Source organism: Rhyacophila brunnea, unplaced genomic scaffold, assembly GCF_057557595.1.
Source record: "Rhyacophila brunnea isolate RB1 unplaced genomic scaffold, BYU_Rbru_1.0 scaffold_4, whole genome shotgun sequence".
In the NCBI taxonomy this organism is placed as follows: Eukaryota; Metazoa; Arthropoda; class Insecta; order Trichoptera; family Rhyacophilidae; genus Rhyacophila; species Rhyacophila brunnea.
In genome coordinates, this window is record NW_028233068.1 from 28461846 (window position 1) to 28596812 (window position 134967).

General features: G+C 32.9%; 4 protein-coding genes across 4 annotated transcripts; 3 read left to right on the forward strand and 1 right to left on the reverse strand.

Annotated features, from left to right (window-relative positions):
• The first annotated feature begins 58357 nt into the window (after positions 1-58357).
• Positions 58358-96514, forward strand: LOC147067211 (uncharacterized). Its single transcript, XM_085954500.1, has 9 exons — positions 58358-58720; positions 72902-73032; positions 87975-88096; positions 88466-88609; positions 89076-91386; positions 91500-91627; positions 92983-93159; positions 93416-93565; positions 93749-96514. The coding sequence occupies exons 2-9, from the start codon at positions 72998-73000 to the stop codon at positions 93877-93879; spliced, it is 3198 nt and encodes a 1065-aa protein (XP_085810626.1). The 5' UTR covers positions 58358-58720; positions 72902-72997; the 3' UTR covers positions 93880-96514.
• Positions 96515-96945: 431 nt separating this feature from the next.
• On the reverse strand, positions 96946-100622 carry LOC147067212 (V-type proton ATPase subunit e-like). The gene is made up of 4 exons (XM_085953710.1): positions 100461-100622; positions 99682-99729; positions 98513-98600; positions 96946-97644 (listed from the first exon to the last, which is right to left on the reverse strand). Exons 1-4 carry the CDS (start codon positions 100556-100558, stop codon positions 97624-97626), a joined length of 255 nt encoding a protein of 84 aa, XP_085809836.1. The 5' UTR covers positions 100559-100622; the 3' UTR covers positions 96946-97623.
• A 999-nt stretch (positions 100623-101621) lies between these two features.
• nompB (intraflagellar transport protein 88-like protein nompB) lies at positions 101622-117245 on the forward strand. Its single transcript, XM_085954922.1, has 19 exons — positions 101622-101750; positions 102718-102887; positions 105215-105344; positions 106781-106885; positions 106986-107254; positions 108135-108244; positions 108469-108599; positions 108877-109028; positions 109132-109333; positions 110588-110759; positions 110867-111014; positions 112599-112710; positions 112926-113051; positions 113137-113245; positions 113339-113452; positions 114024-114095; positions 114907-114993; positions 116104-116174; positions 117183-117245. Exons 1-19 carry the CDS (start codon positions 101622-101624, stop codon positions 117243-117245), a joined length of 2472 nt encoding a protein of 823 aa, XP_085811048.1.
• A 1430-nt stretch (positions 117246-118675) lies between these two features.
• On the forward strand, positions 118676-134528 carry LOC147067214 (uncharacterized). Its single transcript, XM_085954924.1, has 9 exons — positions 118676-119139; positions 119733-119801; positions 120077-120183; positions 122639-122733; positions 123219-123493; positions 128796-129837; positions 130105-130342; positions 132900-133072; positions 134082-134528. The coding sequence occupies exons 1-9, from the start codon at positions 119022-119024 to the stop codon at positions 134254-134256; spliced, it is 2292 nt and encodes a 763-aa protein (XP_085811050.1). The 5' UTR covers positions 118676-119021; the 3' UTR covers positions 134257-134528.
• The last annotated feature ends 439 nt before the right edge of the window (positions 134529-134967 follow it).

A 134967-nucleotide genomic window follows, 5' to 3' on the forward strand; every position in this document is an offset into this window, starting at 1 on the left:
CCTCACTGGCACCAACTGTCTCATTCCACATACAGCAATATGCCTTTTCATTTGTGCTGTCAAGAATGGTTTTGTTCAAAACCCGCAATTTTTTTTAAATAAAATGATTGGGCATTTGTAAAAAACGGACAGGGAAGACATTTCTGCATATCAACCATTAATATGACTTCAGAAGATGTAGTCTTTGCTCAAAACTTTTTCAAATCGTATCGTAATTTTGCTTCGTTGATATGTTAATTTTATTCTTCCTCGAGCTTTGGTTTGTCCGTCTCGTTTGCATTTTTTAATTTATGACAAATTGGTCACAGACATCACAGGTATCGTTACTTGGTGGATGAAAACTCAAGTTGAATTTTTCATTAAAATTTTTGCAGTAGAGCCATTCTTTTGCATGATTTTTAAGATGCATTTCTGTGTACAGTTGGTTAAATTCAAATCACGCTTACATTCAAATGAGTGCCCAGATATTTTCTGCTGCTTCTCTCACGAGAATAATGACACTCATAATTGGGAAATGATGTGATATGACTGGCTAAAGATTTGATAATATTATCATCCAGCTTATTTGCTACCATCTGGAGGCAGAACCGAGCCCGTGCACTGAAGCTTTTTATTTATTCCGAGGGTGACTAATTTGTCACTGAGATTAAAAGTGTTGAGAAACATTGTCTTGCATACTCTTATCTTATTTTGATTCATCCCTACAGCCAAAAAATAACACCTTGTGTATTTTCTGATAAACAGCTTTAAATTATTCCTTGGCCGTAATCGTTCAATGATTTCAATATCTATCAATGACACAATTAGTTGACGACGTAAATCCCAACTTTCCGTTTTCTAAAACCTCTCGTGTACATCAATTCTTTGTTGGTTTGTTATCAAATTACAGTCTCTCTGACAACGCTGATTGCATCTACTTTTCAATGCTTTGGCCGGTATCCACTTACTGCTAACAGTAGACTTGTATTGAACTCCTGTAAGGTGTTTGGTTTTTGCCCGCTGTCTTTTCTATTTAGCCTGATTAATCACACGTTTTCTCCCAACTGATTTCTTTTGAGCTGATGATTCTTCCAAAATTAGATTGTCAGTCTCTTCTAAATGAATGGGGGTGGGGATTTCTTCTAAATGAACCGGGAGAATAATAAAGTGTTTATTGTCCGACTTGGTAGAGCTATTGATAGTCTATTCAGGATCTTTGTCAGAGTCAGAGTCGTATATTGGATCAACTAATGTAAGCCTTGCTGAATTTTGATCCGGGGATTTCTTCGACGTTGAAAGCAATTCAATTTCAGTCAGAATATTCTGTACATAAATAAGAATATTTTTAGTATTGTATGGATTGAAAATTGTACGTGCTACGGATAAAACAGTATAAAGATCTAAGTACATATGGCAACATCGTTTTTTTTCCAAAATTTATAAATGAAAAATGTACTCACCCTGGGACATGCTTTGTACCTATTGCGTTTCCTCTTTGAGAAGAAACAAGAATATAATGATCAATAATGATGCGTAAGTCAAAAGCATAGACAGTTACCATAGAAGCAGACGGATGTACATTGGACTTGAGTCGGAATGCAACTGATTTAACTGATTCATAAGGATGCAAGTCCATGTACACCCTTCTGCTTCTAATGTGTTATGGTTGTTGCATCCGTATACATCATTGAAAATCCTTTATTCTTTAAGATAGGACTTGCATCTCTCTGCCACTGATAAACATGATCATTAACTATAAGTTGTCATCATTCACTCATTTCTTCAAATTTTGGACTTGCATCCGTATGCTTATCGGGTAATTTATCGCGAACTTTTGCTGAAGATCAGGATTTTGAAGTGATTTTTTTTTTACGCGCAATATATCAAAATCGTCTGTAGAGTAAAACAAGCAGTGTGTAACGAAAAACAGCGTCACGAAAAATTAACGTAGTTTAAAGTTTAGATTGTTTAGAAGATAGGTACCCTTATTTAGTACTTACATATTTTTTCAGATTTATACGCGACGTAAATGGAAACTCCGTAACTCTTTGTAGTATTGACTCGTGTGTCTCTAATAATTATCTCTGAAATCGAGAGCATCCGTTGGTTATTCTCACAATGTGCAGAATTAACCTGCCACTAGTAATGCCAATTGGGAGGCAGTAACTATATTCAATCAAATCGCTTCGGATCTTAATATATTCCACTAACTTTCTTTTTGATGTGATAAGTTTTTAAAATATGTTCTACTTAGTTCACTCGGTGTGCATCTATGTACCTTTATTTTTATTATTTTTTCATATTATTTAGTATTTTGTATTTCAATATCGTTTGCACTTATTTTTTATGTCGTTGTCATGAACGCTTTGAATTTATGATTTGTCATGTCCATTATACAAATAATTTGGATGGTGTCATAAAGCTTATGAAATTTTTCACCTTACCTCCAGATGCTAAAGGTTTATGATTACATCCTTGGGCTTGAGCCACATGATAAAGAAGTACCTAAGGGCGGCGAGTAGTTTTAGGAAGATGAAGATTAGGTAAATTGTTGTTATAAAATAATGTCTTTTCTGTATTTTTTCTCATACTACTTAATAAAACATTCTTGTTATAAAATATTATCACTTAGTAAATCACTGTATTGTTATATTTTATATTTTTCCATTTTTACCTAATAAAATAGTCTCCTTATAAAATATTGTCTCATATTATATTGCTGAATTTTCATTTTTTGTATTCTTTTACTTTCCTTGTTGATAAATAATGTCTAACATTACAACGGTGATTTTTTTTCTACATTTATCTAATAAAATATTCAAGTTAATTACATAAATGCAATAATCGTTGTTCTTATTTTACTACCTTTTAACTGTATGTACCTTCCCACCATACCAAAATAATAAAAATCTATTTATTACATAAGCTTACAATTTTTTATACTTACTTCAAAACTGACCTTTTCAGTTTTGTGAAAAAACAAAAAAAAGGTTTTTTCTTAAATAATATAGATAATCCATTATAGATAGGTCCATTTTTTCAGGACACGTAAACACTGACAGTTACCTACCATAATGCATTAATATTTTTTGCATAATTTCACTTCTAAGTGTCTGTAATAGAAAATCGTGATTCCTGCAAAAGTGCAAAAATGGAAATACATCCTAGGTGTACCTAGTCAGTTGTGGAAAAATTCTATTTTTAAACAACAAAATCACGTGGACTTTGATTGATTTGGCGAAATATGAATAAACCAATCGATGCCTGACACAAAAGTTTATAATATATATACTTAACTCATGTTCGCCAAATTTGAAAATAGTAAATTTTATGAAATAACCCCACAATTTTCATCCGAATGTTTGCGAAAAAAAAATCCGCCATAGAAAAATTCAGTATTCTAATAAAAACAGAATGGGTAAAAAACTCAGATGAGTACAGTTCTCGTTCTTACCTTCATGCGATTTTTATACGTTATTGATTTTCTAATTCAATAAATTTAGGAATAAAAACGACCATCTTAATTTAATTTTAATTTTAATAAACTACATAATAATATACCTATACCTAGTTCATTATTTCTAATTTGCTGGTATGTAGTCAGTAATAACATAACTAATAATCAAAGAGGTTTTAAATTGTAAATTATCAATAATCACGGCATACACTGTACCCAGACTATTTTATCATCATAAATTATAAATATTTTATTATCATGTAATCATGTTTGTCAAAATCAAATCAGTAAACCGAATCAATAACACCTCTAACTGTGTAAATATCAGATTATACAAAACAATGAAATATTTTAAGTTTTCGCAATCACCGGATGCAAATATGTCAGCAAATCAAGGGGCGACCATTGCAGATTGATTAATATCCAAAAGCCGGCACTTGGTCGCCTTTTGGTCTGACCACCGTGTTCATCGCACACATACTTAATAATTATATACTTACAGGTAGGTTATGTTGTATTGTTTTAGTTTTTAACACGCTAAAAACAAATTAAATCGCGCGAAATTTATTATGCATAGAAGAAAATAAAATAATACGCAATTCCAGGAAACAGTATCTCGCCAACCTTTCGCTATTATTTATACCACTGATAGATTATGATAGATACCAAATTTAATATTGACACTAAACGTATTACCTATGTACTTAATAATATTATGACTATAAATACATTGGATATTAAATATATTTTATTCAATAATATAGGTGATGAATTATATTTTAAATACAGTACATACCTAATAGTATATTGAGACAAAGTAAATCTACGACGGTTAATGATATCAAATCTTTCCTATGTGCAAAACTGATATTTTTCATAAGATAAATAATTTATTTGGAACTCAACGCAACTTTTTTATCAAATAAAATGCAGGTATTTTGGACAGTTCATATCGGCCACATGTCAGTAGGTTCGTAAGTACGTAACACGTTTTTCAATCAACAGGTAATATTATGTGGATTTGTAAAAATAAAAACATTTTACATTTATTATTGAAGTCTTTACTAGGTTGTTGGCTTCTTTGGTCCAACATATTAAACACAACTCACTAATATTGGGTTCCTTCACAGCGTCTGCTGGCAGCAAGTTTCCGCCAAACTCCGAAGAAATTATTCTAAAAAATAGCTTTGGTTAGGTACCTACCTTCTTACGAACTTACGTCGGTATAGAAGTGCACGAATTATTTTCATTTGCTATTTTGTTCATCTCTCTAAACGTGGCATACAGCAGAATGAAAAGGGGTCAGGTAGGCTTACCATAATTATGAAACTTTAAACCAGGACATGAACGGGAGGTGTGTCAAAGAAACAAAATTTAATCACTAAACATTGTTTTATTATTACAAAAGAAGAATGCAGAAGATCTGCTGCAGCAGAAATTTAAAGTAATTAATTTATTGTAGGTACCTACCAGTCGTACTTCTCGTTGGAATGAACTTTTTGTCAGCACTTTATCATTTTTTTTTTTAATTTTCTCATAAAGTTAAAGGTATTGAAATTGAATGGTAAATAAGTTCAATTTACAGTACAATTCGAGGGCTTAGTGTCAAACAACACTATCTACAAAAGTGCAACTTTACAGGAGAGCCAAAAATCATTATTTTAGATTCTTGTAACTCAACAAGGGAAATGTTTATTTAAAAGCTAATGTTAATATTTTATAATTTATTGTGTATTGTACATTTATCTTGCTTATGATGATGTTAAAATTTATAGGGATAGTTTAAAAAAAATATGAAAACAAGGCTAACTTATGTAGTTAGCGTTAAACTTTACTGACAATTTAATCAGAAATTAAAAAAGATTGACATAACGTTGTTTGACTATCATATAGCCGTACATGTAAAATAACGTTATCTCAAAAAAACAAAAAACACTTTTTTGTAGATAACGTTGTCTGACTTTAAGCACTCGAATTAATAGCGCCCATACCGTAGACTCCTGCATGCGGCCTCGGTCATCCGACCAAATATCGAGAAAACACGCTGCAAAGCTGCGGACTTTCCTGGTAGACACAACATAATATTGTAACAATTTTACTAGATTTGGTACGTCGATGTGTTGCTCTTGAAAATGTTTGAATAATTGGACCCACTTGTAAAAACTTATTTGGGATATGAAAATATTTCTATATTTTCACAACAATGACAATTTATTATTAACAATCATTCATACGCGGAACAACAACCGGGACAGAATGCCAAACCGGCCGGAATGCCGGGACCAATGTCTGAAACCAGGACAACCCCGGTCAAACCGGGACGTATAGTAAGCCTAGGTATAGGTATCTAATATGTTTGAAAAAAAAAACAATTTTAAATTTGCTGCGATTTTATTGAGAAAAAAAAACAAAAGAAGAAAATGAAGAACATATTTCGAATACCGTGGACATAGCTACATCGTCGTATTTATATATATTTAACCCAACATATGTAATTAACAATATTTTTAAACAACATTAAACTTAATTATATTATAATTAGATACAAAACTCAGTTATTTTATTCTTCGATATAATGACAAAGTTGTCAGAATTACAAATGTATTAATATAATGATTAAAGTACCTATTTAGATACATACAGCTAGAAATATAAAAGTTATTCATTAAACTAATTTTACAGTAGGTATATTATTAATATTTATTATATTTTTCGATCATAATTAAAGACTACCTACAACAACGGGTGCCAATATATTTGTTAACATCACAAGAGAATCTTCTGATAAATGTAAAATTATAAAATTCTGTATTACTTTATAAAAGTCATTTTTTATAGGTGGGTATGCTTACCCACACCTGATTCTATTTTTCCACGTTCCAGAGATAACACAGTGTAAAACAAACTACTTATAAAAAAGATAGATTTAATATATTAAAATGGGCTCTATTATTTAATTATGTAGTGTAATCATTCAATAATATTGGTCCGTATTCTTGGACAGTGTTATTATTCATAACCGTGTAAAAACTGTTCAAAAGAGATTATAATATTGAGAAATATTTTCCTTTTACAATTCTGACTAAAAACAATACCTATACATATTTAGTAAGAAGTATAATTAGATACCTAATAAGCATCATAATATTTTCATTTGGTTCAATACCTATCATAAAGGAAAATAAGAGCAAACGAAGTATATGTAAATCGTTATACACTGGCACCATGGGTACTGCAAATGCGGCTTGTATTTGTAATGGTATTGTTTGCTAGCATTGAAACAGGCATTGTCGCAAGCAATTCAATACACGCGCGAATCGCCTATGGTGCCACTGTAGAATGATTTACCTATACCTCCCTATAACTTATTAGAAATTAGAAAATATAACTTCACTCATAATCGGAGTATGTGCTCCGTAAAATAGTCATCATTTTATTCACAGAAATATAATTTCCTAATAATATTTACCTATAATGTCACCCGCTGTACTAGATAGTCTATCCTACATTAATTATATTCATCATTATCGTGTATGTTAGTTAATTTAGACAATTGATAGATAATTATTCTTAGTAGAAATAGGTTATAAGTAATAGTATGTAACTTGTAGTAGGAATAGACAAATTCTTATAGATTACAATATATTATTAAAATTCATTACTAACGGGGGGTGCGACCCCCATTAATAATAAACGGAAAAAGATATATTCACCAGGAAGCAAAATTTAGTATCAAAATTCATGTTTAATGGAGGTCTTTATAGTAAGTATATTTACATGTACATATTGGATAAAATAAATTTATGTGTATTTGATAGCATACGGAAAATCGACGCTCAATAATTATTAACATCGATCAGCGAAAGTCGGAGAATTCGACTGAAAACAGGAATAAACGTTTTCGGTATGAAACTAATAAAAATTCAATGAACAATATATCAACAAAGAAAAACGAGCCAGTTACAGATGGAAATTTTCGAGAATTCTCATCGAGATTATTGAAAAATTGTCACTAGGCTAAACTACTTATCTTGAACAGGATTAAAAAAAAAACAGAATGGAATTCCTTAAATAATAAAAAAAAAATGCCCGTTAGAGCTAAAAAAAAGAGGTAATTTCGTAATAATGTCGATTTCTTGAAAATTCTCGAATCTAATTCTCGAGAAATAAAGAACAGCTCTAAATCACAAGTTGCATTCCTAAATGTATAATGACCTGAATTGAATTAATTTGTTTGTTTAAGATGACCGCGGAGAAATGATAACATTCAGCTAATATTAACACTATCGACCGAAGGTACATACTTGATGGAATTTTAATTTTATTTCTAATGGATTTAATAGTTAATAATTACAATACAATTTGAAACATAAACTGATGCGGGTGACATGTTAGTCTGATTGAGTATGTCACTACTTCGTCGTATTAAAATGACTTTTTATGAAAACGACGCTCCACCGTCGCGGCTTGTTCGATCTACATAAAAGGGCCTCGCATTCGAAAAATATTAGGAAGCCATGATCTCGTTTCACCGTAGGTTGGTCCTACTGATATTAGAGCAATAATATTTAATTATTTATTACAACTTTCGATCAATTATTCCATAATGATTTAAAACTAAAATAAAATATTAATATCAAACATTATGCTTAGGTGCGAAGGTACATACTTACCAAACTTCAGTATATATTTGAATTACTAGAAAATCATGCCTGTTTATAGCATGAATACATTAAAAATAAAAATTTACATAGTTTATAAAAGCTTCCGAGGAGTAATATTAGGTGCCTATAACAAATAAAATAGAAAAGATTTTGTTAAATGTACCTACTTATTGATTACAATATATTCAAAGATTTAGTTAAAATTAGCTCTTAATGATAAATTTACACACTTAGGAATGCTTCACATAAAAATCAATAAGTACCAATCAGTAGGGTCAAATTTGATAATTAAGAATTTATTGTTCAAATTTATCGTTTCCAAAAAAATGATTTAAACTTTAAAGCAACGACCAATCGTGAAATTCAATAAAAACTATAGCAAACTATTATCTTAAATTTAAGGCTGAAAATTATAATACGCAAAAGTTATATTTTATCAAACAGTATTTGAATTAAGTGTACAATAAAAAATGTTTTAAACACTAAACTTGGAAACTTTATACATAGAAATGTCATAATTTCCTATTACTAATGTCTACCAATTAAATATTGTAAAGTGGGCAATTTTGCAGGGCCAAAGTAAGTAGATTATAAATATTAGAAATAACAACCAAATCAATATTATGTAATTATAAGTTATGTACCTATTCAATAATTTGTAATTTGTAATACAATATCTTTTCATCAAGTATTTACAGTATAAACATAATAATAACTAGATTAGGTAAGTACCTATGTACGATATATCAAAAATAGAGTAGGTACACAAGTGATACCCAATCCATAATTAGATAAGCACCCAATATTTGTTTATATTTGTTACTAATATGAATATCCCTGCAAAATAAAAATAAAAACTGATTATTTCTAGGTATGTAATGTTTTTTAATAAGTACATCATACGACATTATTAATTTTAATTTTAATTTTTTTTAATATTGTTTTATATGACTATATATGAGTTAACCTAAAAGTAATGTGAAAAATATGAAAAGTTGCACAATGGTTATGAGAATCGTCCTGAGAAAAAGTTTAACATTGAAATGAGTAATAACAAATATAAGACGTATTCTTCGGAAGAGTACTAAATTCTCATAATATTGACGATATTATATTATATTAAACAAACCTCATAAGATTCAAAGCATTTGGAAAATTATCAATAATTCGACTGATTTTACCAAATAAATCAATTTTCCTTTAATGAGAAAATTATGGTGGATAAAAACATTATCAAAATATAATAAAAATTGTGTAAAAATCTACAAACACCAAAGAATTATTTTTTGATGACACGAAAATTTCCATGAAATTTGAAAATACGATAAAAGGTAAAAAAAATACTGATTCAATTAATACTCCACGTATAAAATTTTATAATATTTATAAAGTAATATTATTAAAGTAGGTACCTAAATAAATTGTTGGATGAAAACTTTCCTGTCATGCAAGGCAACCCATTTATCATTAAAAGAGTAAAATTTATTATATTCAATTAATTTTGATTAACATACATTAGAGTTTACAAATAATACTTATTTCTTGCGTGTATAATATTTATTATAAGTACCTACGTATGCTTGTAGTAGGTACGTACTACAAACAAAATACGCAAGCAAACATATTATTATTATGGGGTGGATGGAATGCATCAGTATGGCAACCTAGGATATTATTTTGCCTTTCTTTTTAATAAAATTTCGTAAACTTTTCAAAATCTTCAAATTGATATACCTACTTACGTGTATATCCTATTCAAACAACGCATAAAGGAAAAGGCGGACGTCCTAGGCAAGTTTGAGGTTGTAAACGAGAAATTAATTTTATGAAATTTCGAGAAAACTCATTTCTCGAGAACTCATAAATGAGATTCTCGAGAATTCGAAAAATGGTTACTAGGAAAAAAAGAAAAACGGAAATGTTGAAAAGGAGAAAGAAAGCTGCCGAACGCAATAATTATAGTAATTTAAATCATCTGTTAAAAATGGCACCAAAAGCTAAAAAGCCACGACTTTGATTCCAAACGGAATTTCTTAAATTTCCACGTCATTAATTTCTCGACCCGCTATTGGTGTGTCGCAATGTTGCCAATCCGACCCTCGTAATAATGCCTACATTTATAATTAAATCTTCGAAATGATACCTACTTCTTGAATTCTATTTTTTATGACATTAAAAAAAACAATTAAAAATGAGAAATCTGTATGTAGCGAAATCAATCATTCATAATAATATTTAAGCGTATCATATATTTGAATCTCATTTTAAAGACATCAATATACCTAATATGTAGTATTAAAAATATTCCAGAATAAGCACACATATTAAAAATAGTATAGTAGGCAGTATATACGTAAATAGTTTTTTTTTTCGATAAGAGCACACTTTTTTTTAAATTTCCTTGATTTATTTGTTAACACAGAAAACTTCTTCAAAATTATTTTTAACACATCCCTATTAATTTGAAAGTAACGTGCAAAACATACATAGCACTAAGTGTCATTTATTTACAATTATAGAATACATTATTCTCAAATACCAAGAAAAATTGCAATGCTTTTGAATCGAATCAGTCAATTTTGATTATTCATTATTCTAACCCCGTTCGTGATCTCTTCAAACTCATAATATTTTGTTAATAATTTCAAAATATTTGAATTTTTGATACCACAGTAAGGCATTTGAGAATATTTTCATGCTTTTAATGAATTTGTTTAATATTTCCAGCATATTATTATAAAGCATTCATTATTCGCATAATAACATAAATATTAGCTGCGGCAAGTTTGACGTGAAGCGTGGCCCGTTTCGAGAAATACAATACTGACAATCCTTTCATAATAGATTGCAGCGCCACGACGACGGCCATGACACTTCAACTTATGATTTTCGCACTCTAGCCTACCTTGCAAATCAGGCGGGTCCATAAAAATGTCCCGAAGAAGTTTTGGTAAAAAAATTGACAGACAAATACCTAAATAGGTAAATGAAAATTAATGAAACAATGGATTTCAAAGCATTTATTAGTCGGCGCCACTATCAAGGCGTGGTTCATACAGAAAAAAGGTTGACAACCTCATAAAATATTTATTATAATTAATTCATTTTACTAAAAAATGTGTTAATGGGTGTTGGGCTAACAACTTTACTTTTGACGCCTTATTCCGTGATTTAATGGGAGAGTAGAGCCGAGTCGTAATTTTTATGTTACCAACGTATGTACCTACACGTTGTTAGATAACATAACTGTTTTTAATTTATTTAAAAAATATATATATAAGTATATTATTACGCGACCTACAAGCTTTTGTTAATTTCTTGTCACGTTTTTGTCTTTATAAAATGTAATTTGATAAACATATTAGTGTTCAGTTAAAATCCACATAATATGAATATTGTGTAGGTGTATGTACATACCTATATATTATTGTAAGATATGAATTAGTACATAATATATTCAAATATTATTAGAACTTAATCTTTAATCTAACATTCCTACACTTTACAAAAATTATTATTTTAAGTCGGTGGCAAGATATATATAGGTACTTATGCCAATTTAGGTATGTGAACCTTTCAACCCTATTATATCGTATTGTATTAACAACAATTTTGCATCTAAAACGGACCTACATTTAGCCACCAAAAATACTTAAATCGTTAAGTTGAAGGATTTAAGTAAAATAACAGTTGAAACACCCTAATGTTACATTAATTGCAATAAATTTAAATTCCGTGTGCAACAAAAAAATCAATAAAGTTTTCATTTACTTACTTCTTTCCGGATACTATATTATGTTTTTAATATTTAATAAAAGTTAGTTGGAAGATTGATAATATTGATTTTAAAATATTTTCGTACATAATTTATCTTTAACAAGATATTTTCAGTGAAAATAATAATATACTTTTGATAGTATATCGTTTTATCAAAACAATGCCTTAACTTTAAATATTCCAATTTAAACCAATGAGAATTATTCTTAGTACAAAATTGTTAAGTAACCAGCTACATATTCCAGCGGTTGCTGTCATGGAAAAAACACTAACGTTCGTTCTAAAATAGTATTTTTTTATTATTTTCCGTTGGTCGTCTAGGAACCGCTGGGTTCATTCTCCAAAAATTAAGGCTGGAACCACTTTGTTTGGTTTTCAATTGGAGAAAATGGTGCGTAACGCCTCCTACCATTGGCAATACGAATATTTCTGAGCTGAGCCAAAGACTGGACGGCATCTGAAGATAAAACCACAAATACATGTAGGTAGTTATACATTTTTTTCGACCATGTCCGATCCTAATAAGATCATATATATGGGCCTCCACCTCCACAGAGTGGAGGTTTGTATTAACAGACTTTGTTTTTACGAGAAATGGATGTCAGCCACTTGCTCAACCTATTAGGTGCATACTCCGACTCATACACAAAAAAGCAAGTAAGTATGTGTGCCAGACCCAGGATTCGAGCCTGGGACCCACGACGCTATAGGCCGATGCTTAAGCCGCGCGTAGGGAATCCAATCCCGAGCCAAAATTCTGATCCCGGGATTTCGGGATTACAATTTGACAATCCCGGGATTGGCATTTTTTTCCATTGTATAAAATTTTTATATTTACAAATATTTGATAAAATCGATCAAAAATAAATCTAGTATAATTTAAGACATTCATTGTACATAATGTATACGTTCAATCTTGGAAATACATAAGTTTAATAGAGTAAATAATATTGTAATATAAATAATAATGTGAATTTAATATGAGATTGCTGTTTCTGATAGTAAAGATTTTGGGTTAGCGAGATTTAAAATAGTAAAGCAAATCATGGTGTACGTATGTATGGCCTTTCCGCTTCATAAATCAAATTAGTCAGCCAAATATGAAACTGCCGTAAAACGTATGAGATCATGGTGGAATAACTCTGTTAATAGTGCTAAGCATTGTTTTTTTTCCCCAATCTTTCTCTTTTTTATTAATTTATGTGAAAAAATAAAATGAATCGGCAACTTACACATTGGTATAAATCAAACTTCATTCAAATTCAGTTTATTTATAATGTAGTTATTTGTTATTAAAAGTATTTTTTCTGTTATATTTTCGTTTTTATTTTATTTTCCATAAAATTTGATAAAAAAATCAATCCCGAAAGATTCGGGATTATGTTTATCAATCCCGGGATTCATATGTATCGAAAATAGCTCCCGGGATCCCTAGCCGCGGGGACATCGTGGATATACATATTGTATCTCAAAGGTTCGCCCCTACACCTGCAATCTTGGACGTGGCCCACTTAGCATGGTCGTTTGAATATTACTGTATATAGTGAACAGAATGTGGATGAGATAAAATACATTAGATTCAGTAATAATTATGTTAACAATATTCAAATATCAGCTGTGGTTTTCGATGTAGTCCAAGTTTTGTAATTTCGAGTAACAATAAGATTTTACTTAAGTATTAAGTTTATTGTGGTACCAACCCAAATTATTGAAATAATAATATACATAATCAGATATAGATATACACTGCCAAATTTCAACTCCTGAATCGGACGACCAAAACGCGTCTCCCGCGTCAACCTTGACTAGCCTACTGAGGCAACGGAGAGTGGCTTAATAAATCCCACTGTATCAGGGGTTGCGAATCTTTTTGTATAATATGAGGAATGAGCCCACGATGACCGAGCGGCTTACGCGTCGACTTATGATGTCGTGGGTTCCAGGTTCGAGTTTTGGAGTCAGATTATGGACCTAATAGGTTGAGCGAGTGGCTAACATACATTTCTCGTAAAAACAAAAATCATTTAATATAAACCTACACTCTTTGGAGGCCCATATAATCTTATTAAGATCGTACATGGTCAAAAGGAATAAAAGAATAATAATATTAGTGACATTGCGTGCAAGGACTATTTTTGAGAATAGATTTTCAAAACCATATTACGACCAGAATCAAGGTCGACTTGTTCCCAAAAAAAAATAGATGTTCTGCGTAATAGTGTTTGATATTCAGGGGCGCATCAGGGGTGGCTGCCGCCCGGTGACTTTTTTTTCATTATAAATTTAATAAAAAAAATATATGTTGAATATCATATATCTTTTTATAATATCATTAAAATGCTTTTACCTGACTTTTTCCACCCCCGTTTGGCGCGTCGCTTTTGACATTTTACATGGTTCTACAATGTAACCAACATAATTCCTCCGCGTGCCATAGTATCGGTAGTCATCTATGCCGACGTAGCACTCCTCGTTGACGCAAGTGGGTGGCAAAGAAAATTGCTATAAACGGCTACATATAAAGAGCGCTTCGAATCCCTATATTAAAAAGACTTACCAGATATGTAAATATATAATAAGTAAATAGGTATAAAATTATACAACTTACATACCTTGGCTGCCAGCCTGGGGGCAATATTTGATAGTGTGCGCGTGATCACCAGTGGCGTCGCAATTCGGACAGCGGAAATCACGCAGAATGGGGCACGTCACTCTTCCCATGGCATCCTTCAAGTTATGTGACTTATAAACGCACGGCTGCTCCCCATTATTACGGCAGAAACCACATTCCTAAAAATGAATAAATTTTTTGACGATTTTATGACAGCTTCAGTTATGCATGATATGACATTGGTGAGTGGTGTACATAGTGCCTGAAAATGCTAAAAATCGAAACCCAGGTTGAAAAACAATAACTCAACTTAAATCGATTAGAATTTATATTCAAATTCCATTAAGTAATTCTTTGATAGCATTAATTATTAAATAAGTAGGTAGGTACTGTTTTGTAGTGTCAGCGATTCTGTCCGCAGCGTTCAATAATCCGGGTAACGCTTTGGTAACAAATCTCTACGGTCCATTTCGAGCCCTGTTTATAATGCATTTCAATAGCGATAACGCGCGACCTCGTCCGCTTGACATACGCATTTAAAAGTTGAGACAGACAGCGGTTGGTCGCACGTCCCTCTACCCACACTCACCTCACTACTCCACTGCTTTTATCTAACCACTTTACCTACTCGTGATGAATTGTTGCAAGTGTGTTATTTTTAAGTTTTATTTTAACTTCAGAGCCTTTTCAGATATCCAGATGACTGGATAAATTAATAGAACGTAGTGTTTTCAATAATAATGTTTCAATAATGTCGGTCCAGTAGTTGTTGAGTTCTAATGGAACAAATAGACAAACATAATAAAATTAAAAAAAAAAAAATCAGCTCAATTTTATTGTGTATCGAGGAAATATCTAATCAAAACGCTAATTAAAAATGAAATGCCTACATATTATTCCGAAGCCAGACAGGAAATTAAATTAAATTATTAGTGTAGATTGCACTTACTGCTTGGACAGTCCTCTTCTCCCGTTTCTTGTAATGTCCCTGGAATCCGTTCAGTAAATTAGCTTGAATCAATTCAGCCTGATTGTTAAAATTCAGCCCTGGTACCATCACATTGCTGTTTACTGATGACGTATGAGTAGTGGGTGGAAAGGAGACCAAATTCTGCGACGCCAAGTTCAAAAGCGGGTTTGCAGTAGCACTGGATAACTGCTGAAATCTCGAATTATTGTCGGTCCATATCCTGGGGGCGGTACCTATAAAACAGGCATGTCCAATTTCAGGTATACTGTGATTATGTAGGTATCTCATTTCAACACGGCCATTAATCCACCCAGATTCGGATTTATACTTGGGGGACACTTGGCTAAAACATATTGTGTCCCCAAAAACACAACTGATCAAAACGTAATTTAAAAAAAATTGTGCTCAAGAGTTCAAAGTTGACTTATTTTTTGGGGTTGGCTGGCCCTTCCAATTTGTGGGGCCATAACCGCTTTAATCGTAGGTTATTTCCGGCTCTGAATTTACCACACTCCCATTATCAATCATTGGGGTACTGAGGCATTACAAATTAAGCAACACTTCATCATCACAAAGAAATTCCCATTCGCCGTTAAAATGTTTTTGGTGTTTTTGGGTCATCATCCAACTATTTTCTAATTGTCTAAAGAGCCTATTGCGCAACAGTAAAGGGAAACTACGCCCCCGCTTAAGGCACATCATATGTTTCTCTAACCCCTGCCGGCAGGCCATGAAGAATGTAATGCAGATTATAAGACGAGGCCATGCGGGCTTCCAATTAATTTTAAAACGTCTTCAACGTAAACTGGTAATAAAAATAAGAATAGTTAATGCTTCCCTTTTATAATTTCTAAAGTAAATTAAAATAATTAGGCCATAATATATTGCTTGGGACTTACAGTATTCATGAAACATCCAAATTATTTATTGAGAATGGCCTCTGCAACAATCGCGAAATGCTGAGGATAGAAGCTTAAGGAAGAATAACGAGAAATGAATGTCAACCACTTGCTCAACCTATTAGGTCTATACTCTGACTCCATACACAAACTGGAAAACAATATATGTATTTTCCAGACCCAGGATTCAAACCTGGGACCCACGATATTATAGGCCGACGCTTAAACCGCTCAATACCAAGTATTAAAAATCAGCATAATAGACGTCTGGCTATGCATTTGATAAGGTATGCTTTATCACTCATTGTTTCAAAACTTCTTTTTTATAGCATGTTTTATGTTTACTTTTCTTATCAACCCAAACGTCTGAGAAAGCTATGCTTAACATTAATAAAGTTTTTTTTTTATATAGAATCATACTAGATCAGTATCAACTTAGCACCAAAGAAGAAACCATTTACTGCATCCAATCACTGTATCAAATCAAACAACATTTATTGTCTAATAATCTATTATATTCATTGATATACTACGATTATATTATATAATATATTACATTATAATAAATCCACTATAAATATAATATAACTCCAAGTAATCTCCAATAAGCTCCATAAAATCGTAAAATGGTTTAGTTTAATTTTCATAGACCTCAGTCTCTACAAAAGAACGTTTTTTTTAACACGTACAGTGTTGCCTACGTAATTAATTTCCTTACCGGCGATATTTTGAATTCCAGACGGCACCCTGTTTGCCGCACCATGCTGCTGATGAACTAAGCTTTGCTGTTGCTGGACCAGTAGCAGACGGAGAAGATCCATTTGATCTGAACTGGCGGATGGTTTCAAAGCAGCTGGATTCATTTCACCTAAAAAATATATCAACCAAGAATAAGAGAATAGTTTATAGGTAAAATAATTCTTCATTTTATTATAGTATAAGAACGATAATCTTATGAATTGTGTACACTGTACAGTGACGTCGCGTGGTGATTGACAGGCCATAATGAAGAAATACTAATGTTACCTACAAGAATTAAGAGTAGGCTTGCAAAAGATTTTTTTCGTCTACGGAGATAAAACGGGTACACGTAAATTGTAAATATTGTTACATTTCGCTGTCGCACCATGAAAAAAAAGATAGCCGTAAAGCATTGTTGTTCGTGGATTATTGCAGACAGTGTTCCCATTTTATTAGATTCAATAAGAATATTAATTTGATACTTGATAGTTACGACTTGCACTACCACCTACCACAGTTTTATAGAAATGATACGATATAATTGTAATTCTAATTTACGTAAGATATATCTGTTTTCCGGTGGCTTTTATTATGTACCTACGTACTTTTAGGTATTTTAGTTAGACATGAATTTTATCTCAATACTATATAATATACGCCCATCTATTTCGAATTTAACATCTCACGGTGAAGTCTGATACGGTTGACTACATACGTACAAATTTCCGGATACGGCAATCTTAGCTTAGAAGAAATATTAAAATATATTAGTGAACTAATTTAAATAAAAATACAAATAAATGTTAGAGAGCGGTATTTTATCCAGGGACGTTACTGACTTTAAAACAAAATCAGAACTATCTAATCTAGTTCAAACCCGACCACGACTATTTTAAGAATTATTAAAAAAAATGATCTTTCGATAGAAAGTACACAATACGTTTATTGCACACAGATCAAATATATCACTACGTCACTGCTGCATGCACTGACACTTTTTGCGCGCTCTTTATGTGTTGATTTGTCATAGCATATTTCTGAGTTCCCTGGTCATAGCAGATACTCTTATCTATTGAGAGGAATTAAAAGCTTTCTTTTTTGTTTCTCCTCCTCACAGTGCTTATATATTCTAGAATCTAGATAATGCTTTCCGTCTGCTTCCGCCAAGATTAGTCATTTTAATATTGATAAAAGTTCACGCAATATCGAACACACTGAATTATGGGCTTTAGTTTAGTTTAGGAGGGTTTTAGTATAAAAAAAATCGACCGTGGTGACGGACAAGACTTGATATAGAAGTCGTACTGTGCGTAAACCTATTATTAACGTTTGCGAAAAAGATTGTCAGTTGATTTTTGACTAGGTACTTCGACTGCACAACCCGAAAAAACAGTAAAATTGTGATCCGCGAATGATTATCACGATGGCCGAGCGGTTATAATTTGGTGGCTACTAGATTCGAATCCTGGGTCTGGCAAATACAAGTAATATTGTTTTTCAATTTGTGTTTGAGTCACAGTATGCCAATGACATTATTAATGGACGACGCACTCAGTACAGTAGCTAGCAAGTAAATTCAAACGTAACATTCGCACGTGCATAGGTAGACGTCACGCAATATCAATTATGCGATATCACGCATCGGGAATTTATAGCAATATGACCTCTATTGTAATGGCGTTAGAACAGTTTTTCTAGTATCAATATTCGTTTGTGCGGACCCGTTCGAACCGAACCATTCGGCAGACCCGACAAGAAGCATCGAGAATTTATAGCAATATCACCTTTATTTTAATGGAGTTAGAACAGATTATGTCATTCGGCAGACCCGACAAAAAAGTGAGTGTCATTTTTTTTCCAGATGCTTCGTCCATATTAATGTCATTGCAGTATGCACATCCATGTCTTGTAAAAACAAAAATCTGTTAATACAAACCTCCACTCTGCGGTTGCCCATATGATCTCAAATCTAATTTCTTTTAATGACTGGTTGCTTACCAAGAGTATTTCTAGTCGGCGGATAACTCTGATGCCGACTATATGCATGTCTCGGCAGAAGCGGGGTGTGGATTGATGCCCCCAAGTGTAAAGAATTGACGTGCACCCCTGAAACACCATCCACATTATCAGCATGATGCTGTATGGCTGCCGTAGAACCAGCTTCAGTGTCCCAACCGTTAGACCGGAAGTCCGCCATCACATCATCCAAGGATCGCCTGCGGGCTGAGAATTAATAATATATAATATAACAAGCAGAAGAATTAATGTATGATTAATAAGTTCGATCTTAAATGTTTGGTCTATAAATTATATGTAATACAATAGCAAAATCATTTTCAATACGTGTCTCGTGTCTTCTTATATTGCAACATTGTATAACGATCCCAGTTTTGTTTACTTGCTTACATATTATAGATACTGTTATCTATGATGTTAATGACTGGTCATCTAGCTCTCGTAGTCCAGTGCGTACGGCGCTGGGTTCGATCCCGGTGAGGTCACAATATTTATGTGATTTTCTCAAAACCTAGGTGTCTGTATTGTTCCACTTACATCACTAATTGTACTACTGTAATTTGAGTTGTAGTGTTAAAAGAATAAGTAGGTATATTATATTAGTTCAAAAAAAACACCTCTGTCTATTTAGTGATCACTGATCAGCGTTGCCAACTTATTGTTTTTCTTGCCAGACTAACATCTTTGAATGTGAATCTAACTTGCAAAATTTTCATCTGGCGTGTGGGATTAAATCTAGCATTTTTAAACAACGCAAACAGCTTAAAACTTCTCATAATAAAGCTAGAATAATATAACAGATTTGCTTGAAAATCTTCATGCTCATTTTTTGTACCTTATATCTTATAAATTAAATAATTGCTACAAGCAAAATTATCACTAAACTTCCTACGTGATTTGATTTTGTGACTTAGGTATTTTATTAGTTGTAAAATAAGAAATTCTTCTTCGATCTTTGTTCTTGTACAATTATACAATATTAATAATTTGGCTATTTAAAAAAAATGGTGGTTTCTAGACACTTTTTGAATTATGATAAAATCTAGATTTTTTTCTACCATCGCTGCTAGCTTATTTTCTTACCCTATCTGGCATATTTTTGTGAACAACAGTGATTGTTCATTTCAATTTTCTTTTACAGTAAAAAATAATTTTCTGGTTATTTGATCATTAGTAAGTATTATAAAGGCTCAATCTGTATAGACCAGGGGAGGGCAAACTGCGGCCCGCGGGCCGCATGTGGCCCGCCGGGTATTTTTTTGCGGCCCGCCATCATTAATTGTACTTCTGATTACGAATAACTTTTTTTATATATTTTTTAAAAAATATTGACAATAGATTAAAATTTGAAGAATTTGTTGTTTCGTTAATGTATTATCTCAGTACGTCTTCCTTGCGTCTCGTCTCACACTATGTAACCACTATTTTCTATGTTGAACATCGTGACACATTTAAATACTTTTAACTCTGCGTTGCAAGGAAAAAAAATATATGCCCACGATATGGTGAAGAGTTTGAATGGATTTCAATTAAAACTCAAGTTGTTCCTTCGACAAATATCGAATAAGAACGTGGACCACTTTCCAACTTTGAAGTTGCTGAATATACCAGAATATAAATTTGAAGAATATGGTAAAATTATTAAAGCTCTGAATGACGATTTTTTACAAAGATTTGGTGACTTCCAAAAAATTGAGACAAGTTTAGCAACAGTACGCGATCCATTTTCAATAGGTATTGATAGTGTACTGACAGAGCTACTACAACTTGAGATTATTGGTCTGCAGTGTGACACTGATTTAAGAGAATTGCATCGTCGTGAAGATATATCCAAATTTTACAATGCCCTTAATTCAGACAAATTCGAACAACTTAAAGATTATGCAAGAAAAATGTTCGTTCTTTTTGGATCAACCTATATATGTGAACAAACATTTTCGATCATGAACCTCAATAAAAATTCTTTACGATCAAATATCTCCGATGCCCATTTACAAGCAGTTTTGAAAATATCAACCACAAAATCAACACCTGAATTTGAAAAAATGTACAACACTTTCATTCTTCTCATTAATTTTTTTGTAATGTTTATTTTTCGTGATAATAAATAGTGTATATCTAAAAATGGTATTTTACTTGCGGCCCGCCGCTCATTTTGAATTCTTGAATTTGGCCCTCCATCCAAAAAGTTTGCCCGCCCCTGGTATAGACAAAGGTTTTCTTCGCCATCTTTAGTTGGATGAAACAATTGATTTTTAATCAATGATTATATTTTTTTGAACAATCAATAATTTATTTGTATTCGGATCTAGATCATTGCCTAATAATTTGGGAGTGTGCAGTGTACCTAATAGTATCATAAAATAGTCTGTCAAGAATTCTCTTAACGTGACGGCCTATCAGACTGTGGAGGTATTGAAAAAAACAGAAACAAGTAAGTAGGTAATTACGAAAATATTTTAAAATACTGTAAAATATACATACTTACCTATTATGAAAAATTATAGATCAATAATATATTATTATTACCTTTGCTTTCCTCTGATCCTGCATCGGACTGTCCATCACTAGAACTTGGGTATTTGTCAAACGGACTTCCATCTCTGCTGTCATTCTTGACGCCTTCTGCTTCTTCTTCCAATCCGTAACCTTTAAAATTGCAAGTCTTCTGACCCTTGTCACCTCTACCTCCTTCTGTATCATTTTCGTTTTTTTCGTCATTGCTGGAAACGGCAGGTGCGTTTTCTTCATTGTCTTCTCCAACTTTACCTTCAATATCTTCATTAACGTTAGCCATTCTCGCAGGATCATTTTGAGCGAAGCATGCCGCCAAAGCTAGCTGCTCTTTATTCAACTGCTCCTGTGAAGTCAAATAGTAAGCGATCCTTGCTTTATTCAGTTCTTCTTGGTAGTTCAGGTGACTTCTAGCCCTATAGTCGTTTTGATTATATGTCCAGTGGCTGTCTTTATTGACTCCTCGTAACGCATTATAATAGTTAGGAATATTCGCTGTATAATTGTTATTATACATAATATTATTATTCGAGTAGTTTTTGTACTTTGGTGCAGAAACCGACTTCACGTAATAGTTACAGTTTTCTTTAAAAGAATCGTCAACATTTGTTGGATTGTAAGTATTATTCTGCTGGTACAGCATCAGATTTTTCTGATCCTCGTGACCGCATATATTTTGATTATGACATCTTTGTGCGATATGCTGATTTTGACCAAGATCAACCGGTCTCAATGTTACTAGATTTTCCGTATCTCCCATGAACAAGGATCTTAATTCATTGGTTTGTTCTTCAGGTTTCAGCATTTGGAAATTAGCGATTTGTTCCTCAATTAAACGATCCCTTTCAGAGATCATTGGTGATTTTGAATAATGCTTCGTTGCATCTGGGGCGCCTGATGTTTGTAGTTTTACTCCAGATTGACTAACAGCGTTTGATTCATGTGTTTCTGCAGTGTCCCAGTTTGTTGTGTGAATTTTAACGTCAGAATTCCATATTTGATCTTGTTTTATACTAAGATTTGACATTGAGGTAACTAACGCCATTGTTAGTTGTTATATATAATATAATATATGACTTTATCGATATGAAAATAGGTAAAAAGATCTTTGAACGTACACAAAATAGGTTAACTTTCTAATGTAACCTTCTAAAATAAATTTCAGAAATTGTTGTATTGAACATCTGTCATCAGTTTAGATCGTATGTTGTATTAAAAATCAATAAGTAAAAGAGTTGGTCCATCCGATAGAAAACAAGATTATATACGATAGAATCTGTCAAGTAACTATTTGAAATTCTTCAATGTTTACGAATATCCACAGCACGCCTTTCGTGCGTCTGTCTGAAAATAATGAAGAAAAATAACATTAATTTATTTCTATCAAGTGCGTCCAACTACTAAAACTACACCCATATTGACATATTTCGCAGCTGGATTTAATCCAAACCATAAATCCTACATATCCATGCCATTTTTTGTAGATAATCTTTCAGCAATTTAATTTCAAATGAATAAAAACACGAAATACCTAGTCCAAACTTATTTAGTTATGATACAGGCAGTATAAAAAAACATACTTACGATTATTTTATGAAGTATTTCTTAAATATTTCATTGCGAATGTTTGATTTTTCGATTGAGATGGATTTTAGAAAACTTCTAACATTATTTTGATAACCTACTTATTAAACGAAAAATATGTTGGCTTATTCAGTGGATGTCTTTAAATTTCATGTCTATTAAATAGTGTTAACCAATTAAAAAAAAAAACACTTAATTTTCCGTACCTCTGCGTATTAACCGGCATAGAAATATTAAAAGTTCTTACCTACGTTTGATTTATATTTTGACAGCTTGCAAGTCTTCATAAAGTTTATTAGTTTACAAAAATCACAACTAGAGTTTGAGCCCAAACGAAACGAAACGAAGAATGAATAAAAAAGCTGTCAAATCGTATAATATACCTATTACAATTTATTCATATTGTTTCTAAACCAACAACTACATATTTTTCATCACATAGCTCGAGCTAAGTAATAAAAGAATAATATAATATTAAAAATACTACCTATAGGTACCAATAACATGTGCAGTCCAACAATACAAAGCATAGGCTAATATACTTTTAATACAAAGTTTGTTTATAGGTTATTCAAATCTCATATTTCACACGATCAAGCAAGCTGGTCAAAATAATATAAATTAATAAATAACACATTGTATACAATAATAATAATAGATTTGATAACCATGTTTTAGTCAAAGGGTAAGTAATTTGAGCTTTATGGTATATATTGTTTTTAAAATAAAATAAAAAAAATAAGCCAGCATTTCAGGACACATACTTGCTTATCTAAAATAAACAATTGCGAATATCACAAAAGACCGTAAATCAAGGGTCGGCCGATACGAACACAATATATACCTACCTATATTAATATAAGTATTACAGAGGCGGATGGCGTGGACAAATAATAATATTAATAACTCCGCACACATCGAGGGCTAAAGAAAAACGAACCATAAACACGAGTGACTAGCTAAGCATTGAGAAAATTTAGATGAATTTGAGATATGTACCTATTCATTTACCCATTATTTCCCATCTTTAGTCTGTATCGTGGCCCCCACATCCTGAAGCGGGCCCCCTACCTATCGCTAAGGGTAAAGGCAGTGTGATGCGCTGCAGTAGCGTTTTCCAAATGGTGTAGGTACGTGATAAAATTAAGGTGTATTTTTAGCAATTTTCTGTATTTTTAATATGTACATCCATTAAAATACAGTTAAAAATTGCATCGTACAACCAAATATTTTAAATTATTAATATCATTGTAGTAAAATAGCGCCGCAAGCGACTTTTTTTACTATTAGAGCAAATTTGTGATCTATGTTTATCTCACTTATCTGGTCGACTCGTCACGCCGGGCCCTTCCTGACCCCGGGCCCCCAGGCTAGAGCCCTGTCAGCCCCCCCTTCTGGGGGCTATGGTATGTATAATCCGAAGATCTGTATATTGAATAAATAATAAATGTGGTTATATTACTCTTACGTCCATATTTACATAATAAGTTATTTTAAAATTTAAAAGATACCCGGTAGAATTACATGTAAATTTTACCTACAACTTATGACATTTGTCTTATCGGAAAGAGATAGGATTCAGATCAAAAATTAGCACGTTGTTCGTGGAACATTATGGACAGTAAAATGTTCCAATTTGTTTCAGTAGGATGTGATTGTATTTCTAATTTCCTTACCTACCCATTTTCTTCGATCGTTCTCTAGTATTCCGGTGATTTTTATTGGATATTTCAAAGTGTTTTATTTATACATCAATTTGATCTTATAATAATATAATATATTATTTATAATATAATATAATATATTTCTGATACAATAGCGCATGAAAAACGTACAAATTTCCTAGCCTGATCCGGTTGACAGTGCGGAGTCCTAACGCTTAGGCTTAGATTGTAACAAAATTAACATTGTAATCCTACCTTCTTTTGAAAACACTTCGAACACTGTCACTTCACTTCACTTTGGGTAATTTGCAATGTAATCACTTATATAAAGTTTGACATAAATACTGATATTTATCGTAGACAAAATAATATAAATTAATTATATTCAGTGTTACAAATTAATGATTTTAATGTTAATTTTAGTAAAACAAGGTTACGTTTTATCACAAGAACTATGCCTGACATGCAGACCAATCGAGGAACAAATTTAAACTGAAGATTTTCTTCGCAAATTTTTTTAATACTCGAAATATTTACAGAAAGCTAAAAACCAAAAGTGTGACAATAATACATACGGTTTGAATTATTATTATTAAGACGGGCTTATACATACCATGTATTATCAGAGATTTCTTTATATTGTTTTGTACTAGATTAAAAATAATATGTTTTGTATATTACCTAGTCTTTTAAATAATGAAAAAAAGTAATTGGGTAGTTACTTACTTACATAATCTATTTTTTAAACTAGGTATTATCCAATTTTCCAATTTAATCAATTTATAAATAAATTACAAATAAAATATGAATTAACTATAAGTACTACTTTCGCCGATGCTGTATCGGTTGAGCGTACAACCTGTCACCTGAGATTGTTTTATACATATAATTTTTGGGGGTACACTGGATGAATTTTGACATCGTGTCTGAAGTTATCAGCTCACGTTGCAGTGTTGCTTCAATAATGATAATTATATACATTCTACACCTACACTAATCCACAAGCTCTATATCTAGGATTAGCACTGGCATGACAAGAAGCGCGGGACGTGGCGATGTACTGAGGGACATTGTGTGAACTTGTACGTACCTACATTTTAGTTTTATATAAGTACCAAAATATTATAATATTAAGTGGGTATTGAAATGACATCGCCTTTTTATGACAGCACCCGCATGTGCGCAATTCAATCCCCGCTGTCGATCGAAAAGCCAATTCGCCCCACATTTTAGGTTTACAATGCGAACTCCAGATGGATCCATAGAGTGCACACCCCTGATTTGAAGAGTGTTTTTTCAGATTCAGTATTTCACTTCCACAAGATCAAGATATGCTCGTAATCCATACTCCTCTCCCGTACACACGTTGTATAATGAGAGACATAATAGGTACATTGTTCAGACGCGCGGCATAGCAAACATCGCGACATTATTACTCTGAGAGCGAAGGGCAAGGAACCGAGAAGAATGAAGGGAGCTTGAGTAGGCCTTCATCAAGTAGTGGATTGAAACAGGCTTAATCTTTTATGGAAGGTATCTACATATCTACCGCGTGACAAATTTTAGCACTCTGCGCTTCTGATCGTCTGGTCACGGGTTCAAAATATCGCGGTCCATATTGTGCTTTTGGAACAGCAATGTTCATTTATCTATTTATCAATTTAATTGTAAATACATACTTACATTGTTTTAAACAAAAAATATAAACTTAAGTAACAAGATGTGCTATAGTAGATACCTACACATTACTAGGAGTTATTTAGTAACAGCTAGTTACCTCCGGGGCCATATTTTTTGTTTTGTAATCGTACAAAAACACGATTCTGATATCTGCAATAAGGGCTACCGCAAAACCCCCTAACTTCACCTAAATCAATTAAACACTAGAAACTCATGTTTTTACCATCGCACCACTTTAAAATAAATATTCGTCCTGTCACCATAAAATTTTCAAACCGCCATTATTTTCGCCGTGTTTGTGTTAGTACCATAGACTATAGATACATCGTTAGTACCGTTTTTTCGAGTCCAATTTGAAGAAATTTTTTCGGAATACCTCTAAACTTTTGCTGATGTCTACGAATCTTGTAGAGGGAGGTTCTTCATATTTTTAATATAATATAGTGATATAGTCTGCTTGCCAAATGTAACGTGCGATTTCCGATATTTATAATAAAACATCAATGTATTTTATGTTTTAACCAAACCTTAATGTGTGAATAAAGTTGGAACAATAATACACACATCGTATTATTTTAGTTCAAAATATTATAAGAGACTGTTATCAAGCAAAACGAAGTGTAAACTCTGCTTAACAATATAATTAATTACTAGATTCCTTATTATGTATGCATGTAGTTGTAGTACCTATGTATAATAATATGTACTCGTAGTGAGCGCAAGCAAAACTAAGCGTACTTATCTACCAACTCGATTCATTCCTATTTCCTTTTAATTGTACCTAGCGATTGTCAACATTTTCATCATACCTTTATTCACTAAATTAAATTTCATTCACAAAGACGAAAATCCATTGGCTTGTACTTAATTAATGCTATGTCGATTGAATACATATTATTATGTGTATTTAAAGTTTTATGCTATTAAATTTAATAACATATAAGTATATTTTGTGCAGTAAAACCTAATTATAAACACGAATCATATACCTGCTGATACTTCATACAAATAAGGAACATCCAAAATACAAAATCCAAAAACTGCGTCGTTATACCTACATACCTGGCGAAACGTGGCATAGAATATTTGGACATACGAGTAACATGGAAAGATCAAATACTAACCAGAGGCAAACAAGAGTACGTCATGCACAGAATAGATGTCGCCAAGTAGGTGAAAAAATGGTAATGTGGTGGATATGCCGCTCAATGGACAACCACTGCCTCGAGCACCAAATCAGAGAGACATTAGACGGAAAATTAATTACCCTAAAACCCACTAGATCGACGAACTCGAAAGCAGAGTAAAAGTAGTTGGGTGAGGCCTTTGTCCAGAAGTGGATTGACTTCGGCTGACGATGATGACGATGATAACTGTAAACAGTGTTGGTATCTATGCTGATTATAGTATTTCTGGAAAAAAAACAGTACAGGAACATTTTCCGTCTTGAATTCTTTAAAATTAGAGTTCCATTTTTCTCTGAATCAAAAGTACAGTATTGTACTATAATAATTTATTGTAAGTACGTTTGGCAATTATGGGTCATGTCTCAGGTATAGTAAATAAAAAAATGATACGGAAAAATCTATTTTGCTTTTAATTCATAAAGTTGTTTTTTTTAATACACACTTAGATTATACGTGACTTTTTATTTCGTTTATTATTTACAATGTTTTGGTTTGTGTAAGTTTTGTCTACCTCCAGAGTCCAGATACTCGGCGTGTCCAACTGGCATCCCAAGGGCAAGGAGAGGGAATGTTGGGGAAAATGCTGGCCCACACCGGACAGTAGCGCCGCGCCATTAGTGATAATAAATGGATCTTTAATTAGATATCATCGTTTTTTTGGTGACAGAAAAAATGTATACACAGGGAGTTTACTACAGATATTAGGTATACTAAGTAATAATTACTTATTGCGGTGACATGAATTGAAACAAAAATATTAATTTCAGTAAAATTTATTTCCCATTATTTGTTTACACTTTCCGATAAAGAGAGTCATTTAAATATTACGAACATGACCTTGTAAGTGATATCATTCCCTACTATGCAACAGTTTACATTACGTATAGGCGAAAAACTTTTTTTTGTTGTGGGTATATGTAATATCTATTGTATTCATTCATATTAATTTTCACAAACTTAGTTTGTAGTCGAACTCTATTTCGTTTTTTAACACCGCCATTATCAAGACTTGTAAACGAATTGTCATTACTTACATTATATTATATAATTAATATATATTATAATTATTATTAATATATAAAATCATAAAATTGATATATTATATTTACTTAAAGAAAGATGTGGTATCTTCTTTATTATTCACTCTAGTAATATTATTTCAAACAAAATACCTGTATTCCATAAACTATTTTGATATATTTGAGGGGGATAACAACACCTTATCTATATTTAATAAATACTTTGCAAAACTTTGTTCCTTATAACTAAATTAATATAATCTATCCAATATGCCCATGATCCCATGGTTTACCACAACTAAGCTAAAAGATAGTTTAATATTGGTGATCGCTTATGTCTGTTATTGTTGCGTCTTTTGCGAGAATTATTGTATCGTTTCTTCATTTTGCCCGAGTTCTCAGCGGATGCCTAGAAGAAGAATAAAACACAACAATACAGTGAATTAAATGAACTTTTATTTTGCAATAATCCATTCAAATCATAAACTATTCTTTCTTCTTTAGATACATACTCAATAACCACGATCGTATGTCTTTATAATATTATATAGATACCAAGATACCTAATGGCATTCCAAATATTTATTTCTGCCTCTTCTCAATCTTCACCCCTAAAATTAGGAAGATTCGACCCTAAAATTGTCCATGCATCTTGTACTTACGATTTCAAAAAACATACATCATGCATCATAAAGTAAAATAAAATATAATATAATAGATAAGCCCATCCATACAAAACGATATATGTAGTGTATGCTATTTTATAAACTGGAATGTGTTCCCGTTAATACTAAGTAATGCCCACTCTGACGAAATAGCCCCACTATTAGGTATGACAATAATAAAATTGGTCGAATATCTATTTTATTTCATGAAAGCCTCAATAAACCATCATTTCAGTATCAACGCTTGAAAGATTTACTAAGGACATCAGAAAATTATAACCACTTTTTTAACCAGTTCGATCATGAGAATATCATAATATGGGCCTCCACAGAACGGATGATGTAGGTATTAAAAGATATTAGTTGTATATGAGAAATGAATGTTAACCACTTGCTCAGCCTATTAGATCCATACTCTGGGTCCAAACCAAACACACATTGAAAAACAACATGTCAATTTGCCAGACCCGGGATTTGAACCCAGTTCCCACGACATTATAATCACTACCGGCTACGAGGTTATTTAGTTCGATTACTCATATTTTTTCTCTGCAAGATTAATATTTCTATTTGCACCCACTGTGGCCAAGTTGATAGAGCGCCCGTCTTTTAAGCCGTGGATTGTGCAGCTGGCAAAAATTCAAGTAGTATTTTCAATGTGTCTGTGATCCAGTGTACACATCCAATGGGTTAGGCGAATAATTAACAACTATTTATTCTCCATAAAAAAATCTGTTCTTCTGTGTTTTCTGTGGAAAACCAAATACTCCACTTTGGAGCGAACATGTTCGTTTACTTTACTATCTGTAATCGTAAATACCTACCTACACACATCTGTTGGCTGTTATAATCTTGTTTAAGTTTTTTTTTCTTAGTATGTAGGTACCTACTAGGTACCTAGCTAACATTTTGTATGTAAACAATTAATATACACATTTTTATTAATAAATAGGATTTTAAAATGTCATTATCCCATACTGAAGTAGTCTTCCGGTATAGTGACAAAAAATTCTTACATTATTTATGTGATAACTAAATAAATATACTATATAATCTACCTATATATAATTTTTATTATCCAATCAAAGATATCTACCTCAGTATTTAGGTCTTCCGTTTCATTTTCATGTCCTTTCTTCTGCTTTTTCCGTCCATCTCTCAATTTTCCGTCCTTGTTTCCGTTCTTGCCCTTTGAGTTCTTTCCTTTCTTGTAGTCTTCATTTGACTCCTCATCTCCATCGTTTCCACCACCCTCTGAAGAATCTCCATGGGTACCAGATTGCTTTTGAACGACGATGCAGCTAAAACAATCCAGTATTATATGAGGAGAAAACTGGGGAATCTTAAGGGTCGCCAAGCAATTAAAATTTGAATAGACGATATATTATTATGTAACCCCATTGTATTGATATAGTGTACGTGAGTTCCATATGATTACGATTTACATGTATTCAAAAAATACGTTTTGATAGTTTTTGTAATTCATTTATATTGTATCACGCAGATGCTAAGAGATTTAATTATTTTGATTGATACATTTATTTATAGTAGGTAGGTACGTAGATATATAGGTATACAATATAATAGTGTAAGTAGGTATATAGCTCGGATATATTGAGAATATGTATTATATTATGTGGCAGTGGCGATACTTGGGAAATGAATCCATGTATTTCCGTACACTAATCTGACGCTCTAGCGCAGAGGCTACCAACATTATTTTCATCATAAGAACATTATAGCCAAAGATGGAATAGCGGGCACCATTTTTTGCAGTGAAACTCACTTACATACATAATATTACATAATATATCTGACGAGTAAATATTATTAGTTTTATTTTTTTAAAGAATTCTTCTACAACCCTGTATTGATGAAAATGAAATATTATTTAGAAACATCATTAAATATAATGAAACAGATATCTAATTATAAATAATATTTTATTTTTTATTTACAATTTATTAATATTTATTAAATATATAACAACTACCTATATCGATAATTTAGATTACTTCAATTCATTAGAATCATAGAGGTATTAAATAAAAAGAGGGGCAACAAATCGGCTTTCTTATACAACTGAATGAAGCAGGCCAACTAACAATAGCCGACAACTTACGAGAAATAGCGACGCGATAAAAAAAATGCAGGGCATCACGGAGGATTCACTTTGGTCATTATAATGTACCCACATAATATAATGTTAACGGGTAAATTTTGCCGCAAATTGATTACCAGCCTGCCTCACCATACTTTTTCACCATACTTGCCTGCTTCACCATACTTTCATATAACCTGCCGCCCCTAGGTTAGAATGTATGTGAATATTCCTATTGCGCTCAGCTCTACATATTATTATACTGAATCTGCATTGTTATCCCACTTCGCGGTAGCACTTCTAATTTTATTGCTCTTTAATTAAGCAGCAAATGAACGTATTATACTAATATGGCTAAATTAAATTAAGTGGCTTGTTCAACCATGCATCGACGATAAATTTAATAAAACCAATCAAACAACAAAAATTCAATTGAAATTATTTTTATTAATCGATTTAAAATATTATAACATTTTTTTAAATATATAAAATGCACAAATGATTGTTTTAGCACACGCAAAAAAGGTCCAGCGGGTACAGGGTTGGGATCCCTGCTCCAACATTTGAGTTAATGAAGCTAGACCAACAACATAATAATATTAATCAAACTAACCGTTTGTGTCGTCTGCCTCCTAAACTATTTCCATTGTATTGAGAGTTGTTCACGTCTAATCCTGTAAAATTCCCTAAAGAAATATCCTTTTCCGGTGGAGAGTTGGTGGGTGAGGAATTATGATTAGAAGTATGATTAGAAGTATGGTTTTTCGAAGAGCTTGATCGCGCTGGTGAATGAGTGTGGCGTTTTGTTTTTGTTGCGTTTTTACCTAAAACAAAACAATAAAAAAACTTAGATTTTACAGATTGTATTAAAAAAAAAATCTTGAATAGCTTCAACCTAAGATTTACAAAAAGACTGTTTTACATGATAGCTTTGGGAACATACATCGAAAGGAGTAAACCCGGTGCTCGAAATAGAGAAGTTTGCCAACCGGAGCGTTTATCAAAGAGTTTTAATCAATTTTAACAATTGAAAATGGCTCTACAATTTGTATTGTCTCCCTTTATAAAATTGAATATTAATTATTGCAGTTAGGTTTCTGTAATTATTTGAATTTTGTGTTAAAGTTTGGAGTAGAGGTTTTTGTTGAAATTGGTGATTTAGAAATGGAATTAGCAGAGTTACAATATATATTGTAAATAAAAAAAAATCAATGAATAAAACACAAAATTAGAAAAGGGCATGTGAAATTGGATGAAGATTATTAAATTTTCAAAGTGATGAATGCTGCATATTGTGTTAGACCACTAATTATGAACCTTGCATAGAAAAATGATCTTCAAATAAACTAGAGAAAATTTCTCATTAAATTAAATATTTTTACGATTATTATTTTTTTGAACTTTGAGCTTAGAGCTTTGAATTTTGAATTCAATTTTGACCCTAGGAAAAGCTTTGCCATAATTGAACTACGCACTAAGGCCACACGATGCACACTCAGCAGCATGCCCCCCTCAAAGGGGGGACTGACAGGGAAGGCTCTGGCTTGGGGGCCCGGGCTTAGGAGGGCCCGGCGTGATGGGTCGATCAGATAAGTGGGATAAACACACTTTAAAAATTCGCTCTAATAGTAAAAAAGTCGTCTGCGGCGCTATTTTACTTCAAAGGTATTAACATTTTAAAGTGTGTGGCTATGCGATAAAAATTTTGATTATTGTTTGTCAATTTACAGATGGTGTTGGTTAGTTTTTAAATATCAATAAAGCCCTGCCTAAACTAAACCATATTCATTAAGCCCTGCCTAAACCAAACAATAATATTATTCTATCTATAAATTATCCAAAGTTATATATTATTTAATGGCATAATTTTAGATATTTTATAGATGGGCGAGTATTTTACAACGTTTTTATTAGCTCGTATTCTTATTTGTCCGGTGGTTGTTTGTCTGGTACAAATCTTGCAATCGATTTATAAATTCAAGTAGATGTTTTCAAAAATACGAAAATCGCTAAATAAATTTACCTAGAACACCATTTGCAAAATGCTTGTATAGTATCACATTGCCTTCATCGTAGGTAGGGGGGCCCGCCAAAGATTCTAGCCCGGGAGCCCGTATCATAAACTAGTAGTCATAATGGGATATTCTACAACTATTATGTATTATGCATTATAATATACTAGTATTTAGTGATACTCTACGTCTACCATAATATGTAAATAATATATTTACCTCCCGAATGAGAAGATCCAGTTACAATAACGAGGAGTAAGAATACCAAAAAGATGCACACCTGATATTTCAAATCCATGGTCGAATCTACAATGAAAATTTGATATTATTATTAAAAATAAAAAATTTCCACTAAGTAATTAGCTGATTAATTTATTTCTTGCAGAATTACTTTTTTTTTTTTTTTAAATATTTCTCACTTTTTAAAAGAGATTACCAACTAATATTAATAACGCATGCAATATTCAGAGTTGAAAATAGAACACAATATTGACTGATGTGTGCAAAATAAGTGCGCGTTATTTATAGATTATTGATACCATATTTGTGCAGAAAGTTTAATTTGTTTTAAACTCGTCCGCACGACACGAAATATTGCGCTAAATATTCTTTGCACAAAAACGGCATTTTAGTAAATTAATTACTATTAACCGCAGGGGTTTACAGGTAGTGCACTGGTCAATGGTATTACTCATAGACTATAGATAAAGGGCGGGAAAATGAGAAAAGCAAGCGACACAGTACTACATTAATATGCACAATCAAAGTGTATAATAATCAAGTGTGAATTAAGGCTAAAGAGCAGAGAAAACTGAAATAATTAAAAATAATTATTGATCTATTATATGCTAAATGGGATATTATGTCCCGGTTCCCAAAAGCCCCCAATTTTTCAGCGGTCCCGACCATTCAGGCAACACCATAAGTCAATAAAAATAAATGTAATCAGAAATGTTAAATTTATTTCAGTTGCTTTCATTAAACAATGTGTGATTTTTCGATTAATATTAAGATAGGTACTTACTTATTTTTAACACAATATTAACAAATTAATGTATAATTAAATAACCTAAAAATCCTCCGAAATATACGTATTAGAAAAATCGCAAAAAAATCTCTGATTGGGATTTAAACATACGTCTTTTGCTATCTAGACATGGCTCTTACCATTATGGTATCGACCCACATACTGAAAACGCAGTTAATAATGTTTAGTTTAAATTAGTTGTCTACGTTTGTAAGTAGGTAGGTACCTACTATATAACAACAACTTGTTGTGAACCAAATGGCGTGCTAGTGGAGCAATGTCCCCAGCTTTCGGTCATAAATCTCGATGTAGTTCACTTTCCCCAAAAGAATAAAAAGTTTGCAATCCAGTATCGACCCCCCTGTCGAAATAATAAGATGTGTGCAAAATGAATGCAAATGTTATAGGTACCTATTATAAACTTTGCAACTTCTACTGTCTGCCACAATAAATCAGTCTCCCGCGATCTCCTCCACCCCTCTAGAGTAGTCATCTGGAGCTAAAGGGCGATTTGTTAGTACCTACTACCTAGTTTACCTGTAAAGAGATCAGTATGAGATGCTTGTATAAATCGTAGCTAATACTTATTTACATATGACTTACTGTCTTATAAATGAAGTTAGATATTATGTCTTTATATAGTTGATAGAATCTCTTCCGTAACACATATATAAATATAATACGGTACAATATTTCGCGTATATTCCAGGTGCTTACTAAACTTAATAACATAGTACATATATCTTAATAGGTGGTATAATAGGCCATACTTACATTTATCAACATTTTTTTTTAAATTTTGAAGGACTACGATGATTAGGTATATCGTATACCTAATGATAAAACTATTATTATGTATTGATAAAGACTACGGGATTACATGCCGAGTTAAGAAAGCACTAATTTGAGAAAAACATGGCATGCTAGTAATATCTTCCTCTAAATAAATTAATGATATTTACCAAAAGGACTAAACTTAAACTACAGAAAATAAAATTGTAGAAACACTTTAGGTAAGGCACGTACCTAATGCATCATCGGTCAGCATTCAAATGAAGGGATTAACGTATTATTCAATGAATGAAGGTTTATTCAGTCTACTATCTTACAGACGAAGAAGAGAAAATTTGGAGAAAATCGTCTATCTATATAGGAATTGACTTTCTTTATAATTTGATGTTAGTTCAAATATGATTTAAGTATACCTTTTTACTAGTACCTACTTACCTATTTGCACCTATTGCGGTATTCCAAAAACCGAGATCCCGCTATTCATCGATACCGGAATATCGGGTTTAATAATCGAAAATACCGGTATTTTCGGTTTTAAAAAGCAGAAAAATTAAATATAACTATATCTTAATTAATGATAGCAGTGAAATAATAATAAAAAAGTCCAGAACATATTATTTATTTTGAGCGGAAAACTCTCGACTTTGGTTTTGGACGGAATTTGGAAGGAGCTATAAGAATCCTGTCGAGTTCAGTAAAGTTTATGAATGAATTTTATTTCATTGTGTGCGGAAAAGTTGACGGCTCTGTCGAAATAATTAGGGTGCCATGAAAGAATTATTATCTTATGGTATGGATACGGATATGCAATATGTACCTAATACCGAAAAATCGATATCGATATTTTCATTCGGTATTGCAATTTGTATCTTCTTAGGTACCTAACTATCTATAGTTTTTAAGTAATGTATTGTGGAGTATTCAACAAATACCCAATGCGAATATAATTATTTATATAGGTATATAAATATGTATCTAATAGAAACTGTGACTGAATTATAATGTGTTTTTCATACATAAGTATTACCCGCTTAACTTTCCTTCCCATCCAGCTACCGTTCAATAATTGAAGCAAAGCAAACAACTAAAAATCTGTTATGAACTAAGAATTATTTAACGAAAAATTTAAAATACGTAGCTAACTACTTATAAATAAATTATTATAATTTAAATATTTTGGCATCCCTGATTACTATTATTATTAGAGGTAGGTATATTCCATTATTTACCTATGTACATCACACGCCCTTGTTGTCCTTGATTACCTACCATAATATACATAATATTATCTGCGTGTAATATAATATAATATGTAGTTAGGTAGATATACATAGATAAAGTTAAACGCTTTTTCAGTAGGTAAGTGTGCTGAATATGTATTTTAATAATATTATTATTATACTTAAAACAACTGCATACTCACCTATTTTGCTAGAGCTTCGTAATTATTAGAAATTACAATACAACAATTATTATGGAAAATTAGCGACGTAATTTTCAATACTTGATTACAACAATAATAATTAAAAATAACAGTAGATAGGTAGGGATGTGGAGCAAGGCCAATATTCCATAAGACGGTTTTATTTTACTGTACCTTTAGTTTTACAGTGTACATGATTATTAACTTGAAGACTGACATTTTAAGTATATTATCTATGATTGACATCAAACTGGGAACGCATTTTTTAAAATGGAGAGTAAAATAAAATGATGTCAACCAATTATTATGTTTATAAAGTAATATTAGTTATTCTAAATTTTATAAGATGTCGCTGGACTATTATTATTTTGTATCCTATTGACTTCAAGTACCACATATTGATAGTGTGATACGTGTATCATTTATTTAGAAAAAATATATTGTGATATCAATGATAAACAGTCAATACCTAAGAGTGAGAAGTACCTATCCAAATAGATATATGCAGAACTAGGGATTAATCATTAAGCATAAAAGATTAATAAGCACCACATAATATGGTCAGATTTAGGTGAAACTGAAAAGGGTTTCACAGAAATAGGTCTCCGTTAGGTGATATGGATTAATTAATTAATGTTAAGAATGAATTTTCCTACGTATTCAAAAAAATCTTCCAAATCTTCGAGAGAACTTATTTACCCCACTATATACATAATTATCAAAACATTACTTTTCTTATTAATGTTTTTTATATAGGTAGGTACGTATCGACTAATTAAAACACTTAAAATTTCCAGTATCAATAAAATAATGTATTAAATTGTATGCTTCGTATTTTTCCGCTAGATGGCCCTAGGTGGCTGAGAGTTACAGAAAATTATTTTATAATTGTTATACCTATACGTGTACAGAAAATAAATATATTATGGATTTTGGGAGTAGGTAGAATAAAATTAGAATCTTTCAATTGCCACACGGTCCACCTAGTCTCATCTATCGTTATCTTATTCGTCATGTTATGAACGAAAAATCTCGAGAAATCATCAGATAAGGCCAGTCTCAAATCTCGAGAAATTAATTTAATAACATTTAGAGAATTATCATTTCCCGAGAAATTATCAACGAGTTTCTGGTTGCAACCAACCAATTTCTCAGTAGAAAGGCCTTGACTTAAAAAAATGCTGCTAAAAATTAAAAAAAGCTCTTTTCATTCTGAACTGAATTTCTTTATTTATTGTTTATTGGTAGGTACTTAATATTTTTTTGCCCGAAGATCTAATAACTTAATGATTCCACGGTAGTGAAATCATTAAATTCGTTTACATCTTACCGTCAAATAGTTTATAGAAATGGTATTAATTGCACTGTGAAACAGTTTGTAACATACCAACCAACAAACCATACAATTTGTGTCATAAAGGTTTTGCCTAGAATTGCGTAGTTTACGTTATATTTCGTTCGTTTTAAATTGACAATAATTTTGTAATATTATATTATAATGTCACCATGTTCAAGTAACATGTCCGCTTTGTAAAGTGATAATACTGATAATACCCTCACCTTTACGTCTTACTTCGCTGAGTAAGAGTAAGCTGACAAAGGAACCGATGAAGGACGCACGAGCGGTGTTGGATTTGTTGTCAACAAAGCCTGGATGGACCGCATAGTCGAGTTCAACTGCATTTCTGACAGGGTCGCAAGCGTGATACTCAAAATCAATGCTAGGTACCGGATTCAGATTTTGCAAGTATATGCTCCGACACATAGCTATCCTGATGAAAAAGTGGAAGAGTTTTACGAGAAAATCACATCCTTTAAAAATAAAAGTAAATGCCACTTCAACATCATAATGGGAGATTTCAATGCATGTATTGGATCATATCAAAGAGATGACGTAGCGGTCGGACATTTCGGACATGGCTCAAGGGATGGTAGAGGGGGCATGCTTGTGGAGTTTGCTGAAACCAACAATCTTCACATCATGAATTCCTTTTTTCAACATAAACCTAGACGTAAATGGACGTGGAGAAGCCCGTCAGGAAGGACCAGCGAAATCGATTACATCCTCACTGACAGAAAATATACATTTTTAAACTGTAAGGTGATCAATCGGTTTAACACCGGCAGTGATCACCGGATGGTGAGATGTAAGATAAGATTGAACGTCAAATCAGAAAGATCCAAACTGCAGAAGAAGTCAAATGCTCACATATACCTGCAGAACAATACTGAATTCCAAGATGAACTCAAAAATGCACTATCGGCTTTTTTAGATGAGAACGAAACCGTTCCCATATCCAACGCGGAGGATATAACGAATATCATTCTACAATGTGCAGAAAAATCAGGTGTAAAAAGCTCTGAAGTCACACCTCCCACCAAGCTTTCGAAGGCAACATTGAATCTTATGGAGCAGAGAAGGAAAACCAAGAGCGATAGACAGGCACAAAACGATATGGAGTTTTCATCACTTTGCAAAACCCTCCGAAGGAAGATAAGAGAAGACCTTCGTAAATTCAATGTAAACCTCATACAAGCAATTGTGAAAGCAGGCAGAAGCTTAAACAAAAATAAGCAATGCTTGTCGATAGGAAAACGTCAAATCACAGCACTAAAAGCAAAAGATGATTCTATCATCAGAAATTGGGAACATTTGTTAAGCCGAGTTGAAGAGTTCTACAGCGATCTCTACAGTGATGACACTGACAATACGACTATAGACTTAGATCTTCAGAGAAATGGAAATTCGGAAGATCATACTCCCGAAATCACATCCTGGGAAGTAAACCATGCTTTAAATTACATGAAAAGTGGGAAAGCCCCCGGGTAAGACGGTCTAACGATAAATATCCTCAAAAAAAGCGGGAAAGGATGCAAATGAAGTACTTGCACAATTGTTCACAGCCTGCATATGCAAAGAGGATGTCCCAGAGGCATAGAAAAATACCAGCATTGTCATTCTTCACAAAAAAGGTGACAGAGAAGACCTAGCAAATTATCGTCCAATAAGTCTACTCCCTATTCTCTACAAGACGTTCACAAAAATTCTCTCAAACCGTCTGCAAAATGTACTAGACGAGAACCAACCGAGAGAACAAGCCGGATTTAGAGGAGGATACAGCACTATGGACCATATCCAAGTCATCAGAGAAATCATAGAGCGGTGCCAGGAATACAAACTGCCACTATGCATGGGTTTTGTAGACTATGAGAAGGCGTTTGATTCGATAAAGAAATGTTCAATACTCGACGCACTCAGAAAACAAGGAATCCCTGAGCGCTATATAAATATTTTCAACAATATATACAGTAGCGCAACAGCATCTGTCAATCTCCATAAACCATCGCGCAGATTTCCTATGAGCAAAGGAGTCCGACAAGGTGATACAATCTCACCTAAACTATTTACAGCTACCCTTGAAGACTTATTCAGGCAACTTGACTGGAATGACAAGGGGGTCCCCATAAATGGAGAATACCTGTGTCATCTGCGCTTTGCCGATGACATAGTAATTTTCTCGCAAGACTCAGAAGACCTCCAAAGCAGAATGTAGGAACTCGCTGAAGTAAGAAACAAAGTAGGTTTGAAAATAAATGTAACAAAGACGAAAGTAATGTTCAACTGCTTTGCAGGCCAAAAAGAGATCCTCATCAATGGCACTCAGCTCGAACAGGTGAAAAGCTACTCTATCTGGGACAACAAGTGTCTATAGATGGATGTATATTTGATGAACTTGTTCCCAGAGTAAAGCTAGGCTGGAGTGCTTTTGGCCGCCTGAATAATATCTTCAAAAGTGACCTTCCACTGTGCCTAAAGCGCAAAGTGTTCAACCAGTATGTGCTTCCCGTGATCACATATGCGTGTGAAACATGGACCCTAAGTAAGAGAGAGATCCAGAAACTTAGAGTAGCACAACGTGGTATAGAGAGGTGCATGCTGGGCATAACGCGAAAGGACAAAAAGAGGAATGAGTGGATAAGGAAGCAGACAAGGGTTTGCGATGTAATAGAGTTTATTAAAAGCCTTAAATGGAGATGGGCTGGACACATAGATCGAAGAAGAGACAATCGTTGGACAAATATAGTCATCCAGTGGTATCCAAGAGGTACAAAACGTCCGCAAGGTAGACCTAGAGGCCGCTGGATCGATGAAATGATAAAGTTCTGCGGAAGTACGTGACAACGCAATCCACAGGACCGAGAGAAGTGGAAGCAGCTTGAAGAGGCCTTCATCCAGCAGTGGATAGATTCAGGCTGATGATGATGATGTTCAAGTAAGTTCTTTGATTTTCATACAATACCGGTAAGTACCTAGGTATCGTTTTATAAATCGCTACTGACTGACATTCTGGTGCGAGACATATGTGAAGATAGTATAACATAATATTGCTTTCATTGAACCGGGTGTTTGTATCATTGTACCCAGTGACGTCACTAGATAAAATGCCACCCCTAGGCAGCGCCAAAATGCCGTCTCATTTTTTTTACACATTATTTTCTTCATCCTTTCATGAGTCAAATATCTAAGAAATGTGTTGTATGGATACATTACTAACAAAATCTCAGACTAATTATTCGCAAATCTGCACGTGTCGTTTCTGGTCACCAAAGACGTCGAAGGGCAGCGGAAGTAAACTAGATATCGCGAACCCGACAAAACCAGTGAGTTGATTTTTTTATTGGAAAGATATTTTCGTTATTACTAAGTTTAGTTAGCTATTGCTATATATTCCAAATGATTTTCCTCGATTTGCCGCCCTTAGAGTAACTGCCGTCCTCAAGCGACGCTCTATCTGCCTATCCCTACGGGACGTCACTGATTGTATCTATATTAGATTTACAGCATGAAGGTGCAAAATGTCATAACCTGAGTCGTTAACATAAATCTTTATGGAAGTGGGTACATTTACATCCAAGACACATAAGTACGGAAGATACTCCTCTAAAATAGACCAGAAGGGAAAAGAAGGTTCGAAAGACCTAGAAGTGTAGAAAGAGACACAGTTTCCCTGAGGCTAATGCGGTGGACGGAACTTGCGGCAGGTAAATTGGGATGGAGACATATCCTGCAGCTTTATTCCACGTACCCACCGCGAGTTGAATTTATCGCGAGGTGCTGGGTCGCGAGTAGTTATCACTTTGGTTACTCTACGTAACTCGAATCCAAACCGCGATAATCCGTCGCGGGAAAATCCACCGGCTGCGCAACATGGTAAATTAGTTGCACAACTTTTCTTGCGCATGAGCATTTTAACAAATTATTTACGTATTTTCGTATTGCTTATGCTTACTAGTGAAAACGAAATATCATTAAACAATGTACTTCAAATTATTATAAAATGACAATGAATTTTCAGATGACGAATGATTGACTACGGTGATAATGTTATTATCTGAAACTCAATATCCACGAAGTCTTTGCATTATCAATCAAGACGTTAAATGGTAAATTGTCGTATTTATTATTTCTTTATAAAAATCTGAAAACATAAAATAATATGAATTTATTTTAATTTATAAATACTTGGCCTTCGGCTCCGCGGTGCACTGTTTGAATCAGTGGCGCGCACAGGGTGAAACGCTACATTAAAGGTTTTTCAAATTGTGTTTTAGTTCAAATTAAGGGTACTTATACGGTGAATTATTGGCGATTTTTAATACATCTACTTTAATAATGGAGCTGTCAAGTATCGACACATAATAATCAAAAAATATATTGCACAATTATATAAGTAATTGAAAATGTTCATGGCCATGAAGTATAAAAGCGCCGCAAGCGACTTTTTTTACTATTAAAGCTAATTTATGATATGTGTTTATCTCACTTATTTGGTCAATTGGCCCCCCACAGTCCGGGCCCCCAGGCTAGACTCCTATCAGCCCTCCCCAGCCATGACCTAGACCACTCCGGAATTCGGGTGGACACCGAGAATTTTTTGACAGTTCCATTAGGGATTGGGTTTCTAAAACAACCTGACATTAGTGTTTCGAAATTTTTGTGTTAGAAATTAAAATCTAAGAATTTTTTCTAAATAGGTGCTGGAGAATTATTACAAATCATTTTTTTGTCGTGTTTTTAGTTGTATAAGCCCAAAGGTATAGTTTATTGGCTTTCAATTTCAATTTTTTAAATCATTCAGATAATTTTCATGCTTGGGGGGTGCCAGGGCCCCTTGCCCCCCCCCCCCTGGGTGCGCCACTGCAACAACACACCATAATATTGTGAAGAAATTGTGGATAATAAGGACACTAGCATAGCTATATGCGTTTTCATCAGTTTGGTGGATGGTAGAAAGTCTCATATGATATGGCTTTCAGTGGTTTGAATTTCCCCTCAGTCACACAAACGAGAGGGATTTACTTTTACTCACTTGTTTATGATATACACATATTTGGATAAATATCTGGGAGCTCAATGCTTGGGTCTATCACCAAATAGGAGCTCCTTACTCCAGATGTCTGCCCACCAGAGTACCAGATTTTTCCAGCCTCATCATTATTTTGAACCATCCTGAATGGCTTTCTTGGTTTTAATCGACATAATATTGGCGGAGCCACCATCTTTGGTCATGTCCACCCCTGAGCTGGACCATATGGATTATGGACAACACACGACGCCTCTAAGAATACCTGTCGCTCACCGGTCTTAATGCGTCATTCCAGAGTCCCGTAGCTCCACCGTATACACTCGATACATAATATTTGGTGGCCTTTTAGGACGGCGGACTCCAGTTCTCTTGAAGATCAAGCAAGCCAGGTTCAGCTCAGCTCATTCGCTGCTGACTAGATAATGTTTTTTAATTACCACCTTTAAAATGCACGTTAATTACATTGAATGGCCGCCTGGTCATTAAGCGCCGGGTGCGTCTTCAGCGTCCAAAGTATTGAGCGATTATGACGGTATGGATGAGATGTTTAGATTTTTGGAAATCCTTATCATATTAGCCATTTCCATTCCAAAGTTCCATTTCTTAAAATGAGATTTTTTTTAAATAAATATCTCGACTTGTACCACCCTTCTTTTAAAAACTTTTGCAGTGTTTTTTACATTAGAGTACCTACACTAAATTATTATTATTGGATGGAGAAAATAATATAGACCTACGTAGCATATTATATTATAATAATCCTAGATGTAGTAATAGCGGAATGTCTGTCTTTGAACCTGTGGGTCGTGGGTAAAATCCACCGTCTGGCATTTTTTGTGTTTTTTAGCCAGGGCTAGGTTTCAATGGGTTGGTTAGGCAAATGGCTAACAGGCCTTCCCCAAATAGAAAAATGTGCTACATGGCTATACCCAGTGACAATAATGTAATACAATTATATTCAGTAACAATATTGAATGAGTATATTATACCTACATTTACAAACCTTACAAGTACTACTTGACCGCATTATTGATATACATTTTACTAAAAAAATAATTCCAGCAACGCCGGGTAGGTAGCTATATCTGTTTGTATACTTGTAATATCATAGCACCGATATCGATCTATCCACAATAAACGATAAAGGATATCGGTAATTCAGTTGTATTGCTCTGAAGTGCTCAACTATACTAATCATATTTTGTTCTGGTTGTTGTCATTTTTTTTTTGGCAGTAAACCTACGTACCTACCTAGTTCAGGTTGATATGAACATAACATTATACACTGACATACCAAGCTTTGACAATGGGCAAAAAATGAAAAAAAAATACTGAGAGACCTCAATGGATTTATTGTTGTTTGCAATTTTCATCATTATTGTCCTTATTTTCTGTATTAAATATCTATAAATTGACGTCTTCTTGTAACAATCGATTTTCTTCTATCCTTGTGGCTCATATAGTTACATACATATTATCACATAAATAGTTACCACTTGTGCATTTTCTTTGTGCACATAATAATATTATCTACTGATCCGCGACTCGTGCATAAAGTACCAAAACTGCAATCAAATTTTAAGCCAGTATCAATTTACATAAGTACTGTAATAAATAAATAATACTATCATATATATAGGTATTTCCTTTTTATTTTATGACACTCGGGCAGTATTACGCCAATGGATATTTTGAAGCCTGCATTGATTACACGTGCGGACGTCACGTGGCATTATCGACTTCTACTCGCTACTATGTAATAATATATTTTTACATTCTATTATTGCAACACGTGGAGTGCAAGCAGTAACGTTTAGTTTAGACTGTTTAGAGTGAGAATTTATTGAGTCTATATTATATAGGTACCTACATTGTATACACGAATTATTTGTCATATAACAATATGTCCAATAATAATTCATGCGGCGTAATTTTCTTACAAATGGAGAGGTTAGGTATATAAATGCAATGAGCTATATAAGTAGGTTTAGACAATCGTTGTGTCTATTTACGTTTACAGCTTGTTTGGCATGTATTTTATGTGCTTACCTCTACCTATTTATTCAAAAATTTTACACAGTCAATGTGGACTTACCAGATAATTTTCTTTTGACGACTGGTTGAAAACCATTTTCTTAATCCGTAATACGCGATGAGAATAGATTACCTATATAATGGTTATTTTAACAAAGGGTAAAAGGAAAAAGGGTACGTAAAGGGCCACAAAATACTTGATATTTCCCCCTCCCCTCCCGACCGATCGTAAGCATATTATTTATAGAAAATAGTAGATTACGTTACCTATTTGAATACAGGGGCGGCCGTCCATGGTGATAAGTGATCACTAATTATTGAAAGTGAACGACGAATAAAATACTAACACGCTTTTAATTCACTTCATGAAAAGCATTATTTTAATATTCTGTATTACCTTTTGAAATCAAGCTCATTAGAAAACTGTAATTTTCCTATACTATATTCTAAATTAACAGGTCATACACAGATGAATGTCGTAATAGGGATATCGTAGACGGAGTTCCGGTAAATGAAATACTTCTTGGCTGGACAACCTTCGAAAATGGTTCAGTTGCCACACAGAACTACTGCATAAAGGGATGGAATTAAAATGTACCTATAACTTAATTACCTAGTGTTTTATTGATTTAAATAAAACGCAATTTTATCGTACTAATTCCACTTTTAATATATTATAATTACATATCCACCATGAATTGACAGTTAACACCGTAAAATAAATTGATTAGCATTTATATTATCAATCTGACCTAAAACCAGCGCTTGAAATGGAAAAATTTACGAACCGTAGCGCTCGACAGTTTTCTGAAGATTTTTACATAGTAAAGTTATCAAAGTATATGTGTTTTTTTCATAAAAAAATAAGTATGTTAGATTTTCTATTATGTGGCATATCCAGCTCATACGGTCAAATTATTTATTCCACGAGACGGAGCGATAATTTTACCGATTTCACGAACAGGAACGGCGCTCCGATGCGTTCCGGTCCATTTCGAGCCCTGCCTAAAACTAAAATAATTTATCTTATTTTACAGAATATGCGAGTACAAAGGTTGCCCCATCTCACCTCTTGGCATTAAGATGTAATTAGTGATACCCACTGATAACACTAATCAGTAATAAAAATCATTATCTTACACTGACAATACTGATAAGATAGTAATTATAACATCAAAGTACTTCCTAATTGGTTTTTATCATACAATAGTTATATGAATGTAGAGATTCACCTATATTTGTATAGATTAATGGGCAGATAATTAATCAAACGATGTTCATAATAATATTATGATTTTATCTTAATTATTATTAAGTACTTATAAAAATGTTTCTCAAATATTATGAACAACTTTATTCGTATACCTATTGGTCAAGAACTAGATAAATATTACAATAAAGTATGTAAATGTATGTACGTATGTAAATAAGATAAAATTGATAGGTTATAAAAATGTTATATTAGTTGGATACTTATATAATTGTTTAAAATAATATTTTACACTTTTACTACGTTTAATAATAATTTTGAAGGACACTACAAAATATTTATCATAATAATATATTCATATCAAATCATACAGCATAACATTCATTATAAGGAGAAAATAAAACAATGACGTATTAAATTATGTATATTATTAATAATTATGATAATGATAACAAGATAATAAAAATGTTCCTATGAGGATTTGTATCATTTAATAATATTATAATCATTATAATATTATATTTAACTAAGAAAAGGCGCTTTGGATAGTCTAAGCGCTTCGGCTATATATATTTTTTTTTAATATTTTTAATAATTTATATTCAGTTCGCGGGTATTAGTAATACTTAGTATATGCCATTAAACATAATAATGTCCGTAAACAAACGAACTGTTTCAAAGTTGTATAAAAACCTTAGAGTAATAGGTAATAAATATAAAGAAAGAGAGTGGGTGTTGTATTTTCCGGGTGTTTCTTGCGTATAACGCACAGAACCTAGGTCCTAGAACCTCAATTTTATTATTATTATCTTAACTATCACAGAACAGATAATAAATAGAATACCGATAGGCCATATTCAATACGCCGCATGGTGAAGCAGGATTTTGAATGTGTGAGTGTCCTACGAAAATGAAGCACGCATTATGCACGTGCAATGGTGTGTGTAATACACCAACATTAAATGAGCTTAAATGCATAAACCGAGAACAGTTTTCAGTATTCGACGTAAAACATATTAGTAACATGTGTGTAAGTTTAACCCGGATCATTCCTTACTCGACTCGGTTACCTGCTATCGCCTTACCCGTTATGTATTTCAGTTCCCATTATTTCTGAGTTCCCTGTTAACTATGAAACGTGATTGGCATTATTTAGGCACCATCATGTTGCTTCTCAGTACGGCTACCAAATTTAAACACAACATAGTTTACCATATTTTCAAATAAATTAACTAAAAATAATTACCATTAACTTTATATTTAACACAAAAACAATAAATTTCAGCAACACGTGCTCGCAGTTTTTAAATGAATGTAATCATTCAAATCAATATTTATCGGCGACGAGTACAAACAATATTTAATTCAGCCGTAGAAATTGTATCTTACTCTAATGCATATTGCGGAGATCTAAGCGTGCCAAATGTTTTCTCACTCGCACTTATGGTTCATTTTTGTTCATTGCTTAATAAAAACTGTAACCATTTTGTTTTTTGTATGCCACTGCGGACGTATGTTCGTTTGACTAAAACGTGTAAATTTGTACTATGTGAACTGTCCAAACTACATTTTATTTGATACAATGTTTTCCGATTGAATTTAAAACAATAATGATTGGATATGGAAAATGTTTGCAAATCGCACCTATACCTAATTTGTTTTCAAAATATATAGTTCTTGAATAGGCTCGAAAGTGAATCGTTATTCGTAACGTTAACAGGGCTCGAAATGGACCGGAGCGCCGTTCCGGTTGGTAAAATTGATAAAGTTATCGCTCCGTTTTCTAATCTAACAAACTTATTTTTATAAAGTACACATTGAATTTGATAACTATTTTATCTTCAGAAATTGGAGAGCGCTCCGGTTCGTAAACTTTTCCATTTCGGGTGCAACAGTATACCTATCAATTTAGTATTATTTAGCTTAATAGTTTCCATGAATCAATATTAAAATATGGACATAATGCCGGGTCCACACTGGCAACCTCATTAGATTTTACGATAATTATTATGATAATTATTGTAAAATTTGACCAGTGTGGACTCGGCATAACGTAAGTAGGTATATGAATTATCGGTTCGTGAAATCCCCGAGAGTATTATCACTCAGGCTCGTGAAAAAAAATATTGCATTTCGGTTCGTAAATAATTATTATTAAGCAAATAAATTCACTGACATTTTGTTAAGTAGGTAAATACACAATATTTAGATAAATATGTTTATATTTTCGAAAAATTATCGAGCGCTCCAGTTCGTAAAATTTTCCGTTTCGAGCACTGAACGTTACTAACTTGTGATTGAGTAGGTAGAAGAATTTTGTGTTACATATATTTTTGTGAACGATGATCCTTCTGATAAAACATCTCGTGCCATCTAATCAATAATCATATAATCTTACAATAATAATATATAATAAGAAAACTATTTACCCATCACGAATAATATAGATAATTATTGTTATGTATAAATATTGTTTTATTTCCATAAAAATAATAGAGTCTGTAAAACGATGAAAACTCAGTAACGCATTTAGTACCTAGCGTAGGTAGAAGACATAGCGATACTAATAATACGGTAACAAATTCAGGATCAAAGAGTACAAAAAGTACATACGTTTTATTAGTTTTGTTAAAATCAAGATTCATGTTTGAATCTAATTCTCATAAGTGAAGTAGAATTCCGCGTAGCAAAGATTAGACCGGTGAATCAAAAACTAGCTGTGCACAGAGTCTAGCTAGAGTCTAGACTAGACCAAAACTACCCACGATAACCGACGACAATTATTAAAATGAATATTTTTCCCTAGCGACAATATTCCTCATTCACAAAATTCTTTTCAATACAATACCATCACAAATATAGTCCATTTTTATTCATCACTGAGTATAAATAAACCATAGTAAGTGCAAGTGATATTGGTACATAGTTTGGAGCAGCGCTCGAAATGGAAAAGTTTACGAACCGGAGCGCTCGATATTTTTCTGAGGATATTAACATGGTTATCAAATTTTATGGGTATTTTATAAACATAAGTGTACTTGATTTTTTGTTATATGGCATATCTAGCTCAGACGGTCAACATATTTTAACCACGAGACGGAGCCATAACTTTACAGATTCCACGAACCGGAACGGCGCTCCGGTGCGCTCTGGTCCATTTCGAGCCCTGGTTTGGAGATATCTGGGATTGGTTAAAGGTTCAGTCATTAAAGAGTTTCTAAAATATAACGACAATATTTTTTGATTTATAAGTAAGAATGTCATGGGCCCCAGATGCTGAAGTGGGCCAGAATATTTGGCGCCCCCCCCCCCCCCCCATTCTAGACCCAAGGTTGAAGACAGTGTGACATTCTAAGAGTATTCAGTGTATTTTAGCCTTTTTTTTTAATTTTTAATACATCCATTTGTATTATGGAGTTGTTGAGTGACCCCTGAACCCGGGCCCCTAGGCTAGAGCCCTGTAAGCCCCCCTTAAGGTGCCATGAGGTACATTATACCATATTCATTTTTAGTTTCAATATTTTTTCTAATTTTAAATTACAACTGGTTTCACATTTAAATCTCGAAATCGAAAAGTTTGCACTTTACGGCTTTACACTCACGTTGGGGATTAATTGTCGAACGGTCAATTTAATTCAATTAGTTTGGAAACCTCTATCGCATTGAGTGCTCTTGTACGTTGTACGCCTCCCTGGATTATTTTGTGGTTTTTCCGCAATCGGCGATATGCCCTGCCATTGCCGACTCAAGTAGAAAGCCGATACATTCACAATGACTGGTCTTACTTTTTCCGCCCCTCCCGTTGTTGTCTATGTATGAACTGTCATTGCCTGTCATTGTTCTATAGAGTGCTCATACTGACGCGTCTGTCGTGTTCACACGGGGAATGGTTTGATTTTAATAGATTAGTTACATGATAAATAATACACTAACATTAACACACCTTCTACAAATGTAATGCATAGATCAACGCTACATATTTTTTGGAAATCGATATTACCACCGGTTTTTGTGTGAAGGACTAGTCTGACTTTGACAGCTGATGAATAATAGGAATGTATATTATTTATTAATAACACTTATAGTTAATGTATTTGATTTGAGATTTTTTTATAATTCAATTTGAAACGAAAAAGGGCGAATCAATATGTCAAACAATCTGGGATCTGATTTTGACAGCTGAAAAGTGGACCACTCGTTGCTTATGCAAAAAGTTATGCTCAGGCTTAATTAATCTAAAGATGGCGGCGGCCCTGCACATTTCCATGTCACGTTGCACGACTGGTAGTTTTTTTTTTAACTTCTCTTAGATTAGAGAAATCATTTATATTAATGATTTACGTTAAATTTAATCTGTACGAATAATTTATTATCATTCATTATCATTTATATCACTCGTTCGTTGCAATTACGTATTACCTACATAAATTTACGTACTTAATTTTAAAAATGCGTGTTCTGTGAGGTCGATCTATCTGTCCGATGATCCAAGTCGACCACAGAATGTCTTTTTTATCTAAATTTAAATAACACCAAAATAAATGCGGAAGAGTTCGACCTTTTTATTATTTCTAATTCAAAATTTTGTTCGGATGTCTTCTGGGAAAAGACAACGGTTGAAAATCTTACGGGATGCATTATTTGATATAATATTATCTATTAGAATAATATTATGTAGGTATATTATACTATCGCACGTAAATATTAATCACAAAAATAGTTATGTCTGGAGTTCAGAGATTGATTTTTTTTCTATGAGACCCCTTATTAAAGTTGTTGTCTGGTTTCGTTATTCAGACTTTCCCAAAGACATTGGAGAAAACCTTATCTAAATAGACTAGGGAAAACAAACATAAGAGAAGTGGGTTACCTTCTGGCTTAGGCTGGTATAATTCTCGAGAGTAGAGAAATGTGGAATAAACTCAAACGCATAATAACGTGGTTATAAAGTAACCAAATAAATATATATAAAAAATCATATAAAAATAACTATATCGCACCCGGGGAATAATAGTGGCACAAGTCCAAATTTGTCATTTTTGAGTTAAGTATGCAGAAATGTTCCAAGATAACATTTCTGTCTGCACAAATAGCGGCATAAGTCTTAACAATATAATGGTGGCCTTAAAAGCATTTTTGTCATTATCATATTATAACGTTTTACTTGAATTCAAGCAGAAATAGTGGCACAATGATCATTGTACCATTGTTATTGCGGATAACTGCGGATAACATTCAAAATGAGATGACTCAAGTGTGCCAACTTCACACTATTATAAAGTAAATTAAAAAAAACTTATTTAACCCCAAAATAAAATATTCAAACTGCTCTCCTGCAAAAACAAGTTTTTCGAATTGTGCCACTATTATTCCCCGGATGCGATATGTACCTATCTATCCATCGGAAGAATTATACATTTGTGCATTTATTTTCACAATTTTACAATCTGAGAAAAAAATCAATGGTGATTTACTTACCTACCTAAAATCGCCACTGCTGTAACCTTTAAAAAATGATAAAATAAGTAAGTATATAGTATACATATTGTTACGTCAAACTGGATTTTGTTACAGCGATTATTTATAAGAAAACCACAGAAGACTCCATCTGAAAGAATGGAAATAAATATATCCTGCAGCACTATTATATTGCAGTAAATTTACGTCTCGTGCTTACAAGTAGCATGCCACCACGTGGTGAAGAAATGCATATACCTACCTACTTATGTAATTATTGAATCGAAGATTAATCGATTAACAACAGCGCTCGAAATGGACAGGAACGCACCGGAGCGCCGTTGTGGTTCGTGGAATTCCAAAATATACCGTTCCGGCTCGTGGATTCATTTAAAATTGCGTTGCGGTTCGTTAGATTGAGATATTTATGTGTGAATGTATCTTTTAAAGTTTTTCTCAAAATTAAAAATTAACGAAGTTATGTCATGCCGGGCGTGCAAGGGTTAAAAATAAAATTTATGACATCCCTAAATTTCTTTCAATTTTCTTTTTTGTGTCGATACATCCGTGTCTAAATGCATTGTCTAAACACTCCAAATAATTGCATACTTACATAAAAAAGTAACTACAGCTGCAAGCTACAAAAGAATTGTGCCTTTGCTGACATTGTTTGAAAACCTTTTGTACTTAAATAACTTAAATTCAATAAAAAATAAAGTTGGCACCTACATATTTGTATAATAATTTCTAAAGTATGAAACATCTCAGTATAGTCTCGCTTTTACCTTTGACTGGTATGCATTGCGAATTTACTTACCTACTAATTTATTACTTATATTTTATTGTGAGTGATAAAACTTATTTATTTTCATCGCCATCTAATCGCCGTGTTAATTTTATACATCTATTTTTGCGGGCAAAATTTTCGGTGGTAAAATTAATATGATAAAGTTTGGTAATTTAAATCGTACAATTCCGCTAAAATCTACTTATTAGTGATAATCGCTTGTTTTTTAAAACATTTTGTATTATTTAAATTTGTTCTCTTAAAATTTAGTTAAACATCTCAGCAGGCGATACCTTTCTATATATTACATATACCTAAGTATATTTTATTATTTATAACATATAATGCTGTTGACCAGTGGCCACAAGCAGAATTTTTTCGTTTTGAAAATGATAAATATGAGTGGATATTTATAAATTGTATGAAGGTTTAATTAAGTAGTAGGTACTTCGTGTAAATCTGCTAAATCATTAAGAATTCACTCCGATAAGCATTTAAGATCGACAATACAGTTGAAACAGGGTTTTCTGATTCAATGTCATTTCGACAATTGACTCGACGTGTTAAAAATATTTATGACGTGTCGTAAACCCTTATTTTTACAATGAATAATAAATGAATGCACCATTATGCCATTTTCCTACAAAAATGTTTTTGGTATGAAACTATTGAATAGCCTACCGTAATTAGTTTATTTTTAAGGGACGTTTCTATTGTGTTATAATTACATACGTTGTAACTTGCTACATTAAAAATAATAGAAATAATAGATACCTACTATGTAGAGAACTTTTAGTTAATTTTTGTTTGTAAATTTGTTTTAAAAAAAAAGGAATACCTCCAATAAAATTTTATTACTATCATAATAATAAATTATTGTTCTGTATTATCATTATTCATCATCATCACCGTGGCAATAATAATGACTATAATGAGACTAGGTAAGGACAAACATCACAAATTGAATCGTTTAGTTTAAAATACACTCACAAATTAGGTAGGTACGTGTTCAGTGCGGACAACAAATAATTTTAGATGGTAGTCATAGATTAAATAAATACGGTGGTAAGTTCTTTAATCTGAGGTGGTAAGTGTACGTATATTACAATAATGGTAAACAAAGCATCATCATTGTAACATATAGGTCATGGTCTCCACAACGAGGGGCTAAGAGGGCTCTAGCCTGGGAGCCCGTGCTCAGGAGGAGCCCGGCGAGGCGAATCGACCAGATAAGTGAGATAAAGACACATTTTTGACACACACCAAATTTGCTTTAATAGTAAAAAAAGAATTTTCTTACAATACTATTATTTATAGTTATGTGGTTATACGAAACAATTCTTAATTGTTTATCAATACTCGACATCTCCATAATTCGTATGGATGTTTTAAAATATACAATAAAACACTAAATATACAGATTATTGTTACCCCGTACATACTGCCTTTATTCTTAGCGATAAGAAGGGGGCCCCACCAAAGATCCTAGCCTGGGGGCCAGCTTCACGATGTGGGGCCTATGGTATGGGTATATACATACACTACAATATTAGTCCTTATAATGTTGAATATAGGTAGGTACCTACTGATTAATGACAATTTTATATTATTCTATAGGAATCGTATTTAGCAACTCGAGTTGCACCTTCCGTCATGTTTTACCTTATATAATTAATGATACTTCTTCTTCTACCCTGTCATGTCCTAATATTGGGGCATAGGGCAAGCATTGGCGCCACTTCCCTCGGTCCATCGCCATGCGCCTCCCGCCATGTCAGACCTGCAGCAAATAGGTCGCTTTTGTAGCACCGCTGTAGGGTGAGGGAGAGGCGGCCACGGCGATGGAACCATTGAGGCTGTGCCACAAGGGTACGAAGTGCCGCACTCTTTGGCGGCATCCGGAATACGTGTCCCAGCCACGTAAATCGTCTCTTCGTGATAACTTCAATCACCGCAGGCTGCTGTGCTCACGAACTCGGGTATTTGTAACGCGGTCGTACCAATGTACCCCTAAGATTTGGCGGAGACATCGATTCTCAAAGCTCAAAAGCCGATAATTAATGATACACCATTGGTAATTTAAAATGCTATAATTACGTAGTTTGGTGATGATGGCTTGAAGCTTTTCTTAGAAGTAGGTATGGCCTAATGGCCCTTATGGTGGAGAAGGTTCAAAAGAAATCTTTGAGGATCCTTTGTTTGAAGCTGTGTGGATGCCATCCATGGCTTTATCAGATTGATTTATCTTAAGAACGCTTATACAGTGTGTTCAACCAAATCGCTTCGGATATTGGTATATTCCTCCTGCGTGAGGACGAGTTTATGTGAACGATTTATAAATTCTTTGTTTTATAACTTCTTAAATAATTAAATGGCGTAGTTAGCTCTATCGGTGTACAGATATGTACTGTATAAATTTTGTATTTACTCGTCTCTGTATAGGTACTTACTATTTTTTCTAATAGTTGCTGCATCTATTTCTTTATTTTTAAACACTATTTTAATACTATTTCTTTGATTTTTTTTTTAAATATTCTGTGCTCGTCTTGAATCTATAATCTGTAAAATTTGTTATATGTAAATTAATTTTTAATTTGAATCTTTATGGTAGGTATGTGGATATGTTGTTTTTTAAGTTTAATTAATTAACAAACTGAACTATCCCAAATGAGACAGTAATATAAGTTATAAGCAGTGACGAGTGGTGGTAGAAGTAACATGCCTGCTGATTATGGGTGGTAGATAAAGTAAGAGTAAAGAATAATACAATTCTTGACGGTATACTTTGTTGAGACGAGGTTCTTTCGCCTGCGGCGCTGACAATCCTTTGCAACCCACTTGCTCAATATACATCCACGTAAGAAGTTCAAAGTTTATTGTTGCATTTATACATCCAACGTACGTACGTATGTAAAGAAAAAAATTAAGCATACCGTTTTTTCGGAAAATTATAGAGCGTTCCTGTTCGTGAAATTTTCCATTTCGAGCACTGATTAACAATTTTCATTGTCAAAGGCTTCATTTAAGAACAAAATTAATAATGAAATAACGTACGACACAGAATCCACCATTCCCATTCTTTGTGTAATATGGAATTTTTTCAGTGCCCAGGGAGAAAAAATAACCACTGCCGAAGATCGGTTCTTTTTGATAAATAGTAAATGTTTATTTTTTAACTCTGCTTATCAACAACCAGCTGACAGCATGGACCCGAACGATGACGATATTATCCGAATAATTCCGAGCGTGATCGTTCATAATCCCATCTCTATTCCTAGTTGAGGTCAGTTTTTGTGTACAATTGGTAGACGTTCTGATAATGTATTATTGATATAGCGGTATACAATATTATAATATTACCTATAGTTGTACATCGCGAAACAATGGTTTAATCGTCATTAATGTATATCCATTTATTGTTACACGAGTGTGTTTTGATTGGTGACTTGTTAGCAGTGGTCCAAATAGAAAATTTCACGAATCGGAGCGCTCGTTAATTTTCCAAAAATTCAATTAGTTAGCTGCTTAACGAATTTGTCGATGACGAAATGTGGACACGCCACACCATATTTTCACAAATGCTACTCAGTGGCATAGCTTACAATTTGTGATAGGAACAACCTCTTTCGGCGGTCGTCTTGGATTTTATAGAGATCATCTTAAAATAATACTAGGTATATTATCAATATCTCAGCTCCTAAACAACTCAAAATAACAATATTGGTATTTGAATATACATTTTAAGGATCAGAAGATACGAATAGAGAATTTTGAAATGCATCAGACAATCTATTTATTCAAAAAAATATATGTTACTGTCGTACCTGTCTACCATTTATAAAATATTTAAGTACCGATGTTTTAACACTTTTAACATACGTACTAAATACATATTAAAATATACATACATTTTTATATGAAAGTCGTCATTATGATACCATTAGGAAAAATGTCATATATATGAACTAATGCCGTATTGAAACACAACGACATTCGCAGTCATATGCAATCCCAACTTGCCTTCTGGATGCACATCTAACATTACATCTACTCAGCGCTCGAAATGGAAAATTTTACGAACCGGAGCGCTCGATAATTTTATGAAAATATTAACGTTGTTATCTAATTGTATATGTATTTTATAAAAATAAGTCTGTTAGATTTTTTATTATATGACATATCTAGCTCAGGCAGTCAAATTAATATTTCCACGAGACGGAGTGATAATTTTGGAGATTTTATGTATAGTTCCGGTCCATTTCGAGCCCTGCATCTACTTTGGTTCTTACATTTAGATTTCACCGATTCTCTACAAAACTTTGAGTCTACTGGTAATATGCTTACATACTGTAGCTTAAAATTTAGAAGGGATCTTTATTTAGCTACATATTTGTTCCGACTTATACGCGGCGTAAATGTGAACTCTGCCATTCTCGGTGGTGTTGGCTTGTGTGTCTCTGATAATTACCTTAGGAATCGAGGGGATCCGTTGTTTGTTCTCCCATGGTGCAGAACTAACCTGCCATTAGTGATGCCAATTGGGAGGGCAATAACCATGTATAATGAAATCGCTTCGGATATTGATATATATTTCTTACGTGAGGTGAATTTAAGTGGACGTTGTTTTTAAGATAGGGTCTATCAATAGTTCACTCTGTGTGCTTCCATCTACTTTAATTTTTGTTGCTTTGTTTTATATCTTTTCTTATTTTATTTCTTATTTTATTACTTATTGTATTATTAGGTCACATTTCTCTGTATTTTTATTTAAAAAATTGTTAAAACTTACTTTATGTCATGTCTTGAACGCTTTGAATTTGTAATTTGTTATGTTCATTATATTTAATATAAATAAATTTGATTTGATTTGATGCTCGATATAGAAACTCATGATAATATAAAGTCTCCATTAATAAGGGTTATCGGGTTCATAAAATTTATACTTCGTTGTTATAATGATGCATATCTAAAGGACGGGAGAGAGTGGCGTATACAGTACAAATGGACACTAACGTTCCTAATAATTAATGGTTATAGCTGCAGGCCAGATAATATTTTTATACAAATATTATCACTTTAAAGCTTTATTTCTTTGAGTTTAAATCAAAATACGAAGTAGAAAAGTAGATATGGTTTGCTGTGAAAGCAGCGAGCCACAATAAATAGTGGACGGGTAAAGAGCGGAAGACAGTTAGTAGCAACGACCAGCTGTGGTTAACAGTATAATAAAAAATAATTAAATACATAATCGTTCCTCTCCTTAAAAAAATCTCTAATAAATATTACGGATATTTTTTCGAAATGGACCCCCTCATACATTTTTTCTTCATGCTCGTCTGGTAGCAAGGTATAATACGCATTTTTATTCCATATTTTATTAAAACAATAAGCCATAAAAATATGCTTATTTACCGTAATACTTCATGCACACCCTGTGTCAATACTACCAAAGAACACCAACACAACTGCAAATTGTTTTAGCGTACAATGTCTCTGTAGAGTGTTTTACCTATATTTACCTAGTAAACTCTTGTCACCTGAATGTACCCACTTGACACTTACCCATTCTCAGTTATTATAGTGAGAATTGGTTTTTTTATTCACATTTTTTTTTGCCACAAAACCGTTTCACCAACCAACGGTTTTCGCTAGCATAAACGGGTCACTGAATATTGCGTCACATTGTTAGAGGCAAACAAATCATTCACTCTCGCTCATTTATTCATAGTGTAACTGTAGCGAAGTGAACTTCTCGATCTGTATGATTTTTTTTCTCATTCCAAAAACAATAATTCACGAGATTCTGTAATAAATTTTATGTCTATTCGATAAATGAAAAATAAACTTTTGTTACTGTTTTCTGTGTCTTCCTTTGTCACATATTATAAAATACTTTTCCTGTGATAAATTAATAAGTAAACAAGTCAGTGTGTACATTTTTTAATCGTATAGTCGTATTCGGTTATCCAGTTTTGTTTATGTGGTTATGAAAATTTATGTCATTGTTAATGAGTGACAGGTGATAAGACTAATACCTACTGCTTTCCGACTACTATTACCATTACAGGACCAATTCTCGACGGTAAGATACATTAGACGTAATAACTAAGGCATTTAAATTTGCCCGTATTTGGGTATTTTATTCTAAATATATTACAATAATAGTAGTTACCTATGTCCATTTGCGATTGCCAACCCTTAAAGCATATTTCCTTTTATCTTTTAAATTATTTTAATTACTTATGTGTTATTATTATATTTTGCAATTCGATCGCTTTCCTTGGGCTAACTGTTACTAAATGAAAAATAATCAACAATATTAGTTGAGAATTACCAGTGGCGATTGTAGATATGTGGAGGCCCGACTCACTGACAGGTTTGAAGGCCGTTTTGCCAAAAATTGGCAAGTGCGATAATGCAACAATAGTGGTGTTGTTAGACATTTTTTACACTGAAAAATGTGTTTTAAGATATTCACACTTTCTGATGAAGCGAGTGCCTGCCTCGTCTGCTTCACGGAAAACCGTCACTTTTACAATATCTATATGGCGTACTTCAGCGCCCGAAATGGAAAAATTTATAAACCGGAACGCTAGGTAATTTTTCAAAAATATGTACGTATTCCCCTAAGTACTTAATTGTAAGTAGGTATGTATATTTTATTAAAAAAAACTAATTGTATTAAATCTATCGTTATACGCATATACGGCATTCCTGACTTGGACAGTCAAATTAATTTTTCCGCGAGACGATAATCTCGGGGATTTCATGAACCGGAGCTGAGCTTCGGTGCATTCCGGTCCATTTCGGGGACTGCGTAGTTATACCAATCATTAACATATACAATTATTAGTAATCATCCATATTTTGTTTTTGGAAAATTATTCTTTACCTATTTCAAAATATTTATTAGTTAATCCCAACAGTTATGATCACTACCTACTCGTTTCATCCATTTAGTTAGACGGACATTATAAACTAAGCCAACAACCTAATTAATTAAAAATAAAACAAATAACCCAAAAAACTATGAAATCCTGTGTTATTTCACATAATGCTATGTAATTTTATTATGTAATTATTATCATTTAAATTCGTATAAATATATATTACAAACTTTCCCAAATAGTATGCAGAAATCCAAATGCAAAGTTTATTATATTGTATGCATATAAATTAGCTACTTATATATTTACTTAAAGTTTGGTATTTAAATAAAAAAATTCTCAATTTAATAATGCATTGGTATTATGTGAATTTACTTGCTATATTAAATTTGCTGCTGAATAGATTTCCGTGTTTTATAAACAATACAGGCGCACGTGTTCAATCATTTTTCACCGTTCGGCCATTTTTTTAAGTTTTAGTAAACATTAGTATCTCTTCTTTTTTATTTCTCTTCGACCATGTCCGATCCTAATAGGATCATATGGGCCTCCACAGAGTAGAGGTTTGTATTAACAGATTTTGTTTTTACGAGAAATGAATGTCAGCCACTTGCTCGACCTATTAGGTCCATACCCTGACCCACACACATATTGAAAAACAATATGTGTACTTGCCAGACCCAGGATTCGAACCTGGGACCCACGGCATGATAGTCCAACGCTTATGCCGCGCGGCCACCGTATATATATATCACATTAATATAATACGTACATATCCATATTTTATTCCTACTCGTGATATTATGCTGAACGATTTTCATCGATAATGGTTTTATGCTTCAAATCGTTACGTTACTGGTATTAGGAAAGTATTATTTTATAATCATACCCTTTAAGTAGGTACTAATAATAATTAGAAAAACCTATTTTGCACCCCAGCACTAATTTGTTGTAAGTGAAATTTATTCGTTTTGAGTTAATCGAGTTTGAAAATGGATTTCAAAATATATAATATGTTCGGAAAACATATACCTATCTAAGCAGATTGATATAATGATAATAATATGGTACTACACATTAAAGAGAGAATCAAAACTACACATAGTTTTGTCACAACTCTGTTTGCCCATACAACACATTAGAAAGAAAAAGAAAGATAATATTCTGTAAGCAATAACGAACGACCAAACATAGGTACATTATTTATTATATTATATTTTAATCAATAGATATTGAATATTATACCTACACAATATCAAGAATATTGGAGTTTTTGTGAAAATAAGTAATTTTTTTTAAAAATCAGAAATATACCCAATATATACGGATCGATAGCTCAAATGATAAAAACATTCACCCGGACAGGTAAAGTTATGAGCTCGAGTCCCACTCAGTCCAAATCTCTTTCTAGATTTTTTTTTCTAATAGTAGTTCCGATAAAAAGAGGAGCAGGAAAACAATAGTTTCCATAATAAAATTACGTAAACCCATCTAATCTCCTATAGCTGTATTTATTTTTCTTCCGTTCTCTTTGGAAAAGAAAATAAGGATATTTTTATAATAATAATCACAGCTTGCTTTAGATGGCTTAGATTTTTGCATCAAGTATCAGTAAGTACAAAACGCTGGAAAAGACTCATTTTATTACGTGCATCAAACAATATTAGTTATGACAATGTTTTGGAAACAGGAATAGATATTCCATGAAAAGATATAAAGAGGAAATATATTATTAAGTATAATCTTTATTTCATTACATACATAATAAGTATTACTCCATTAAATAATATTGTGGACAATGTTGACAGAGATTCCAAACCTTGTGGCTGCGAGTGCACAATATGTGCATGCGATTACTCGTGCGTTAGCCCGCGGACTCATTTACGCATTTTTTAAAACAAAAATATAATTGTTATAATATTATTTTAAACCGATCAATATAAATAATAGCAATTGAATTTTTGTGCTGATTGATTGGCAATTAATCATCGGCCTGTGGTTGAACAACTAACTAAATAATATGCTTCATTGTTTAGAACTGCATACATTTGGTGCAACCAGCAGTGCTTCCGCCTAGCGGGATCACGATGCAAATTTAGTATATTTATAGCTGTGCGCTTGCTCAGTTTGTCAAGATGAATATACATTGTTTTTTTGTGCTTGATATTATTTTTTCAAAAAAAAAAAATACCATTCCAAATAAAAAAAAACAACGAACTAAATTCAACATAGATTTGGAAGATACATTTAAGGATACTACACGTGTTTGTTTATTGTTAACTTGTCATGTATATACCTAACTATTATTATTATTTAAAAAACGTAATTATTATAATATCTATGTATCTTTTTCATTATATTTAATAATCTTTTTAAACGATATTTAAAACTACATTAATACAAGGTTATTGACTAGGAATTATTAAAAAACCGAACTAATGTTAATTTGACAAATATATTTAAATGTTGTTTTTCTGTCTACGTTATGTAAACTTCATTGAGAAAACGATTTTCCAGACATTCCATTTTTTAGTTATCAATGTGCCGATGAAAATAATATGGTTGGGAACCTGCGACGTGTAATAAGTACCTTACTGAAATGACTGATAACGACACCGTGATACAAGAGTGATAAATGTCATTTCATCGAGTCATCAGTATCACCCAATTTTAATTTGTACTTTGAACAATAACATTATCAGATGTTATTAATAATGATTAATGAACAATTGGTGTTTTATATAAATTGTTAGGTAGGTACCTAATACATTTATAAGATGTATAGAAAATGTAATTTAAAAAAAAAAAAACTGTTAATTCAAATATCCACTCCGTGGAGGCCCATATTATGATCTTATTAGAATCGGACATTGAAAAAAATGCAAAAAAGTAATATGAATAAGTATATAAATATAGATATTTTATTTTTCCTAATAATATATCCTATAAATGAATAAAATCATTATTCGGGACTCGTCTAGGGCCGATACTCACTGTTTCTCCGTAAGCATGTAATACATGTAATACTTAGGTAAGTAGTTACATAATAATTCTAAATTATTAATTTGAATCTATATTCTAAATTTTCCACTAGTTACCTAACTTAAATGTAGGTATAACTAAATATTTAAAACATTATTACGTCGCCCCAAAACCAAAAACATTTTGATGGTTTTGAGTTATGAATGTATTTTTGTTCGTATTTTTTTCCATATTATATTATAACCAAAACTGCATTTGTGGAGGTAAATATACGAAATCACAATTTACAGAAGAAAATAATAAATTGTCACCGGTCTATTTTTTAAACTAATCTTCAATTAACGTATAACAAAAAGGTAATATATACAGGATTTTGCCAGTCTATGAACAGTAGTTACAAAAATAATATATGAAACAGGTACCTACTATGTGTAATTATTTTTAAATGTGTAAAGGCCTTTGTACAAAAAAAATGTTGCAGAAAATGGGCCCTTGTGAGGAGAATCTCCACAAGATATGAAATTTAAGTATATATTCCCAAAAAAATACAAATAAGACACTATTATTAATTACTGGTCTTCATATTAATGATATCTAAGTGATAATAATCAGTGGGTGCTCGCTAGTATCGCAATACAGTAGAGTAGTGATATTTTATTTTTTGTTCACTACTTCCATAAACATTAACTCTTTATACAAAATAAGTCTAACGTTAATAAACGCAATATACAATAAGTACCTGAATCAACTCACACAACAATTCATTATGTTGTAAGTATTTGGTTTAGGTTTAGAGTTAGGACAAAGTATTCTTAGCACCAAAAATGAGATTAAATACTGCTTTATACATTCGTTGATAGTGATTTTTAAAATCACGTTTTTTAGTAGGTTTGTATTTTCCCTAATTACATTTTCATAGTGAATCGCCCGCCATATATGACCGTTTTCTGGATCCGCGACCTTGTATATTCGTACAATAGCATAGTCTAATAATTGTGGTATCTCAACAGACTACTTTATCCATAGTAGAACTAGGTATAATATAAAGTCTTGTCTTGAGTATTTACTACCTACACCGATTCTCAAATGACGATCCGTGTCCCGGTAGGTAAACGTCTAGTAAGAAAAGGTATAATAAAATAAAAAACCTAATAATATTAATTATAAATTATAACTATCGGATAATATATTTACACATATAATGGACACAATGCGGTAGGAAATAATTCAATGTCTCAACTGAGATAAGTACGAAGGTACTACTGATATGAAGGAGTTTGTGTCGAAGGGATTGTCAAATCTTCAATTAAATTCGGGGTAATTGGGTATTAGGTATATTTTACTTTTCACACAAGATACAGGACATAGATGCTTATGGAAGTAAATAACAAAAATAAAGATGAAGTTTTATTTAATAATAATTTTCAAGTTATCACGGGAACTTAGACGATATTAGGGATACTGCTTTATTTTGTACCTATGCACTATTACAGGGTTTACGGTTTACATTACGAATTATGATTTTTAAAATATAGGTGTAGGTAAGTACGTAGGTACAATAATTATTGTTCTAAGTTGCTGTTTTAGTTGGTGACTTGCCGACTAATTGTTATCTTTTACTTCCATCCAGGCGAGGCTGTACCTACTTATTCCGTTTTTTTTTTTTTTTTTTTAATTGGTGGAATTCTTTATTTTCTTGTACATATTCAAATGTAATCTAAGTCAGCTTTCATTATGACGTTCCTTAATATAACCATAATACTTATATTCTTATAAATACGATCGTCGAATAGAAAACATGCAGTGCAAAATGCAAAAGTGCACACACGCATAATAATAATATAGGTAGGTACCTGCATAATATTATTTCACTTGTCCAAAGCGAGCTGCAGAAATAAAATTTTGAGAACAGTTTCTCCAGTCAAGTGAAATATAATTGACTTCTTCAATTTGCATCACAATCATTTTCAATTGACTCCGCATTGGTCACTGGGTGGAAAGCTATTTCTTTTAACACACCTACATACGGTATTTCTAGTATGGCTATGCTACATACGTAGTGAATTACAATTTTTGCTCATAAGCGCAGCATACATAAAAATAATATGCCCTTCTACAGAGTGGAGGTTATACAGACTTTATATAAGAAATGTTTTGCGCTCTACCAACTATGTCACCGTGGGCCCAGTTCAAATAATTACAGTAGGTAAGTATTTATTTTAATTATATAAAATTGATGATTCTCTCAGCCCTGTAAAGCAGGTACCAATGGTCGAATAGAGCAACCTCAAGGTGCGTCGAATAATTACGGGCGCCGAGTCGACCCTGACTGTTTTTTTGTCATTGAATACGTGCAGAGCACATTCACGAGTCAATTTAAAACTAATTTTATAGAAGTTCACGGACATTTACAAAATAATTAAATATTGCGAAAAATGCATTAGTTGAACACTAGATACATAACTATCCGGTATCTATCTACTTTACATTATTTAATAATTTATTATTAATATTATAAAGGTAGTTACCAATCATATTATATGTATGTTATGGTAAATCGACGTCACGTAGCCCACAAAATTAAAGCCCCTTGAAAGTGTGATATGCAAATTAACGTTGTTATAGGTACATAATGTAATGTCCCGAAAAAGTCCTGGGAGTGCTAATGCAATGAACTAGATGTGTCTATAAAAAACATTGATAATTGCTAATTTATTTGTAATAGTTCCTCAAACATAATAAAGTATGTCATTTTTGATTCCGAGTAGTGCGTGCGATACAAAAGCTGATATAATATACATAATATCTGCCTTACAATCCTCTGACTGAACAAATTTCAAATCAATAAATATGTGAATGCGGATCCATGGGGTTTGCACTGTTTTCTTTTTTCTCCTCCGTATTTCAAATAATGAGTGCATTACAATAAAACAAATGAATTTCAGGTATTATATACATAATATAGATAACAGGGATTGGCTTATATATTATACCTTAGGGTAGGGGTATAATGCCAAAAAAATGAATTAATTGATAATTGATTTTTACCTTCGATTGTAGGTACACACGTTGTAGGAATTTTTGTTGAATTCCATCGTGGATAGGTATCTAAACTATGAATCCGCATTTCTAGATACCGTTTAAGAAACAAATCAATTCAACCGTGTAATCTATCATACTTGGTTAAATATGACAATATAAATAATAGTAATATCACCTAAAAATTACATCAATATGTTTTATGAGTTATAAAAAATTAAAAGCAATTAAAAATAACATGAATGAGCACGCGCCTTTATCAAAAGTTTATTATGCCCCCTTGGCATTATTAGATAAACGTGTATTGGGCTCTTGGTGATAAAAAGGTTGGCGACCCCTGATCATAAACTATAACAGCTCATACTCGGAAATATCGCAGGCGAACGAAATTGCTGATCATTTTAATTTGAACATGCGATATCGCAATAGTGTCCCAGAATATTTTTAATAATATCTGGACATGGAATAATGTATTATTTCTCTCATCATGTAACATTGTAACGTGTGTAGTTGTACGTCGATTAAGAACGCGTCTTGCGATACGAAGGCAAATACTGAATCTGAGAAACACCAATCAAATTGAGGGAGTGAACTCTGTGGATGCATACTGTAATCTCAAAATGTGTGGTGTATCTGTTACGCCGAATGTGCGAAATTGATTATTACATGAAATGGGCAAAAATTTTGCCTAATTCATGTAATAGTCTAGCCCGTTGCCTTATTCATGAATTAGGTAAATTATCTGCCGAGTGCGTGAATTCACCAGGGTATGGAATTCTTAAACTGTCAACATGATAGTAGAAAAAGTAAATTTAATACGGATGGTTTTATTAGTTATAATTGGACATACTTAATATAATATTATTATTATTATGTTAGGTTAGGTTTTGTAATTCTGAATTCAACTGAATGTCCATTTTGAGGTTAGCTAACAAGTGTCACAAACAAACAATCGACCATTGCACGATTGATACATACCCAAGCACGAATCAAATCGCGAAAATACCTTTTAATAAAATTCTTCCGTTATCATATTATAGTTCTAGATTTTTTTGGGCATAGTAAATGGATATGAACGTCATTGTAGTTATTGATTGGTATATTTTTATATAATCAATCATTTCGTTAGTTTGATTAGTTGCAGAAAACACCACCGGAGCGCGACCATCTATTTTGACCAATGCATGAGCATTTGACACATTTGGTTTATTTGCAAAAAACACCACCGTATCGCTACTATCTAATTTTCCCATTACATGAACTAGGCAGATATTTTACCTAATTCATGAATAAGGCAACGAGCTTGCATTTTTCATGATTTACGCAAAATTTTGCCCATTTCATGTAATAGTCAATTTCGCACATTCGGCGTAACATATCGACTCTACTAGCGACAGCGGAGCTTGAATTGCATTCATTTGGATGCCGTCATAAAAAGAAGGTGTCAGTACCTACATATTCTTGTATTTTACACGCTTTAGCTGATGCTCATAATCAGTGGCGGCCGGTGGTTTCCAAAATTGCTTTCATTGGGGGTGCACTCAAAATTTTCTTACCTTGTTTAAAAAGCATATCAATTCAGCGTTGTTTCTGTTTAGCGAACACCTCAATCACTTCTCATTAAAGTCTTGAACTGTTTGTAAAAGTTTTTTCTCAATGCTTAACACAGGTAGACATGTTAAGTCAGTCCTGATTCATGGTAAGTATTTCTGAAAGACGATTTAATTCTTTTAATGGTTGAAAAACACTTTTCAATTTCCACAGATGTCATCTGACCATCCTTTTTTTATTCTGACTCTTATTATTATTATTGATAAAGTCTACGTTTACCGACATCATTTTAAAACACATACACTTCACTGATTGAACTATAATTATAAGTATTAAGTATTATAAATCTTTTATTCAAAATTTATCATTTTAAAACACATACACTTCCCTGGTTAAACAATAAGTATATATATTGTTATGAATTTATTTTTATAAACAAAACTATCGAAATAACGTGACAAAACACCTAAAAAAGCCGACTATAACGACGACCGCAGAAATCATACTGAATTGTATGTAAGAAATAATATTTGAAGAAAATATTAAAAAAACAAAACTATCGATTGTTTTGAATAGGTAGGTACGTATTTTTCGACTCCCGACAAATCGTCAGTTTCTTCGTCTACAAAAAGCAATAAAACTCCAGCAAAATGCCTGCATTGTTAAAAATATGACATCATGTTATACATATTCACTCACTATGAGAAAGAACATGGTAACTGAGATTTTATTTTTTTATAAATTATATTCAAATATTTGCAAATATAGAAGGAATAAAGGATCGATCCAAAATATTTATGTTGATAATCAATTTTTATTCAATATCAGCCTATTTTCAATGAATTTATATGAGATTTAAATTTAAAAAATCTATTTTTTTATCAATCCTGCTAAATCTCAGTTACTACATTTTTCCGCGTAACTTTTGAGCTGCGTCCCTAATGATCATAAAATTGTATGTATTCATGAGTTATTTTTCGTTTTCACGTGTCGGCTTGAACTGTTATTACCCAATGTAATATGAACGGCAAACTAAGATCCATATTTGTGCGTTCCGACGAGCGCACGAATTCGGTGACTGTTTACTGAGTATATGCTTTTGGTATAAATTTACATGGATTAAATTGCGATAAACGAGTGATGACTTATGAATAGCATTGTTGCACATTGAGTGATGTTTAGGAAAAAGCAGTGCAGCGCACATGCATGGTGTTAGAGGAGCCGCCGCTGCTCATAATAATAAATGTAGTTATTGTTTACACAAATTTTCCATCGTTCGATTGTTTATCATTTACGATATTTTCGATATAAGTAACTAATTATTTAAAACATAGTAATAGGAACAATTTATAGACCTCTCATTTAACACACTCTTTATAGCTGCTACCACATTTTTAGGGTAGATAATACGATATCGCGGCAAATTTGAAATTTAGCAAACCAGTGTTTTTGGATATATTGTTTAAGTCTATACCTCAGTTGAGGCATGATCTACGCGTGCCGAACGAAATATAATTTGTCATATAAATCCAACATGCGTCCGTTTAATGTTCTGTTTATTGTTATATTAGTAACAATAATAATATATTTATTGACATGTTTTCTTTTTCAAGTAAATGGGTAACGTTTTTTAGTCATCTTTACACGATTTAAGAATTCATACCCCCCGTCACCATCACGAAACAAATTGACGTGTTCACAACTCGACTTTCACTCTCCGATTGCCAGCGAGTCCACAATTTCATCGCACCTATAGTTGAAAATTATTTGCCGTTTCACTGAAGTATGCTCTTAATACCATTAGGATATAAAAGATTGCATTGTACAATTTGTAATTAAAATTATAATAAATTGTCAACTACGTAAACAGCAGTTGCTATATACGAGATTATTCCACAAACTTTCAATACCGGTTGGAGGGTAAAGTGAACATATACCTATATATGTTTTAACACAAATTTAAAAATAAAACGTTATTATAGGAAATGAGTAAGTACGTTATCACACTGGACTGAGAAAATTAGAAATATTAATTAAAAAATAAGCGAATAACCATAGAAAACAACGGTACGATTTCGCTTTTAGCACTGTATTACAGGCACCCAGACCGTGGCCCTCGCATCTTGAAGTGGGTCCCCAGGCCATTATCATTTTCGGGCTGCACTACCTATCGCTATGGTGAAAAGTAGTGTGGTACTCTGCAATAGTATTTTCCAACTGATGCCAACTGATGCCAGTGGATAGGCGGGTTCAAAACCCGTCGGGCATCGTATTTTTTTCAAATGTGATTTTTTCTAGTAGGTATATCTGTGGTGTTTTCAATTTATGTATGTTCAATATGTAGAATGTTACATTCTCAAATGTTGTGAATTATCCGTTGAATAAAAGAAATAATTTGTATATATATATATTTTTTAATATATTCTATTGATCTAACTTAGCTGGCCGACCCGCCATACCATACCCTCCGGCTTGTAGCCCTGTCAAACCCCTCCTTGCGGGGGTCATGTCCTAGACATAATTATGTGGACCACATTATTATGTCACTACATCTAACGTCGTACAAAAATGAATTATTTTGAAACACTTTGTCCTAGTATTCGTGTAGTCTGATAGCGAAATGCAATAATTATTGTGGTTCCTCTGAAATAGCAGATTTCAGTTGAAATTTAATATTATATTTATTATTTATGAGTGATGATGACAAAACTTGCATGAGTAAGTAATTATTAATATGAATGACAACCGATACAGCAGCACGTGATTGTAATGTGACACTTTCTGACATACATAATAATATGCATATAACATACTATTACATACAGTGATACAAGTTATCAGCTTATCAGTAAAGTAATCAATAACAAATTACAATGGCGCAGGGTGCATTCCGTTGCATCGATTACAATAATAATATACCCACAGTTTCTTTTATCAGTTACTTTATTTTTTTGATTGTACTAAGAATAATATTGCAGAATAAACTATACATAGGTATATGTATCTAGTATATATACCTAACCCAGTTGCATAATAGGTATATACCAGTGGCGAAGGGTGGAGGTAGGCTGTTAAGATCCGCTATAAACAGTGCACATTAAACTTTTTCAGACATACATATTTGTTTTCATTGAAATAAGACTACAATTTACAGATAGTGTTGGTTAGTTTTTAAAATTCAATTAAACCCTGAAAACCCAAGCCATAATAGATAATAGTCAAAAAATACATGTCTATCTATAAAATATCTAAAATTATGCAATTAAATCATACATAACTTTGAATATTTTATAAATAGAATAATATTTTTTATTTATTACAGTTTGGTTTAGGCAGGGCTTAATGAATTAAAAAAATTAACCAATAATATGTGTAATATGTATTTTTAATCCAACGAAAACAAATAACTATGAATGAAAGAGTGTGCATAATTTTGTCGTATTTCCCAAATTAGACCAAAACTATTATGGTTTCGTTTAGGCAGGGTTTAATTGATTTTGAAAAACTAACTAACACCATCTGTAAATTGTAGTCTTAGTTCAATAAAAACAAATACATATGACTAAAAAAGTTTGGTGTGCACTATTTATAGCGAATCTTAACAGCCTACCTCCACCCTTCGCCACTGGTATATACATGTTTATAATAAATAGTTTGTGGTTGACATACCTACTTACATCTGCATAGATTTTTTTACACTTGATTATCCGCGCACATACATAGCAAGTCAAAAATAATATAATCAGTATTAGGTAATCATATTAGGATAATAATTGTTCAGTAAATAGCCTGTAAGAATAAGCTGTAATTCCGGCACGGAATACCTCTTGCTAACGTACATACACGAAAATTACATTCTAAACAATTTAACCCCACAAATAATAACTAATTTTTGACGAAATTTTCTTTTTTAAATCGATTATTTTCATTTTATTTATTTCTGATAAACAACGTCTCATGGGTCTCGGGGTTGTATCCCGGGTCTGGCAAATTCACGTGTCAATGTGTATTTGGACCCAGAGCATGGACCGAACTAGTTTCTCCTAAAAAAACTGATTCGAAACCTCTTCGTTTGGCGGCGAAAATGCACACCGGATCGCCATGATGATTAATTATGAAATATTGGGGGTGGTCCTGGCCCTCAAACTATCTCCATGTGTGTGCTGTTCATTTGTGATGTGAGTCATGTGAGTGGTTTAAGTTCTGATAAATAATCAAACTCAGTAGGTACCTCTCATTACCTACATTTTTTTTATCAATTACATCATTTACTACATTTTATCATTGGTATATTGCCAAATTTAATAAATTGACATATAATAAGTGACATATAATTAAAAAATAGTTTTCACATCACCACATACATACATATTATAATGTGTGAAAAAGGATTCATATAATATATATAACTGTTTTACACTAAATATATAGTAATTTTATTTCATTATACAGAATCTTTAAAACGGTTAAGTACCTATGTAGGTATGTAAAATTTTAAATCGCATGCCTACTTGTTTAACATTTAAGCAGAGCTGGAACGGAATCCTAGAAACCCTTAAAACAACTGGTTTTTTTGGAACCGGAACCGTGACCAAATCTCTTAATTCTGAATCTTAAGAACCCGGAACCGCTTAAAAATAACGGGGTTCTGAGGACTCCATTGTTCTAATATTTTTATAAATCGCACTCACGCTAGTCAGTTAGTTATTTAAAAAAAAATACTAATAAAATTATAATATGGTTGCCCAACAAATGTGGTTTCCATGTGCTGCAACTATTTAGGATATCTTGAAAAGTTTGTGATGGGTTTATTTTTGACTTCATGCAACCGAACCTCATTCGATGTTTACACTGTAGCCGCACCCGGAATCAAACCTTTAGATTTTATAATAATTTACGGTTCTAACAGGTCTGCTTTTATATCGATTTACTTTTGTGCATGTGCACTTGTATTCCTTCAATCCTCGTCACCAAAATTATGTTATGTTTTCAAATTGCAACAGACATTCGTAGTATGCGTATTATAAAATGCCCCAGTGTTTTTGTTTAGCAAGTCGTAGGTACATACATACCTACTGCTTTTATAATTTAGTATAATTTTGACAGTTAAATTATACAATCTCCTGACAGAATAAACATAATGTTGTGGTCAATGCTTAGGTATATTACTAATTGTACATTACGATAAATGTATATACATAATTTAATAATACAACATTAGCATTATTTTGCATAACATAATAATGTGTTTTAAAAAGGGATTACAGTAAACAATACATAGGTGCAAAGGCCAACATTAGTACAGATAGATCAATGATACTCAACCTTTTTTTTCTTCGTGCCAAATACATATAATTGTAAAGTAACGCGGGCCGCATCACTACTGGTGTGACGAAAAAAATCATGAAACCCCCCCTTTTTACAAAACATTTTTGAGATTTTAAAAATTATGCGTGTTTTTTAAATTAATCGTCTGCAATAGCAACCACTCTTATACCAGATCTGATGTGGACCAATAATGACAATCCTCTTCGGGTGTCACTATCTGTGCGTCAAAGTCGAAACGAATCTCAAGATTTACGAAATTCCTGATAATAAATGTGTTTCGGGCCGCACATAAAAGCTTAAAGGGCCGCAGGTTGAGTATCGCTCAGATTGATAGATGGTGAGTATATAAGAATATTAGAGATATCAGGCATTAGATAAAAAGTTATGATAATTGGGTTAAAAAATAGACACTGATGATTATTAAGATAACCAATAAGAGTTATAAGTAGATATATTACGTTTTCTATTATTTACAGATAGTGTTTATTCGCAGCCGCTATGGAGCCTCACATAGTCATTGAATATGAGTTGTGATCTGGTGAGGAGTTATTGCAAGAGATACGACTACCAAAATGGTCATTAATGCAGAATACATCGTTGCTTTTGCGTGAGTAAAATGATTACATATTTTAAAATATTATTTATTGTTCAGTAAGGCTACATAAGTTTTCACTCGTATATAACTTTTTAACTTTGTGCTTTCCAGTTTTTAGTAGGTACTTATAACTAAAAAATATTTTAATTTTATATTCAACGAATAATTCATTAAATTTAAGAATATAACATTAGGTATTTAATAGAACACCACATAATTTGAAATAATATATAACCACCATAAAAAATATTTTTCTAAAAAATACGACACCCAGCAGTATTCAAACCGGGAATAGCGCCCTTCTTGTGAATTATTCGTTGAATAAAAAAAAATGTTTATTAAATTATTAGCAAGTGCATATACGTTATAACTTGAATAAATTGGAGTGATCCTGACACTTGTTAGTAAAAATTAAGATAATTTAATACTTTGATTTAAAATACAATAGCCGATTGCCAATTAATTAGTAACGCAATTTTGAAAGCGCTTCAGAGTATTGTAAAAACTGTTAGTTAATTTTGTCGCAAATAGATAAGATAACTATAGAATAGTGATCAGTGCACATGGGTGGGATTCCATTGTTTTCAAATTACCTACATCTATAACTAAGTACTTACCTATCATCAGTTTTATCATTTTGTGCAGTATCAAATTTTTTCGACGCAATCAATTCGTCAGACGACTTAAAAGGCCATCGAACAGTTCAAACCAGTCATAAAACTATTCAATTACACCGAAATCTTACAAAGATTCATATTTCTCAAAAAATTGAGTAGGTGGGTATATAATAAAATTAACCAAAGCATAGCAAAATCCCTGTAATTAACAAGTAATATCTTTAACACAACAACATACGTAGGTACACAAAACAATAAATCACTAAGATTATTTATCATCTCATCACTGTTATCTTCTAGAATAATTATTTTTATGTACACCCTGTACCCTGTTAGTCTAGGAAAGAGATACAACTTTTGATACTTTATTGTGTGCGTTGGTAATTGGATTTTTTTTTATTTTTTTATTATGGGGACATCAAAATCAGTCAGTGCCTCGGGCCTCCACGTCCATAATCTCATCACTGATTGTGTGAGAGAGTCGGTCAAAATATCCGTTTGTAACATGATATTAGTATTCAATACAGTGGCGCGTTTGTTTGACGCAAACGACGTAAACAATTCGTCAGATTTTTTTTAAAGGGGACCTCCGAAGAGTTAAAACCAGTCACAAAGTCATTCAATTATATTTAAATTTTAAAAAAGATGCGCATTTCTAAAAAAAACGGAGTGTAAAATATTAATTACCCAAAACATAACAGGATTCCTGCATTTATTATATGCAAATTTAAAATACATTGTCATTTTTTAATCTTATTAAGCCTCTAAATCAATCAGTGCGTCGGACCTCTACGTCACTAAATGCACTACTGATACTAGGTATATAATACAATCAAAATATCATGTGAGTGATATGCATATGACATTGAAGCTGAAATTTGGCGGGAATATAGTTCTCAGCTTATTGACCACATTGCGCCCATAAAGTGACATTACTTCGAAATGACACAACATCATCCAGCGAAGCTATTCCATACACAAGGCGGCTATAGACGGTAGTTTATCATATTTATGTATTGAGGCAGTTAATTGTTACAATAAGTTAACCGTCTGAATAGACCCACAGCATAGACTATTATGCTATACCCACAGGTATAGGTATCACGATACTAATTATGTACCTATGCCTCACCAACTAAAGTATATTTTCAATTCAATTGAGCTTTTTGTTGTTGGTAAGTTGGTAGCTCATAATTATTTGTCGCTCGTAATTATTATAGGACGTATCTACCTAATTACCAGTTTTGACAAATTGTAGAAGTTGTTCTTTTTTGTTGGTAGCCTTGATAAAACGTGAGAAAATAATGTACCTGTCTACCCATAGTATTATTATTGTTAGTAGGTATAAGGTAAATCATTCTACAGTGGCACCATAGGCGATTCGCGCGTGCATTGAATTGCTTGCGACAATGCCTGTTTCAATGCTAGCAAACAATACCTTTACAACTGCAAGCCGCATTTGCCATCCCCATGGTGCCACTGTAAAACGATTTACCTATATGTGTGTCGAGTTTTTAATCATTCAGTTGGATCAATACCTATTGACTTGACTATGGCTAGAAACCATACAAACCTTGTGTATTACAAAACTTGATGGTGATTTCACGACGTTTTTAGCGAGATTAAATTGTCAGCCATTGACAAATAAATATTCTGCACGTCATCGTATTGAAACATCTTCTTCTTTGACCATGTCCGATTTGAAATATAGGGTTTAACACTTATGTATGCATGTTATGAACACTTTTTGTGATGTAACATGATTGACCATCTAAATCAGCGCTTCCCAATCGCCGGTCCTCAAAAAGTTGTCCCGGTTGTCCTTAATCGTAAAATTCATATTATGCCAAAATTCCAAGAAAATCCTCACTCAAAAATAGTAACCCGTTCATGGAAGACGTCAATCCATGATCAATTAAGACGATACTTCAGTGAAACGGCAAATAATTCTCAACTATAGGCGCGACGAAATTTTGGACTCGTTGGCAATCGGAGAGCGAACGTCGACGCTTGTGTTAAAACATATATATATGTTCACTTTACCCCTCCAACCGGTATTGAAATTTTGTGGAATAATCTCGTATATAGCAACTGCTGTTTACGTAGTTGACAATTTATTATAATTTTCATTACAAATTGTACAATACAATCTTTTATATCCTAATGGTATTAAGAGCATACTTCAGTGAAACGGCAAATAATTTTCAACTATAGGTGCGACGAAATTGTGGACTCGCTGGCAATCGGAGAGTGAAAGTCGAGCTGTGAATACGTTAATTTGTTTCGTGATGGCGACGGGGGTATTAATTCTTAAATCGTGTAAAGATGACTAAAAACGTTACCCATTTACTTGAAAAAGAAAACATGTTAATGAATATATTATTATTGTTACTAATAGAACAATAAACAGAACATTAAATGAACGCATGTTGGATTTATATGACAAATTATGTTTCGTTTGGCAGGCGTCGTCTGCACAATCTTCGCGTCGGGTAGTCACGATCGTTTTAGACCATGGGTGGCCAACCCGCGGCCCGCGGGCTGCATGCGGCCCACTGGGTGTCAACTTGTGGCCCGTGGAGCAGTGAGAAAATAAAAATAATATCAAATGGTGCCGCTAGATCTGCTCATTTCGCAAATTGAGATTCGATATTGGCTCAAGATTTTAAAAAGCACCGTGTGCTTTTTGCTGTATTTGCAACGCCATTCTCCGTAGACGTGAATTTATTACCGGGAAATTTACAAATGGAACGTTGTGAAATATGTTGCGATGAACAGTTAAAGGAGAAATTCCATCAGGATGGTTTGGAAGAGTTTTACAAAACATATTTGGATAAGGAGAAATTTCCTGCATTTTACAAACATGTTCTGATGATGACTTCGCTATTTGGAAACACTTACACGTGTGAATAGCTTTTTAGTCGGATGAAGCATATTAAATCCTGAGTGAGAACATTAATCACTGATGTGCATTTGGAAAACTGTTGGCGTGTAGGAACAACATTACTCGATATCGATATTGACGCACTTAGTTCTGCCACACAAAATCAAACTTCTCACTAAAATTTATTATTTTTATATTATTTTGTTTATTTTTTCTTATTTAAAAAATTTCGAATCTAATAAATATGTTTGATTCTCATTTTTGTGTTATTTTATTAATATATATATTTCTTTTTTGTTTTGTATAATAAAAAAATCGGTTGTGCGGCCCGGTAGGAAATCTCATTTTTAGAATCTGGCCCGGCTGCTGAAAAGGTTGGCCACCCATGTTTTAGACCGTGCCCCAGCTGAGGTATAGCCTATATTCTCGAGACATTGTTAGTTACAAAGAATATTAATTAATTGTCATCCATATTTTCGACTACCTACCTATTCACGTGAGAAAAGTATTTCGACCATGTCAATAATAAAACAAAACAGAGAAACCGAATGGGTATGCAGTACTTCATCTCTCCGAAACAACTCACTAAAGCCATGGTTATCAAATCAACTCCCTACATATTCTATCAAAGATGCAGCAGTAGATTTCACTGACTGGTCGATTTCTGATTATTGAAATTAAATGCCAATATAATTTGCATGATTTTTATTCGTAATCAAACTATAATATAATATCAGCGATTATATAACATTTAAAAACTAATAAACAAAATACTACCTATAGGTATAAATTTAATAATATTTTTTTGCGATAGCGCGCGGTCCTCGAATATCTCTCCGATTTTTACCGGTCCACACGTGTGAAAAGGTTGGGAAACAGTAGTTTTTAATGACTCACTAAATTATCATGGTGCACTCTCCATTTAAAATTAAAATGTCATGGATTATTTCGGCAATTTAATATTTTATGGAATTGGCTTATTTAGTGAATTTAAAATTGTGTTGAAAATTTTAGATTTTGATAATACAGGTGATAATAAATAGTGTGTAATTTGATAAATGACTCGCAGTGAATATTCTTTGTAACTCCTTTTCCAGCTACACTTTAATGCAGCGGTTTCCAACCTGGGAGGCGCGATCTATTGCCAGGGGAGGCGCCAAAATTTTTTAATAAATTAATTTTTATACCATAATATCTACAAATAAATAAAACTTCATATCTTAACGTAACAGTGAAAATTCAGTGCATGAATGTTTATTTTAATATATAATACGTATATTTAAATCCTATTAAAAAATATTTGGAGCGGAGAAATTAAAAAATGGCGCTTTTGCAAACGCTCTGTTTCGGTAATGCACAAAACGACCGCTGGTTGCATGAAAACAATAACCTCAAATTTAAATGTCACTCGTAGCTAAAGTGTCAACTGAAGCGTGTAGGCAGGGTGTGATATTGTTTTTTTTAATTGTTTTTGACGTGATTTCTTTAATATAATATAACAATAATACATGTCTCCACTTTTAAATGATTTCTACGCCAGATATATTGAAGCAAACAAAAATCTATTTCCTGAGTTCTTGGTTAGTTTGCTAATGCATTTTTCATATTATTTTATTATTAGTAAAAAAAGTCGCCTGCGGCGCTGCTTTGTTTTGGGGCTATTAAATATTTTAAATATATGGGTGAAAGATCCTGGCCTGTGGGCCCTATTCAGTATGTGGAGCCCATGATAGAATCCATTAATTTTTGTCAATGAACGATGATGAATTTGGTTGACTTCTATTAAAATTGATTGTGGTAATAAGCAAGCTCATTCGTCGCATGAAAAAAAAATTATTAAAAAATGAATTTAATATAAGTAAGTAGTAAAAACTTGTGTGTTAAAAAAGTGTCTGTATTATTTAATGAAATAAAGGGGGGGAGGCGCCAAGATTAGATTTTTTTTAAAGGGAGGCGTAGTAACATAAAGGTTGGAGACCACTGCTTTAATGATAAGATTTTGTTCATCATTTTTAACCCGATCATTATTTTATAAGAAGCTTACGTTGATTCATCTTATTATTCAAATTAATGTTGATTTACAAGTCGTGTTATAATATAATAAATAATAATATATGTTGCTCTATATGTGTCGAAAACATCGTCTCTGAAATGATAGTAAGTTAATGTCTTATTATTTTGTATTACTACTCGCATGCTAAGTTTGTCATTCATTACTAAATACCGTCCAACTAAGCTCTGTATGGTAATATTGTTTTTGCAACCTTGATGTTAATTTTTTCAGGCTTCACTGGTTCCGTTCATTGCAATATTGGTTAATAAGTTTGATAACGTTGCCAAATCGGATACGCCGTGTGAAGAAAAGTTACAATATTATTTATCACTTTTCCTTTGTGGTAATTAACGGTTTCGTGAATTCGAGCATAGGTCAGGACCTCAACTTGATGGTACGATTGATTCGATCGAGAAAATTATTAATTATTATTATTATTATATTCTCAAGTCCATCCGGATCAATTAAAATATGTAATTTATTGGGAAACTACTGGAGATGAAATAGAAATTTCTTGTTACGAAATCACAAATTGTATATACCTATCAGATAAACCGACATGTTGTCGATTATGAATGCTACATAGGTACGTGATATTTAATTGAAGCAATTCATTTTTGACTTGGTGTTCAAATCATGTGATTGTATGAATAAGACAAGAGATTCTGGTGAAAATAATTAATCAAGTTTTTTTTAATTTAACACAAAAATATGATTGTCACGCAATGTCAGTAGGTACATAGCACATATATATAACAATTTTACTTATGGTTGGGATTATTTTCTGATTCGACCAAGGGCGATTTACTAGGTGTAGTGTCCGCTTGAAGGCGTAGGTCACGGATTGGAATCCCGTGTCTGTCAAGTCCACATGTTGTTTTATTCAATGTATGTTTGGATCCTAAGCATAAATACCCAAAACGTTCGGTGAGTAGTGAAGAACTAATAATTTCTAGTAAACAAACATGTTTAGAAACCTCTGCGAGAGGGGAGGCGGCAAAAATCGGTTTGTAGAACTAATAAAAAAATCGTTTGTCACCCATGTTATGACATTGGTAGGTACATTGTTATTAGATACATACGTGTTAATAACTGTATATAACAGGGTTTCCCAAACTTTTTCTGCGATGGAACATTTCGCAAGCCCGGAAATTTTAACGGAACACTTAGTTTATTTTGTAGGTTATTTTTATTAGTGCAGCTAACCGTTCTGCCAATTTTGGCAACAACTGTCGTTAAACTGACAAGACTTGTCAGCCGGTCAGTTAAAAACAATATACTTACCCCATCTTTTTCATGCGCACAGTGTGAGAAAAGATGGTCCTCCGTCTGTACCTAGAATTCATGGCCCCCACATCCCGAAGCGGGCCCCTAGGTTAGGATCTTTGGCGGGCCCCCTACTTATCGCTAAGGTTAAGGGCAATGTGACGATCTACAGTTGCATATTCCAAATGGTGTTCGATTAAGAGTATTTTAGCGATTTTTTGTATTTTTAATACACCCACTTTTATGTTGACAATTATGGACATGTCAAATATCGACAATAATCAAAAATTGTATGGCAAAACCACATATTATTAAATGTTAGTATGCTTGAAGTGAAACTACTTACTATTAGTGCATGTTTGTGATGTGTGTTTATCATTTCATTTATTTAGGCCTATCAGCTCCCCCCCCCCTCTTGTGAGAGCCATGACCTATCTAGATACTTGACGTCATAAACATCAGTGGAGATTGATCATCACTCGCCTTTCAATATGAAGTAGATTCTTTAATTATTTTAGTTTTACTTATTTTACTTCTACTTAGTAGAAGATCTTTAAATGTATTGCAGCGTATAAAACCTTTCCAAATGGTCGCGGAACACCTATTCAGGTTCGGCGGAACACTGGTGTTCCGTGGAACACAGTTTGGGAAACCCTAGGATAGATCATAGCCACCTACATTTTAATAATACCGAATAATATTACCTCTACTATTAAGTATATAATATTACAATGTGTTAACTCTGTAAATACGAGTGTACCTACATAATGTGAGGCTTCATATTTTTACGTAAACGACAATAGCTAAAATCAGAGTTTATGGGGATTGCAATCTCAAGCAGACGGGATTCCGGAATTCTGAGCGGCTATTTCAAATGTGTCCTTTTAGACGGTCGTCCCCTTTTATCGACTTTTCCGAGCTGCCAACTGAAAACTTTGAAAGATTCAAGAAAATGTTATTTTAGTCAACGCAGCGCTGTCGTTGGTGTGGCTAAATACCTACACTATATCCCAGTGGCGAAGGGTGACATTTGGAAAGAGGTAGGCTGTGGAGATCTGATAAAAAGAGCACACTTGTCAGGTATACTTACGAGAATAGTACGATATTTACTACTAATGAATAGGTACACACTAATTCAATGAAACTTCAAAAACTCATCGACGACATAAAAATGAACGATGTGTTTAAATTACGTATTTTTCAAAACATGTAGGTATACCCATCAAAAATCATTACATAAAATTTATTTTTATTTTTAAAAACAATATATACTTACTTATTTATTAATATTCGATTAAACGCCGTTGAAATTATTTTTTTAATTATCTAATTATTAATGATTTTGGATAAAGTGCGCAGTCGTGGCAACAATATTATGCGCGAATGTTTTAGGCTCTGCGATATGAGCTTACCTTATTTCGTACAAATCAGCAGACTTGCTGAGGTTACGAGACGTAAAGTCTATACGAAAAAAATTCAGAATTATTTCACACATAATTGGAAATTTATTTACGTCGAGACGTCGAGACGTCGCGGCGTTTATTATTTAAGTTACGGCGCGCTGTGGTATATTTTTAATACGTTTGCAGATTGTTTTGTAAACTGTGTAATACTGTAATACATTCCTACATATACGACATCTCTCGTTGGCAAAATAAATTATTTTTATATAACATAAAAAATAATGAAGTGATTAAGTATATAAATATGTCAATATGCAATTAAAAAATATTTTTCTTAAGAAGGTAGGCTTTAAATAATCGCCTAGTATGGAGTCTTCGCCACTGCTATATCCATAAATTCAATACCTAATAACATTTTCAAAAGCATTACAATACGTTTTTAAACTATTTCTTTTATTCAATGAATATTATTGCAATTTGATAAGCATTTCATGTAAGAACTGCTTATGTAAATGATTATAATTAAGTAGGATGCCCATAGCTTAATTATTGGAAAATCACACTGGCACGAATCCAGCGGTTACAGGTTCAAGCCCCGTCGGGTGTCGTATTTTTTTTTCTAAAAAAAGATTTGTTATATTGGGTATGAACGTTTTTATATTGACATTGTCTGTGGTTATTCATTCACTATGTAAAATTGCGAGATGCCATTCATGTGCGAAGATTTAAAAATACTGATATTATGCACTAACAAGATTAGTCAGGAATTAGGTGAGGTGTTTGAATCGATTCCGACCCGTTGTCCTTGGCAATAAAACATGCCTATTGAATTAAACTGACTGCCTCACTAATGGCATTTGTTATACGCTCTAGCTAGACTGACAGTCTCACAGAACTAAACCGCTAGTCGAACGACATAATATTATGTTAGTATTAATAATATACTTACTGGTTATTCCTATTTGGAGGGCCAGTGCCCAGTATGCTTTATAGGTTAAAAGCGTTACGAGTATCAAACAGGTTTGTGAAGTATCGATAAAATAAATAGAAAACGTCTCGTAGACACGTTGCCCTCAATTCCCGGCCGGAAAATGCACAATCTTCATTATTCGCTCCTACAGTCCACTTTAAATACAATTAATTATATCACGTCATATAAGTTAGACTAGTTAGAGTATGTATTGACCCCATCCTGATTGATAACGTGTCTTAATCTCAGGTGGAGTAACTTTTCTTGTTGGAAGGCAAACATTAAATAAGTTGTACCTAACGTAATAAGGCAGCATTCAAGAAACGTACGTAGGGTTTAATTGAATTTCACAAATTAACAAACTCGACACATTGTAGTCTTAGGACCTTAGGTCAATGAAAACAAATACGTTTGACTGACAAAGTCTAGTATGCAGCTTTTATGTCGGATCATAACAACCTACCTCCACCCTTCGCCACTGATACATACTCATACTTAACAAAATTAGAATTATGAACTGATCTTATTTTGTTCATTTTAAAGTTAACTAACCTTTAAATGACTTTTGTGTAACTGATTTTGTTAAGTTAATAATAACATTTTCGTATTGGGCGTCTTGATTCGGGGCATATTATATGAAAATGTAGATTGAGTTATAGGTCCAGATTTATTTATTAAAAGTATTTTTAATTTATTTATTTTATTACTTATTAATTTAATTTTTAAATTTATTAAAAAATAATAATACACAATACATACTTAATTAAACCAATAATACAATGCATTTCCACCATGAATTGACAGCTAACACAATAAAAGAAAATAATAATTAAATTAATTGGTTGAAAATCATGAAACCATTTTTGTTCATAATTATGTGAGAAACGGTTTTTATACTTAAATAATCAAATTACTTGCTAGTATAATGTGTTCATTCGCGGCTTCTCATTAAATTGGATTCTATTTGTATGTATTGTGACATCAATATTATGTATATCTACATCAGGAAGAAAAATACATGTGCTAGTTTCGAAGTTGCCGCCTAATACCCAAGCTCCGCTATCATCATCATACTAGTATTTCGGTAGATAATTATGTAATATTTATATTATATAAGTATATGCAATTGTGTAAGCAAATTAAATATATCTGTATCGAGTCTTAATTTATGTTTTTTGAGCACATCACCTGTCCTACCCCGGGGCTAAACTATTGCAATAGCCTACATGCCCTACATACTGCATAATTGACTTATTCATATCTGTTATTATTAAATTTATTATATAACTCTAACAAGTGTAATTCATTAGTATTCATTACTCATTCGCTACTTTATGCTAAAATACGCGTAATTCGATTATAATTATAACCGATATAGGCCGTTGAACCGCCATCAATATTACTAAGCATAATAAATAAGTAGATGAAACTAATACTATTGTTTGTGGGTAGGTCGGTCTAGGTACCTACCTAATATAATTAATGTTATTTAATATTTAATAAGATCGGTTTTACTGGCAATTATTAATTGACGAATATAATTATATGATATTAGCCTTTCACAGACTAAATTTAGTTAAATGGGGAAGATAGCTAATTGCAAACATCTAAGGGAGATTGAATTAAGCCAATGAGTTTACGTAATAATTATAAAATCAAATTGTAATTCAAATTTACATAAATCATATTTTATTAGCATATTTGTGATAACTTGGGATAATTACGAATTGTATCATTTGATGTCTTATGAACAAAAAAATGGCATTTATTATGACACAAAAAAATCTTTGATTTGAATTTCTCTACTCGTACCACTTTTGTGATCCGATTTTTCACATACCTATCTACCCATTGGTCAGTATATTCGTGCCTTCCACTGAAAAATCACGCAAACCAACTTAATCCAGCAGCAGAAACGTCATAATGTATTACATAAAGTTTCATAACGCCATTATTAGGATTATTCTATTTTTACAGAAAAACCTAGATGCATACGTATTGTTTGAAAACTTGAAAGGCTTTAGTCTACTTATTTTTCTGCTTACGATGTTATGAATTTTTTCAATTTGGTGAATTTCGGTATTTTCATAGTCATAGATAATACCTACTTAGCAATGTTGTAACTATTGTGAATAGAATTATAATTTTATTATTGGACTCTCTAGCTAGAGTCTTATGAATGACCTATTACCTCACAGCATAGTCCTTATAAATGTAATATATTATATTATCAATTCTTCAATTATTTTTTATTACCTACTTTAATCATGTAATATACATTAACACGGCGGCTACTTGTGATGTGACAGAAAAAAAATAATCAATGTATTTTTTTCTATGTAATCTAGGTATTCGGACAAAATAAAAATTAATTTTTGTGATACAAAATTGTTTAATGTTATGGAAATTTTGCGAATTCGTGCAATTTATATTTACTACTCTAATATACTACTCCAACAATGACATTTTGTCAAATAATGGTTTTGGCACAGATAAAATATAAAAGATAACGTGATCGTATAATGGGGAATGGGCAATTATACAGATAACACAAAGCTAATAATTCATAATCCACTGATTTATGATTACTGATTAGAGTGATTGGTTAGTAGTTATTCCATTTCCTAATACATACCCACTTACCTCAATTTAGCTGTAATCATCATATTGGATTATATCGTCCAAAAAACAATCATTAGTTGCAAAATAATTTTCCGAAACGTAGGTAGGTACATATTACGCCATAAAGTGAATCGTTGAAGGAACCCGACATGCCACGTTATTTGGCGAGATTTAAGAAAATTGCCTACAAAAACCGCATAGGAGAAATTTGGTTCCATGAATAAACAGAACATGATATAATTCACAGAACGGTGACAAAACAGAACAGCCAGGGAAAAAATATAACATTTATTTTCGTCATATCTATTTATTAATTAAATACTAATAATACTTATGAATTTGAATTTATATGCACCTGTCAATTACCTACGCGGTCGCAGCTTTGACCTATTCTGGGTCGGAATCGTTTCCTCAAGCCTATGGCGTAAAACCCACTTAACTTAACGAGTGGGGCACTCGCGCAAAATTTCACAAGTGGCGCGTAAATCACCGAAAATACAACGTAATCAAATACGCCAGAGCACACTGGATTTGACGACGCATTGTGCCCGCCCGCCCCATGATTCACCGTTGTTTGGCTTCTCAGCGCGATGAATTAACGAAAATACAACGTAGCCCATTCATTGAACACGGCAGGCAAAATCACGCTTCTGGAAGCGTCGTCGATAGACGGGCGAGTAGGCATTATTTAATAACAGTGAACTCATTGTTTAGTTGCTGCGTGTCCGATATTTCGCTGGTAGAATGATGTCATCGTGAATATTAATTACAAGCCCCGAGAAATTTAATAATATTTTTATTGCTTTGTTATGAAAAACGCTGATAATAATAATTATTTTGTGCTGCTTGTGCCCCTTATTACATAGGTGAAGGGTAATGCGCGGGTGGGAGGGGGCCTACTTCGTAGTGAGCGCACCGAGCGCCGCTTTGGTGGGCTTTATGCCTATCAGGCACCATTAGCGAGGCATTAGCATTAGTCAATGCGTTCCCCAAAGACATACATTTTCAGTGATGTGCTGTTTCTGAAATTTTATTTTACTGTATACATTTGTTAATGTTTTGTATTTATTCTTTTTCTCATAATATATCTTCTAATATTTGTTATAATGTAAATCTCATGTTGTGTACGTCCTGAATTTTGATTTGTTATGCCCATAATGTTTTGTTTTCTTAAATAAATAAATAACGGAACAAACAGGCAGACAGAAATAAAATGAAACTGTAATTTGTAAGCATCGTAGAACTGATCAAATATTTCAAAATCACAGATGGGCACTTTAATTGTATAATTATAATAAGTAGGTATAGATTCGGAGCCTACTTTGCAAAATTTAGTCAGACACTAAATAGCAACAAATTATGAAAAATCATCAATCAAACGCATCCTAATATGTTTATTATGAAACTTCCTGACAAAGCGAACGCCTCAAGGAAAACCGCCATTGGATAGCATAGGTATATTATTATAATTATATTTAGTGTTGTATGTCTGGCAACAGTTATGTCATTTTGTCATTTTTTTCTTTTTTTCTAAAATATTGGTTGCCGCACACGGTTCATTATTTTCTCTACTTAATCTTTTACTACAATATTTTCCCTAACATCCGTGAAAATCAAATTGCTGGAACCGTTCTCAATTCGAAAGTGGTACCCACCTTAACACCCAAAGGCGACTTCATAACACCACATAATTTTATTATTCTACCAATTAATTAAGCTATTGTGTAATTATTGAGAACTTTGTAATAATTTTTATTGATTGCAGCGACGGAGTGAAATTTGGATAAATTTGTTGCCTCGGAAAGGCCAATGTCAATTGATCAACCGACATAATATTATTATTATGTATATTGTATATCATACTACGAACTATTGTTAATAATACGGAGAGACATTTTATTAAATCCACAAAATGGCTTCTTCGTAATACAATAGTTATTTCGTTCTTTCCATAAAACAGGGCTCTAAATGACCGGAGTGCACCGGAGCACTGTTCCGGTTCATAAAATCCTCAAAGTTATCGCTCCTTCTCGTGAAAAAATTACTTTTACTGTCTGAGCTAGATAAACAAAAAATCTAATACCTACACTTATTTTCATAAAATACGCATAAAATTAAATAACCGTGTTGCCTCTGCTTTGTAAAATTTTCCATTTCGAGTGATTTCAAGCTTGAAATCGTCTGACATCAGCGCTCGAAATAGACAATTTTTACGAACCGGAGCGTTCGATATTTTTCCGAAAATATTGAAAAGTGTGTTGAATGCTTTATGTTGAATACCTACATTGGACGACCAACAAACGCAATTTTTAAAATAATAAGGTAGGTATCAAATATTTATTCTACCTGTTATTCTTTATTATTCATTTATCTTCAGAGCAGTGCGTGGACTGCTTCTCCCCCCCCCCCCCCCCCTTTCAGGTGGGTACTGAAATGTGGGTACTGAATCACCTAAAAATTCTTTTTAGCGAAAATAGCATAAAAGCTGTCATTAATATTTTTTTCACCATGCGTCCGTCCGACAATTTTCGTATTAAACTTGTACTAATCCTGCGGTTACAGGTTCGAGTCCTATCGGATGTCGCAATTTTTTTCTAGTGGTTAGATATAATATGCATGAGTTTTCAAATTATGTAGGTATGTTCAATATATATAATGTTACATTCTCAAATCTTGTGAATTATTCGTTAAATAAAAGAAAATAGGGTACAGTTCGGTTATAAGGAATACAGCGGAAAATACATTTTGAAAATACCCGATATACTGGATTATTTGTTAGTTTAGGTTAGGTTAGGTTGGGTTAGGTTAGGTTTGGTTTGGTTAGGTAAACCTAACAAATAATCCAGTATATCGGCTATAAACCGAAAATAGTATTATAGTAATTAATTGTTTATACCTATCTTATCCCATTACAAAAGAAAATGTGTTGAATAATATGCTTATTATATATTTTTTTAATCTGATGACTTGAGTTCAATGAACGGAGATAAGGGGAGATGCAGACAGAATTATGTGGGAACTATTTCGAATTTTCTCCAACTAAAGATGTTATTATCAGACAAAATTAACATAAGTAGGTACCTACAAAATAAAATTGATTAGTAGACACGTAATTAATTAGGCTATTTTTTACCTACAGACGATATCGTGTCTCCGGAACGACACTATTTTGTTGGACAGCTCTTCGAGGAGGAATTTCTCGTCTTCTTCCAGCTATATTTTCACTCTGGGCTAGGCTTCCTGCCCTTCTTCAGTTGGCAGGTGACCATTAATACTTACCTAGATATTTATAATATATTCGAGACTTTTTGTTGCAAATTTTATTAATATCCCAAAACTATATTTATTCCAAAATTATTTTTGAATCTAATTGATCATATTTTCTACTTTTTTTTTTAAGTCACCTACTATTTTTGTATTTATCAAACAACTCTGTTTTTTCTAGTAAGTACAAATGTATTTAATTTAGTGTGAATTGTAAAGAATAATAATTACACACAATTCATTTTGTTAGACAATCTTATGGTGATCAACATGTCATGTTCTCTTTTCCAAAGTCGTCAATGCCAAAAATATTTTACTGTATATGAATTTATTTCAACATTCACTATTTATTATGTATATTTCTAGGTCCAGTGCCGAATAATGGAAGTCCTGAAGAAGTTCAGATGGGAAGTGAAGATGATGCAGAAGGAAAAGTTTGGTGCGAGCTTTTGTACGATCCTCCAGATGGAAACTTAACAGTCGATGTCATATTTATACATGGCTTACACGGTACTAATTTCCTAATATATGTTATTTCTATACTTTTAGATATAGTTCATCTATCAATTATTTCATAAAGTAGAATCCTGGGTCTGGCAAGTACACAATATTGTTTTTCAACTTGTGTACGAGTCAGAGTATGGACCTAATAGGTTGAACAAGTGGCTGACATCCATTTCTCGTAAAAACAAAATCTGTTAATACATACCTCTACTTTGTGGAGGTCCATATGATCTTATTAGGATCGGACATGGTCAAGAGAATATTATTTTATTTAATTAATAATATTTTTAAATGTTGAAAAGACATTTAAAACATAAATTACAAAACAATATTCCAATATAATATAATAATTATAAAATTTAATAATCTAATACTTTTTGTAGAAATTATTTTTGTACCTACTTATTTATTAAATATAACATTATGATTGCAATTTGATGATTTTCATACTTTGAATAAATTTATCTTTCAGGATCTACGGTTAAAACATGGAGGCAAGGAGATTGGAACAAGAAATATAAGGAAGTTCAAAAGACTTCTTATCGAAGGCAAATGTCAACCCCAGAGATGCTAAAAAATGTTTGTCCTAATTGTAAAAGATGTAAAAGAGACTCAAAACGATCATCGTCTGTACCACTTGTAGTTGTAAATGAAAGCGGATCTATGAACACAAATGGAGGGGATTGTGAAATCGAAATTATTGATCGAAGAGTTCTTTCAGAAGACGAATTTCCGAGATCCCCCATAAATAATTTCAAGACTGACACCCTAGATAACGATTTTTACAATAGTGGTAATATATTGAAGAATTTAGCTAAACAAGAAAGATATTTAGCAGCTGACGATGAAATGGCAACCTACCTTTTTCATGAAGAAGATTTAAATAAATGTGATGAAGGCAATATTATTAAGAATAAAATAGAATTAAATTCAACAACAATTTCCCACAGCGGTGAAGAAATAAGCGATTCAGATGAAGACTTGTTATATTATAATGCCAGCGAAAATACAGAGGCCCCTTTCGAAAACCTTCAAAAAGTCGAAAAAGAAATACGGGCACCTTCTTTTGACGAGTTTAAGAATATTTTTTATGATAAATTAGATTTAAGAGATAAATTTGAAGAAGTTGGAAATGTAAATGATAGTGAATTTAGTGTATTTGTTAATTCTGAAGAAGCCGGATTCAAAGAAAACTTTCAAATCGACGATGAAATTTTTCAACATAACTATGAAAGGAAACGCAACCGTAAAGCAAAATCAAAGGAGAGTTTTTCCAATAAACTTTCTAGTGATTCTTCCGAAGATGCTGACTGTGATAATTCTCTTACTTTGAGATCCAAACGTGATATTAGTCGTAGTAAAAGATTTTTTAAAGACGACACCTGTGATAAAGAATACATACGAGATAGAAAAATTGCAAAGGAAAACCATTATTTTAGTCTAAATATTGACAATCCATTGACTAACAGAATGTCACAATACGTTGACGATTCTAGTGGGGGAGGGGTCTTGATAGAGACATCTAACAATAATTTAAAAAAATGTGATTTAAATAATAGAAAAGATACAAATAATACCAAAGTAGATTATAGCTTTAATACTCTTAAAGAAGATAATTCTTTCCACAGTGAGAATTTAAGCATTAACCATTGTGTAGTTTTAAGCAATAAAAGAAAGCATTGTCCAGACGTAAAATGTACAAATTATGAAAAAGAATCTGTGGTCGGTGAAATATATGGCATCAGTGGTGAATGTAAAAGAATTAAGAAGATAACTATTGACAGAGACATTTCCTTTACATTTAGTACCGATGACTCAGATTTAGATGATTACAGCGATGTCATCACCGCCATAGGAGATGAGATGAGAGATGTCAATCAAGATATTTTAAACATACAGCAAGCGATCAAAAATGATATTGATATTCAATTAATGGATAGTAAAAAAGATTTAGAAGAACAATTAGGTTTAACAAAACAGTTAAACCAAAAAATCAAATATAACCTACAAGTCCGGGATAACATACAACCCCAAAATTTTGATGATTTACCAGAAGATATTCACAACATTAACAATTCAAAATCTGATATAAAAAACTGTGTAGAAAATAGTCAGTATAATTGTATAGAAAGAGACGGGACTCCAAATAATAAAGATACCAATGAAAAGATTTCGATAGATTTTTTGGAACAATTTTTTATTTCTGAAAAAGAGCAATTGAATATGGATTCTGAAATGAGTTTCGTTTACACATCAACGCACGATGACTCAACTGAGACTGTTATTGATGAAGAGAAGTCAATGATCGACGATACTAATGAAAGCAGAATTGGATCAATCTGGAAGTATTTTTTCACTAAAAGAAAAATTTCAAACGCGGTTAATCAATCGATCAGTGATGAATACAAAATGAAGGGAACTGACAGTGGGATAAATATTGGTGCACCGAATGAAATTGATATGACATCCAATGCGGATGTGAATGAGACTTTCCAATTTGACAGCGACGGAATTAAAAACTTTGAAAATTGCCATGTTCAAGCGTATTGTTTGTGCGGATCTAATCTGAAAGTAAATCAAGATGAAATCAAAAGCAATGCAGCAAAGTCGGTTGAGGATATTGAAATAGTTGAAGTAGAAGAGCAAAGCGTCGAAGATATAATTTCAAATTGCTGGCCTCGTGATTGGATTCCAATGGACTACCCCAATGCAAGAGTTTTGTCAATCAGCTACACGACGGACCAGTATCTCTGGCGACCCATTTGGGTTAAACCATACAACAGGTAAGTAATGAATATTACTAAATTTTTTATCATACATAAAGTGTTTAATTTATGTAATTCTTGCAAAATATTATTCTTTTCAACTTAATTGATAAGTTTTTTTTGACTTCCAGGAGTTCACTCGAAGAAAGGACGAAAGAGATGGTTCGACAGTTGCGTGAATTGCAAGTCGGCGATAGACCAATTCTATGGGTGGGACATTCGAAAGGAGGGCTTTTTCTTAAGCAGATTTTTAATGATGGTATTTACAATGCAATCTATTATTTCAATAATCCAATAGTTTTTATATGTGTACTGCAACTTCAATATTCTGGCTGACATGTCATTATGGCCATCTGAGGAACTAAAATGACCTCTCTTTCACAAACAGATATATGCCCATCTCCACTTACTACAAATCCTCCTTCTAATTTATTACATACAGCACTCTGATGTGTCAGCCGGAATATAAATGTCACACTGTAAAATTATTACATACTGTAAAACCCCCTAACATCGCCAAGTGTCCCTAACTTCACCTAAATCAATTAAACACTAAAAACTCATGTTTTTACTATCGCACCACTTTAAGCCACTAAGGCGATTTTAAAGATAATATTCGTCCTGTCACCACACAATTTTCAAACCGCCATTATTTTCGCTGTGTTTGTGTTAGTACCGTTTTTTCGAGTCCGGTTTGAAGAGATTTTTTCGGAATACCTCTGAACTTTTGCTGATTTCTACGAATCTTGTAGAGGTAGGTTCTTCATATTTTTAATATAATATAGTGATATAGTCTGCTTGCCAAATGTAACGTGCGATTTCCGATATTTATAATAAAACATCAATTATTTGTGTATGCAATGTCAGGCTATGTTTTGTGAACTACTTGTTCCTACACTTCCCCTGGCTTTAGGGTTGTCACAAAAAAAACGATTTTCTTGAAATAAATGTGTTTTTTTTATTTTTATGGTTTGTAGACTAAAAACTATTCATCACTTTGAATCACCAGTTAACAATTTTTCTCATATTTCCTTTATTAAAAATTTACTATGTAAATCAACACATAAAAATGATACTATAATGCTTTGGGTTTTGGCAGCCCTAGCGTAAATTGGTAGGTTGTATGAAACAGTCATTGAAGTGATTCCTATCTTCGCCAACGTAGATATTTCTTTAAAATATGTCAAATTTTCTCTAGCATAAGACCTGAATTTGCTTAAGGTCATTTTTTAATAGATTTCGTGAGTATCCATAGACAATAATTTTTTAGTGGACGTACTAAAACACATTAGGCGATGTCAGGGAATCATGCCGTAACTTCGTCTATATAAAAAATAGTGATTTATTGTATTATTTAGTATGAAAAGGGTATTACTTCAATATAAATAAAAATAAACACTATCATTGTGCATTACATAAGATCTGTAAGACTTCATATTGGTGGATATTTTGGTGGCAAAACGACTTTCTGTTAAAAAACCGGGCGAAGTTAGGGGGTTTGACGGTACCTACTTTGAATTCACATAATTTATTATAGCTAGATATTAGTTTCAGTAATGACAATAGACCCACATAATAAATACGAGAATGAATAACTCTGTATGTTTGCTGTAGGATATGAATGCTGGTCATCTTCCATCAAGGATTCTCCAGAAGCCGACGTTGCAAAACTTTTCCTGGCAACACGGGGTTTTGTCTTCTATTCTGTGCCTCACAGAGGATCCCCACTTGCCAACTTAACCTTACCTCCACTATTGAGAACTAGTTCAGAACTTTGGGAAATACAGTTTGGTGAGTTGACTAAATCATTCCATTAGGATTAGATATAAAATTTCATAATATGCACTAATTTATCCTTTGATCAATTTTATAGCTTTGTCATTAGGTTAAAATGTAAAATAATAATATTTATCTCAAAAACATAATATATTTACAATGATGCAATATTCTCTTTTTCACATTTTATTCTATGGTACCTACGTAGTATGAAAAAAAATGTCAATATTATATTATTACATTCATGTGATATAATTACAAATTTTTTTAGATGGTGAATTTGTTCTTCGGCTTCACGAGAGGTTCTTAAAGGCACTGGAAGGTTGCGGTGAAAGCTGTCCGGCAATTCTATCATACTCCGAGACCAGGAGGACTCTGATGGGGGCATTTTATCTCAGGATCGTCTCCCCTCAATCTGCAGGTTATTATTAAATTGAATCTAACAGAAGTCATTTTCGCATGAATAATAAAATTATTTCTTGACCCATTGGATATTGGTTGAATTGAAAATTTCTACATACTAGCATGAACACATATTTTCTCTAAGTATATAGTGTTTTGAAATCATAATATTTTGGGTAAATCTGCTATATTTTCTTTCTAGATCCTGGTGTCGGTGGCATGTATGGAGTATCATTGGATCATCGTGAGATCTGCAAGCCGTCTTCGAGGGCTTGTTTCCTTTACCAAGAATTTCTTCGACTACTCAAGGAGTTAACACCGGTTGATGGATAGAGCGTAACAATACCCATAATATACAGTATGAAATCTTTACGGTGATAGGCAGCTTGGAGAACTACAATCCATCCTCTCGCGTTTCAGTACTTTCAATACTTCAAAATCGAAAACCATAGACAAGATACAACACGAGCGCCGCCACCAGGTCTCACGTTAAAGATTTCGCAGTCTAGCTAGTGTGTAATAGTTTTAAGAGTAACATATTCATTATAGTTAATTAAGACAGAACCAGTAATTCTGTATATTATTTACAATAGAAAGATCTAAAATCTAAATATTCTTCTATAGTCTGGCCATCACCGGCCAGTGTCCCCTACGTAGTGTGAAAGGGTACAGATTGTATGCATGAAATGGAGAAGGATTTGTACGATTTATAGAGATGGAACTAGTAGTTTCCAAGATAGCCGTGATGACGTATGTAGCAATATAATAATATATAAGAGTTATACTATAAATTGTACTTTCTTAATATAATTATAAAATACCTATCATATTAATTTACCAAACACAATAACATCTGTACCTGAGAGCCAGTGTATCGTATATCCAAAAATAACACTTTCAGGAAAACACAATTTAAGATTTTTCAGCCGCTTGATATCTATGAACTTTTTCAACTTTTTGGTTTTAAGAATTTCTGGTAACTGCTATGAACGGATTCAAAAGGTGAATTGGCTGTGAATGATTTGATACTTTAGGTACAAAATCGGTACTTAACTTATATTCTGCAAAATCATACATACGAACACACTGGCACTGACGTAACAGACATGATTTAATATTTTAAAATCTTGATTCCTTATAAAACCAGTGTGTTTTAGAACAGATATTTTTTTTGCCATATTGCATCCCTAGTCCAAGCATAGAAAGTGATAAAATAATATCTAATATGTATCTATTGTATGAAATCCATGGAAGATTGCCAATATTACGATTAAACTATTTTTTTACTCAATGAACCCCCACAAGATTTGAGAATGTTAAGCCGGGTACTCATCAGCGAGTCATAACTGTAACCAACTCCAGATACAAACTAATTATTTGGCGTGTATACTAATTACTGTATTTGCAACTGTCACAGTTACGGCTCGATAATGAGTACCCGTACCCGGCTTAAGATTCTGGCTGCGCTTTTCAGTTAACTGTAAATTTTGACGGAATGATTGGGGTGCTAGGGAGTGGGGGTTATGTCAAGGATGGCAAGCACTGACCTTTTATGCTGTTGAGGCTGGCTCTGTGGTCTGATTGTCACTCCTGGTCGCACTATCACTATCGCATGTTACTACTTTTCAGTCACCCGGTGCGCGGCACTTGACAGTCAAAAATGTTTTAGGTTATATGTGTTTATAAGCACACAGTTGATGAACGACTGAATGTTGAATAGTCGGCCTGGCAAAGATAATGATGTCAGGTGGGTAGGTTTTGTTGTATTAGGGCCGCCCTAATTGGCCTAACCACATTCTATATATTGAACATACATGGATGTTCGATTAATTAATTAGTAAATCAATCTAGATTCTTGATCATCCTTCGAATTTCCCTTATCGAAATTAAATGCATATTATCCATGAGCAATATACATTCAATAATATTAAGTTATCAGGAAAATAATTGTGGTTTAAGACATTCAAATTCATTTTTCTCAGCTTATAGTAAAGCCGAAAAAAGCACTATTGGAACGGACATATTTTTGCCAATTGATTACAAGTTTATTTATAAAATATATAGGTTTAAAATGCTAGAGTTGGCATGTCAACAGCTTGGTGGTTGAAGACCTTACTCTGTTGGAGAAATGCTTAAACAAGTGATAATCTGTTGGTGAGATATCATGAGTATAGTGGATAAAGCAATATTTTATAGCCCACCTCGTACTTTTGGAAAATCAATTGTGCAAAGAGTAGTCGCATATGTGTAAGAGAATGGGACGTTTTCGATTAACAAGTGCAGGGATCAGTTTTATTTGATTGATTTCTTGAAGTTAACTCTTAACTGTTGTGGTTTTGCCAGGATTCAAAAAATTGTAAGCGCAGGCCACCAGTCATCATGATTTTCTTTTGGTGTTAATTTCGGTTTTGCGAATTATTTTAATTCAATAGCCTCATTTGAAGCAAAATTAATAATAGAATGGAATTCGACGGTACCAACATAGACTGAACAGTGAATGCACTATTAACAAATATTAGATAAAATGACATCTCCATTGAAGTTTCAATTCAAAAACAAATATTGCAATTATTTTCTTAGCAATCTAATCCTATGATCAATAAACAATGTAATTGATAATCATAATGCTTTCAGGATACATTTTTGTATTTTGTATTAAAACTGGTTTGTATCAGCAAACAAAAAAAAATGTTGTTAAACTCTTTGTCATGTCATTTTGTCACTTTGTAGACCTAGACAAGTGTGCAATTTCAGATTCTCCGTAGAATAAAAAAACAATAAGAGTTCACATTTGGATTGTGAATACTACCTATTAGAAAATAATGCAGTTACATTTATCAATAACTATCTGACGTTTACTCTCAGGAATTGGTAATAATTAGTCATAACCATTCCATAGTATTTAATATTGAACATTTTTATAGAGTATAATGAATATACTAAAATTACTTAAATTTATATTATAATAGGATGCAGAATTTTTTATTTTAAGAAATTGTTTGTTTGGTGTGCCATTATTGAAATTATAAATTTTAATTGCGTTATGAAATGTGTTTTAACTAATTCACCTTTTACCCAAAATGAAAAATCCAAAATTCTCACATAAGTGGTTCCCATAACATACATAGACTCTGTCTTCTATAAGCTGGCGTGCCGGTTTCCTCCCTGCTTCAGCATCCATCTCGTTCCCCCCCATTGAAAACTTGCAACAGTTGAACGCGATGGCACAATGTTTTCCGTGTGACGTGTATGCCAGTTTATAGAATACAGACTCTAGTGACATCTTTATCAGGAAAAAATGCATGAATTTGTATACTACAGCGTTTACATATTTCCATAATTATTGTAAGTAAACACTTGAATCTGGTTTAGTGACAAATTGATAATAATAACCACTTTGATATTAAAACCAAATCTTTTTATTTTAACAATGATACAATATAGTATACCTTAAAATAAATATAATACATTTAACATTTAATTATTAAATTCTACGATACCAGAGTTTTTCAATTTACAGAAAGCATAATGGAATGAAATAATACAATAATTTACTATACAATTAATAAAATACATTTGAATAGACAGGAATTATGAAATATTAATGTACATGATAAGAATTTATAAAATTACATCATTAGATTTTAAAAATCAAGCAAAAATGAACAGGAACACTCACAATATCATTCGGGATGAGGTTCAGAAATAAATACTCTTTCTAGGTATTGTAGAATACATAAATGGCTGCCGAATTGTGCATTGAGCAAAATCATTAATTTTAAAATTACTACACTAAAATACTAGTAAACAAAATTGTAACTGTATTTAAAACCTTTAAATATGATCCAAAAGAATTCAAATCGCACAATGTGTTTATTTATTTATTTTTCTTTCTGAATGTACTCTCAGTGAACAAATACGTAATAATTTGAACATTATCAATATAATTATATTTGATAATATATAAAACCAAGTTACGATTCTACATACCTAGTGAGATTGTACTGGGGATTTGTGTAACTTTATGTTTCGTATTTTCAAATGATGACAATTTATTCTAATCTCAGCCATCTTCTTCTAAGCAGTGATTGGGTTTCCCTGTAACACACAAAAATAGAATAAAATACATCCATTGTGCCATCAGGCTATCTTTTAAGTGCTTAGCCAGAGTGAATGTGCGGGCCAGTGGGCAGCGGCGCTTGAAAATCAAACATATAACCGTGTGTGAAATGTCCAAAAAAAGACATTGTCCATGAACATTTCACACATGGTTATACGTTTGAGTTGCGCATGCCGCTTCCGCCACGCCGCCCGCTCGACCACTGTGTTCTAGCACCCTGACTCGTAAATCACATTTTGGTATAAAATGAATTTTTTATTGAATGACATTGCTAGTATCATTGGATATCCATCTCTTCATACGCCATCATTTAAAAAATCAATCCACAAAGACCTCATAATTCGTGCCCAAACAAAACGGAAAAATTTGCGAATCTTATAAATATCAAAATCATTATCATTTTGTTTAGTTGATATTTTTTTGTTTTTAAAATATCAATATTCAATTTAAAACGAAAATTAGACAATTTATACTGTCTCCTGAAGTATGAAAAAATGTTTTGGATATATGAAGTTTGCTAGATAGAGTGATGACATTTATTTTCATGGTGCTGACTTAGGTATTTCTGATAATCATTGAAAATGAAAAAAAGCTAGAAACCACGATTGCATTCCGACAATTATTTTCAAGAAGTAAATTATATGTAACACATATTATAGTTTTATTACAAATTGTTACATAATTATATAACTACATTGTAGTATTTCAATATTAATTTGTTTTCTTGATTGTACTCCATTTGAGTAACCGCCTCTGAATGATTTTGGATAAATCGACGGGAGCACCTTCTTATAATCACAATATAAAGTTTTAAAATAACATAATAAACGCCTTGATAATGCTTACCCATTCCCTGGCCATCATCAGGATGGTGTGACTGGATAGTTTAGGACCAATCAGAGGGTTCATTTGCGCCATGTAGCAACACAGCCAGCTGCAATTTAAATAAAATAAAATAATTTAAAAAAATTCAATTTTTGTTGATCATTGTTCAAATTTTTTACCGTAGTTTTGGAAGATAAGAATATGGGCGTCTCCAGTTCCAAAACCGCAATTTACTTTACTTTAGAAAATCAAGTTATAATTCACATTTAATATTTCAGTATCGAACGATCAAAGTGTTTTGTTCCTAAGTACTAGTCTGTATTATTTTTTTTTCTATTTAAAGACTTGTTCAGTTCCCACAAACAATAATTTAATTGTGATTTCCAATTAATAACTGTCTTATTCTAAGTATGAAGTGAGGCGCTATTACAGTTCCATAATTCGGCATTTATACAACCTCGAACTTATCAAACAACTTGATAACAAATTACCATTGTCATTTTAATACTTTGGACGCTGAAGACGCACCTGGCGCGTAATGACCAGGCGGCTGATCGATGTAATTAACGTGCATTTTAATGGTGGTAATAAAAAAATCATTACCTAGTCAGCAGCGAATGAGTTAATTTAGGTAAGTATATGAAAATACAATAATTATTGCCTTACGCCTGACAAATTCTCGCTATATATTTATAAATATACCACATTAGTTAGAAGTTTGATAGTTTTGACAGAAAATATGTCATAGGCAGAGCGACGCTGAGTGAAAAAAACCGATGCAATGGGCTTAGTATAAGTGATGTCAGGAATAGAAACCATAACAATAATCAAGTTCTCCTTGTGTAATTCATGCGCAAGGTTCAGTTGCTCCACTATGCCTTATTACACTTAGACAAGACATAATAAGTAGTATAAGTTACATTACAGTTCGAAAGTTCTTCGTATAGCAAGAATTTGAATGGCATGACTTTTTGACAATAATAACATTCAAGTAAGTACCTATATAACACAAAGGAGTATAATTTAACAAGTCACACAGTAGATAGACAAACCATTACAATATAAAATACTTTTGGGAAAGATTTTTTTCAACTATTTCAAACATTGTAAATCTACAACCTTTGATAGAGTCTTTCGACAATACATTAGATACTTACCTAAGTGTACAGAATACTTAAATAATTACTTACAAAAGCCAACAGGTAGCCGCTGTTAACATCAATATCACTTGCAAGATTCTGAAAACGCAAAATAACATAAATTTAATAATATGAGAATAGGTATTAAAAGTAACCCTGAAACTAAAAGTGTAATGTAAAATGAGCCTGAAAGTAAGCAGGTTATGAAGGAAAGTGTACTTCACTGTATGAAAAATAATATACAATAAAAAAACAGGTAATTGTGCCGTAGATGCCGGCATAAGCTTTAATATTTTTTTTTACGAAAACAGTTTATTCCATGTAGACAATCATAATAAATACCTTTTTCTGTCGGCGCATAGACTTTTCGATCCAATAGGTGTTAATTTAAAATTTGAAATTTTCATACATTTTGATGCATCATTATCACAAACTAAAATTACATTGAGTAATATTAGGTTGGGGTAGGTTAGGTTAGGTTATGTTAGGTTTGGTTTGGTCTAAAAAGAAAGTTGTAAAATCCTATGACAGCATCTGCGGCACATTTACCAAAAAACAATTTCCTTTTATTTGTGGAAGTCGAAAGTACATTTATTTTATTTGTACAATATAGGTATCAAAAACAAGGTTGAATGTATTTATCAGTCCTCTCCAGTGCTATTTTAAAATATGTATATAGGAGTGTTTAGAAACAATCGATAAAAGCTAACAGCAGTATTAAAACCGTGATTTTTCACAGAGATCCTGAGCGTGAGCATCTAAAATAAAAATCTGTCTAGAAACCACTGACCAACGACATGAAAGAAGAGAGATTATCCTGTTTAGCTTACCCTCTGTTAGGTCCTTTGGGAACGATAATAGGGAGGACTATCCCTACGACAGCCCAAATGGCGGTGATAATGATCATAACAAGAGCTGACGCACCCATTTTTCTTGTTTTAAAATTTTGCCTTTTGTAATGAAACCCTCTCGTTCTCGATCAACCTGCTGTCAGGCGGACAGTTTTTATTGCGTTACGTTGGCTGCCTGCTTCAATCACATGAGAGTTCGATAATAATAATGTTGCTAGTATATTTCCCTTATTATATTTCAATTGTCAATGTAAGGAATAGACAATCCATTTTAATTTTGTAATAATTTGGAATGTTATTTTTGTGGTGTAATAGAGAAATATTAAGCTAAATTTAATGTATTAGTAAATTTTTGATGATCAAAATTCATTTAACTCCGTTCATATGCATAATTTAATTTGTATGAGGCACAATAGCCTTAAAACTAAAAAAGTGAATTCGTAACCATGGAAACAGAACCACAATATTTGAAACATTACAATCTGCTTTCTTGGAATATTATTTTCTTCTATTCAGTACCTATATTTTATTTTCCAATTACTCCAATAAGAAACAAAAAATAATTGTGTTCTAGTATTTGTTTATTTATTATATTAGATACCTATCTATATGTAGCATTATGAATATGAATGCATTACGATCAAATACTGATTCGGGATATTCTAATAATCGGGATTCAGGTGAATAGTTGAATAAATCCTTTGGCTATTATGACAATAATAATATGTTCAATGATACGAATGCACGTTCTTACGACAATGGTGCACGGAAGGATTGTGTCGTAGATAGGTATCTTGATACCTATAATATGGTGTTATTTTATAATAATTAATCAGCGCTCGAAATGGAAAAGTTTACGAACCGGAGCGCACGACAGTTTTCTGAAGAACAATACATAGTAGCATAGTTAGAAGACATAGTTATCAATTTTTTTGTGTATTTCATAAAAATAAGTATGTTAGATTTTCTATTATATGGCCTATCTAGCTCAGACGGTCAAATTATGTTTTCCACGAGACAGAGCGATAATTTTACCGATTTCAGGAACAGGAACGGCGCTCCGGTGCGCTCCGGTCCATTTCGAGCCCTGTAATTAATGTAATAAATGCTTGACGTGTTGATTGTTTTGTAGCTCTGGGTATGGATGATGACCTATATTCAGGTTTCGATTCAGTTCCGGCAGCACTAGACAGCAGGACTTTAGCCGATGACTCCGCATTTCAAGAAGCTGTCAGAACTACTGCTGTTGGACGCCGGGGACCCACAGCGGTAATATTATGTACCTACCTACTAGGTAGCGTCTAGATCAGTGTCTGCCAAACTTTTTCACTTCTCGGCACACTGGTGAATGGGATTTTTTTCACGGCACACCAAATAAAAATGCCTTGAAAAGGAAATGTACCTTATTAATATGAATAAAGGAAATCATAGTGTAGGTAACATTTTTTTTTATTATTTTATCAACATTTATTTGTACATAGGTGGTAATAATTTTATTAGTGAGAAGGATGCAATTGATTTTTAGAAAGAATTCTGTCAAAAGGCGGCTCTAAATCAGATAAACAAACACGTAACTCCTCATCTACTACCTGCAACCGCTCTCGTTTTTTTTTAATTTCATTTCCACGAGCGCTGACAAACCGAATTCGCAAAGATACGACGATCCAAACGGAAACAGAGATTTAATTGCTATTGTAGCCAATCGATATTATATAGCCAGGATATTGATATAGCTCAGAAAATAAGGCTTTATTGTGCACAGGGTCGTTTTTTAGATCTAATAAAATTTCCTCCTCTGTTAGTGTCAGGTGTGTACCGTCGAATCTTGCGAATCGATTTATAACCGACTGGTACATTATTATTTGATAATCAAGTGATGGATAATACTTGGAAAATGATGCAGAGAGGAGTTCTAATGTCCTCTGCACTTCTGGCAAAATTTTAAATTTGTTTAAGGAAGCGTCTACACCTGGGAAGCAATCAAGCTGCGAGTTTTTAACTTTTCTGGTCCACAGGTCTAACTTATCAGCGAAAGATTATAATTTTCCTGTAATTGTAAAAAACTACCGGAACAATATAAATTGAACTTTCACGGCTTGTGGACTAGGTACATATTTCATTGTCGGTATGTACATTAGTAGACTAGTAAGCTTACAACTCGACTTGCAAATCTCGATGAATTAGTGAATAATCTATTGGCCAATGTCCAATAATGCCAATGTTCATGCGATTGCAGGGTACAGTCAGGATGGTAACAGGTCTGAGAACTGGAGGACAGCGTCTCGGCAGTGCTGCTCCGCGGCCAGTGACAGCGATGAAGGCTGCCGGATTTAGTTCTTCGTTTTCGTCTACTAACTCCGCCGGAAGACCGGCCGCGCAGCCCTTGCAGAGGCCGACAGCCGATACGTAAGCATATTATCAAATCAAATCAAATTTATTTATTTTACATATAATGAACATAACAAATTATAAATTCAAAGCGTTCACGACATGACATAAAATAAGTGTTAATAAATTTAAAAATAAAAATACAGAAAATAGGTAATAAAATAAGAAATAAAATAAGTAACAAAATAAAAGTAGATGGAAGCACACAGAGTGAACTTTGATAGACCCTATCTTAAAACAACGTCCACCTAAATTCACCCTCACGTAAGTGGAATATATCAATATCCGAAGCGATTTCATTAAACATGGTTACTGCCCTCCCAATTGGCATTACTAATGGCAGGTTAGTTCTGCGCCGTGGGAGAGCAAACAACGGATGCCCTTGATTCCTAAGGTAATTATCAGAGACACACAAGCCAACACCACCAAGAATGGCAGAGTTCACATTTACGCCGCGTATAAGTCTGAAAAAATATGTAGCTAAATAAAGATCCCTTCTAAATTTTAAGCTACAGTATGTAAGCATCCCTAAGAGAAAATCAGTCGGATAGAGCCACGGATAATATCCATACAGCCGAAAGTAAAGGAGTCTTAAAAAAATTTTTGGACACTCTCCACCATAAGGCCGTACTTCAACTGATGCGGGGCCCAAACGATAGACGCACTCTCAAGTCTGCTTCTAACTAAGGAGTTATAGAGAATTTTTAGTACCGTAACATCCGAAAAGACCCGGGAAGTACGCAAGACAAAGCCCAACATCTTTAGCGCCTTTTTACAAATGGTACCTATATGACCACTAAACGTCAGTCTACCGTCAAACGTAATTCCAAGATCTCTTACAGATGATATTCGTGAGAGAACTCTGCCATGCATCGAGTACTGGAAAAACAATACTCGTGAGGCTTTAGTAAACGATAAAACATTGCATTTATCAATATTGAAGTCCAGTTTGTTACGCCTGCCCCAATATAATATATTATCTGTATCAAGTTGGAGTTGACGACAATCTTACAAGGTGACAACTTCCATGAAGAGTTTCAAGTCGTCAGCAAACAACAAAAACATAGCATTTTTAATTACCAATGCTATGTCATTTATAAAAATCGTGAACAGCAATGGCCCTAAGTTTGAGCCCTGGGGGACACCAGAACATGTGTAAAAGGTCTGTGACTGATAAAGGCCGTACGAAACGCATTGTTGACGGTTCCTAAAATAACTCCCGAATAGCTTCAAAAATCGATCCGACAATCCAATAAGTTGGAGTTTTTCCATTAGAATATCGTGATCGACTCTGTCAAATGCCTTCGAGAAATCATTGTAAGAACAGTCAACCTGACTGCCTCTATCTAGTACTGACGACACATAATCAGTGAATACCATCAGGTTGGTTTCCGTTGATCGGCCTGCTCTAAATCCATGCTGTTCATTCATTATAAATGACTCAATTTTTGGAGAAATCATGCTGTGCATGATCATCTCCAGAACTTTTGCTGGTGCAGAGAGAACAGCTACCGGCCTGTAGTTTTCTACTGACGACTCTGTACCACTCTTATAAATTGGAGTCACCTTCGACATCTTCCATATTTCCGGAAAGATACCTGTCTCCATTGTAAGATTATATTATATATATGCAAGTGGGCCTTTGACAAAATCAACACACCCCTTTAAAAAAATGTAGAGACGTTATCCGGTCCCAAAGAGCGCGTATTCTTAAGTTTTTTAATAAATCTAAACACGTCACTTCATCAATTGGGAAGATGTCAACGGATTGGGCACCGCACGATCGTTTTCTTGACGTTGAGGCGACATCCCGATTCGGAGAGATTATGCACGATAGCCGAATTTATTATTATTCTAATAGTTTAATTAATAGGTATCTAATGATTTAGTAGGAAAGTACATAGGAAATAAAATCTTAATACATTGCGTGGTAACCGGATGTTCGGCATGGCACAATATTACATATGAGATCAACTTTACTAAATACTTGGATTATGTTATTGCGCTAAGGTTAAATTCCGTTAAAAATGGAATGAAACATAACTACAGATAAGGACACATCCTTACATAGAAAATCTCAATATTACAGTGGACACGTTCGCGGAATAGGTCAAATACGTGAACGCGAATTTTCAATATACACTCTTTAGTATTTAGAGTTCACATTTCTTCATCCGCATTCACCTGTTTTATGTTTACGGAATAATTAAATTTGTCTAGAGAAGACCCATGTGTCTATGAGCAGGGTCGTTTTATATGTTACGTTTATTCCTCAGATTATGCGTCTATTATTAAGTCGTATGAGTGTAAATATGTGTAGGTAACAGTTTTATTTTTATTTTAAGAGCCGAAGAAAAGGTCAAACTGATGGAAGCGAAGATTATGACTTTGGTGGAAGAGTCTTGTGGATTAAGAGTGCCTCCAGACTCCGAAGATACCTTCCTGAGAACGCCCTTAGTTTATGATACAGCAAAGGTTTGTCAGAGTCAGATCATTGGGTATAATATTTACTAAGCATATATTATTATAACACACCGTGCTGAAAATCGACGCAGATTGCGATGTCACTACACAGGTCTTGCTTGATTCCAAATGCATTCAATAAATTGGAATCAAGCGAGAAACACCACAGTTTTCTTCAATTTGGTGCAAATTGCAGCGCCTAGGGTCGCGTATCATGGTAGGACAGGGGCTCTCAATCGTATTTTCATCAGGAGCACATTTATAGCCAAAAATGGAATTGAAAGCATTTCCCCTCAATGAAACTTACATAACTCAGACAGAGAATAATTAATACTACATAGTACTATATATTTGATATATAAATTAATATTAGTTCTATTTTGAACCATTTTTAGTCAATATTCTTGTTTAATATTTTATTTAAAAACATTATTATATAATATGTATAATGAAACAGATAATTATAAAAATGTAATTATGTTTTGAAATATGTAGGTATACACATATGACACCCACGGTGGCCGCGCGGCATAAGCGTTGGACTATCACGCTGTGGGTCTCAGGTTCGAATCCTGGGTCTGGCAAGTACACATATTGTTTTTCAGTTTGTGTGTGAGTCAGGGTATGGACCTAATAGGTTGATCAACTGGTTGACATCCATTTCTCGTAAAAAACAAAATCTGTTAATACAAACCTCTACTCTGTGGAGGCCCATTATATGATCCTATTAGGATCGGATATGGTAAAAAATAGGTATATTATGTATATCGATGTCGTTATGCAAAAAATATACGTACAACATAAAAGAATAACAATTTAATTTTTGTGTTCTTTGTCATACGATTCAGTCGATTTTTCTATTTAAAAAATCATCATTTAGATTTTCATCAGTTAGTGAGTCGCGATCTGAATTATGATTTTATTATGTTCAGTGTTGAAAATAATAAATTATCTTTTACAAACCGCTATAATATAGCGTTCCTAATATTATTATGTATGTATGCAGTTTTATGCAAATAAGTTCCTTGTTCAACCATACATCGACGATAAATTTAATATTCCAATCAACCAACACAAAATTTCAATTGCAATTATTATTTAATATTTTTTATTAATCGATTTATAATATTATTATAACAATTATATTTTTATTTTTTAATATAAAATCCACAAATGAGTCCTTCGGCGCACGCAAAAGTGCTCGGGGACACATTGGGAATCCGTGTTGCAGGATATTCTAATACATTTGGAATACCATTGGTAATAAATTAATACGCAAAGTAATTATGTACCTACAGGATTACCTAATTTGGGGTATAGATCTCTACGTATGTAGCCAAATAATTATTAAACATTGTTATCAAGAACACCTGTTTCGACGAATTCGTCATACAATACCTAGTAGGTATCATGATCAGTAGTAAAAATCGTTTATATTATAATTTCAGTCTCTCAGTAAAGCGCAGGAGGCATCAGCACTGGAACGCCAGCTTCTGAAGTTCCAAGAGCAGAACGGTCTCAGTGATTCCCACAATATGGACGTCACTTTTACTGTGAGTACCAACCAAAATATTAATAGTGGAATTCTGTAAAGTTTCAATGTTCGTAATAAAAACGTAATTTTTAATATATTGTTTATTTATCTCGTCGCAGGTGCTCTTCAACTTATCGTGTGCATTTGCCAGTGCTGGATTGGTAAGCGAGGCTCTGCAGGCACACGCGTTGTGGGCCAGGGGAGCGGCAGCTGGTACGAGTGGCGGAGGCGGCACTGGGCCGAGTGCCACCGGGGCGAGCAGCTCTGGAGCAGCTAAACGTGGCCTGGGTGCTGCAGCTGCTTACTTGGCGAGAGGAGATCATAGGAGGGCTTTGAAGTTGTACAGGATGGCTTTGGACGGAACGCCAGCCAATGAAAAGGATCTTAAGTAAGCGTTTTAACTTTGGTAAGTTTATTAAGTTTTTCTGAATCAAATAAAATATCGCTGCCTAGATAGAGCTAGCAATGACTGCCGCATACTTGAGGTAGGTACATTCTGAAATGGAAAGCAGCCACCATGGATTGAGATAAGAGGAGAAATTTGTTAGAGGCAGGCAGGAACCACCGCGGGTTGTCGCATTCCTGATGACGATAACAGGTACATATATACTAGATATAATCATCTGCGTAATTAGTACCAAGGCAGTGCCGTCCCGTGGGGGTGGGCAGGTCATGCGTTGCATTGGGGTGGTACGTAATAAAGGGCGGTGAACGAAGTAACGAAAACAAATATTATAACTTATTAGGCTATTGGGGATATCCATGAAACATACGATGCGATCGCTTCATTAGAAATGATCAACGTAATAGTTTAAAAAATAATCGAAGCATAAAAATCCTGACAATGTTTTCTCTATTGTTGTATTTAACACCCATATAATACATATTGTTATGGCGGCTTATCGTACAGACAAAATTTTCACAAGGGTGCCTCCAAACCTACCAGCGCGGCAGACCTCCACGTGTCTAAAACCACCACTGTTTGAGAGTAGGTTTCGTGGAAATACTCTAATTCTCAATATATTATGGTGTGCATGTCAATTTATTTTAATATTTTCGGCATATTTGTCTGTTTAAGATAACTTAAAAAAATAAAAAAATATTCTAAATAGGTACCTACCTAACAAACAACCAAACAATTTTAAATTAAAAAAAGAGAGGACGGCATTCTAATTCTGCGGGCGGCGGCATTTTGCCTAGCGACGTCACTGTACCCAGGTACTACGAACTCTTCGGTTCTATTGTGATAATATTGTTATGTATTATAGGTTAAAGATCATGCACAATATCGGTTTACTGCTGGTGAGAATGGGAAAGTTCAGAGATGCTGTCACCACCTTCCAACACATGATGCACGAAGGTCCAGACTGCAAGACCGGTAAAGCCCTGCCTAATATTTTAGTATTGTAAGATTTAGATAATTAGTAAAAAATCAAATTATTTTTATTATAATTTCCAGGTTGGTTATCGTTATATTGATACAAAAATTTTAATAGTAGCAACAAAATTACTACAACGAGGAAGGAGGTCAGAGTTATGATATGATAAGGTTCAGATTAAATTTACGAAATATCAAACACGATCGTTATATTCTGGGCGTAGGTCTTCATTTGGTGCTGTGTCAAGTTTCACTGGGTGATTTGGAAGGAGCGAAGGCATCATTCCAAGCATTGGCTGACGTAGATGTTGATACAGACGATGATCTTGAAGCCGAGACTAATAATGAAGGGGAGGTCAGTAATAACATGCTCTTTAATAATTAACAGATTTCCTGAAAGACTCGTCAGTTTTTTAATCTTCATTCGCATCTAAATCGATTCAGTAAGTAGGTACATAATGTGGATAGTTAATAATTGGTTATTAGTTGGTAATTTTATTTATACTCAAGTACCACTTACTAGTTACTTTATTTGATAAGGTCCCTAAAGAAGCAGAGATAAAATGAATTTATGGTTTTCACAATAAAAAAAACTCTGTCAGAAGCTAATGATAAACGAATGTGTTCTTAAGGTGGAGTTAAATTCTATTGAAGCTAGTGAACGAGTCCTAACTGATGTTCTGCGAGCTGATCGACTCAGCAAGTGGCTGAATAGAAAGAGAGCTGAAGCCGAGAAGTGCGTCCTCAAAGCAGCTGGAGCAATTTCAAGACACGATCCGCAAGGGTAAGAACTAGTGTTATTTCGAAGAAAATGCATTACCTTTCACGTATAATTTGAAATGCTGAACTTATATTGTTGTGTGTATTTGGATTATGCTTTGTTACAGTATGGAATGGTGCGCGGAAGTCCTCCGATCTTCGGCTCGTGCCCAACTTGCATGCGCACTGGAAGCGGCCGGGGCCTTAGCATCACTGCGTGCACATCGTGCGGCACGGGCCAAAACAGCCCTCAAGAGACTCGCCGCCCAGAGCAGACCAAACGTCATGAGAAGAAGAGCCAATGCTAATCTTGCTTTCATTGCATTTGTGGTGAGTCAGAGAGATACTTTAAAATGAGTTCTGGACAAGAAAAAGTATTGATTTATCTCTATGTGTATTTGTGTTTGAAGGGATTGTAATCAGGCATTCGCAAATTAAATACGTCGCCTTGAAAATAATAACAGAAGTTCATGGAACATTAGGAACAAAATTGTTACTTATAATTTTTCGTATAAACAGTTCGTTTTTCACGGATATATTAATTAATACATAATATGTGGTAATGTGAAAACTGTCCCTATGTTATTATATTTAACCCACAACTTGTACCTGCCTAGGGACAGTTCGAGGCTGTATCAGATTTTAGAGGTATCTACGCTTGAAAAACTTGTATCTGTAGGATAAGCCGCCATTGGATATTAAAAATTCAATACCTAATAATATTGTTATGAGTTGTATTGTTCAGATTATATAATGCTTCGATTGTTTTTTTTTTAAATTCATATTGTGAAAGCTACGCATATTCAAACACGTTCATGTTGGATGTTCAAACACGCGCGTTAACATGATCTTACTCCCTACTTCAATTTTAGGTTGTCAATTTATGGCTACGGCCGTATGTTGTAGCTTAACCACTGGGGGATGACAAAAGAAATGGCGTATTTCAAAAAAACACTACCTTATTCTTAGATCAATAATTATTATAAAGCAATCATTATTCGTAAGATGTTTATCACACTTGAATGGTCAAAGACATAGCTTATAATGAGTATCTTTAGAATTATCTTCAAATGTGTTAATCGTGCCCATTTTTGAATAATAAAATGCCTAATTCTTGTCAAATTTGGGGTCACAGAGATTCTAAAATATATTTTTTTATCGTAAATATTTCACTATAATATAATGTTCATATATTCACTATAATAACATTAATTTTACTAATGGTTTTGTAAATGCGTTTAAAAATTAATAAAGCTAAAAAAATCTTGGCGCCACTGCACATGGATGTACTTAAATATGACTATATTCTAAAACATTAGATCGAGAGGTTTAAAAGAACACTATTTTATGTAATAAAATTTGTTTATGCAGTCATCAAATGTTTAAAATAAATATAAAGGATAATAAGGCCTCAAAATTATATAAATAGATTATCTACAACGTTTAAGGAATGTCCAGGGTTATGCTCTGAAAATACCATAAAAGCTCCATTTTGACCTACGTTGGGCATGTGGACCCTTAATATTGCGCATAAAAACTTACGCAAGAACATTCATTTTGGAAAATTTCATTGCATTTTTTAAGGAAGGAGATACTGCAGCTTGCAGTTCTTTTTGTTCCCTGGCCGGAGGGGAAGCGTTGCTTGCTCACGCGCTGTCCGTCGCAAGAGATTCCAACGATTGGAGAGGTGCCCGAGCCCTGCTTACGAGGGCTGCACAAAATGACCCTGCGGCCAGAGATCCTGCATATTACCTCGGTAAACCCCGCAGTAAAATTACTCTAACAAAAATAACTCTGTTTCGAAACCATTAATTAGACACCTTCTTACCATTATATGATTATATACTTTTTTTTCAAATTTAGGTGTGGCGTGCGAGCGTGTTGGTAGACGCGATGAAGCCCTCCTCAATTACGAGCGAGCGTCGAGGATCGCTCCTGGCGACGCGTATTCGCGTGCGAGACTCGCTGCCATTGCACACGCTCAAGGGGATTCGGATGGAGCGGCACATTGGTAAATTTAATACTTATTCATAAAATTACTTTTCAATCGCGTATTTTTTACTTCAGAACCTAAATAAATAAATTTACACACTGCAATTTTATTTACAAAGTATCTGTATAGTATAAATACATACGAGGGTGGGTCAATAAGTCCTTAGAAAAGCCGACAGGTGGCGCGACTAGTACTGTAAGCGGTTTGTTTTCATGCAGCGGCACTACCGATTCAGTATGCTGCGAAGTTTCAATCAGATTGGTCGGGTTGTTGTTTTTTATTTTCGTACATTTAAAAAAAAAATTTGCTTGTTTACAAAAATGGAGAAAATTGAGTTTAGAGCTGTTATTAAACATTTTAATATAAAAGGGTTAACAGCAAAGGAAATAAAAAATGAGTTGGATTTAGTTCACGGCATATCTGCTCCTTCACTTGCAACTATTTATAACTGGTTAAATGAATTTAAACGTGGTCGTACATCAACAAAGGATGAACCACGCTCAGGACGTCCTGTAGAGGTGACTACACCAGAAATGATCAATAAAATCCACGATATGGTGTTAAGTGACCGAAGATTAAAGTTGAGTGAGATAATTGAGGTTACAGGGATCTCAAAAGGTAGCGTCATTTCTATTTTACATGACAAATTGGGCATGAAAAAAATTTCTGCAAGATGGGTGCCGCGTTTGCTCACAGTCGACAATAAACGCAATAGGGTGGTGGCCTCTAAAGCCCTGTTGTCGCTCATGCAACGCAATCCGGATGAATTTTTTCGTCGCTTTGTGACTGTAGATGAAACATGGATACACCACTATACTCCTGAGACGAAAGAACAGTCAAAGCAGTGGATTGCGAAAGGCGAACCATGTCCAAAGAAGGCGAAAACCGTAAAATCAGCTGGTAAGGTTATGGCTACTGTATTTTGGGATGCACGTGGAATTATTTTCGTTGACTATTTGGAAAAAGGAAAAACAATAACAGGGGATTATTATGCATCTTTATTGGACCAGCTAAAAAACAAAATTGAAGAAAAACGGCCTCATTTAAACAGGAAAAAAATCCTCTTTCATCAGGACAATGCCCGTGTTCACACATGTTTACGATCAATGGCTAAAATTGAAGAATTGAAGTTCGAATTGGTCGACCACCCACCGTATTCGCCAGATTTAGCCCCCAGTGACTTTTTCCTTTTCCCAAACTTAAAAAAATGGCTAAGTGGACAACGTTTTTTTTCAAATGAAGAAGTCATCGATCGGACAAATGCTTATTTTGAGGAACTTCCGAAAACTTATTTTTCTGACGGTTTAAAAAAAATTGAGAAACGTCTAACCAAGTGTATTGAGCTCCAAGGAGATTATGTTGAGAAATAAAAAAAAAATACAAAAATAAAAACTGTTTTAATGCTTTTTTCTAAGGAATTATTGACCCACCCTCGTATTATCATAAAATAATATTTCAAATTTTAATTGGTTCAAAGATTTTTTAAATTTGAATTCATTTATTCGTTTTTTGCTTTACTTTCAAATGGAAGTTATAAAAGATAGATTGATAATGAGATTAAATGAATTCAAAAATAATGCAATGTTAATCTTCTCGATTCAGGTATCATCAAGTCTTGGCAGACTCTCCGAGTGACCCTGGTCTGCTGACTCATTTGGCTAGGCTTCACGAAGAAGCTGGTGACACGCAAGCTGCTCATCAATGCTATCTTGATGTGAGGAGAAACGAACACAACATTATCATTTATTTATCTATTTTCGTGATACTATTAGAAGATAAACGATGCCGTCTTTCGCAAACGGTTGCGTGACTTAGTGCTTTATTATCAATGCAAGTACCTATACACAAGGAGGTACTATTTGTAGACGAATAAATTCTACGTATTCTATATGGTTAATTTAATATTATATATCCGTTTATTGTACTTAGGTGGATGCAGTGTTTCCAGCATGTCCGGAAGCGCTGGGTTGGTTGGGAGCCTATGCTAAATCATCAGGAGATGCTCCGACGGCTCTTTCATATTTCCGTCGAGCAGCCAAGCTATGCCCTGGTCAGGTAAATCTATCTCTTTAGTTTCATTATTTTTGTGCAAATCCTTTTTGATTTAAATAAAAGTCAAGTACGTATATTGATGTTGAAGGTGGAGTGGGGACTGCAGGAAGGATCATGTCTTCGATCAGCCGGTCGTTACCAAGAAGCTCTCGCTGCTTATAAAGCACTGCATGAAAGGTTCCCTGACAATGTAGAATGTAAGTAATATATATACACATACGTTTCATGCAATATAATAGTTATTCAGATAATACCATGATTACGAAATAATATATTATGAATTCCAACAGGCTTACAAGCTTTGGTGAAATTATCTGGTGACCAAGGTCTCCGCGAAGCTGGAAGATGGCAGGCTGAACTAGACAGGGCGAGACGCCAGTCGCAGAATGCAAACTATCATTCGGGTTAGATGCATACATAATTATTATTTGTATCATATTTCTAAAATTTGTCAAATTACCGCCGTGAAAACAATGCTTCTTAACGTCTATTATTTCAGGACAGTTCTTTTCTGTAAAGACTTCTGTAATTATTAAATAGTGAAGCAACCCTAGCTGTTGTTACAAATCATATCAATGCCAATATCGACCATTTTCTCCATTTTAATATTTGGATTAGCACTTTTAAAATTCAATCACTGTACTTGACAATGGAAGAGTTATGTAGCTCCAAATGTGTACGTTGTAGTACTGAATATGAAATTCTGGGAAAGAAATATGTAAGTAATGATTTCTCAACGCAAATTTACAACGATCAGCAGAATACAGTTACAATGATTTTTAGCATGCGGGTGTTCTTCCTCTGTCTCTTTTACGTATTATATTGATATTTTTTTTCTATGATTATTTTTGTTTTCAAAATATACCTACATAATATATTAAGACTTATACAATATATAATAATGTATGGTGATCTTAGTAAAATAAGAAAATCAAACAGCTAGTGACCTAGGTATATTAACACAATGTATTTCAGGATCTCCGTTGACAGCTGGAAGCGCTTCTTCGCGAGGAAGTTCATCACCACCGAGAACCGCTCCGACACCAGGTAATCCTATTATGACCTACCTTTATTCGATGCACACAGTCTGTTAGATTAGATGCAATGATGTAATAATTCAAATAGTACCTATATGAATATGATATTCATAACGCGGATTGGTTTTTAGCCAGTTAATCAATTCCTATCCAGGGGTAGGGATGGTGGTCGAATATATTGAAAATTATATACATCACAATTCAAAAAAATCCCGTCAACCCGGAGAAAAAAATTTGGTAAATAAGAGTGCTAATGCTGTGGCAATATATTATATAAAATTTTGGGAGCGTTATGGTATCTACTAAACATATAGGGTCACCATACAACGTTCTTATAAAAAAAAATGGAAATGAAAATTTCACTAATAGATTTCTCGTGGATAGTTTCCAGATAGAAATGCAAAACAATATAGGTATCGTCGATATGTATACTTTTCGAGATAATGGAACTTAAACATTGCATTACTGCACATAGTTTTGCGCGTGTAGCGAAGGGTAGTAGGGGCTCTGGCGGGGGTCGGGGTGAAGAAGGCGGGGGTCGATAAGTTAATATAATATTTAAAAAAAAAAACATAAAGCATAACTCTAGAATTTATCTGTTCATATTATTCGAACATCATTTCTTACTAATCGTAACGCAATCCATGTAACAATATACAAATAATAATTTAAAAAAAAAATTCCATTCACGCATTTTTCACGTCACACATCACATGAATGGTATTGGGATAAAATGCTTAGAGATCATGTAGGTACCTGAGTAGGTAGGTACATAATGAGAATGCCCGATAAATACGATTCTTTTCTTAATGTCTTTGCAGACATATGCGAAACTAGAATCCAACAACACGTGAAGCACGGAAAACTCTTAATTCTATCCGGTAGAACTAATAAAGGATGGAAGGATAGTCAGAACTTAACTGATTATAACGGTCTATTAAAAAAGCACTGAATTTCAAAAGTTTTTTTTGTGGATGTTTGAAAACTTACCAAAACCAATAATTCCATATAATATACGACGCCACGGAACGACACGGAGTACGGACACAATACCAAAAACGTATCAATTTAAGATATTCTTTCAAAAGCCGAGTGAGTAATCGATAAGAAACATAGAGAAAATTAATAATTCAGCGATAAATGTAGATTTTTTAATTATTTGTGGTGTCCATACCAGTTTGTACCAGACACGACCAGTATTCGGGATAAGCTTTATATAGTATACAAATAAACACATGCTATAATAATAGTAGAATGACACAGGCAGTCGAGATTTACAATAATATACCGGGACAGCCGAGATACGTTGTCAATTATTTACGAATTCTTGCAAAATATCGGCTGTACGATATAAGAAAAGTAGATAGGTATACTAATATATTATTATGGCGATAAGATGAAACATTTATTTTTTGTAATAATTTGTATCAACATCATTATAGATAATAAACCTAATATTGTAGGTATATAAATAAACATAATGCTTATTATATTAGTGGAGAGTAAAGTTAAAATAATAATACACGTTATCGTTTTCACATTAATATAGAATTAAAAAATGAGTAATACTTCAGCAAACGTTTAACGTTGGAAACGTTAATTTTGAATCATCATCATCATCAGCCTGAATCTATCATAATATCGAAATGCATGATACAATTTTTCTGTGTGTGCCTGTAATCGTCTATAATTTTTTTGACTTGTATTATCTATTACCGAGTTTCCTGAATATATCGGTACTTAAACTGGACGCCAATAATTACAAAAATAATAAGTATTTTTATTGTTTATTTATGGTATGAAGTTCATTATATCCATTTGTCGGATAAAAGTAATTGGCGAATAAATTTTAAAAAATCATTAATTATTTTGTAATTTTTCATCTTTTTAATACTTCCACATACTATGCTGTAACTTACCTGACTGAGATATTTGATTTTATTGGACTGTAAGGTATAAAGTTCAATATAATATGCTTAAATAATAAATTGCTGTATTGCTCTATTTTTATCTTTTAGCTGGAAAAGGTGTTTTGACTTCAGCTAATCGTGTCAATTCCAACATTCCAGCCTCATCTGCTTCTTCTAGGGTAAGTTTACTGTTATTTTATTCGATGCATATTTACTCTTGAATGATTTCATGTTCACCATACCTATCATCTTCTCTAATTTTCGGATTTTAATATTTTATAATTTAAACTAAATCGTTACATACATATTTTTTGAAAAAATAATAAAACCCTCGCTTGTTTGTTTCCATAACCACGAATAATTTTCATGCTTTTGAAGATGTTATGAACACATAATGAAATCAGTTAAAATTCTATCTGGAATTATATTGCGTTTATATTTTATTATTAAGTTATTAAAAAAAATGTATGTATAACTAGGGGCGGATTTACCAGTACTCACACATGCAAGGGGCCCCCAAATATATAAAAATGTCCAAATGTATCAAACAAACATAGTCAAATCATCAAAAAATACGTTTGAAAAATATGAATACACTTACAATATTATGGTTTTGTACATTACAGAGAATAAATACAATAAGTAAAATTCTACAGCCAGAAAGCGTTCAACAAATTATAATCTTAAAATTTATATCAAAAGATAGGTACACTGAATTTGAAGGAGTTTATAGATAATCTCGATTACAACTCTATAGAATTAATAGCAAAATGTGAAAATATATTTAAGAATACTGAAGACTTCGGAACCATGTTAAAAGGAAACTTTCTATGACAAGGCCCTCTATAATTATAGGGTCATGATCTGGCGTATCTACTTTAATTGTGGAATTGGATTCTATATTGTGTAGATTGTGTTAAAGCAAAGAAAAGTTGGAGCATTACAATTAATGAATACTCCATGCTCCAGATATTGCATGTGCCCATTTAAAAAATATATATGTAATGAAGAGTTTCGCGCATTCTAGGAAAATAATTGATGAAAATATGTCTTCTATGGGGAGCCCCAATTATTGATATTACGAGTAAACCACCCAAATAGTTAAATCCGACCCTGTGTATAAACTACAAAGAATTCAGTGATTTTTATTGAGAATTTATCGGAATAATATGATTTTATTTTTTCAGACCAGTGGTATGAACAGAAAAACGTCAGAAGAGGAACAAGATTTACCCCTACCCCCTGAGTAAAAATATATCTCAAAGCTATTTTGGTTTATGAAGCATATTTTGACTACTAACTAGTGTGCTGTGACTTTTATCGATCACGCATTGGCAATTTGCCATAAAAACAACAAAACAACTATTAATATAGGTACCTACCACAATACTTTGCAAAAGAGCATACACTTAATCACCATGTCTACTATTTTGCAAATGTACAATGTAATGTTAATTTTGTTATCAGAGTGAATGGTTAGATAACTTTCAAATACCTACTGTTTTGAAATGTTCGTATCTGTCTATCCCCTTGACTCATAAGTCTACGCACGCTACTGCTTGATATTATGTTGACAAAACAAATAAAATAATACGTACTTTTACTATTTCAAATAAATTGCATAAAATACTTTTGAAAACAGAAGAATTAAGTCTTCGTGTCTAAATGAACGATGACTTGGCAGTATAATTAATTTTAATTTAAAACTTATTGATCCATTTTAGACGCACCAATTCAACTGTAATGGATTCTACAGATGTATCAAAATGGTTTTTTTATGACGCCCATTGTAAAACAGAAGCATTAATTTTATCAGTTTGAACTTCCTTTTCTGAAACAGGGTGATGTGCCTCACTCTCATTTTATTTTTACTCACTTTCTCTCAAATTTAGCGAATCCACGACCCGCGAAGAAATATTAATTATATTTTTAGATTCTCATCTCAGCTTCTACACCGTAAGATATGGGTGTGTTTTATTACTGAATAAAATATTTTATTTAAAAAATAGTGCTGTTTTAAATATTTTCGAAACTTTTGATGACGTATTCAGTGTTTCCCTAACATACAAAATGCTGCTTCCCCTTGAGAAACATTGATTTTACAGCCATTTTCCGAGCCGCCGATTGAAAATTTTCCTTTCGGAATAAGATGTCAAAGCTTTTTAATGTTTTAAGGCTTAGCTAAGCGAATAAAAATCTTTCATAATAAGTTGTAAGCGATTTCTTCGTATCAATGACATAATAATAGTATACATATTATTATGTACGCAGCAATATTACTTTTTCAAAATTAAACTACGTAATCCCTTCAAATCTTTCGCATATAATCAAAGGTACGGAGACCACTGTTTAAAAAACACTGGTATATAATATAATTAACGTTTATAAAGATTTAAAAAATAAACTAAAAAATCTTTGTTTATCCCAACAATAAATAATTGTATCAGCGGATTTATGTCTACATTATGAGAAATATATTCAATAAGATAAAACAATTTAAATTTTAATGTTTAATTTATTTTGGTACCACCCTATGCTATGTTTATTAGATTAAGTTAAAGCTGGATGAATCACCGCTCCAGTGTGATTTAATTCAAAAAAAATATTTATTAGCTGTTTTGTTTCAGAGCTGGAACTATTGTGAAACGAATGTGTCTTTAGTGATCTGTTTTTAATAGCTTACTATATTGTATCAGTGACACCGGTGACTATAGTGTCCTATAGTACCTATTATATGTTTTGAAGTGTGTATTCGGAATAATAATTTAAACGACGTAGTCCTAATAGTTAGTTCCTATACATTTGTACAATATAAATACTCGTTAGTAAACTCACCGAAACTAAACATGTATGCATTTTAATGATCATGCATTTATTATATTAAACTAACCACTATTATTATATAAGTGTGTACAGATTAGATTTTAATATGAAACACAGTACAATATTAATTATTTAGAGTGATATGTATCCAATAATTTTGTGTTAATAATGTCTTCATGAATCAAAACAATAAATGATCTGCAATGTATCTGGTGGCGATAGTAGTGTTTTTGTATATTCCATCAATTTTATGTTCAACAACTGTGATTTATAAAAATGTAGAAGAAGATTTAATATTACCCACGGAGAATATAATTTCGGGTAAGTACCTATGTCATTACATTACATTATTGTGCTATTATTTAATTAATTACCGTTATATGTAATATAAATAATATTACATAATTATACGTAATCAAAAAATACATACAATATAATTACTTATATATATATTTTTTTTAATATTTACATTGTATGGAAATTGACTACACAGCCACCACATTCCGGGCGCTGTGCAAGTGGCTTTGTATAATATACAATCACAATCTCTATATATATTATTATTATTGATCCCAATAAAAACTGGTTTAACTATATAACTTTAATAAAGGGAAGCATAGCATATGGCCTTTATTATTTTGAATACATTATAAGTAAATTATTATCACTGTTAATATTAAAATGAAGAATAAAAACATTACACATAGGTATCTTAACTTTCATAAATACACAGTTTGAATGTATTGTTGTTTATATTAGTAAACAGAGTGTAACAAGGCCCTAATATAGCTCACATTGAAGTATTTTTTACACATTATTTAAGACCATCGACGTGGAAGAAAACCTTCTTCCAGAGTTAAAATGTTTTCTCTGAGATATTATTTGTAATAATTGTTGATCATTATTTGTTACAGCAAATAAAGCAAGCGAAGAATCTTTAGATGATTTAAATTCGCTCAAAGCTTTGATGAAGTCTATAGACAGTAAGTAACTTTACTATTAAGTATTTCAATATGTTTAACAACCTATATATTGCATAACTTAGTTTTTTAGATATATTTTAAATAATTTTATATATTTCTTAGTACCTACCTACTAAAATATGACTAAGCGAATGACTAACTAAAGAGGGGCTGTGGGCAATGGTTCAGTTGAGCTGTAAAGCGCTCAGAAGAAGAAGATAATGTGACATATTTAAAAAAGGCTATTTGTATGGCGGCTTCGTTTGGTTGATAAGAAAATATGATTTTTCTTCTAGGTCAACTGGAAAAGTTCAATATTTTTTATCTGGGAAGATTGGACGAAAAGCTGACGTCACTCGCTTCCAATGTGGCCAGCTTAGACAGCAACGTTAGGAATATTCAAGTAGGTATCAATGTCATCAATAGGTCATGGCACGAAATAGTGAATTTCGATCGTAGTTCCATTTATTGCTTATAGTTCGCAGTAAATTATCATTTTCAATTCGCACCAATTAACGTGTTACCATTTTTTTTAAATATGATAGGTATAGCAATCGTTTTCTACAAATTTTTATTTTATTGTTTTAACTGTCAATTCAAATACATTTTTTAAAAATAAAAATAAACACAATATGTAGTACTAAATCCACATAGTTTAATAATAATCAGGACCGGTTTCGTCCGATTCAAAATGACATTCTCAAATGGTCAATACTGGGCCAGGGAGAATTTCCTTTTGAAGTTACCGAAAATAATCCTGATTATTATTAAACTAAGTGGAATCAGTACTACATAATAGTTTTTTATTTTAATTAGGTAATATAAACAGTTCACCGTATTGCATTCGAAGTATAGCCAATAGCACGATACATTTAAAATGTCGTGCCCCATCCTAACTATAGTAGGCCTTGAGTAGGTATGATTAATGCAAATAGCAGTGCCGTTTCGTAATAGATATGATGTTATACGTAGCTTTCTCGGGTACCTTTTCAAACAGTTTCAGACAAGCATAACACACTTACATAAATAAAGGTATTGATTTGGGCACTTGGGTTGAAAAAGATATTACCTAATAACTTACTTAATAGGGTAGTTAATCAGTAATCAATCACAATATTGTATTACGTAATGTACCTATATTATATAAATTAATGTATATGCGAGCGTACTGATAGGTAGACCGCTACGCCGTAGACAAGCTACGATGGCTACCTGTCATAATATTATGTGAAGTAACTGCATATTAATTATTAGATTCATATTTACGTTCTCATAGAATATTTTCCCTGTGGGAAATATGGGTCCTTGTTTAAACAATACTAACCTATATAGGTACATATTTGTCAAAAGATACCAAAAACATCGTGTCCGGAATCTTGTACGTATGTAGTTCGCCGTATCACACTTCACCGTAAAATGTTGTATCGGAAATATATGGCCGTATATTAAAAACCGTTCAACTTCTTTGTGTTTTGTACTGACATAAAATGCATGTCTAAATAAAACACGGTTCTTGTCGGCTTACACTTTAAAGGAAGCCTGCAACAATATACTGGATTATTTGTTAGGTTAGGTTAGGTTAGGTTTTCATTCTTGAATTCATGAATTTTGCCAAAATCAGCAATGAAAATTGAATTAATGTTCATATTTAATCTAATAAAATTGGAGACCGTATAGTAAACGGTCATCTCTTTCCGATAAGAAAGCTCACGGCGAACTGTGCCACGGTGAAATGTTTTACGTACAATTTACATGTAACCCAAAAACACAGCTTCTTAAAGAAATATTTGCACCGAGTGGGATTTGTTAACAATATTATACAATTGAGATTTATAATTAAGATTTTCGTGAATATTGGCGACCATATTATTTTGTATTTTATATTGACGTAGGTGCTTACACTTAGTTCTTATTTTTTCTATCGGAGTCTTTTTTTTGGAGTTTGCTGCAAATATTTTAATTTTTTTTTCAATATATATTTCAATGTATGTTTCTGTCATTTTCAACAAATAATGACACATTTTTCAATCTAGTTTATTATTTATTTGAATAAAAAAGGTCTAATTATTATTTATTTTTAATTTATTGAATAAATTCGTTAATATTGGCGACCATTATATCGTACTTTTGAATCAAAGTATTATAGTACCCACAACATAGCTTGTCACTTATCATTATCGCTTCCCTCAATGGATTGGTCGACATAATATTGTATGTACGTAAAATACGATAGGTAGGTATTATATTATTTGAAAGCACATATTACTTTATTATTATAGATACTCCCATCACGAATGAGAGATAGAACATTCGTTTCGGCAAGTGACATGCTATAAAAAATTTGACTATAATCCTAGACGGCTCGCAGGATCTCACCATAATTTAGTTTTAATGAACCTAATCGCACTTGCTAATATTTTTTTTACTAATTAAACCATTTTTATTCAATGAACACTACACAATATTTAAGTAGTAGGTAGCGTTCGTTATTAAATATACATAATTCGAAAAAAATATTTTGAAAAAATATCGGCACCGAACGGCATTCGAAATTGGATAACTCCCGGACGCATAATTATTTTCGGTGTGAGTAGGTATGATTCAGATGGCTTAATAATTGGTAAATGACATTGGCTGGAATCCGATGGACGCGCGTTCGAGTCCCGCTTGACACCGATATGTTTTCAAAATATGTTTTCTAATAGTAAGTTATGCTTCTAAGGTGTCTCGAATTCTGGATGTTACTTTTCTATTGTGCTGTAATATAATGACAAAATGAATATTACACTACTTTTATATAATTCGTTTTTTAAGTAAACATAAATTTATTAAATATTATTGTTAAATTTTCATTTCAGGAGAGGGCACATGTTTGGGACACTTTTCAGCTGCACGTAGCAGCATGGAATGAACAAATCAAATCACTGGACAGGAAAGTCGACATAATTAGCAGGTGTCATAACAATATTATAATTTATAATATTTACCTGGTGAATACTCCACCCACCAAAGGTGCCTAGAAGAAAATACGAAAAATAAACATGATCACAAAATAATATGTAATAATAAAATGGGATCCTCGAATTCACATTTTGTAACGTTTTTTAAAATTAGAAGTTTATCTTTGACTTTAAAAAAATATTTTCTCTTCTTTTTAATGTTTTTAAATACATATTTATTAATTAAAACACTTAAAATTACTCTAATTCTCAAAAAATGACCCAAATTGCAAGTATCGTATTTTTCCGTTGGATGCCTTTAGTGGGTCGAATATTCGCCTTAAGCGGTTCCTTATTTTTAATGTTTATGAAATTATTTAAAAACAAGGATTTACCATAACATTTAAATGATTATTTTAAATTTTAAATCATTTATGTATTCTGAAATTCTTGTTTGTGATAATAATGGAATCATTCCAATCGTTATTTAATGTTTCAGCGGTCAAGAGAAGATGTTTAACCTCGATGCAAAGCTGTCCTCCCTTCCTGCGATAGAGTTCACATCCCAAAGAATACTGAATGAAGTTTCAGGATTGCAAGTGAGGATGGAAGCTCTTGGGAAGTCTGTGTCAAGCACCAGCGGGGACAAGGCACTTTATGGTGAATTCGCAACAAGGGGCGTGCTTGCGGCACTCAAGTCAGTCGAGGCGAAAGTTGATTCGGGGAGGGTGGAAATAAGAAAACTTTCTGTAACCAGGAAACACAATAATAATGGTATCCATAATGAACAAATATATACCATATTTTAAATAACATGTCAATAACAATAACAATCACTCATTTAGAGTGACTGGCTTTATTTAGTTACTTATTGAAAATTGTGATGAAAACTATTTTTTTAACCTTGTTCGATTCTAAGTATATCAAAATATGTGGCTCTATCTATAGAGTGGAGTAGGAATTACAATACCGGTATCCCAGTATTTTTCGATACCGATATACCGGTTTTAAAAATCAAAGAATACCGATATATTCGGTATTGAAAGTGGATATAAAATGTATTAATTAATAGAAAAGGTTTAACAGGACTGTAATTTTTTTGTCGGTTTATGCGTGTCTGGTTTATTTCCGTTGCCCTTAAGACCTTAAGGTAAGGGTTTACATTTTTAAAATTGATTATTTTATCTATTCTAGCTATTTTTGACGGGTTAATGCTGACTAACTTCATATAGCTAGATCGTTGTAGTCGTCGCTACCATAGACGCCTGTGTTACTAGAATATCATAAGTCTCTATTAGTGATTTTGTGCAAATACTTTTGAATTTTATAAAATTAACATTGACCAGTTTAGTTTAAACGATTATTCCCACCATAATAATGCATCTAATTACGTTGCGCGCAGACGGCAAAGCGAAGTTTCGGATTCATCCGCCAAACGTCGTTTGCGTTTTGTTTCCGGGCCGATTGCGTTTCAAATGCGTCGATATTTCGACGATGCTGTCCAAGAGAAAACACAGTTTTCAAGGGGATTCATAAACGCCTTTTTTTTGAAACTGCATCCTGCTGCGAGAGTATTTATCTTTCATTACAGTGGCATACAAGGGTAAAAAAAATAAATATAAAAATATCAGTACCTTCCTACATAAATATTGTATTGTACCTACCAGTGGCGAAGAGTTGAGGTAGGCTGTTAAGATCCGCCATAAATATTGCACACTAAACTTTGTCAGTCATACATACTTGTTTTCATTGAAATAAGACAACATTTTACAGATGGTGTTGGTTAGTTTTTAAAATTCAATTAAACCCTGCGAAAACCAAGCCATAATATATAATAATAAAAAAATACGAAATCTAACATAAATTTGGATATTTTATAGATAGGATAATACAATTTATCTATTATAGTTTGGTTTAGGCATAGCTTGATGAATTAAAAAAATGAACTAACAATATGTGTAATACGTATTCTTAATCTAAAGTTAAAAAAATAAGTAAGAATGAAAAAATGTGCACAATTTTGTCATATCGCCTAAAATATACCAATACTATTATGGTTTGGTAAGACAGGGCTTAATTGATTTTTAAAATCCAATCAATACCATCTGTAAATTGTAGTCGTATTTCAATAAAAACATATACCTTTGACTGAAAAAGGTTAATGTGCACTATTTATGGCGGACCTTAACAGCTTACCTGCACCCTTCGCCACTGGTACCTACATTTATTTTCCCACTATTGCTTCTTTTGGAACTGGACTATTTTATATCGAAAGCGTTTTGAAAATTACCTATTATTGAGCCTTGTATGTATCATCATAAACTTTGTCTGATTAATACTATCAACCGAGGGTACTTGATGGAGTTTGAATTTAAATTCTAATTAATTTAAGTTTTGTACTATTCCACTTGAGTATTTTTTTGCGATCAGGCTTTTGCCTTTCAGCATTTTGCGCACTCGCCAATGGCAAATACACATTGACATCAAATTCTAGCTACAATAAAAAAAGATTTAACTTAATACACGAAGAAAGGGTAAAAACATTATTACCTAGATACCTACTAAGTAAATGATGGAGTGTAAAAACATAATATTTTGAATAATTTGAATATTTGCAGTGTTTCTAAAAAACCCCGTTGTAAATACGATTAATACATTCGGTAGGTAAGCGTATTAAAATGTCATTTCTCGTAAACAATAGTTTTCTCGTTGTGCAATATGTTGGGAGTTTAATAATATTAACTAATGAGAGATGTCACCAACTGTAACTACTCACTAAATAAAAAAAAACGAATAAACAATGTTAAGGTATAGTTCGTAATATGCAAATTTAAATAATTTTTGATGAATACCTATATACCTATACCGAAAATATTTATATAAGTACCTATAGATACGTATTGAAGTACCCACCTACCTATTCATATTATTATGAAATACATATTTAAAATAACACCATTCTTTTGTGAAGAACACAAGTAGGTGTGCATTTGGTTATATTCAATATTAAATAGGTATGTATCTTTAATATGTAGGTAGAGAATCTTTAAAATATTTTTATTAAATTTAATCTGTTTTTAAGCGTGAAGGCTCGCCATAACTATAAGGTAAACTAAACCATTATTATTTATTTTGTAGTAAGTATGTACTTCTTTAATTATTTTTTTTTATTAGTTGACACTTTTATCTTCTATAGATACACTAAAATGGAAACGGGTGCCAATAATAACATATTGAAGTGAGAATAATGACTACCTTCCTACTACTATCGATAGGTATGTGCCTGTGTACTTGTTTAGGTACATGTATATTTATATTAATTATTGTTTTCGTGTTATAATATATTATTTGCGATTAATTGATAACAAAATTTAGATAATTTATCTATTCACCCGCTACAGTAAAATCTATAAAATATTTTAATTAAATTATATCTGTTGCTCTACATTGCATAAACGCCACTGTAGCAATGGGGTAATTAATTATGTCATACAATACGTGCCATCAACATTCTACCTACCACATCCACTACCAACAAAGCCGTTTAAAGAAATCTGCCGGGACCGAACTTTTGAAAGCTGAAATTTATGGGGGCGCGTATTAAGAAATATTACTGATTAACCACATAATTATGTTCAGAAAGGACTAATAAATTTTATTTACCAATGACAAACTCATGACCGGATAAGTGGGTATTTTTCATTAAAAACTTGAGTATAATGTAAAGGTTTAAGCCTACGCAATCTGCACCTAGCACATTGTCATATATAATAATATGAAGAATGTTAAATCTCAGTCGGTTCCATGACAAAACAGGACAGTGACAAAACAGAACATGACAAAACAGAACACCTGGAGAAAACCTGGCTGTTCTGTTTTATCATGTTCTGTATTGTTATTGTTGTCGAAGTCAAGATGAATTGTTTGCAACCAGAAAGATTCACTTGAATGCTTAATGCTTATTTGGACCATGTCTGCATTTGCGTATAGCTAACAAAAATCCGCATGAAAGTCATTAAAAATAATTTCTACACTATGAAAATACCATCAAATTAAAAAACGCTTTCGATATAATATAACAGAATTCTATTCCAAATCAAGCAATAGTGGAAAAAATAAATATAGGTAAAATGGTAAAAAAGAAATACTTAATAATTATGTAGGTAATGTTTACATATTATATTTTTATATTTTATTTATCTTAGTTAGCCACTGGCGACAAAAAAAAGGTTTTTTTTAATTCTTCGGATAGTGCAATAAATAAACTCTTACATGCCATTCTTACTATCCATTTAATAGCTATAAGTTTGCCGAACACAATAAGACACATATTGTATGACATAATTTATTACTTTAGTCCGAAAAAATTAAAAAATCTTCCTTCTTTCTTAATTAGTGTCATCAAGAATTTCACAGTAGCGTTAATGCAATGGGGAAAACAGATATAATTTAATTAAAATATTTTATAGTTTTTTTTTGTATATAATTTGTTAGAACAATGTAATATATTATTATACCTATTGTATCTTTTATTAAATAAACATTTAAAACATATTATTCATAAACATTTGAAATATCTCCCCTTAAAATCTGTTCATATAGCTACATATTAAAAAGATAGCTATTGTAATGAGACTATATCAGGTAATTTCGTGTTAGTGTACCTACTAATATTTCAATCTATTTTTTATGAAAGGTGTTTTGAATTCATAACTACCAACTTTTTTTGAATATGTAATTGAATATGGTACTGTAGCGGCTAAATAGATAAATTATCTAAATTTTATTGTCAATTAATCGCAACTAATATAATATTATAACAAAAAAACAATAATTAATATAAATATACTTGTACCTATACAAGTACACAGGCACATACCTATCAATAGTAGTAGGTAGGTATTCATTATTCTCACTTCAATATATTATTATTAGTACCCGTTTCCATTTTAGTGTATCTATAGAAGATAACAGTGTCAACTAATAAAAAAATTAATTAAATAAATACATACTACAAAATAAATAATAATAGTTTAGTTTACCGTATAGATATGGCGAGCCTTTCTTCTCGTGAAATACTTCTTCTCATAGTTGTGCTGTCACAACTTTTTATTATATTTTGTAAAACTGCTTACCTACCGAATGTATTAATAGTATTTACAACAGGTTTTTAGAAACACTGCAAATATTCAAATTATTCAAAATATTATGTTTTTATACTTAATATCCTTTACTTAGTAGGTATCTAGGTAATAAGGTTTTTAGCCTTTCTTCGTGTATTAACTTATAATCTTTTTTTATTGTATTAATAAATACTAATAGTACAAAACTTAAATCAATTAGAATTTAAATTCAAACTCCATCAAGTACCCTTGGTCAATAGTGGTCAACGGTGGCCGCGCGGCTTAAGCGTTGGACTATAACGCCGTGGGTCCCAGGTTCGAATCCTGGGTCTGGCAAGTACACATATTGTTTTTCAAATTGTGTGTGAGTCAGGGTATGGACCTAATAGGTTGAGCAAGTGGCTGACATCCATTTCTCGTAAAAAACAAAAATCTGTTAATACAAACCTCTACTCTGTGGAGGCCCATATGATCCTATTAGGATCGGACATGGTCGAATAATAATATAATAGGCTCAACAATAGGTAATTTTCAAAACGCTTTCGATATAAAACAGTCCAGCTCCAAAAGAAGCAATAGTGGGAAAATAAATGTAGGTATAATGCAATATTATGTACTGATTTTATATTGATTTATTTACCCTTGTACGCCACTGTAATGAAAGATAAATACTCTCGCAGCAGGGTGCAGTTTCAAAAAAAGGCGTTTATGAATCCCCTTGAAAACTGTGTTTTCTCTTGGACAGCATCGTCGAAATATCGACGCATTTGAAACGCAATCGGCCCGGAAACAAAACGCAAACGACGTTTGGCGAATGAATCCGAAACTTCGCTTTGCCGTCTGCGCGCAGTCGCTTTGCCGTGTGCGCGCAGCCTTACTGACGTATTACGATGTCGGTGATGGTAGGTAGGTATATTTAATGTTTATACATTACTTGTTCATTAATTTTACAGAACGGGTACATCGAAACAGCTTTGGCAATGAAACGGTAATATCACATAACAGAAAACTTATTGTCAGGTGTTCGACCCCGCCGGTGATCGAAGAACTAGTCAAAGATATGTCATCAAAGGTGGATTTGATGTACGACAAAATTGCAGCTGACAATAGTAGCGATGAAGAGGAACAACCTCAAGATGACGTAAGCGAAGAAATCGACCAAGATTACTCAGTGGAAATGTACCAATCGGACGACTCCAATTCCAGAACCCACGAAAAAAATATTAGGCTAAGCAAAGCTGAAGCGAAAGCAGTCAAGAAACTACGAAGGCAATTCAAGCGATCGTCCAAAGAGAAATTTGATAAAATTTTGGAACAAAACTGCGCTAAAATTACGGAGACCCTAAATAATTTCACTATTAACAAAGAAAATAATGAAAATAAATTATACAATCTCATTCTAGATTTAAGCGATTCGACCAAAAAAGTATTTGAAAATATTGAAACAGTCAAAATGATCTTAAACGATGGCTCATTTATCAAAGGTGATAAAACTGATTTATCATGTTACAATAATCAAATCGATAATATTCGGAATGATTTTAAAAACGTTTTTCACACGTGTTTTGAAGGACGGAAATATAAAGTATTCGAAAAAGACAATGTCCAACCAAAAAATTCAGACCATGATGATACAAACGATTCTGTTTTAAAAACAACCACTGATTTTAGTATTACCAACGATGAAGCAATATCTGAAGACAAAATTCAAGTAATAACAACAAAGGGTGTGGTCGTAACATCGCCTAGTATCTTTGTTGGCACAACTCGACCGACAGTAACACCTAATATAAAAGAGGGTGTTACTTCAACCACAGAAAAAGAGGATGACTTCTCTGACGATAGAATTATTAACGAAAGATGTTTGTCAAGGTGGAATTTATATGAAAACAGCGAAGCCTTCTTCGAAGATGTGCAAGACTTTGCATGTTATATTTTATTGAGTGGCTTTGGCCCCACGTATGAATTGAATCTATGCAATAGAAGAGGATCTGAGTGAGTAAAACTTTAATATGTTATTATTATAATATACTTCGTCATTGTGAATGTATAATAATTTAAAATATACCTACAGTTCAAAACCTGTAGTAGCAAATTTAGTTATAGCAAAAATAATACTATTGCTCTAGTGGTTAAATGTAAAACATATGATTGACATGTGTATGTTCTTAAAGACTATTTTCCGATAGATGTGTTTGAAAATATTAAAAATAATCGGTTTAGCTTAGGAAATAGTGAAATTAATTCACACATTTTTTTCAGACGTTACTGCACCGCCGACGGATTCATTACTATACAAAGTCGCAAAGATGGTTCAGTAAATTTTACCAAAGACTGGAATGACTATACGTTCGGTTTTGGAGATTTGGCATCGGGAAACTTCTGGCTGGGGAACGAAGTCATCCATATTTTAACTATGAAATACAATATGACTACGTTAAGAGTCGATCTGGAAGATTTTGATCGCAATCAAGTTTGGGCACAATTCGAAACATTTGAGGTTAGTATTTTATTAATTCAATTGATAGAGTAACTGCTTAAATATCTACATACGTTGGCAAGAATCAGCTTTAATGTAGAGTCATTTGTACTAAAATGAAATAAAAGGAAAACCCGTATGGGTACCTATTCCAGTTGTTATCAAAGACCGAAATCTAGAAACAGTGGTCAAGTATGTTTATATATAGGATCGCAGGGGGGCAAGGGGCCCTGGCACCCCCCAAACATAAAAATTATCAGAATGATTTCAAACATTGCAATTGAAAGCCAATAAGCTATACCTTTGGACTTAGACAAATAAAAGCACGGCAAAAAAATGATTTGTAATTCTCCAGCACCCATTTTAGAAAAAATTCTTAGATTTTAATTTCTAACACAAAAATTTCGAAACACTAATGTCGGGTTTTTTTAGAAACCCAATCCCTAATGGAACTGTCAAAAATTCTCGGTGTCCATCCGAATTCCGAAGTGGTGTAGGTAATGACTGGGGAGGGCTGACAGGGCTCTAGCCTTGGGGCCCGGGCTGGGGGGGCCCGGCGTGTCGGGTTGACCAGATAAGTGAGATAAACACACATCATAAATTAGCTTTAATAGTAAAAAAAAGTCACCTGCGGCGCTATTATACTTCATGGCCATGAACAATTTAAATTATATAATTGTGCAATATATTTTCTGATTATTATGTGTCGATACTCGACAGCTCCATTATTAAAGTAGATTTATTAAAAACCGCTAATAATTCACTGTATAAGTACCCTTAATTTGAACTAAAACACAATTTGAAAAACGTTATTGTAGTGTTTTACACTGCGGCGGTAGGTAGGGGGCCAGCCAAATATCCTAGCCTGAGGGCCCGTTTCATGATGTGGGGGCCATGGTGTAGGTACACCGAGTGCAATAGACAAAAGACCGATAAACGAGAAATTAGGCTGTGTTGTGTTGAGTAGGTTTGTGTATAAGTTAAATGGAATAATACTTTTTTTTGTGCATTTTCAATTAATATTTTGGAACCTCAATATTAAAAAACCAAAAATCGACGATAAACATTCGGCGAAAAGAACGACTACACCCACTACAGTCGGTGGTGGTGTAAATCAAAAGAACATTTTTTCAGTGGAATTCGGCATAATTAATATTGTAGCTCTCTAGACCAAGCGGGTAGCATGGCCGATATTATTTGAGTAATGTTTTAGCATACTAGTCGCACATGTACAGCATGGTCGCTGTTAGTCACTTCCAATCTGCCAGTCGCTGATGATACGCTCAACGGTTACCGCCAGTATGCCTCAAATTTAGTAAAAACTAGGAGAAACTGTACAAATTAAATATGCAACCGTGTATTGTGAAAATATGTAAATATGTAAATATGAAGAAGATAAAGAGCCTATGGGACTAATTTACTTTCTCCTCCTTGGGCCCCCCGCAATATTAAATCCCGAGTGCGCCACTGTAGGATCGATCATTAATAGAAAAAGTGAATGCGTAGCAGAAATAAGAAAACGTAAACAGATTGTGAAAAATGCGATGACACGTCGTCTTACCATTATATGGAAGGATCGGGGTTTTTTTATTGCCACGAAAATGATACTTGCAAACATTTTAGTGTTCTCGATATATTTGTACGGCGTTGACTCATGTACCATTAGGGCAAAGGAACGGAAGGCATTTGATGTCTTCGAAATTAATGTAGTGTTATTACCGAGTGAATAAGCTTACTGGGCGAAGCCTTCACTCTGCCCTGAGAGAAGCAGACGACCGATAGGGCTGAAGTCTATAGAGACAGGAGGTGACTGAATTTCAAGGTGCTCACGATCCTCGGGAATGAGAGATCGACCAAGAAGAATATACCGCGAATACTGAAATAACTATAAAATAAAGTTCGATAGCTGCCTAGTTATAAATAATGTGCCATTGTTGAACAATCTACACCGACTATATTTCATATTAAGTTCCAAATATCCACAGTATTTTTCGATAGTCATAATATGATTGATTTATTACAATAAAACAAAATTTCAAACACATTTTTATCATTATAGCGCCTGTACACATGCATGGATTTACTTGCACCAATAGTGTGTATTTTAAACTAGTGCTGACTATCTCGCCAATCTCATCCTTCAAGAGTAAACGAGACGCGATGTAGTCATTTTATGATACTATTTGACAGGTAGTGAAAATCGGTTAACCTCAAAATGACTTTCTGCGTGGTGTAGTTAGTTTTTTTACCGGCAGGTTCGCCACTATCGTTATACTGCGTAGACGCAGATATCGAACTCTCACGTAAAAATTCAGAAGCTTCCGAATTTATCTTATTCATGCATGCAATCTTGCAACTTGCATGATAATACATGTTTACACGCGCATTTTCTTGTTATGGACGCTATAATACGTACTGTCAGCAGTAAATCCATGCACTTGTAAACGGGGTATTATATCAATAATGCGTAAAAGTTTGCAAATATTTACCACTTTCAATGTCAACATGGCTTTGCCCCCGTTATTCTTATTATATCGTACCATGTTTGATGATAAGAATTAATTTATTGTCGTTTTAGGTGAGTTCAAGAGAAACTGCATACGCACTGAAAGTGGCGGACTACAGCGGAAATGCTTCCGACTCATTTTCATATCACAGTGGTTCAAGGTTCAGCACTTTCGACCGGACCAACGACAGGGCGCCAGCTTGTTGTCCGTGCACTCAATACGGTGGAGGGTGGTGGTTTGACAGGTTAGCTGTTTTCAATATATATAATACACTATTCTATAAAGAAAATTGCTCCACCGTATCTACGGGATATCGGGGACCGCAATAATTTAGAGGACAATAATACCTACAATGCTACGCTCTGTGGTTTATACGAAAACTACAACGCGGTGTCATCCATAAATATGATGTCACAAAAATATCGATAATTTAGACGTCTTTTACTTCCCTGAAAATAGTAAAATCAGTACTTACATAACATAATGTTTTCGCACAATATTTAAGAAAAAAATAGTTCATATTATTTTTTGGGTTCTATAACCTCACATTTTCTACAACCCTCTTTCTCTGCCGTCATAAATCATTACACTATTATATCAGCGCATTTATTTTATACACAAGGCGGCTATTATAGGCGGATATCGATGGTGGTTTATTATATTTATGTATTTAGGTATTATAATTGTTACAATACTGTCTATCTCGCTCTAAAAGTTCACACAGCCAAGAGAGGGGCTGTTAAAACATAGCACTTTTCGACAGTTTAGATGCTTAACTTATTGTAACAATTAACCGCCTCAATACATAAATATGAGAAACTATCTTCGATAGCAGCCTATGGCCGCCTTGTGTATAGAATAGATGCACTGACCCTCACGAAGACGTGACGTCATGGATGTGACTTTTTGTGAATTTTTTAAAAGCATACTCCTGAAATTTTACTAAGCAATTTTATTATTAATTATTGTTGTACCATCATTGCACCTGGGGCCGTCAAAAATAATCAATACTTTCTTGAAGATACTCGATTTTGCGATTTTTTAGAAATAAATGTCATGCGGACATAAGCATAATTTGTTACCCATACTACTTTTTCTTTTAACGTGGCGCTCCTAATTGCGTCTGTTTAGAAGCGATTCATTTATAAAACTCTCAGTATACGCATTATGTGCCAGTATTACGACGGAACATATTATTTTTTTTATCTGAATGTTAATACGAAACATTCAAAATAAACTTATTTATATTACAGTTGTTTCGAATCAAATTTGAACGGCGTATACTCCGACACTCCGACGAGTGCGCTGCTGTACCGAGGAATAATATGGGAGCACTGGAGGGAGGAGAATTCTTTGGCTGCAACCAAAATGGCGATCAAATATTTCCCCGAACAAGACACGGGAGAGCCGCAAGTTGAAGACCCCTAGCAAATATTGTGTACCTATCCATGATATTATATACTCCATTAAAGCATTGTTTTATCAATGGAAACTGCATCTAAATAATAAAAGCGCCATCTTAAAAAGTTTGCCAAGGCCGGTATTAGACTACCAAAGATATTTGACAAATATATTTTATTTCATGTTTTATAGTTAGTTATAGTATATATTTTATAAAATATTATGTATATCATAAAAGATCTTTTATAAAAGGTAATAGCACGACATGATAATCTATGGTACATATAAAGTGCTTTGCATTGTTGTCAGATATATACATATACTTTTTTTTTAATTCAACAGATTGACAAAAATGTATCAAAATTAATAATAAAAGAAATATTAAAAATATATCAATAGCCTTTAAAGCATGCTATCGTTATATTCTGATATTTAATCCAATACTTACGCAATACTTATCCCCAATTTAAATTTCGATAAACGTAGGTGCAACATAAGCCAATGTTGGGAGAGTTTGTTTCAAAGTGGAAAAAGTTAATAAATTAACCAACAAAATTATCGATTATAAAAACGAAAAATGTTAAATGCTATAAATATGCGAGAAATAATCGCCACTCAGATTATAAAAATATAAATAAAGGCGAAGCCTACATAATAATATTACGTTTATTAGTTGTCCATTTTTAAAACCTAACATACTTATATATAATATTTTACCCAGACCCTCTCGTGTTTTAT

Bases quoted from the DNA above. Each gene is read 5' to 3' on its own strand.
- LOC147067211 (XM_085954500.1), top strand. From the start codon at position 72,998: ATGGTCATTAATGCAGAATACATCGTTGCTTTTGC. The intron at 93,160-93,415 runs GTGAGTTGACTA...AAATTTTTTTAG, and splicing joins ACTTTGGGAAATACAGTTTG to ATGGTGAATTTGTTCTTCGG. The intron at 93,566-93,748 runs GTTATTATTAAA...TTTTCTTTCTAG, and splicing joins CGTCTCCCCTCAATCTGCAG to ATCCTGGTGTCGGTGGCATG.
- LOC147067212 (XM_085953710.1), bottom strand. From the start codon at position 100,558: ATGGGTGCGTCAGCTCTTGTTATGATCATTATCACCGCCATTTGGGCT. The intron at 98,601-99,681 runs GTAAGTAATTAT...TTTAAATTGCAG, and splicing joins GCGGCTACCTGTTGGCTTTT to CTGGCTGTGTTGCTACATGG. The intron at 97,645-98,512 runs GTAAGCATTATC...TGTGTGTTACAG, and splicing joins TGATGATGGCCAGGGAATGG to GGAAACCCAATCACTGCTTA.
- nompB (XM_085954922.1), top strand. From the start codon at position 101,622: ATGGATGATGACCTATATTCAGGTTTCGATTCAGTTCCGGCAGCACTA. The intron at 101,751-102,717 runs GTAATATTATGT...ATGCGATTGCAG, and splicing joins GACGCCGGGGACCCACAGCG to GGTACAGTCAGGATGGTAAC. The intron at 113,052-113,136 runs GTAAATCTATCT...TTGATGTTGAAG, and splicing joins CCAAGCTATGCCCTGGTCAG to GTGGAGTGGGGACTGCAGGA.
- LOC147067214 (XM_085954924.1), top strand. From the start codon at position 119,022: ATGTATCTGGTGGCGATAGTAGTGTTTTTGTATATTCCATCAATTTTA. The intron at 123,494-128,795 runs GTATCCATAATG...TTAATTTTACAG, and splicing joins CAGGAAACACAATAATAATG to AACGGGTACATCGAAACAGC. The intron at 129,838-130,104 runs GTGAGTAAAACT...CATTTTTTTCAG, and splicing joins TGCAATAGAAGAGGATCTGA to ACGTTACTGCACCGCCGACG.